Source organism: Curcuma longa, unplaced genomic scaffold, assembly GCF_044706935.1.
Source record: "Curcuma longa cultivar G26 ecotype Majalengka, Jawa Barat unplaced genomic scaffold, ITB_CL_G26_1.1 utg509_np1212_2302976_RagTag, whole genome shotgun sequence".
In the NCBI taxonomy this organism is placed as follows: domain Eukaryota; kingdom Viridiplantae; phylum Streptophyta; class Magnoliopsida; order Zingiberales; family Zingiberaceae; genus Curcuma; species Curcuma longa.
The window spans coordinates 1,580,793-1,716,083 of record NW_027435603.1 but is presented as its reverse complement, the minus strand read 5'-3'; the positions used below and the strand labels follow the sequence as shown (position 1 = coordinate 1,716,083).

General features: G+C 35.8%; 12 protein-coding genes and 3 pseudogenes across 15 annotated transcripts; 5 read left to right on the top strand and 10 right to left on the bottom strand.

Moving 5' to 3' along the window:
* The first annotated feature begins 9,377 nt into the window (after nucleotides 1–9,377).
* On the top strand, nucleotides 9,378–10,099 carry LOC141820754 (uncharacterized; annotated as a pseudogene).
* A 4,029-nt stretch (nucleotides 10,100–14,128) lies between these two features.
* On the bottom strand, nucleotides 14,129–16,642 carry LOC141820729 (adenine DNA glycosylase). Its single transcript, XM_074708100.1, has 7 exons — nucleotides 16,205–16,642; nucleotides 16,069–16,128; nucleotides 15,787–15,903; nucleotides 15,560–15,657; nucleotides 14,617–15,164; nucleotides 14,429–14,532; nucleotides 14,129–14,274 (listed from the first exon to the last, which is right to left on the bottom strand). Exons 1-7 carry the CDS (start codon nucleotides 16,640–16,642, stop codon nucleotides 14,188–14,190), a joined length of 1,452 nt encoding a protein of 483 aa, XP_074564201.1. The 3' UTR covers nucleotides 14,129–14,187.
* Nucleotides 16,643–17,559: 917 nt separating this feature from the next.
* LOC141820715 (endonuclease III homolog 1, chloroplastic-like) lies at nucleotides 17,560–24,899 on the bottom strand (annotated as a pseudogene).
* Nucleotides 24,900–25,689: 790 nt separating this feature from the next.
* Nucleotides 25,690–26,476, bottom strand: LOC141820497 (uncharacterized). The gene is made up of 3 exons (XM_074707817.1): nucleotides 26,163–26,476; nucleotides 26,025–26,078; nucleotides 25,690–25,930 (listed from the first exon to the last, which is right to left on the bottom strand). The coding sequence occupies exons 1-3, from the start codon at nucleotides 26,410–26,412 to the stop codon at nucleotides 25,791–25,793; spliced, it is 444 nt and encodes a 147-aa protein (XP_074563918.1). The 5' UTR covers nucleotides 26,413–26,476; the 3' UTR covers nucleotides 25,690–25,790.
* Nucleotides 26,477–30,393: 3,917 nt separating this feature from the next.
* LOC141820498 (protein GL2-INTERACTING REPRESSOR 2-like) lies at nucleotides 30,394–30,735 on the top strand. Its single transcript, XM_074707818.1, has one exon. The coding sequence runs from the start codon at nucleotides 30,394–30,396 to the stop codon at nucleotides 30,733–30,735; it is 342 nt and encodes a 113-aa protein (XP_074563919.1).
* Nucleotides 30,736–32,536: 1,801 nt separating this feature from the next.
* LOC141820603 (small ribosomal subunit protein uS5c-like) lies at nucleotides 32,537–37,471 on the top strand. Its single transcript, XM_074707946.1, has 2 exons — nucleotides 32,537–33,197; nucleotides 37,127–37,471. The coding sequence occupies exons 1-2, from the start codon at nucleotides 32,542–32,544 to the stop codon at nucleotides 37,374–37,376; spliced, it is 906 nt and encodes a 301-aa protein (XP_074564047.1). The 5' UTR covers nucleotides 32,537–32,541; the 3' UTR covers nucleotides 37,377–37,471.
* A 55-nt stretch (nucleotides 37,472–37,526) lies between these two features.
* LOC141820602 (phospholipase A1 PLIP2, chloroplastic-like) lies at nucleotides 37,527–42,127 on the bottom strand. The gene is given in 6 exon segments (XM_074707945.1): nucleotides 37,527–38,213; nucleotides 38,708–39,124; nucleotides 39,732–39,791; nucleotides 39,907–40,404; nucleotides 40,993–41,009; nucleotides 41,012–42,127. Coding segments are annotated over 6 exon segments (2,115 nt in total). The 5' UTR covers nucleotides 41,592–42,127; the 3' UTR covers nucleotides 37,527–37,670.
* Nucleotides 42,128–46,210: 4,083 nt separating this feature from the next.
* LOC141820626 (putative beta-1,4-xylosyltransferase IRX9H) lies at nucleotides 46,211–53,499 on the top strand. The gene is made up of 4 exons (XM_074707978.1): nucleotides 46,211–47,138; nucleotides 51,746–51,974; nucleotides 52,701–52,889; nucleotides 53,193–53,499. The coding sequence occupies exons 1-3, from the start codon at nucleotides 46,501–46,503 to the stop codon at nucleotides 52,878–52,880; spliced, it is 1,047 nt and encodes a 348-aa protein (XP_074564079.1). The 5' UTR covers nucleotides 46,211–46,500; the 3' UTR covers nucleotides 52,881–52,889; nucleotides 53,193–53,499.
* Nucleotides 53,500–54,126: 627 nt separating this feature from the next.
* Nucleotides 54,127–56,515, bottom strand: LOC141820504 (alpha-1,3-arabinosyltransferase XAT3-like). Of its 2 annotated transcripts, XM_074707826.1 has the most exons (4): nucleotides 56,374–56,515; nucleotides 56,125–56,243; nucleotides 55,956–56,036; nucleotides 54,127–55,386 (listed from the first exon to the last, which is right to left on the bottom strand). In XM_074707826.1, exons 2-4 carry the CDS (start codon nucleotides 56,240–56,242, stop codon nucleotides 54,194–54,196), a joined length of 1,392 nt encoding a protein of 463 aa, XP_074563927.1. In that variant the 5' UTR covers nucleotide 56,243; nucleotides 56,374–56,515; the 3' UTR covers nucleotides 54,127–54,193. The 2 variants fall into 2 exon arrangements, with proteins under 2 accessions (XP_074563927.1, XP_074563925.1); XM_074707824.1 differs by having other exon boundaries at nucleotides 56,125–56,515.
* A 2,288-nt stretch (nucleotides 56,516–58,803) lies between these two features.
* Nucleotides 58,804–60,974, bottom strand: LOC141820761 (alpha-1,3-arabinosyltransferase XAT3-like; annotated as a pseudogene).
* A 2,307-nt stretch (nucleotides 60,975–63,281) lies between these two features.
* Nucleotides 63,282–67,387, bottom strand: LOC141820719 (large ribosomal RNA subunit accumulation protein YCED homolog 2, chloroplastic). Of its 2 annotated transcripts, none has more exons than XM_074708088.1 (7): nucleotides 67,225–67,387; nucleotides 66,952–67,149; nucleotides 64,972–65,061; nucleotides 63,826–63,912; nucleotides 63,668–63,748; nucleotides 63,551–63,596; nucleotides 63,282–63,418 (listed from the first exon to the last, which is right to left on the bottom strand). In XM_074708088.1, the coding sequence occupies exons 1-7, from the start codon at nucleotides 67,333–67,335 to the stop codon at nucleotides 63,351–63,353; spliced, it is 681 nt and encodes a 226-aa protein (XP_074564189.1). In that variant the 5' UTR covers nucleotides 67,336–67,387; the 3' UTR covers nucleotides 63,282–63,350. The 2 variants fall into 2 exon arrangements, with proteins under 2 accessions (XP_074564189.1, XP_074564190.1); XM_074708089.1 differs by having other exon boundaries at nucleotides 66,952–67,143.
* A 1,297-nt stretch (nucleotides 67,388–68,684) lies between these two features.
* On the bottom strand, nucleotides 68,685–103,549 carry LOC141820630 (regulator of telomere elongation helicase 1 homolog). 2 transcript variants are annotated; one of them, XM_074707984.1, is made up of 25 exons: nucleotides 103,341–103,549; nucleotides 102,930–103,186; nucleotides 100,148–100,287; nucleotides 95,807–95,888; nucleotides 95,457–95,607; nucleotides 95,098–95,260; nucleotides 91,155–91,328; nucleotides 90,891–91,015; nucleotides 90,633–90,678; nucleotides 90,254–90,389; nucleotides 90,012–90,166; nucleotides 89,827–89,918; nucleotides 89,644–89,751; nucleotides 89,478–89,546; nucleotides 84,105–84,191; nucleotides 82,602–82,661; nucleotides 81,479–81,594; nucleotides 77,310–77,367; nucleotides 77,141–77,243; nucleotides 76,740–76,792; nucleotides 76,335–76,645; nucleotides 76,113–76,248; nucleotides 74,220–74,365; nucleotides 71,262–71,341; nucleotides 68,685–69,205 (listed from the first exon to the last, which is right to left on the bottom strand). In XM_074707984.1, exons 1-25 carry the CDS (start codon nucleotides 103,440–103,442, stop codon nucleotides 69,183–69,185), a joined length of 2,973 nt encoding a protein of 990 aa, XP_074564085.1. In that variant the 5' UTR covers nucleotides 103,443–103,549; the 3' UTR covers nucleotides 68,685–69,182. The 2 variants fall into 2 exon arrangements, with proteins under 2 accessions (XP_074564085.1, XP_074564086.1); XM_074707985.1 differs by having other exon boundaries at nucleotides 90,254–90,353.
* A 585-nt stretch (nucleotides 103,550–104,134) lies between these two features.
* Nucleotides 104,135–105,401, top strand: LOC141820724 (uncharacterized). Its single transcript, XM_074708094.1, has 6 exons — nucleotides 104,135–104,266; nucleotides 104,377–104,432; nucleotides 104,522–104,647; nucleotides 104,727–104,800; nucleotides 104,928–105,096; nucleotides 105,178–105,401. Exons 2-6 carry the CDS (start codon nucleotides 104,400–104,402, stop codon nucleotides 105,187–105,189), a joined length of 414 nt encoding a protein of 137 aa, XP_074564195.1. The 5' UTR covers nucleotides 104,135–104,266; nucleotides 104,377–104,399; the 3' UTR covers nucleotides 105,190–105,401.
* Nucleotides 105,402–106,507: 1,106 nt separating this feature from the next.
* Nucleotides 106,508–129,175, bottom strand: LOC141820599 (COP9 signalosome complex subunit 4). The gene is made up of 14 exons (XM_074707938.1): nucleotides 128,945–129,175; nucleotides 128,706–128,857; nucleotides 125,412–125,515; nucleotides 125,271–125,331; nucleotides 120,115–120,207; nucleotides 119,921–120,021; nucleotides 119,218–119,326; nucleotides 116,279–116,323; nucleotides 116,117–116,185; nucleotides 115,938–116,029; nucleotides 115,813–115,855; nucleotides 110,622–110,681; nucleotides 109,685–109,744; nucleotides 106,508–106,969 (listed from the first exon to the last, which is right to left on the bottom strand). Exons 1-14 carry the CDS (start codon nucleotides 129,075–129,077, stop codon nucleotides 106,895–106,897), a joined length of 1,197 nt encoding a protein of 398 aa, XP_074564039.1. The 5' UTR covers nucleotides 129,078–129,175; the 3' UTR covers nucleotides 106,508–106,894.
* A 2,065-nt stretch (nucleotides 129,176–131,240) lies between these two features.
* Nucleotides 131,241–134,536, bottom strand: LOC141820585 (uncharacterized). Its single transcript, XM_074707918.1, has 8 exons — nucleotides 134,341–134,536; nucleotides 133,009–133,089; nucleotides 132,841–132,929; nucleotides 132,682–132,756; nucleotides 132,441–132,559; nucleotides 132,016–132,345; nucleotides 131,861–131,929; nucleotides 131,241–131,633 (listed from the first exon to the last, which is right to left on the bottom strand). Exons 1-8 carry the CDS (start codon nucleotides 134,461–134,463, stop codon nucleotides 131,506–131,508), a joined length of 1,014 nt encoding a protein of 337 aa, XP_074564019.1. The 5' UTR covers nucleotides 134,464–134,536; the 3' UTR covers nucleotides 131,241–131,505.
* Between the last annotated feature and the right edge of the window lie 755 nt (nucleotides 134,537–135,291).

The window sequence follows — 135,291 nt, the reverse complement described above, 5'->3', positions numbered from 1 at the left end:
ATATATATATATATATATATATATATATATATATATATATATATATATATATATATATATATATATATATATATATATATATATATATATATATATATATATATATATATATATATATATATATATATATATATATATATATATATATATATATATATATATATATATATATATATATATATATATATATATATATATATATATATATATATATATATATATATATATATATATATATATATATATATATATATATATATATATATATATATATATATATATATATATATATATATATATATATATATATATATATATATATATATATATATATATATATATATATATATATATATATATATATATATATATATATATATATATATATATATATATATATATATATATATATATATATATATATATATATATATATATATATATATATATATATATATATATATATATATATATATATATATATATATATATATATATATATATATATATATATATATATATATATATATATATATATATATATATATATATATATATATATATATATATATATATATATATATATATATATATATATATATATATATATATATATATATATATATATATATATATATATATATATATATATATATATATATTAGATCGGATACTTGATAATCAATTAATATATTAGTTGGTTGAGAAAAAAATCCAAATAGGTCAATGGTTAATTGAGCATTTGGCAGTTGAAAGTCCAAAAAAGAGTTGACAAGAGAAAAGTCCAAGTGGATCATAATCGACCGCACACTTGACGATTGAAAGTCTAACAGAATGTTGACATGAGGCATTAAGTCTCAACAAGTTAAAGTTGATCAGATGCTAGACAATAATGAAATCTCGATGGGTTAACGTTGATCAGAGATCAAGTCTCGGTAGGTCAAAGTTGATTGATGTTAGGCAAAGGAAGTCTTAGTAGATTGAGGTCAATTAGATATTAGAAAAAAAAATGAGAATTCAACGTTGATAATGCTGAAACGAATGTATTAATTGACAAATGACGTAAAACTTGAAAAATAGGATTGCTATAGTAACCTACTACAATATTGCTACAACAATTTCATACAATGTTCTATTACATTAACTGTGTTATAGTACAGTAATTTACTATAGTACATCGACTGATGATACTATAATAGTGAATATAAGCTTTAGAAATTGATTGGAAAATTTGATTGGTGAGACTGATGATAGTATCAGTTGACTGATGTCGATCAACAATCAAACAGAAACAAATTGATTCGACTATATATTCTATTGATTAAGCGACAGTCAATTGATGATAATAAACAGTCAATTGATGTTGAGATAGATGGAGCCGTTAGACTAACAAGTCAAAGTAACATTTAAATTTGTAATGAATCAATTGATTGATGAGTAAAATCTATCGACTGATTGATGAAAATCAACCCTGACCTAAAGGCTATAAAAGAAGGATTTTGAGGAGATTTTCAAAGTTGATTCTTAGATATTTGAGAACGAAATGCTTGTGCATTTCCATACTAACAAGAGGCATTCTAAACCAACCAACAATGATCAAAAGTGAGATTCTTATAAAGTTGTTACTTTCTTTGTATTTACTTTTTGTGTATTTGTTTTCTTATTGTATTGGTTGTTAGGATGCTTCTTCACCTCTAAAATGTATTCAAGAAGGAAAATGATAGTTGTAAAAGGTATTCACCCCTTCTAACTTGCATAGGTCCTAACATTGACACGTACGGCAGCCTAGCTGTCCCAGTAGTTCAAGCACTGTTGGCATATGGTTGCCCAGCATGAGAATCAAACACTCACTGCATAGGTAAATCATGCCTCTTACTGTTGCGCTGTGCTTGGAGGCTCCTTCGGTGCTTTTATTTTTTTTAGTTGGCACTAGTTATCTAGCTTACGTCGACTAATCCTAAGGATGATCGATCCAGTCCCACGAAAGTTTTCACGACCACCAGGGTAAATCGAGAAGCACTCACGGTGACCCATCCAAATAGTCCGCTTTCTCTGGCCTGTTGCTCACTGGAAGGAAATCACCCCTATAATGCATGGTAGTTGAGTCTTGAACTCGAAATTCTTGGAATTCATCGAAGGGTCTTAACCACTGCACTATTGCCTTGGGGGCTCCTTTGATGCTTTTCTTTATTTTTATTTTTTTAATTACGTACTACGTATCCAATCTTGGGGGTGATTAGTTTGTCCCTATGGAAGTTTTCCATCGGCCACTTGGGTAAATCGGGAAGTGCTCGTAGTAGACGGTCCAGTAGTCTATCATTCTTAGGTCAACCACCCATTGAGGGAAATTCATCTGACAATTCACTATAGTTGGGATTCGATCTTTAGATGTTTGAGAAACTGCACAGGTGACCTACTACTGCGTTGCAGCTCCAAGGTCCTTCGGTGCTTTCATTTCAACAAAATATGATTTCACTCATGCCAAGCGACCTAGTATCGTCGGCTCCACAGTGAGATACATGTAGATAAATCAGATACGCAATAGGCCCCAGAAGGGAGGGCATACTACAGGGTGTGAAATCCTTGGGAATCAACCCATGGCCAATTCAGTAAGTCTGTCTCTTGGGAACCAACTGCGCTAAACCTTGGAGGTTCCTTTAGTGCTTTCATCTAGTAAAAAAAGGTGATTTTACTCACCTCAAGCGACCCAGTATTGTCGACCCAACAACAAGATACAAATAGATAAATCAGGTATGCAGTAAACCCCCGAGAGGGAGGGTATAATCCTGGACAATGAAATCTCTAAGAATCGACCCATGCCGAATCTAATAAATCTGTCTCATGAGAACCAACAACGCTAAACCCTGAGGAACTCATTTGGTGCTTTCATTGTAGCAATAGGTGGAATCCGCCACCCCAGTAGCCTTACACAGTTGACTCCACGATCATCTATGAGAAGATAAATCAAGAATTTATAGTTGGTTACTATAGAGGAGGATATGTTTCTCTACTTCACCAAGATTCGACCCTTGCCCATTGTGGTAATATCTATCCTGCAGTAGCTAACTCAACCTTGCCTCGGGGGCTCTTTCAGTGTTTTCATGGCCGCATGCATGGTGGTTTAGATGCCTTTATCGACAATTGGGAGTTTGCCCTGCCCAAATCATATTTCAATAATTCTTTATTTTATTGCATTTTCAAATCTGTATTTGTTTATTTCTATATTTTCTCTGAATTATGGTCGTCAAGGTGTGTGCGCCATCCTAAGATCGAGAGTGGAAAGTCCTTAACCTGTAGTAACTCATGGCCATCTCATAGAACATTCTCCACGAGTTTGCTAGTAGCCTCTATGAGTTCGCTTACGGTCGCCACAATCAACCTCGTAGCGAATCATGGGCTGACAAGGATAAGTGACGTCGAGCGAGATAAATATTATCCTATGGGCAATATTGATTCCGTTGTTCGACTACGAACACCGAAAATCAATCTTCTAAAACTTGTTAATTCAGAAGAATAACAAAAGATAGGGAAATAAACGATACTGCTGAAATATTAGTAAACAAAAAATTTCTCTCTAAACATCAACTAACAAAATGCTTATATAGACTCAAACCCTAACTTGTAAAGAAAGAAAAAAAAATCTAACAGAAAGGAAAATTTTTTAACGAACTTAAAATCCTAAAAATCCTAAACGAACTTAAAATCCTCAAATATAAAAAAATCAAAACTACTCTAAATATCAAAAACTTTAAAAATTATTAAAAATAAAAATTATCAAAAATAATAATAAAAATCTTCGGATCCTCCTGCATCAGTTGTCCTAGGTTGAAAAAACTTATCTTTGAGTTTAGAGTAGTGTTAGGTAGTCTTCTAGGAAGAAGATCGTTTGACACCAAATAAATAAAATTTACTAGCAATTCCTAGACTTTAGGAATCCTCGTTGACCCGCTGACGAGATGTCAACCCGCTGACGAGCATGACATCGTGGATGCTACTCTTGTCCCTCTTTGCATCCTTCAAGCACTTTTTTTCCTTACAAATTGTATTTAACTGTGATGACACCAACTTGTTCCTTTTAATTTCAATGGGAACCGCGATGTCATCAAACATGACTATCCAAGGAGATTCCAGTGGATCACAAAGAAACTCTCTCATAATGATAACATTGGTACTGTCATAAAAAAATGAATATTTTGGAGAAACTTCACATATGCTGAAACGATATTCTTGTGAACTTAAATCTGTTGCAAGAGAAGTTCCAAATTGACTATGATAAAAAATGTTAGAGAAATCTGTGAAATTTGTATTGTTTCTTAAATCTAAGGGGATAGTTTCGACTCAATCAACTGTCTTGCAAAAATCTATGCTAAGATCCATATCTTGCATAAAATTATCAACAACGGGCTCAACATCCTTTCCACTTTCAAGTTTGGATTCCTTAATTTCTGAAGTTTGCAGCACAATCATAGCTTTACTAAAGGGTCCTACAATAGAAGTTAGAGAAGCCTCTTTCAAAACAAGAATTACATCGTTGTTGTTTGACGAATAAATAACAATACATGATAAGTCCAAGCTTGAAGTATAACAGTCCAAGCCATTGGATTTATCTGAAGTGAAGCCTTCGGTATTTTTTCCCAAGATAAGTCCAAGCTTGAAGTGAAGCCTTTCATAGATAACAGTTTGAGTGTCACCAATGGATTTATCTGATTCTACAAGTGAATCCTTGGAACCATGGTCACAAGAACTTATATTTATGGCAGAAGAAATAAATGTCATGTTACTCTTGCCAAAATTTTATAGTTCACAACCTATTCCCAACCTTGAAGATTGTACTGAAGCAAACTGAGTCTTATTCACTTTATCATCTGATCATTTAGCACCTTCTGCATTTGTCCACGAAGGAGAATCCAAGCATAATGGTTGATTTTGTTGTGATTCATGGTCACCATCATAAAGTGTTTCCTCAACTTCATCATTGTCATATACTGGCTTGTTAATCACCTGGGTCTCATCTACATACTGAATAAATTGGGACGCCGGGTCAATGCAAGGCAAGATGATAGAGACTGGGCTTCATTGATAGAAGAACTAGATTGTTGATTATCGTCGAACAAAGTGGACTTTTGGTCTTTAATCAACACTTCGTCCAAGTCAATCTCCTCTTCATTAGCATCGTCATAAACTGGATCACCAAATATTTCGATCTCACCTTCCATGTCTTCCTCAATCAATATATTATTGTCTTGTGAGGACAACCGAATAAAATACGAATCTTAAGGATGAGCTGACCAACAATTTTATTCGCCCCTAATATATCATTGACTTTCGGTTCTATACCTTTTCACCAACTAGGATACGTTGAGAACTTGCATCTTGTCTCAATGTATGAAGTCACTGAGATAGAGATTGAGTGTATTTAAATGGAAGAAAGTAATCTTTAATCTTTTTCTTCATCTTCTCCCAATCTGTGATCTTAGCCTTGCCTTGTATATCACGTGAGCGTCGCAATTGCTCCCACCATGTGGATGCTTGGCCTCTGAGTTTGATGGTAATTAATTTCACTTTAACACAATCGGATACTTCCTCATAATTAAAAAACATCTCTAATTTATTAAGCTCAATCAACAAATTCCTTGATCTTACATGGAAAAGATCATGGAGTTAAAAGGATGGAAAGTATCTCCATTGGTATGAGGCCTTTTGGGGAGAGCCCAAGAACAAAGTCATGAGGGCTTAGGCCCAAAGTGGACAATATCATACCATTATGGAGATATTTTGATTGCATTGATACTTACAAGTAGTATCAGAGCGAGATCGCTCTTCACCGGACTAACCGCCGGATGAGCCATGATCTAGATCTAACAATGTGGTTTGAACCTTAAACAAAGGAAGTGGGTGCTCTCGTGTCTGAATCAAGAGGACCAGACACCAGGTGAGAAGTCCTAGTAGGTCGGATGGATCGAGGGGCAAAAAGTTCTAATTGCGACTAGGTGGGAAGTCATAGTAGGTCGGGTGGACCGAGGGGCAAAAAGTCCTAACTGCGGTTAGGTGGGAAGTCCTAGTAGGTCGGGTAGAAGTCCTAGTTGCGGCTAGGTGGGAAGTGCTAGTAGGTCGGGTGGACCGAGGGGCAAAAAGTTCTAGCTGCGACTAGGTGGGAAGTCCTAGTAGGTCGGGTGGATCGAGGGGCAAAAAGTCCTAGTGGGTCAAGGATTCAGACATAAAAAACGACGTTGAGGGGGGCCTATGATCCTTTGTTTGAGGGGGGGATTGTTGGGTTGCATGGGTGCAAACATAGTCCCACATCTAAAGTACATGAAAAAGATCATGGGGTTAAAAGGATGGAAAGTATCTCCATTAGTATAAGGCCTTTTGGGGAGAGCCCAAGAACAAAGCTATGAGAGCTTATGCCCAAAGTGGACAATATTATACCATTGTGGAGATATTTTGATTCCATCGGTTTTAACAGATCTGTGATGTATCAAAAAACTCAGGAAGATCAACTAGAAACTCAATATCTCCATATTGCTCCTTTTGATCATGGCTTTCGCGATTGTAATAGAAGTTTTTAAAAGTAGAAGTAGAATTAGGATAAGAAAATTTATGACCCTTAAGATCTTGCGCCGCTAGATGCTGGAATAATGATGCAACTTGTCTATATAGATCTCTAAGTATCTCGTCTTGGATGTTATGACCACGGTTTTCTTTAGCCTTAACCTGCCTGTCACAACCACAATCATGATCACAACGACAATCCATCGGATCTGAGAGCTCTGATACCAACCGTCTTGGATGAGATAGCAATTATCCTACGGGCAATATTGATTCCGTTGTTTGACTACGAACATAAAATATTAATCTTTTAAAACCTATTGATTCGAAAGAATAACAAGAGATAGGGAAATAAACGACACTGCCAGAAATATTATTAAATTAAAAATTTCGCCTTAAATATCAACTAAAATTTATAAAGAAAAAAAAAAATCCTAATAGTAAAGAAAATTTTTAACCAACTCAAAATCTTAAAAATTTTAAACGGACTTAAAATGATTTTACATTTTCACCCAAGGAAATAAAATATAAAAAAATATGTATGGATAAATATTTTTTTATCCATCCATATATTATTTTAAATGTATAATTTATTCTTTGCCACATCTGTCCTTCAAATAAATAGGCAATACAGAAATACAGGCTATTAGCAATGATAATTTACGATAAAAATATTTTATTGCAAATTAGGGATGACATTGGCGATGAATCAATGATTTGTCACCAATTTGATATGATATTTGCGACAAAAATATTTTAGTTGCCGAAGTTGCAATAAAATAATTTTCATTGCCAAACTTATTACAAAATTACAAATCGTCGCAAAATTCATCACCAAATTAGCGATAAATCTAGTATTCGCCACCAATATGGCGATGAACCGAAGAATCTGTGAGAAATTTTAAATAAGGTTGTATTTGTAAACACGATTTATATTTTGATAGAATGAAATGAATCTGTGAGAAATTTTAAAGGTTTACAACGAAAATAGTTGTGATCGTAAAATTATCATTTTTATTGTCACAAAATTTTCATTTTACAGTTTTATCAAAACTTTGGCGATGAAAAAGGAAATTCGATGATGAAAATATATTTTCGCCAAATTTAGCGACGAATAGAGATTTTGTCACCAAATTGGTAGCCTCTCTATTGCAATGAAATCAGTTTCGTCGTGAAATTGACAACGAAAATAAATATTCATCGCAAAAATAGCGACGAAATCAAATTTTCATCGCAAATTATAAATTTGTTTCACCCATGTGATAAAAAATATTTATTGCAATATTATGGAAAAATTTATTCGTTGTAATAATTGACAACGAATCAATTATTTTTCCACATCAGAATTTTAAACGATAATTATTACGAATGAAAAATATTTTATCATAAAATTCATCACTAAATTTTTTATAATAAAAATAAAAAAAATCATCGTAAAATTTATCGCAGACTATCTCTTATTTTTAATTTTGTAGGAAGGGCATAACTGACTTAGGACGGAGAAGGCCAATAAGTTGAAGCCTCCTCAGCGTGCCATGTGACTTTGAATAATTAACCGTCTCATTATCGTCTAGAAGGTCCCCCAACCACGCTTGCGGTCCTTTCCTAGCCAGATCACTCCCCTCGTGGCCCATCATCACTTCCTCCCCTACCACTATGTCCTCCCTCATGGCCCACTTCCTCACCCTGCCTCTATGTCGGTACCTAGCGGCAACGAATGGTGTAGGATCGAGATCGAGATCGAGAAAAGGGATCGAGGGACCCGATCACGTTCATATTTTATGGATTCTAAAATAATAGATCGATCCTCATACTCTCTCTATTTTAGCCCTCTACAGCTTAAGTCGCCTCCCTCCTTCCGACAACTATCGTGACCTCTTTCTGATTGACAAATTACAGAACGCAATCATCCTCTGAATGAGCGGGACGCATTTTCCCTATCGCATTCACAAACTTCGCGAACATGATTTCATGAACAACAAGCCTCTATCTTAAAAGCTAATATAATAATCAAGAAGAATAAATTAAAAGAAATGGAAAACAAGCTCACCTCGAGCGCGAGAATCCATTTCAAGATTCGAGAGCGAACGAAGAGCCTGCCACACCTGTTGTCGTCACAAGGTTTGACCAGCGCTTTCCCTTAATTTAGCTGCTCGCAAAGAAGCCTGTTCATGATTAATTAGAAGAATGAATTTCACCTGGATCTCCTCCACTGCTCAGCAAAGAACTCACCGGTGGCGGACCTGAAGAAGCTAAGTCACCGGCGCCAGCGGCTGACGTTGTCCGATGGTGTACTACAGTCCACCACAAATGCGTGGCAGCTCCAGTTCGTAGGCGTCTTTTTCCACCGTGCCCGCGTGCACTTGGTGCCCTTCCGGTGAGTGGCTCTGCTCCAGCAGCTTCTAATTAATAGCAGAAAACTAGATTCGATTTAACCCGTAAGAAGCAAGGTTGTCTTCAGGTTCTTTGCGTATCATTTTGGTGACTGAGAAAGCACGCTTCGAACGATCCTTTATCTTCAAAATCATAAAAAGAAAGTTATCCCTAACGTTGGCAAGTACCATTAATTAACAACGGGGTGACTAAGCATCTACCAATTGGAGGAAAAAACAGATGGTAAGTCGGGACAAAACTAGTCAGTTCGGATCCTCTGCGTCAAAGAACTCTCTGCGCCCCTGTGCCACTCAGTAAACGATAAAAAAATCTCACGCGGATCGCACGTGACGCTCGCATCTGCTTAATCCCTCCCGCTCGCTCTCCTCGAAATATTTTCTCTCTTTCCTTCGCCGAAACTCCGCGCCGCTCCCTCCTCCTCCTCGTCGCAATCAATGAAGCGGGTAAAAAAAATCAGCGAGCGAAGCTTCGTGGAAGCACCGTGGCGGAGGCGAGGAAGAGGAGGAAGAAGAAGAAGAAGGCTGACGAAGGCGACGAACGCTTCCGCCATGAAGCTTTCCGTGCCCTCCTTCTTCGCCTCCCATTTCAAGAGGAGCAGCAAGAAGCCCTCCTCTCGTCGTTCCTCCTCCGCCGGCTCCACGGACCTCCACCTCCTCCTCCTCCCTCTTCCGCTCCCACCACGCTGCTGCTTCCCCTCGCTCCGTCCTGCTGCCCTCTTTCTCCGCCCGCGAGCTCGAGGCCGCACTGCGCAGCTTGGGCCCCATCGACGCCTCCTGCGGCGTCGACCTCACCGAGGCCGAGCTCGCGGCGCTGCTGGCGGAGCCCTCGGCGGAGGAGGAGCTGCGCGAGGCCTTCGCGGTCTTCGACGCCGACGGCGACGGGAAGATCTCGGCGGAGGAGCTGAGGCGCGTGTTAGAGACGAGTAGGCGAGTTTGTTGCTGCTATAAGAAAGTGGAGGCTCCAGAGCCATACAAGGGGATAGGCATCAAGTAGGCCGGCGAAATTGTGCGGCGGAAAGAAGGCAAAGCTGGGAAGAAGAAAAAGTAGAACTGAATACTAGAACAATTTCTTCTGTACTTCACCCTCATTTTGTTCTTATAATGCTTAAGCTTCGTGTTGCTTAAAGATCATTGTTTTTTGATGACATTTATGGTTGAAGAAGATAGATGTGATAAACTTTCAGTGATTTTTCCTGTAGTAACTTTGTGCATAAAAATTGAGTCTATGCAAAGTTTGCTAAGGACTTTCAGTAATTCAAGAAATTATAAGCTCAAGAATGCTCTCAAACTGTGAAGGTCAGAAGCGAAATCGCAATCTGTTTATCAGTTATGGAAATCGCAATCTGTTTATCAGTTATGGCATCAACAATTATAAACTTTTTCTTATAGAAAATAAGATCTGGAATCTCTAAATCTAATTGTAATTGTAGAAATTAATCGGCATTAGAGAAGCGAATCTTCAATTCCATTTTGTTCCAATCGCGTACAAAATGATCCTATTTAATTTAATTTGTTTCTCCAATTCGATCATGAGCGCACATCACCACCATGCTCGACTTCAGAAGCATCGCTGGTCGTCCATCATCTGGGCGAAATCGTTGAAGCAGACGAAGCCGTCGCCGTCGGTGTCAATGCCGTGGATCATCCGGCGGCAGTCGTCCAAGGAGCACCCCTCGTCGCCCAGCGTCTCCAACACGTGCCTCAGCTCCTCCGCCGAGATCTTCCCGTCGCCGTCGGCGTCAAAGACCGCGAAGGCCTCGCGCAGCTCCTCCTCCGCCAAGGGCTCCGCCAGCAGCGCCGCGAGCTCGGCCTCGGTGAGGTCGACGCCGCAGGAGGCATCGATGGGGCCCAAGCTGCGCAGCGCGGCCTCGAGCTCGCGGGCGGAGAAAGAGGGCAGTAGGACGGAGCGAGGGAAAGCAGCAGCGTGGTGGGAGCGGAAGAGGGAGGAGGAGGAGGTGGAGGTCCGTGGAGCCGGCGGAGGAGGAACGACGAGAGGAGGACTTCTTGCTGCTCCTCTTGAAATGGGAGGCGAAGAAGGAGGGCACGGAAAGCTTCATGGCGGAAGCGTTCGTCGCCTTCGTCAGCCTTCTCTTCTTCTTCCTCCTCTTCCTCGCCTCCGCCACGGTGCTTCCACAAAGCTTCGCTCGCTGATTTTTTTTACCCGCTTCATTGATTGCGACGAGGAGGAGGAGGGAGCGGCGCGGAGTTTCGGCGAAGGAAAGAGGGAAAATATTTCGAGGAGAGCGAGCGGGAGGGATTAAGCAGATGCGAGCGTCACGTGCGATCCGCGTGAGATTTTTTTGTGGTTTACTGAGTGGTGTTTTGGCGTTCAGAGGATCCGAACTTTATTCTAGTGGTCTTGGGCACCATCAAATATATCAAAATTTATGAACAGATCGCTACGTACAGCTAATAATATATATATAATAAAGATACTGAAATAGATTCCCGTCATAAATTTTGTGATGAAATTCGCTCGATTTTAAAGTTATGATTAAATCTCAGGCCATATATTAAAAAGTTAAATTCAAAAACTTGGAGTTAATCACTATTTTAAAATTAAACGGACATTCCGGTCACAAATTTGTGACAGAAATCTGTTGTTCACTATAATAAATCTATCCATAGTAATCAATTTAATTATGTCTGAAGGATAACAACATAATATACAATGCAAATGAATATAATGGATTAAATTAAGTAATCTGATCGGCTTCCTCCTGTCGTCCGCAAGCGCCGCAGAGTATTTGCGTAGGTGAACAAGGTAGGGAAAGCCCGACCCGATCTCGTCGGCAGTCTTGTTAGATCTTTCTGCCTGAACGAGTAAACGTAAGCCTCACGGCTGACGCTGAACACCAACAACATCCCTTTCTCCTTCCCGCCGTCGCATACCAACATCGTCCACACGCCTTCTGGCTTCTCCAAGTAAACAAATTCATTCAGCTTCACCCATGAATCACCAGACCTTCCCCACGCCGTGAACGTGCCGGTACGTCGACGGTAATGCATCAGGCACAGCCACGATTCCTCCCAAACTGCCACGCTGATATTGTCGAACAACTCCACAGCGCCGTCGTCGGGCTCGGGCATCGCCAGAAACTCGACGACCCCCGTGGCGATCTCGTATGACAACACGTAGGGACCCGCTGTGGTAGTCCCGAAGCAGTCGGAGGCCCAGAAGACGGCCCCTCGGTGCACCACCGGATTCTTAAACTTCAAGTTGCGGCCGCCGTCGTTGATCATCTCGTCCCTCGTCCAAACCTGGGCCGCCGAGTCGTACACACGACACCGGTAAATGTACCAATCCTCGCCGGATGTCAGGAAGACGAGCTTGTAGTCCCCCGCGACGTTGTTGGTGAACTCGACGGCCAAGCTGGAGCGCAGTCCGATATCGCCGTCGGGAGGAATAGGAATAAGCCAGGACTCGCGACGGACGGGGTTATAGGCGCATATGCTATAGAAAATAGTGTCTTTTTTCAGGTAGAAGATGAGACCGCCGGCGGAGCAAAGGATCTTGCAGGGGTGGTCGTCGTAGGCGGAGAGGATATCAAAGAAGCCGGCCAGGGGGAGGCCGATGTCCGGATCGAGGATGAAGCACTGAAGGTGATAATAATTATCCACGAAGATGGCGGCGGCGCCGGCGTTGTGGTAAGATTGCATGAGGTGGAAGAGGGGATCGGAGGTGATCATGTTATGCAAGGACTTGGAGACGAGGTAGAGGTTGGAGAGGTTCTTGGCCGGGAGGTAGGAGAAAACCTCCGCCAATTGATCATAGTTAAGGATTTCTTGGTTACTGGCGGCGGAAGCGACGGTGCTGCTACTTCCGAGTTGAAGATTGTGGTCGGCCATTGATCGTGCAGAGAGTACTCTTCAGTGAAGCAATTAATCAATATAGATACATCTGCAGACATCTATCTATCTTTAAATATATGTTCATGAAGATTGAAGTTTAAATTCCGTTACGAAAAGTTTTGAGAAAAATTCTCTATTCAGTTTTAAATTCCATTCCAAAAAAAGAGAAAGAAATCCATGGAATATTTAAATTTAACAAAATAGTTTTCAGTCACAATACTCAATTATTCATGATTAATTCGTTATAAAAATTAATTTAGACTAATCGTAATGATTGGATAGAGTTTATTTTGACCACTTCCTTTCTTTCAAATTTGTCCTTAAAATGCAATGGTATCTTAACTTTCCCAAATTAATTTGCAACTAAAAAAATTCTAATCGACATATTGAGTTCTGTTTCTGCAAAATTGGATAGGTTTAATTTTCTATGAGTATATTTCTCTCTGGATTATTTAATTCCTGCTAAAACTTTGGAATTTTAAACTAATTTTTGTTCTTAATTTGCCTTCGCGTTTTTTATATATTTTGTTAGAATGAACTGATTGATATGTTTGAAGACGACATGACTTATTTAATGTCCAAAGTTAATAACCACAATTTTAAGGTATAATTAATGTTAATTTCATGCATGGTCTTAATTAAGACCAAGAATAAAATTAAATATTAAAATAAAGAAAGCAAATTGAGACCTATAAGACGATATATAAAGTCTTGTTTAATTTAACAAAATTTGAATTCATTAAAAATATTTATATTTAACATAATAAAAATATATAATTGTACCTAAAAAAATTAAAAAGAAAAAGTAAATATATAACAACAACAACAACAATAAATCTTATCCTACTGAGTGGGCCGGGATAGATTATATATATTCTTGTATGTTATTGGATTCTTCTTTTTACCATATAATCATCTATATTTAAATAGAATTTATGCTATTTTATCATTATTAATTAAATCTTAATTTTCTCTTTAATATTTTTATTTTTTATCTTGTTTATCCTCCTATGTCTATTCATCTATCTTAACATTCTTATCTCTACAACCTTCTTCTTTTTTTATGTTTAAATATTATAACCCAACATTTAATTACATATAGCATAATAGATCTATTTACCATTTTGTAAACTTTTTCTTTAACTTTTAAAGTACATTAGGATCACAAATAACACCTAATAATTCCTTTAACATTAAGTCTGAATAGCACACCAAAAAAGGTGGTTTAAGAGATGGAAATAAGACTGACGATATGGAATGATAGTGACTCCCAAATTAATAATTACAGAGAAGGAACAAGGCTGCTTACTGCATTATGCAGGAAACACTGTAAAAGCACTAATGACAGGCTAGAAGCAGCTTCAATCAGTTCGACAGCATAAAAATTAGTCCATTAAATTAAACTTTTGTGCTTCTTTCTTGGATCTCCTGATGGACGTTGTAATTTTTTCCTTTTAAAATCTTCAACCATATTGTAAACCTGTATTAATAAAAACAAAACAAAAAATATCTATATGAAACCAATTACTGACATGAACTAAATGTCAAAAGGAAGTAGTGCTTTATGTGACTAATTCCAATTTGATAACAAAGGAAATATCTTAATGTCATTCAATATTTGAATCTCACAATACCTTTCGTACTCCAGATGTTAATCCCATGGTCTTTATTGACTTTGCGTCTACACATTTCCATGAACTAGAGAACTGATTGCTCTCAGAAAATTGATTTAAACCACCTCCACAAAAGAACAACTGATTAGGAATTTAATCCCATCAAAATTGCATTAAAAAAATTTCATTATAAAGTGACATGTCCTTACCTTTCAGTTTCAGAATCAAGAGCTCAATGTGCATGTGGAGTCTGATGTGAGAAAAAACATGTATGCATTCACCAACATCTTCTCTCAAAACCACCTCACAATCCTCCCATAATTTGATATGAAATAATTTTCTCAAATACGTGTCTGCACTTCTTCTTCTTGAGTCAATATCTACTCTTTCATCCAATAAGACACTTGGGAACTCCCAGAGGCCAGCAAGCAATCCTTCATTTGGCCGTTTAACCAAAAGTAGCATATCCTTGTTACTGCACCTCTTTAAGGATTCTTCACCTGTTTCCTCAGTCAACTGAACAACACAAACAGCCGCAAAATCATGACGCTGCTTTGCTTTTGCTACTTTTGTTGGATAGTCAGTAACTTCAATTGATTCCCCACTCTTGGAAAGAGAAAATGCAACACAGTTATCTGAAATCGGGCATGCATAACATTGTGGATTCATAGTGCTGCACAAGGTTGCCCCTAATTCCATCATAGCTTGATTAAAATCTCCAGGCCTCAAAGGATCAACCAATAGTGAAGCCAGCTTCCTACAATGAAATGCAAATTTTAAAGTTGTACGACTGTGCAAATACAAAAAAGTAAGGATTCTAATATCCAAAGGCAAGAGTCAATGTAATTCATGTGCAAGGGTGTGTAGTGTAATTCATATCAAATTTAAGTTTGAAATGGAACTAATCAATTACAAAGGCAAAATACTAAAAATTGGATCGAGAAAACTAGAAAAGAGCTGTAAAGAATATTAAGATAGCAGTGTGATCTATATTCACATCTAGACGGGTCGAAATGTCAAAACAAAATAAACTGTCCATGTTTCTTTGCTCTGCCTTTTGATGGCTTCAAGGAAAAAGAATTTAAAAGGATGGTATTTCTTGGAAGATTGCATCTTTATCATTAATAGATTCATTGCAACACAGATGCATACCATATTCCTTTCACTGTGCCTGATTTCTTTGGGTTGGCAGTAATAGCCTTTAACCTACTGATCACCCTAACAACATTCCCATCAACAACAGGCACTGCCTGGAAAGATTTAACAATGAACTGGATCATTACATAAACAGTATGATACATAAGGATATTCACCAGTCAATTATATTCATCAATGAAAGAAGAAAGAGATCACAAGCTCAGATATAGTCAAACTCCTACCTCATTGAAAGCTATAGAAGCAATGGCTCCAGCAGTGTAATCTCCAATTCCTTGAACCTTGAGGAGTTCAGCAGCTGTTCGAGGAAACGCTCCTTCTTGAACGATGGACTTAGCTCCCTAATTCAGTAATTCACCAAGCAAATCCCATTCAAGTTCTTTGAGTATGATCATAACAAGTTAGAAATGCAGATGAAATGGAACAAACTGTTTTTTTTTCTGAAAATAAAATTATTGCCAATGCCTCAAAAAAAAAAAAAATAAAGAAATGAGGATAGAATGGACCTCCAAAAGAAAGCGAGCCCTTCGATAATACCCCAAACCAGCCCACATTTCATTCACTTCCTGTGGAAAAAAGAGTAGATACGAGCAGAATCAGGCACGAGTATAAATCCCTAAAAGTGCAAGGTCAGAACAGAACCTCCTGTGAGGCTGCGGCGAGGTGGTGGATGGTGGGCCATTTGTCCATCCAGCGGTTGTAATAGGAGATGACAGTGGATACCCTGGTCTGCTGCAGCATCACCTCCGATACCCACACAGCGTACGCGCTTCCCGCTTCGACCTTACCCTCGGTCTCACTCCTGTTGACGGTGCCGCGGCTGCTCGTCTTCGTCCTCCGCCATGGCAAGTCGCGGCGGTTGGCGTCGTACCAGTCTAGGAGAGAAGCACGGATCCGGCGCGCGTCCTCTGGAGAGAAGTCCTCGATGTCTGGGAGAGGGAGGGAACTAGTATTGAGGTCCTCCCCTTGTGGATCGCGTTCAGTTGATGGCTCCTTCGCTGCTTTCCTCGGCCTTGTGTTTCGCTTCTTGGCATTGCTACTCTCCTCGTCTTTGATTCGTCTCCGGCCACGAGCTTCCATGGAGGAGGAGATGATTTGGGATGGTAACAAGGGATTTTGGCGCCCAGGTCTGGCCACGTCTGGGTCTGGTCTGGTGGCCAGTTCCAGTCACTTTAAAAACATCTTGATCCATTTTTGAATCGAGATCTTATTTTATTAAAAATGAGAGGGAAACCACCATCCTTCATATTTGGGAAGAAATCTTATCACAGTTCTCGCCGAGATAATGTTGTTCTTCATTATGATCAATTATAACTTTTTAATTTATCTTTTCGTAAATGATCATGAAATCGTCTGTGTAAGACTGTTAGAATAACAAATTCCATCTTTTACTGAAATTGAGAGAGAATTTTGATTCTAAGATAAAATGGAGTTGGCTACTATAAAATAAATATTACTACAATAAACAAAGATCAAATTTTGATAAAATAAAAAAAAAATATTCTCGTTACAATGACCAACTATAATTTATTAATTTACCTTCTTACAATGTAAAACATTTTGAAATAACAAATTCCACCTTATTTACTACTATAAGGAATAGATACTATAATATATCAAGCTTTTGAATGAAATCCCTAAAGAAATGCTTTTTGGCTCAGTGTTTTTGAAGGTAATAGGCTAAAGAGCAATAATATGTAACATGAAAAAATGTAGCTTTAATTCAACATGGACACACTGCATGAGTTATAAATATGTCATACAATATGACTCACAACCATGCAGTTGAGTGCTCATATTAGCTCAGTGTTTTTGGAGGTATATTATTTGAGCTAAATGAATGTGAGAGAAAAAAAGAAGACATTAGGTATTTTGATAAGTGAAAATTTTAGGTAATTTGAAATTTTATGTAGCATTTCAAAAAAGACTTGTAATTACTCTTATCAATTAACACAATTGTTTGCAAATAACATACACCAACATAAACCGAGTTCCAACAAAACATTATTCCTCAATAAAACATAATAAATTTCAATATACAGACATGCTTTTAAACTCAATGGAAGAAAGAAAAAGAACAGAAAAAGGAAATAAAAAGAAAAAGAAAAACGAGCATGTAAATCACTTTTTTATAATATTAGTTGGATCTTTTAGCTTTTGACTTTGAACTCTTTGTCACTTCCTTGAAAGCGGAGGGACAGAGATTGTTTACAGCGCAGATTCCACACCGGGGCCGGGGAGCTGTACAAACGCTGCGCCCAAATCCAACCTGAGCAAACAATTAAAGGAGGTGAAAAGCAAATACATACTCCAAGAAAACATAGCTATTCCTTTGAGCCTCAAAAAACATAAGAGATCCAAAAAAATAAAATGCATTCTATTTGTTAGCCAATCATGGTTTACAATTAATTTATACAAAACTAATGGTTGAAACAGAAGTTGATCCCATAAGTTCAAGTATGACTCTCTATGATCCCAAAGACTTTTATAGACAACAAGGGGGAAAAAGTGCTTAAAAAGCCTAGTCATTTCTTGTCTCTCTATATTACAAGTGTAATCAGTCTTTTCTAAAGCAAGAAAGTTTCAAGTCTACATGGAAAATGGAAAGTGAAAAAGTATTACAAATGAAAAATAAAAAGCCAGGCTTTTAGGATAGAGGATTGAGTTGCAATAAGCTTTGAAAGATAACGTAAGTTGTCCAAATCTGTGAACATGAATCATATTTGGCATGAAGATTAATGGAAGGATAAGGTTTATTTAATCAACCTCAAATAGATGGACAAATACAACTTGATTGTGATAACATAAATTGCACTTAAGCCTATATAAAAACATCAGGAAAACTAATATCCATCTTACCAGTAGGGGGTTGATTGGATCCCACAAATCCTTGGGTAGCCATTTTTCCAAAATCACTCTTGTTTCTTCTGGAATTGAAGTTTTCTAGTACAGAAAAAACATTAATGCAATTATTGTAACACTTTATACCAAGTACTTTTAGATTGTTTCTGCAAAAGAGAGTTGTTAGACTAAATATCATGTCATGAAACAAAATTACCAGTCCAGTGCCTGGACGTGAAACCCATCCTAATCGATTGCAAATACGATGTACGTGAGTATCAACACATATCCCTTGAACATTATTCCATCCGACAATCATCACCTACATATTCAAATAAGCATGACAAAAATCTGGTCATAGTTTCAAGAAAGACGGTAGGAGTGAACTGTACCAGATGGGCTATTTTAGAGCCTACTCCAGGAAGTGCAAGCAGTTCGTTAACAGAACTAGGGATGTCACCTCCATACTTCCTTAAGCAAATTTCAGCGACTTCCTTCATATAATGGGCTTTCCTCGAGTAAAATGCAACCTATATTAAAAATATTAAAGAATAACTTTGACACTTCCCAAAGAAGAAAATTTAACTTAAAGAGTGAATTAAACAAGATGAAGAAAAAATAAGCATTTTTCATTTGTCACTTTAGCAAAGCAGTTTAAGATATTTCTCTCAAAGTAACCACTAATTTCAAATAGTATTCTCTCGTGGATCCTGTTTATTTCTTCTGCATGTTAATACTCCATGGTAGATGGCTATTACATATTATATAAATAAGAATAGGAAATATAGGGATATGATTTACCTTAATTGTAGGGATATGATTTAGCTTGATTGTAGGGATTTGATTAAGTCTAAATACTCTATATTTATGTATGAGATTGATGAATAAAAGTAATAACATATTCCAAGGATCCCTACTCCATTGACTTGATCAAAAAGGTGGATCTCTCCTCAAGAGCACGTCTATCTTTCTCCTTTTTGGCTAGCAGCCAAAGATGGAGAAACCACCTATAATCTCTTCTTGCAATGAGTAATGTTTAAGCATAAAGAAGAAAAAAAAGAGAAAAGAATACAAGAGCTTGTTACAAGGGAGAATAGAGAGCAAAAGTGTGAGCATTCTGAATGTTTCTTCTGCCTCTAAACTCTCATATGTATAGAGATTCCCACAACTTTCTAGAATTTTATCTTTCCTTAAATTTAGGCCACCACCAGTCATCTGCTGACAATCCCAACCATCCCAGTTAACTCCGATAGTTATCTGACCATTGTCGTTGGTTGATGTCAGATTAATGGTTCTTTTCTAGGTTTTCAAGTGCACATTAGTCAACTACTCTATTGACTACTTAGTTCCCTTCTGAATTCTAGATCGAACAAAACCTTTGCTTATTGGTTAGTCGACTACCCTGCATCAATTGACTACTTTTGATTCCCGAATTCTGAATCCCTTGTATAGAATATCTTAGTTTATTCATGTTTTTGGGTTTAGGGTTTCATCAATTGATTGCTTATGATTATTGAATACATTGAATCTAGAATATTTCCAACAGAATACCTCATTTTATTCATGGTTTCGATTTAGTTTTGAGTTATGATTTGTCCACTGTGCAACTGACTTAACTATTTCTAAGTCTATGTATGTTCTTTTCCCTTCATCCTAAGATATAAGTGCGCCTTCTCTCCTCTTTGTACTTTACCTTAACTAGCTAAGAGCTAAGAGGTTTTTTTTTTATACCTTTTCATAGGATTTCATCTTGCTAAGAAGCCTTCATGCTTCTGGTCTTCATCATGCCAAGACACTACTCATGCCTCTGGCACTTCATCTTGCTTAGCATCCGGTCCTCACCGACCATACTTCTTGGCACTACCTAGTATTTGATTGACCTCAACTTGCTAGTACTTCAATGCCTAGCATCCAATTCACCTCAACTTGTTGGAATTTCTTTATACTGCCACCATTTTGTTGACTTCAACCTATTGGGACTTCATGTCAAGTAGCTACTTACGCTTTCATCGTTGCACTTGCAAAGTATAAGCTTACCTACACTTGCACACTTGATATATATATATATATATATATATATGAGATCAACTTCATTACTTAACTTAAATATTGTCCAAACATCAAAATCACATGTAAACACATGCTTGGATATGATTGCACTAACAATAGCAGCACAAGAAACATAACTTGTGCTTAGTAGTCTCAAGTTTTGCCCTTGGTAATTTATCGGAACCAAAAGATCATGCCACTTGGCACAATATGAGATTTCAAATATGCATAAAAATACCTCCCATTTAATCAAAATACAATAATTTGATCAATAATCACGTGATCTTCAATTGAATTAAGCATACCACCAAGGAGAAACTTCCATAATAAAATGTATAAAAGAAATGGCAACATCCAGAAAAAGGATATACTGGTTTAATCAAGCTTGCAATTACTGATTCTTCAGTTTTCAGAATGATGGCAGCATCCAGTAAACCCTTCTCTGACAGACGTGCTACTGCACCTGAAAACAAGTGAAGAAACTTTATATTTAGAACTTTATTTAATATCAAACTTGACTATAATTATAAGCCCAAAGAAACAGGGTACTACTGAACATGCCACTGGCAATTGCTTCTTTAGTTTGGCTCGACAGAAGGCAAGATACCAAGATTCCAAATCTTTCTTCCTGGTACAAGACAGAAATAAGTGATGATGTTAAACATTGGAAGAAAACAAAATGGCAACATGACAAAAGGACAAGCATCCAGATGTCTAACCATTAGGTAATTTCAGATAGAATGAGTTTAAACAAAGGGTGTGTATTGTAATCAGTTTCTATAATATTACATTAAGAATCTCATTAGCTAAAAGAATGCTTGTATTACTCTAGATAACCAATCAGCATAAGGTCATGATAATCATATTACTCTTATCAAATTCAAGGCAATATACTTCTAGCATGACGGCCATAAATAAAACATTAATAAAATTGTAAGATATATAACTTAGGAGGCATCTCAAAGCACTTCCAAGTAGCACAAGAAGTGTGGAGTTAGTTAAAGGTTTAAAGTTTCATGTTGTGTTGATCATCACAGGCGAATCACTTCATTTCATGCACTGACCAACAAGTGAGAAGGCACGAGACGACAAACATACAAGCAATCCCCCCTCCCCTGCTTCCCATGAAGGAAGTCGCATAATTAGTAGTAGAAGAGCATGGATGCTAGAACCACTCCTCTCGATTCATTCCACATGATCTCCTCAATGTTTGAAAATGACCTATGGAAACCTTGATTTCACTACTTCAAAATAGGCACAGATGCCAAGGTCTCTCTAGCATCAACAACACTTCTCAAATTGGCCTATCTCTTCCTCTTCCTCTTCCTCTATTGTGCATGAGGTTAGGTGGAGTCGTCAATGAGATCACTAGTGATATTAGTTGGGATTAAGATGTATGAGTTAAATTAGATGAATAGTTATAAAATTAATGAAAAATTTAAAATAGGATTGAGATTAGAAATTTAATATTGTCGTCGATAATATTAATGATTTACGTCAAATATATTTAAAATAGGTTATAATAAGGATATTTTTATTATTATAGGTCTATAATAAATAAAGTGATTTTATATAAATTGATCCTCCTCTAGCACACCTATCGATCCTACACTATCTTTATATTTATAATTTTATTAGATTATATATTTATAACTTATATAGATTATTATATATGTATAATAGACACATTTGTAAATGGGCCATAAATTGGTTGATTCATTTATGACCTGACCAATCCCATTTATTTGCAGGTCATAAATGGTCAATTCTTTATAGTCAAATTTGTTTAGCTCAAATTAGTCCCTATATAATTGCAAGCTGAGTCATGTTGTGCAAATGGCAGTGCCAACTTTTACCACCCCTACCCTACCAATGAGTAACTGGAGCAATCTTCCCTTGCATAGACGATAGAAAGGCTAATGAAGATTGTGATATTCAAAAAACAAACCTAAAACCATGCTAGTATTCCTTATGGAAAAACATGTCTGCAATTATCCCCTTGGTTCTATATTTGGCACCCTTGATCTCTACATTTGTGAGATTAAAAGGATGAGAAATATCAAAGCTTTTGAAAAAATTTCAAACCTATTAATACAAAGGAAAATAGTGAACAGTTTCAGCCTATAGTCTCGAACCATAATACCTTGGATGACAGAGGTTTCTCTTCGCTTTCACATCCCATAGTTTTGAATGTGACACCCTCAGCAAGCCTCATTGTTTTAATTCCGTCAAGGACCTCCTTCCAATTTTCTGGTGCATTAACTACAGCACAATTTAAGATCCAAGTTGAGCCACTACTAAAAGAATTTAACACAAGACATCAAATCTCATAGTTCTGCTGATAAGTTATGCCAAACATTTAGATGGTTGAGGAAATAAATGCCTTCCATCATAAAAATGGTAACAAAAAGAAGCACCTAAATTCCGTATTTGTCAAGTACCTTTAGACGCATTGGATCTCTTACTCTGAAAAGCAGATGTAGAGGTAGAATGTTCTTCTGCAGGGCTTAGCAAAAGATGTTTAGTAGAAGAAAATCTGTGTATGTATCTTTTAGTTTGGTTAGAGTTTTGGTATTTGATTTATTTACTAGTATTTTATATGTTCAAATCGTAGACAATTTGTTTCCTAAAATATCGAGTCATATTAGATAAGTGGTATTTCTTACCTATTTTTATTTTATTTCTAATTTTAGTTGATTTTGTAACGTTAAAAAGACCTCAACTCCACCTTTAAGACATCTTTAAATTAATAATATTGATTTATCATTATGAAAGATTGGTGCTTCAACTTCGTTCCTTTGCAGCTTGATGTACATCACAAGGAGGGCAAACAAGAGGTTTGGATGTCTACTAATGGTAAGCGAGTTATCCACGTGAGCTACCTTCAATGAATTTTGGCAGGTGGTGTTAGAGTAACCACATCTAGTGGTATCAGAAGCAATGATCGCCCCCGGGGCACATCTAGTGGTATCAGAAGCACTAATGATCCAAAAAATGCAACAAGAATCTAGCTAGATCTCTTTTACGGAGATTGTATGAGTATACTCTACAATTTTCTCTATTTTGGAGGATGGCAATGATCTGTTCTTGGAGTCCATGCTACTCAAGAAATGTATTATTATTTGATAGCTTGTATTTTAGTGACTTTGTCATGTTGCATATAAAATGTTCTGTTGACTAATTTTTAAATACTGTCCAACCCAATTTTGCAGATAGACTAGCATGTTGCCCTCATTCTCAAAAATATTGAGACATTATTGGAGTAGTTCCCTTTTTGTTCAAAAATAGGATCACATTCATCTATGTTGGAGGAACATCATGATTTAAACACTAATATTCAAATGCATTCATTCTGTTAGATTGTGTATGTAGATAAAATTTGCCCTTACTGGAGCTAGTAGATTGGTTGACCTCATCATATGTCAAATCTTCAATGTCAGCAACGCCACTAACCTGCAAGTTGAAGCTCATCCACTTTTATTATCATTTCCAATGAAATAGAGACACAAAAGGGACTAGACTAACTTTAATGAAAGATAAAGAAAAATTTAGTGTGAATATTGTATCAGAAATCCTTGCTTAAAGGCAGAAATAAAGCTCAATGCAAGATTCAAAAGCTTTATACGAGAAATCTTGAATTTATTAACAAGGATACACGAAGAAATGATATATAGAAGGATCTTACATTTTGATAACCACCATCTTCTTTCTGCCTCTCCCTACCAACTTCTATATTCCTTTTCACCCTTTTCTTTGTAGAATAAGCATGTTTTTCTTTATCACAATTCCTTCCTTGAATAGGAAAATTTTAGCTTGTCATCATCTCAAATAATGAACATCTTAGTTGAACACAGTTGAAACAGAGTTTAGTGAATTTCTAAGACACATTGTCATGTGCACACACCAAAAAGAGAAAAAAATAAAGAGAAGGGCCTTAACTTCTGAAAGTTGGCCTTCATAAACGAAACATCAGTGGATTGAAAAGAATAGACTTTATGAGAAAAAGCACCCAAATTGTTTCAACAGACTGACAAAACAGTTTGAATCGGACAACAATATAAAACTTTTTGCATCTTTCCTAGCTTCAATAAAGGGCCGATTAGGTTTAGCAAAGAGTTCATCGATTTCTGGGATGCGCGTCTCCTTTCCCATAAGCATGAAAGCCTGTCCTCTAGCACACACATGGAAATAGACGATCTAGTCGCTAGATATTTTCTGGTTCGGATGCTAGGTTGTGACTATGAAAAGCACGATAACGGAAATCAACACAAAAGTAGGAGATCGGATGACGAACAAATACCTGGTTTCAGCTCCGAGTGGAGGCGTATGCCACTGGACAAGAGAGATCGTGGAGAGATCTTGTGGGCGGCATCCTTATGGCTTGAGCTCGAGATGATGAAGGACGGACGGACGGACGGAGACGAGAGAGGATGAAGGAAGAGTGCATTTGGGAATTGGAGGGAACGGCGAGTGTAAGTTTTCATGCAGAGGAGTTAGGTAGAAATTTGAGGTTCTACTTCGGCACGCGATTCGACCAAGACGTGGGAGGGTCATGGCCAACTGTGCTCATGTGGTGGTAAGGGCTAAATTTTTATTTTCTCTTAAATATGTAAAATTTAAAAAAATAAATTCAATAGCCCCATTGACTATTATAATTAATTATGCATGGAGATCGAACCGTAAATGTATGGATATAGATGTCTTACCGCAGCATCATTATTTGGTGTAAACTCAAGATAAAGGCTTGAAATGTTTTCAAAATTAATTATAATGTGATAAACTATCAAATAGCATTTGTATGCATAAAATTAAATGTGACAATTCGTATTCTATTATATTAATCGTACGTATATATTAGATGTAGATTGCATCATTTGATTATATAAAATCTGAGGTTAACGAATGTAGCATGTTACTTTTAATTTTGTTTTTATTAATTATATTTTTTTATAATAGTTAGATGGTCTTTTTCTAATAGTTAGATGGTCTAGTAAGTTAAAAATGATCAAAATGCTCAACACGTAACTGACTTCATCAAAAAAATAAAAAAAAAATCAAATTTTTAATATTTTTTCCGTCCTCACGCCTATGACCATAAGCAATTATAAAATCTTTTATTAACCAGCCGATTAGCTGACTTCATCAAACTTTTTGTTTTTTGTTGTTTTTGAGAAATTCTGAAACTTCGATAAAATTATGAAGAAATAAAAAAAGACTTTTGATTGGATCCACCCCCGCACATTGTCTTCCATACTCTACGAATAAACGTAATGATTTTTTTTTTCCATCTAGGAAGAAAGAAGAGAAACGAATTTTGCAACCCACACTAGCTCCTTAATTAACCGCGAGCAAGTTCTCCATTACCCGGCTCTGCCCAGTCGTCACGTGCAACGACCATCTTCCTCGCTGCTTTCAGACTTCGCCGGCTCTGTTGCGTCGCCGATTGAGTGACGCCCTTCTCCGACGCCTTCTCCGTCACTGGAAACAGAAGCCCAGATCAATAAATAAATCCCACACTAAACTATCAAGGCATTCCTAAAAGAAAGCAATAAATCATCACTGTAGATAGTACCCCAGGCGGGGTCGGATCGCAAGCCCCAACCATTTATCGATTTCAGATCTGAATCTGTACAACAACGCGACCATTAATAAATTAATGATTTGAAGAAAGAAGAAGAAGAAGAAGAGAGATAAAGAATAGGAATGTAACCTTGGATAAGCGAACTTTGGGGTTCGTGGGAGAGGAGGTAGAGGACGAGTAAGCAGAGGATGGTGAAGATGGGAATCAAGTGAATGGAGCGTTCCGACCGCGAACTGGTCCGGATCACCTTATCCTCCACCGCCTCCATCGAGGGTTCGTGAGGGTGTCCGCCGCTGCCACCGACGAGGCTTTTGCGGTTGTCCTCCATGCCGGAGATGTGGAGCTTGGGGCCAGGAGATCCGAGGGATTGCCGATGCATGGCGATGGCGTCGCTTGATCTGCGCGCCGCCGATGGAGCTGAAGCTTGAGAGTTGGAGTTGGGGGAAAAACGGACGGATCAAATTTATTAATTTTAGAAAGGAAAGTCGAAAGGTATTAAAATTTATAGCTGTCAGAATTTTGAGTTTTAGGAAGGGTGGGTTTCCATTAGTTTAATGCGGCGCGTGAGATTTCCGCCGCGGCCACGAGATTTGTGCCTCACGTGACGTGAACGTTGCTTGAGATTATGGGGACGTGCAGTTAACGGGTTTGAAAATTGGAACGTTGGACTACCGACGGTGGGGAGCCTGTTTGCCAAATTTATTTAATTTCAAACGGTATGGAATGGCACGATGAATCGCTCGTCAGTATTTTAAAATTATCTTTCTATCAAAAATAATTAATTCATAATATATTATAATTGAAAATCAATTCATACTCCGCATCGTAATTGAGTTAGATTATGGAAATAGATTTATTAAAATAGATAAAAATTAAATTTTGATGAAACTGAGATATTATCTTTTTCCTCGTTGTCTTTCTAAATCTGTCGAAGTCAATTGTAATTTTTCGATTTATTTTTAATAGATGATCATAAAATCAATCGTATAAATATCGCTAAAGAACGGATTGTACCTTTTATTGAAGAAAGAGAATCAATTAATAAATATCTAATTAATTATAAAAATATTTTACCATTACATCCAAAGATATAGTAAAAAAAAATGTATATCTATATAATTGATATAATAAACTAATTAATTCAAATATATAAATAAAAAATATGTGAGTATGAATTTTCTAAAAATATAGAAAAAATATTTAATACATTCAAAAGTTGAATGGAGTAAAAAATACTATTCATTAATTATTATATCATTATTAATTTTTTACTTTTTTTAAAATTTTATTAATTATTATATTTATTAATTTTTTAAATTAACACTCATTCAACGTATGATTATAAAATTTATTAAAAATTCTTCTTCATTTTATTATGAACTTGTTTTAACTCTTCTTCTCAACAATAAAATTATGTTTTTAAATTTCATAATTATTCAACTTTTGATTATTTTTAATTATAAAATCCGCAATACAAATCCATGATTGTAACATCAATAATTCTCAAATAGGACAACCAGTGAATTATTTTTCCAAAAATCATAATAATAAATTTTTAGGTTAAAAATTTAAATTTAAAAATTTATAAACATCATCGTCCAATATTATCTAACTCAAATAATTACAACTAAATATTCGACATAATTTTAGAAGTTGTTAAATTTTATCTCAAAATCATATAATTTCAGAACCTTACAAATTGAACTAAATCAAATGAGTAAAATTCTCATTCAGACAGCACGCAAATCAACCAATCAAGTTGAAATCGAGCTTCAAAATCCTTAAAATCGTAATTAAATCGATGAGCAAAATCTAACAATCAAGAATCCAAATTAAGAAAATCGAGTTGAAAACTTCTCAAAAATGAAGCAAAATAGATTTGGGTTGGAATAAAGTGGTCAGTAGTGATTTTGCCAAAATTGTTGCTCAAAGGGAGGCGATGGTCATGGCCAGATTTGGTCTGAAATTCTTCTTAGGGTTTGAATACATACAACCTTTTACGAGCTAAACTCTACGAAATCGCCAACAAAATGACAGAAATAGAAAGAGAATAGCTCGCACACTACCTGCATGAACTATGATTTGTTTCTCACCATTTATTTCTCAAATATTTCTGATTCAAGTCATAAATCGATGCAATAGGACCTGTTGAATTAGGATTAGAAGTCATTTTTCTATAGTTTTTTGGCGGCAAAAATTGAAAGGGGGAGAGGATGATGGGAATGACCAATGAATTTATGATGGGATTGAAAAATATTAAATTAAAAGTTATGATTTTTTTAGGAAAATTATGTGATGACTGGAGCCCATCCTCTGCATAATGACACATGAGGAATTGAATTTCAACGTCATAATTTTTGATTCAAATATTAGAACGATATATGTTTAATTATTAATCGAAACTTCTTTCAAAGATCAAGATTCTTAGGTATTTTTTATTTAGTAGTTTATAATTTATTTATATGTATGTTTAGCGTTTTTGATTAGTTTGATTATTGAATAAAAAAAAATTTAATAAAAACTTTAGTGATGGTGCAGTCGTGACTTTTCTTCATTTTTTATTTTTTATTTTATTTTTAAATTTTTCATCGTCAGAATAACCACTGTGGCACTGTTATGTTTGACGCCGCTGACCCAACGGAGATCTGCCTTTGTTTGCACCGTAGACCGGAGGCGTAAGGAATGACAGTGCAGGCGCCATAGAGGAGAGAGTGGTAGGCGTAAATTTTCTTAATGAGTAAAAAATGTTGATGCATCGCAACTAGGTAAGTAGGATATTATAAATTAATATTTAAACACGTGCATTTAAATTTTAGTAAGCATCCGATTAAAATCTATTTCCTTTTTTTTTTTGGCTAAACTGTACTGTTGAGCAACATTACTCCATGTTATTGTTTGTCAATTGTCACAGTATTTGTTAGCATGCTAGAGGAGAGGGTTAGAGTAAACGTAATTTTAATTGGGCTTCAATTGGAACTCAATTTATTAGTCTCAAAACTCACTAGAGGCTGCGGCTAGAGTACTCTAAGGGTTGTTCTCACCTGAGAAGCCAAGGGTAGAGTGAGGACAAGCTACATCATGCAGAGGAACCCTTTTTCAAGCAATTATGAATCCAACAAATTACCAACTAACTACAGGCCGCCTTAAGTTAGGATGTACGACTACACAATTAATCTAGAGGGGAACCTATTCTCCCTTTGTTACAAAAAACATCTCTTCCTGACCTAAGAGGATTACTCTTTTATTATCTCTCCTCAACTTAGATGTTTTCTCAGGTTATGGGATTAAATTAATATATTATCTTTCATTAACCTTAGAGGTTTTGCCCTAGGTCATGTGATTAAGTTCTTTTTATTGTTTCTCCCACACCTCAAAAGTCTTTTTATTGCCTAGATCACAAGATCAACTTCTTCTATTATTTCTCTCTAACCTAATTAGAGGTCCACCAAGTCATGGGATCATGTTAATTAACCCCTCCCTCCGTGTTCTCAACCAACTCCCAGTGGGATGAAGTGCTCTTGAAGGTTCTCTTTTTAACATCCGATCACTCTTAATCTACTGTAGAGATTTCATCACTGTCAAACATTCAATCCCCCATGACTTACCTCAACTTCCATCACTTGCCTAACAAAAAATTATCCTTCACCTATTATGACTTCTTTTACCAATCTCTACGTCTAGTCTACCTTAATCCACTAGGTCATTTCCTTTTCCACATCCTATTGGACTCTCTATGTCTGTCAACTCTTATGGGACTTCACAATTATTAAGTATCTAATCTATGTTTAAAATTTACTCTATTACTAAATATAAAGTTTGATGAATTCAGACTTGCTGGCACCTTCAAACTTTTGAAACAGTAGTTTAACTTCTGAGTGCGTGCGTAGAGTACAAGATCACAGAATTTGATAATGGATAGCTAGTCAAGTGACATTATTGATCAAGACTCTTTAATCGGCACGTCGAGGGCCTAATGCACGCGCATCGAGGCCCTTAAGACTTTCGTGCTCATTAATGTGCCACTTAAGGAAACCATGCACGCACGCTCAGATACGCAGATATTAAATTCTGCACGTTGCAGTCGTAAAGTTTACTAAATTAAAGACAACCTTTTCGTTGACCTAGCTATGTGATATATATATATATATACTGGTTAACAAGCTTCATCCCCAAATGCTAGTTTGTGTAAGTTTAGGGAATTAGAAGCAATTTGTTCCATCGGAAAGAGGATTATCCTCAGTAAGATTCGATCAAGTTCTATATATAGATTTCTTTGTTGAAATTTATTCATTCATAATTAAGACGTGAACCACTTGGTTAATTTGTTGATTCAGGTAATCGATCGATCAAGAAGGCGAGGATGAGCCGCAACAGGAAGGGACAGAAGCTGGACCTGAAGCTGAACCTTGCGCTGATACCGAGTAGAGTGGCCGACGAAGCCTCCCCTCATGGCTGCCTGTCGTCGTCCCCATCAGCCAGCTCTTGTCTTTCGGCGGAGCCCGATCTAGGTCTGCTTTCGTCGATGAGTCCCGAGGCGACGTCGTCGATGGTGCTCGCCGGCTGCCCGAGGTGCCTCATGTACGTCATGTTGTCGGAGGATGACAAGAAGTGCCCCAAGTGCGCCAGCACCGTCCTTCTCGACTTCTTCCATGCTAGCGCCGGAGGCAGCAAGCACGTCAACAAGAAGACCCGAATGAGCTGACTAAATTTGCACTGTCATAATTCTTCTTCTAATTTTATCGTTGCTATAGCTATCTTGTAATCCTACATCTCGATTTCATAATTAATTAGCTATATTTTATGCATTGGATAAATAAATATATTATAATGTATAATTAACTCTAATTATTAAAAATATAATAATTTTAAAATCATCATCTCTTTTTTCATCTATCTGTCATTATAATATTTATTAACATTATATTTTATTAACAATGAAAATCAAAAGGAAGATGCCTTCGAGTGCCTTTAGACATCTAACTTCAGTTGATTTAAATAATCATTATCTCTCGGTGGTCCATTATATAATTAACCTTTAAGCTCATTCAACTTCACTTAGTATTACGATGGTTGTTACGGATCAATCAATTAGATTTATCATTAATCGATTAATTTCTTAATTACTTTAACCTATCAATGACTATCTCAATCAACTTACTTCTTAAACCCTATGTCATTCGACCATTAATGCAGTATAGTTTTGCTAGATCAATGGTTACTTTTGCCTTTCTTACTATGATTTTACTAAAGAAATTTCTAAGTTATTTTTAGCATTTTATACACTTGATATCCAAAACCCCTTAAAAATTTGAATGAAGGTGTTTTATTGTAATAAAGTTCACATGAGGTCTTGTTTTGAATTGAAATGTGTAATAGACATATATAGTTAGGTTGAGTTGTTAATTGTGTCTGACTCTTAATTCTTTATTATATTCAATAAAAGGTGAAATCTATCACTCTAGCGGTCCTAAATGATCACGACCATCTATTAAAGATAAATCGAGAAACTGCAATTGGTCATGATGGAGAAGGACATTGCTTAGTTCTCTTTTATCACAATATCATCAAGTGGAATACCTTCTATTAATTGAAAATTATACTCCACATATTGCACTAATAACAAGAGATACACAAGATTATACTCTCGGGGCATAAAGGTAAGCATGATTTGTGAATGCCAAACACTATGGGCTTTGTTGATTTGACTGTCATAGCTTAGTTGAATGTGAGCATGAGAAGATTAGGGCCTTTTTGTAGACTATAAAAATTTGAAAATAATGTGTGCTAAATTTGAAAAGAATGTGGACCCAGTTACCATCCATTGCAGTGAACGAGACAGAATATAAATTGTATCTTCCACGTTTGGTAATACAAAATACAAAAACAGAATCTCTAACTTAAAAGACTAAGTTACCCTTCCTAACTGGGTTTATAGCCCGCCGTCCATTAGCCGAAAGCCCCGCTGATCGCCCTGCTGATCGACCAGGTGGTGCGAACGGCGGAAGGTGCGAACGGTGGCGCGTGAAGATGCAGACGACGGTGCCTTCCTTTGACGAGTCAGGTGGAGGGTGCGACCAGTAGGCGACGACAAGATGCAGACCATAGGCGACGGCGAAAGATGGCGGAAGATGCAGACCAGTAGGCGGAAGGTGCCTTTGACGGTGTGAACAACAAAATTGCGGTGTGAAGATGCAGACCGAGGGTTTTGTGGGTAAAATGGGAATTTAATTATTCTGTCTCCGTGCAAGTTGCGGTGTCTCCGGAAACTGGATGGACACGAATTTTGGGTTGCATGGCCTTGTAAAACTTTATTTTTTGTATCTGTCTCTGAAAAAAAAAAAAAGAACGAGATCAAGCCTTCCTGTCGTGGCTTAGTTTGATGTGGGCATGAGAATTTAGGGCCGACTATAGAAATTTGAAAAGAATGTGTGCTAAATTTGAAAGAATGTGGGCCAGAGCCATTACAGTAACCTTCCTGCTTCGATTTCCTCCCTGTATTCTCCCTGCAATGGCTTCCGCTGCGGCAGCCATCTCCGCCGCTCTCTCCTCTCTCTCCCTTCACACTCCCTCCCGCCGTTCTCATCTCTTCAATACTTCACTTTTCTCCTCCTCCTCCTCCTCCATCCGCTTCCATACCGTCCCCAAATTAGCCGCCGCACCCAGAGATGATATAGACACTTCCTTCTTCGACAACCTCGACCCGAACGCCGAAATCACATTCGAACCCCCCGCCCCGCCTGAGGGCTACGTCCCTCCTCCTGCCTTCGACGAGCTTCCCCCGGAGTCCGAGGAGGCCATCGCCGCCGCCTACGAGGAGATCTACGGTCCCGCCTACAGCGGCGAATCCGTGCTCGGAAATGACATCTATATTATGGACGCTAAGGTCAAGAAGGCTAGCGGGCTTCTCGGCCGCAACAAACGGGAGAAGCCCAATGATGGCTTCGAGGAGCGAGTCGTCCAGGTGAGAAGGGTCACCAAGGTCGTCAAGGGAGGTAAAAAGCTCTCCTTTAGAGCCATCGTAGTGGTCGGAGACAAGAAAGGGCACGTTGGCGTCGGGGTAGGGAAGGCCACAGAAGTGGTGGACGCCATCTTTAAGTCCGCTGTGAACGCCCGGAGGAACATCGTGACGGTGCCAATGACCAAGTATTTGACCTTTCCCCACAGGTAATTACACAGCAGATCATATACTTATTGGTTGGAAGTGGTAATTTTGTGCTATAGTATCTTACTCGTTGGTTATTTAACCGGAATCATATAGAGAAAATAAAGAAAATCTAGTCCTGTCTAGTCAAAGCTTATCACACAATATCCTTCATATGTTAAGAGTGCCACTGTCAAAGAAATTTTAGGATGACCAAAGCAATCCTTGGGGGAAATTAGATGGCAACTGATGCTTGGCAGTCTTGGTCAGCGTTTGAAATCTTATGAAAGACATATATCATGAAATTAACAATAAGTTAATGCTTCTCAGAAAGAGGACTACACCAACAATGTGTACTTTATACAGATTCTGTGATGAATTAATGTTCTTTCTTTCTTGGCATAACTTTGATCATTCACTTTACTCTGACATTTTTTTTCCTTTTACAATTTATAACATAATCTTTGACATGGAATCACAACTACGGCCCTGAAGCTATGTGTTAAGCAGGGAAGGATGTGTTAAGGCAACTGGCAGTAATGGTAGGTCGATGATGGTCGGATAGTGGGCAATAGATGAAGTATCGGAGAAATAGTGTCTAGGCACAAGAAGTCCCAGAGACGAGGAGTCTTTAGGTACAAGAAGTTTTAATTAGTTGAGCTTGAATACTAGGCAAAGCGAAAGTCCATATAAGTCAAGGTTAACTTGTACTAGACAAACAAGGGAATTCTCGAAACATGGGGGCTCTTTGCGCGACAAGATTTTAGCATTAGAGTGGTCGGAATCAAAGTATTAGTAGACTCTCATACAAGTTTCAGTCGACTAGATGCCCAGTCATCAATTGACTCAAAATGAAAAGCAAATGAACAAAATGTTATGTTATGATAAGATGGAATTGAGTTATTGACGAAAAGCTATGCAACAACGTTCACTTGACAATACGTTCTGATAAGATGGAATTGAGTATGGTCGGTTGTGCCCAATTTGGGGTTTTGACACATTTAAGGGAATCAGATGCACATTGATAGGTGTTTTATTTTATATAATGTTATATCTTGCTATGCTAATTCATGCTTACTATGCTATCATTTACATGCTATTAATTTTTGAAATGTTAGTTGTAGGTCTTTATGGTTTTAGTTTTATATAATGAAATATTGGACACATGTTTTTCTTTGTTACATGACTTGTATATTTTTGGTTTATGCCATGTTTAATTACAAGTCCATGTATCATTTATTTCATGTAGGTAGGAGTGTCAATTGGGGTTGTCATAGGTTGATATGCATAATCCCCTAGTGTAGGAAGGCCATTAAAATATCTTACAAGAACCATTTTTAATGCATTGAGAAACATAGATACACGTGAGATGTTAAGATTGTTGGAACTTTCTGCGCCTCAGTGGTCCATGTGCGACCATGGGTTTTGATGTTTAGGCAAAAGAATTAAGTTAGGTCATAAGTCTGTATTTGATTAGTGTGTTTAAGTGCGCAAAGACATGCATACACACATGGAGATGACTTGACACAGTTAAGCTTGTGATAAGTGCTCTATTCTAGGTTGGGATCTAGACCAATACCGGAAACATAAGTGCTCTATTGATATTGAATTCCCTTTGATATATTTTGTAAGATCAACTCAAAGTAACTATGATGCCCTATTCTACCACCTCAAATCTATTATAGTATCATATAGAACTAGAATGCAAAACCCAGTAACTATGATGCCCTATTCTACCACAAATCTATATAACTAGAATATAATGCAAAACCCACCTAATATGACAGACTGTGTTTCCTTGTGTGCCAACAAAGGAAACATGGTTAGGGAAAGAGTTCCTTAGCCACTCTTTCCCTTGTCTTGTACGGAAATGGAGGCAGGAAAAAAAAGACTAGAGAATTTCTTTCCAAATTTCGGCAAATTCTGCTCTCCCCCAAATCAGGCAAGAATTTACTGTTTAGCTAAAATATCTGGAAAAATGTCAAGAAAAATCATTTATAATACAATATAAATGTAATGTTAAAAGATATAATTTTAGTAGTGATAACAAAATTGCATATCAAGAAAAATCATTCAAAAAATCCCACTTGCTTCTACTAGTGTAGCCCTTGTGGGATCTTCCACCTAGTCCTTTGACATTTATTCTTTCTATATGACATTCAAGTCAATTGCTTACCTCTAGCAATATTAGAGCTGGTGGACATCATGAAAGACCCAGAGAAATCTCCTCCCTTATTTCACATCATTACATAGGACTCTAGGGCATGCTCAAGTATCAAGCGCACTAGGTGCCTCGGCATTTTTTAATTGGATTGAAATTTCTTTGGCTCTAACAAGAATACCCTAAAAATACAACAACCGCTAAAAAGTTTTCATCTTAATAGCAATAACACCAAGCATCATGATGTAGACTCTTCATTTACCTCCTTCATACCTGTATTGGACAATGATATTGTAACACTGCACTTTCAATGTACCTAACACTACATAAAACCTTACTGGTTGTGTAAACATTTATAGAAATGATCATGTTGAGCACTTAGCCTCTGTTTACCCCAAAGGGTGGATTGAGAAGTGTAAAGGATCAAGGGTGGAAAAGGATTATTAGTGGAAAGGGAAAGGAGGGAAAAAGGAAAAGTGGGAAGGAGGAAGGGAGGAAAGGGGAAAGAAAAGGGAGGAACTCGTGCCTGGTCTGGTTGCAAGCTTACTATGGCCAGGTTACAAACTTGCTGTGAAGTGAAAGGGATCAAGGGTGGAAAAGGATCGTTAGTGGAAAAGATCAGGGGGAGAGATTTTATTCCCCAAGGGATTGCTCCCTCAGGAATTTGACCACTGCTCTTTTGTGGCAATCTACCACTTGAGTATCAACTCAGCTATGCCCATGGGGGCGAGTTTATATTGGTCTTAATCCTATGATACTTGGCTTATTTACTCTTAAAAACAAGGGTTTAATAGTTAGAAAATTAATAATTAAAATTTTGTTATACTATACATGCTTAAGTACTTCTAAAGTATCTCAAGATAATGACTTTTACTTATTTAATACTCTTTCAATTAAGATTGATATTAATTGGATAATTGAATTAAAAATGATTAATGCTCATTTTTACTCCAGTGTTTGTGAATTCATATAAGTTTTAATCCTAAAATCTACCTCTACTTGTTTACTAATAGCAATTGATAATAATTTTGGAAAAACAAATAACATATATTATTTAAATTCATCTTGATGCATGCCAATAGATGTTGAGTGTTGACATGGTATGATACTTCTTGGAATGTTCGACTTAGAAGAATTAGTTTGGATTTTAATGATTTATTAGAATAGCATGCTTGTACTCTAACACCTAGTGCCATATAAGATTTCAAAAGATGTTCAATAATGTATTTATATGTAAAATCTTCATCCTCTCATGCTATCATCACACAAATAAACAATTGTCTCCTATATTTGTGCAGCAAAGATGAGATCAGGGTTTACAATAACCATTGAAAATTGATTGTTATAGTTGAATACCAATATACATAAAATTGATTAATTAGTCTCTCTCTTTAATTCATATATATTTATATTTTTCAATCACTTTGTTGCTCGGCGGGCTTCATCAGATTTGAGAAATATCAGACTCAACTTACAATTTTACATACTTATTGAACCCAAAGCCAATGACCAACTCATCAAGAAAAAGAGGTTCGGCACAATACATGAAACATGCAAGTATGCTATAGTTGGATGAGATAGTCAAATAAGCTGAACATGTTTGTTAGAAACCTACCTGGGATAGATTTTGTTTTTCATTGTAAAATGTCTGTAATGTCAAATCCTATACTTTGCATCTATTTATCGAGTTAATGTTGGAGTTCTGTGGTTCTTATGCCATGTCTTTCGCTCATTGTGTTTTGTTATGCCTAAAATTAGCATCTGATTTGTTCTAATTGTTCACTGCTGTAGATCGGATGGAGATTATGGAGCAGCAAAAGTGATGCTGCGACCTGCTTCACCTGGAACTGGTGTTATCGCCGGTGGTGCTGTTAGAATCGTGCTGGAGATGGCCGGCGTAGAGAATGCTCTGGGAAAGCAACTGGGAAGCAAAAACGCGCTGAACAATGCAAGGGCAACAGTTACTGCAGTGATGAAGATGAGACAGTTACGAGAGGTGGCTCTTGAACGAGGAATCCCAATGGAAGAACTGTGGCAGTGAAATTTTATCATGCAAAATTTGCTTTGTCGTCCAACTGAAGTTGCTTATGTGAACCATTGTTTCATTAATAAAGTTTTCAGTTAGTGATTCTCTTTACAACTTTATATCAGTCACGAGTCCCCTTGTGCCATGCAAGAGGTTCCAAGGAGATGAAATCAACTTAGTCCTCTTTGTATTAAAATGAAGCCTAATGCTCAAGCATTTGGCGATAATTCAGCTGATTGAATGAACAATAGGTTTCACAATGACATGTGAGAGGGAAAAATATATATAAAAAATAAAGAATGAAACAAATTAAACCATCTGGCTGAAATCAATGGATCTCAAGAGCAAGAACAAATGCCCTGAGGCTAGGAGCCAGCTGAATAACTTCATTGGATTCCTTACTCCATCCAAAATACTAGCAATGCTGGAATGCTGTTGAGAGGAGTCAATTGAGGCATTCTGACGAGGGGCAATGCTCGGCCGGAGGCCCGATAACGCCGCAAGAGGATGCCAGATGTTGCGCTGCCGTTCCTTCTTCACCTTCCTAATGTGTTTTAGCTCCTGACGGATCACTGCACGGATGGATGTCAAGTATGAAGCCATATCATGGTCTCTAGACACTGTTCCTTCAGAGCCGTAAGCAGAGCTGTCACTCAGGATCTCAAGAGGATGGGGAGAATTGATGAATGCCAACGATGCTGCCTGCAATAGCCTCTTAGAATCTGAATCCAAGGGCAATGAACCTCCCAGCACGTAGAGGCCTGTATCTGGTGGAAGAAGGTGGTGGTGTGGTGAAAATGTTTCTTCAGGTTGTAAGATCAAAAGACTCCCCATAGGAGCATATAGCAGTTTCTGTTAAGGAAATAGTTGGAAAAGAATTAGTACAGTAATGAGTCATGAGAATTAAACCTGGTCTCATTTGAAAATCATGCCCCATGCCCATCGAAATGGAACAATTTTACCCTTGTATGATTGTTCAGTCAGGATTCACACTGATTTTAGACAATTTATCATATGAAAATCATGTGCCACACAATTCCAAGTGATGTCTTGAACTAAAGGAATTGTTTGTATGCAACTCTAAGGAGGGAATTCTATAGACAACCCTATATAGCAAACCAAAGATATGATTCAAAGGTATAGCCTACATGACTTTGACACTATCGTTCATTATCACCTTAGGCCATTTATATGGCATCATGTTGCCATTTAGTATCAGGACTAACTGGATAAAATCTCAAGATGTATTTAATTGATCGATAATTGGGAAACCTCCAAGAAAGAATACAGCAGCTATATAAAGAGCATGGGTTGACGATGGACAGATAAAAATGATAACTGAGAACCTGGTTCATCAAACATGGATGACGCCGGAAGTTGCCATTAATAGCCTTTAGAATGTTAGCAACATTATCAGGGTAATGGCATGCAAATGCTCGAGGAACAATATCTCTGTGAATTGCTATGGCTTGGACATGATTTGTGGGCAAACCCAATTTGTGGAGCAAATGATTACCGCCGCACATGATAGATGGCGAGCCAAAAGTTACAACAGGCAGTAAGGATGTGGCTTGTACTTCTCCTCGTATTACCAGCATTAAGCTCAGAAGCAATGCAACACTCCCACCAAGAGAATGGCCAGTGAAGCGCAGAGTTGCAGAGTCACCATAAGACTTTATGTGAGCTCTGATTTCAGGCAACATTTGTTGGTAAATTCCTTTTGTGACTTCATAAATTCCTCGGTGTACGAGCACATCTTGATCCTAAATCAAACAAGGAACAAATTTTAATAAGCACAATAGGCATGAAACTAAATGCTTGAAAATATTTTGTCAATGGGAAAATTAGTTAGTGAAATTTCAGGCATGTAATTTCCTGATTGAACTCAATTTGTTGATAAAAATTTCTGTCAAACTCTTAGTAGATGATAATTCATATCCAATGCAATCTACGAATGCAGTTTAAAAAACTAGGTTTAAAGTTGGAGAAGCAATTCCAACTAAAATTAGCAAGTTAAAATTTTAAGCTTTAAAAGTTTGTCATAGTCATTATTGTTTTTTTATTGGGTATTATTGTTTTCTGCAAACCAGCTAAACAAATTAGCAGTCTTAGTAGCATTAGTCTTTTTATCATTTGATAAAATGGTTCAAGCTCATGTAATTAATTCTACAGTTTAATAAAAAATTTCACTCTTTGCAAGCTTTTATGATGTGAGTGTTGATTCTTTGTGTGAAATCAATTTTATTTCTTGCTGTGTGAGATAGTTGTTCCCCTGCTGAGTCATCTATCCTATCCACAAAGAACTGAGAATCACATATGATCCACAAATGAGAATCCATGACTACTAAAACATTGCTTTATATGAATTACCTCAAATTGGATAGGCTCGAACAGAAGATTTGCTTGCCAAGAAGCCAGTGTTTCAGAACCCTAAAGAACAAAAAAAAAAAAACAAAGAATTTATACCCAATAACTTTTTAGCTGAATTCATGAGGAAAAAAAAAAAGAGTTGGACATGTTATGTGATACGAAAGAGATAACCTACTTGAACAACAAAATATCTAGTACTGCTTCTCATGTCATCACATATGTACCAACCACAAGGTGAACTCTTGGCTGAATTCAAGTCCTTTGCAACTGCATCTTTCATCTCCTCCTTTCCAGCAACCACAGCAGTAACTGAATTTGTCGTGGCGATGAAAGATACTTCTTTGATACGTATACCTTTTCCTTCGTTTTGTTTGCTTGCTTCAGTTGAATTTTTCCTTGATTTCTGTTGAATTGAACTGAAAGGAAGGATGCCCTTTGTCCTGGATTGCAAATAGGAGGCAGCAGAAGCGGCAATGCGGTAAGCAGCAAAATCATTCAAGCCAGTATCTGTTTCACCTTGCTTATTATCATTGTTCCGTTCTTCACTGTCGACTTCTTTCAATTTTTGATCTTGAATAGGTGTTGGATCTTCAACGGTAGTTAATGATTCACCTCTTATATCAAATGAAGAGTTCACAAATCTCAAACCATAGCATTTAAGGAGGCCTTTTTGCTGCATAAATACAAAAAAAATCCCATTAAAATGAACTCATAATCCCATAATTTGAAATATGGATTCCAGAACTGAACATTCAACATTCATGCAGGAATGTCTTGGTCATGGAAGTGCATATCCAGGTTAAATAGCTACTTAACAAATAAGAGCGATGGAGGTATGAACAGACAAAGTTCTGTCAGAGGAAATACATACCCATGACAAATAGTTACCAAATCAAATAGAGAGATGAAGACATGAACTGAGAAAGATGATTCAGAGGTTTGGTAACAAAAATACCAAATAGAACAGTTAGATGTCTCCACATTATGCCAAAGCTCTGTTTTTCCATTTCAAAGGGTCTCATAGCAAGCTAACAACACATATTTACGCATAGCAATCTGAAACCTAATTAAGCTTCGATCGCAATGAACTTCAAAAAGAGAATGTAATGGTTGATGGAAACTTTACAGCATGGAATTGCAAAGTTAGGCAACGCCAAACTTTGTTGCGATATAGTTTTTTAAAGAACAAGAATGGAGAAAGGGAGAACCATAGGTACTCAAACAATATATCTTCACAGGAAAAAATGAATAAATAAACAACCTTTATCTTTGGAATAGATAGGCAAGGCTGCTGAGCAGAGCCAGCTTCCCGAAGAGTAGCGCCTCCCTGGATGTTACTCTTCGGAGGAGGCGCGAGAATGATTCAGTGTCGAATTCCATCCTGCCTGCCACTTCGCCACCGTTGGCGCACCCTTGGCAACTCTGGACGCAGTCTTGCCCCACGCACAACTCGTCGTCCTCCACCTCCTCCGAGTAGCCCGTCCGCTTCTCCTGTTTCCCCGCCCAGATCAACCCCACTCTTAGTATGTTCTGTACCCAACTGACCCTTTGTGTTTCGGTGGCTGTTTCATGCTCCTCCGCATCTTCCTTATCCTCCGCTTTACTCTCCTTTCCCACCCACGGCCCTTGGCTCCTGGACCACAGCCACATCGTCTTAATCGGAAACACGTACGACTGCCTCGCCGGCATCGAGGAAGAAGCGGAAGTCGACGATGCCTCCGTCGAGCTCTTGCCGCCTACCGCGCTAACTCGCGGCGCCAAAGAGGCAACTTCGCGTCGATGGCGGAATGTGGCGTCGCAGGGAAGAGCGATTCCCGGCGACGGTACTCGAACGGCTTTCATCCACCTCGTACCGTCCATTTCCTCACCGTTCCCCACCCAAACCCCTGAAAGTCTCCGCCTTTACCCTCAGAAGCGGTGCGTCTTGGATTGCCTCAAGTTTTATCGAAGGATGAGCGCGATAAAAGGAAGCAACAGTCAGCCTGAAACTAAAGCTGCAACAACTCTTGCTCTCACGACGATGCTCTATCGACTTCAATGCTTGCAGCTCCTGCAGCCAGACGCGGCGTCTTCTGCTGTGCGATATATTTGAAGACGCGATTGGAAACTTGCGCGCCTCCCAACCCAAAAATATAGGAAGGAAGAAAGGCAAGCTGCCGACAAGCGAGGCGGAAAAGGCGCCGGTGCTGCTGGATATGTGCAACACGTCACCTCTTGGGACAGACGGAGATCGATAAGCAGAACACGTCACGGCCTGGGCACGCCGATGGCGATGCCGATGGCGCGATGCTCGAGTAGGTCAGAAGGTTAGCTAAATTCACCCGCGTTTCGTCGACTGTTGCGTTGTAGTATTCCTACCTTTCTTCTCCTCCTCCTCTCCCCGTGTGCTTTCGTCGACTGTTGCGTTGTTGTATTCCTCCCTTTCTTCCTTTCTTCTCTTCTCGTCGTCTGCTAGCTTTCGCTTGTTTCTACACGTTTCTTTAATTTACTTTGTTTTAAATTCAAAATAAATAATATAATAATAATAATAATAATAATTTATTTATTTAATTTCGTGACTTGTAGGCAACTACTTCGGAATTTGAGTGTTAATCAATCAGACCCCCATTTTCCTTATTCTATCATTTTTCTTTCCCAATCATGTAAATAAATAAAATATCATAAAAATTATTAAAAATGGAGTTATTAATATTTGTGAATAAAACATACAAAAAATTATTAATTATTAATTTTATATTCAAAAACCCTTGAGAGTGATCATTGGATATACATAGCTTGGACAAATAAACTAAGATCCTTACCTTCTATTTTAGTCTATTAAAATTCTTCTTTACTAGATGTGAAGAAAGTAACGTGCAAGTATTCTTTTTTATCTTAAAATGAAATAATCAAATAAGTCTAGAAGAGAAGAATTACCAAGATTGTTTTATAATCATAACCCTTAGGTGTTCTTGAGCATAACAAAATCTCAACAATTTCATCCATATATAGAAGAAATTTCAATACCTCTATTTGCCCCACCTTTAGTGAACTAAAAGGGCTCTAGTTGATTGCTTAGACAATTCTAATTGCTGAGTAGCTAATGACTCTTTAGGTAGTTAATTGATCTGAAACTCATTTAATCAATTAGAGCCAAATAGAAATATTCTATATCATAGACCTTAGCATTCAAATGACTCAAGTCAAGGTTGATCTCTAATCGATTGAATCTTTTCGAAGATCTTAACTTCATTAGCTTACACTCTCATAAGCATACATAAGCTAAGGATCTACAAGTTGAAATGTATTGTACTTCATACAAGTCGCTAAATAGATAAACTCCTTAGTTAGACATTTGTTGATGCAATCAATCCCAAAGTGGTTAGGTTCGACTGAGATATTTTGATGTATAGCGAAGGTTTAAGTTAGACTTGCCTATGTATCTAAGTTGTGCATTGAGTTTAAAGAAACTTAGTTTGTTGCACAATAAGTTTAGTTAATATGAGACATCTAATGGATTAAAAGTTCTAAAGGCAAGGCCTTTGGGCAAATGGATTTTAGATAATGGAAGTTATGAAAGTGAGACTTTTGGGCAAGCAAACAAAGTCCTTAAGGTGTGACTTTTAGGAACATATTGAAGATCCATGAGTGTAGGATTTGGGTAGGAAGATATGAAGTCTTAGGTAAGTTATCTTTGCTAAGCTTTAGTCAACTTTAGTGGTCTAGTCAATTGAGCTTGATTTGAGTCAATTGTGTCAAGACCAAAAGGAATGGGGTAGAGGAGGTGAATAGCCTTTCTTGCACTTTTGATTATTTAATTTTGTTTATAATGTTAATTACACAATGAAATAGATAAATGCAACTAAAACAAGAACAAGGACAATGAACACAAATGACATGATGATTTTTATGATTTAGAACTCCTGGTTCCTACTCCATCGCCTATGATCCATAAAGTGAATCACTCCTTGCAATCACCACTATCTTCCTTTTTGAAAATCTTTTAGAAGCAAAGAAACATCTTACAATGCATATTCTTACAAACAATACCAGAATATACAAAATACAAGCAAGATGAAATGTAATGAACAAATAAACTTCACAACACAATCTTACTTTGCTTTCTTTTAGATGACTTTGAATTGCTCTTTAAAGACCTCAACATTTGTCCCAAGATCTCTCTTAAGCATTGTTGCAAAAAACTCTATGAAACCCTCTTTTATAGCTTGTTGTTCGTGTCTAGAAGACACTCATCAATTGACTGTAAATTTGCCTCTAAATGACTCATCCACTATACTAGCTCAGAATTCAAATGTTTCCCCTATAATTTTATTCATCAATTATTCCTCTTTGATTTTCTAATTTTAGATAAGTCAACTACTTATACAATCTTAGTCAACTACTCTTAAACAATTGATTGGACCAACCGATTTGTCATCAAAGAGGATCGAACAGAAACATTCTGTTCATTCAACTTTTGGTCATTCGATTGCTAATAACATAACAATTGACTATTCAAACGTCTAAATAACAACTTTGTGATTTTGGATTCAATAGCCAACTGTTATATCTCGAATTAGACTATACCATAATTTTGTAGTTTTGAATTCATCAATCAATTGCTTTTCATCTATCAACTGCAACTTTGATTCTAGCTTTACAAACACTAAATCCTTATCATGCCAAGTGACTCTATAGCTTTGGGACTTATCTATTTGGTACAAGTTGACCTTGACTTACAAGATTTAATCTTACTAAGAAGCTTTCCAAGCTTCTAAGACTTCCACTATCTTGCCAAGAAGCTTTTTATTGACTTATCTGGACTTTCACTGGCTAATATCTAGTCTTTTAGGACATACTAATACTTCCTCTGTTAAGTATATGGTCCTCACTAACCTACATGGACTTCCAATTACTTGCTAAATATCCAATTAACCTTGGCCACTTCTAATATTAACACTCGTTAGACTTTCTCAATTACCAACTATTCAATTAATCTTGATCTACTTAATCTTCTTCTAAAGTCAAGTGTCTAGTTAATTTTGACCTTTTTGACATAGGCAAAAAAAAATATTAACTAAACATTAAAACATAACTTTTAGTTAATATGATCCTTGGTTGATTGCACCAACCACATCTATTTCACTATTCTCTTCATTATTGCATATAGAAGGTTGTTTCTATAAGAAATTTTTCCACTTTCGAAAGATGTCCGAGAAAGAGAAAAGTAACAATATTCTAAGAGTGGCTCGTCGAAGAGTCATAAGCCGTGGAAGCAACAATTCTTGAGAGAATCATGAAGCCCGATTAAATTGCTATTGTTTAATTTATTTTTCAATGCTATCTTTTGTTTGCTTACTATTTCTATTGTCAGACTAATGATTTATAGTAGGACACACAAGAAAAGAGACAATTCCGAGAGATATATTTACCCCTTAGTCTCTCTTAGCAATCCAACAACATGGACATTCCTTGACTCATACAACTTCATCATTCATTTATTCCAAAATGAATAAATGGTGGTTGAAATTTCAATCTTGCAAGGAGAAAGATGATTGGAATGGTGCAAAGTGAAGGCTTTTTCTTTCTTTAGCAAAAGATAGAATTTGTTATCCTAATGATTCCACACGATCGATTTCACGATCATCTGTGATGAGGTAAATCAGAAAGCTATAGTTAATCATGACGGAGGAGGACATTGCCTCGACTTCGCTGAAGTTTGACCTTTATCCACTTCAACAACTCTACTCCGTCGTAACCAATTCAATTATGTTCCATAGATTTTTCACTTCTGCAGTAAAAGGTGGAATCCATAACCGCAGCAGTCCTATACAGTTAGTCCCATGACTATTTGTGAGGAGGTAAATCAAGAAGCTGTAGTTGATCAAGACCAAGGAAGGCATTGCCTTGGTTTCGATCCGTTGCCCACTTCAACAATTTTATTCCATCATAACAAATTCAAGTACTTTTCCTAAAAAAAGAGTACTTTTCTTAAAAAAAAGTAGTGGCCGGCCCTTAGTCCCACGGACGGCCCCACGATCATCTGTGAGAGGTAAATCGAGAAACTATAGTTAGTCACGACGGCCAGGATCCAGATTGCCTGACTTCCTTTGATTGCGTTGCCCTATTTGAAGGAAAATTTCTACAAATACATCGTAGTTGAGGATCGAACCGCGGATCCCTGGAGACAACCCGAATGTCCTAAAAAGATGAAATCCGCATCTTAATCGGAGAGTACTTTTCTTAAAACAATGAAAACGTGCATCATGATGATGCCTCACATACGATATCGATATCAAATCTGTTAAGATTATTACATCGCTGATCACGAACCAAAATAGATAGAAGACCATGCGTAGAAAGCTCACTTTTCTAAAGAATTATTGACGACCCCACGTGATAAAGCATGTGCAAAAAGGGGTGATGTTTTTCTTTTTTCCCTGATTTTTTATTAAATAAAGACAGCTGATGTTCGGAGCAGGTAGAACTTGGGCATCTTTCAATGCATTCAAGCCAAGCAATCGACAGCTACAACGCAACCTCTTCGTCATCGCTGTTTTTTCTCGGGTTGGTGGCTGACGGCGAACACTGAGTCACTTTCCCCGGTGTTTCTTGTTGTGGCGGAGCTGCCGCCACCGACCGAGCCTTCTTCAACTTCCACCAGTATCGCTGCTATTCATGCGGCAATCGGCGTGGCCCCTGCTCTTCCCTCTGCTTCCTTGATGCATTTTTCTCTTCCCCTCCCGGAAGAAGAGCAGCGGTTGAATCGTCGATCGCGGCGGCGGTGGTCATGGCGTCGATCCGTCGATCCGGCCCCTTAAAAGGCCACTTTATGGTGGGCAAGGAGCAGCAGCACTACGCTCCCTCTCTTCTGCTTGACTTCCGCTGCCGGCGATCCTTCGTCCGCGCTCTCTTCTTGTCCTTTCTCGCCGGCTTCTTCTGGGGCCTTGTATCCTTTCCCGACCTTGAGGGCCCCACGCTTTCCCCGCCCCACGGCTTGTTCCGCGATCCCGACGCTTCCTCTCTGAACAGCATCTCCGTGGAGGTAGAGGACGTGGAGGAGGAGGTCAGAAGTCCTTTCAATAAGCTCCTGATCATCGTGACGCCGACCTACAACAGGGCGGCCCAGGGATACCACCTGACCCGCCTCGCCCAGACACTGCGGCTCGTCCCCGCACCCCTCCTATGGATCGTGGTTGAGACGAAGAGAGCCACTGAGGAGACCGCCGACGTCCTCAGGAGGTCCGGAGTCATGTACAGACACCTCGTCTGCCGCAGGAACACCAGCATCACTCTCCACAGAGACGTTCGCCAGCGCCACACTGCCCTCAAGCACATCAAGCGTCATCGCCTGGACGGGATTGTGTACTTTGCGGATGATGACAATGTCTACACCCTTGACCTATTTCGTCGATTGAGGCAGATCAGGTATCAAATAGTAACATTATTCTTCCAGCAAAGTTCACTTTTGGTAGATCATCCTTCTGAATATGTGACTGAGTGAATTAGTTCTTCACTTATGCTCTATTTATTTTGAGGTGTGGATTGAAGAAGGTTAGGAATCCAAGATGAGAAAAAAAACCCTAGGGAAAGGAAAGGAAAAAAGAAAGAAAAAGAAGGGAAAGGCGAAGGGTGGGAAAGAAAACAAAAGAGGGCCATAAATTCGGGGAACCTTGCGGCCGTGAGCGAAGCCATGAGAGCGAGGCTGCTTGTGGTTTCACGGCTGCTTGTGGTTTCACGGCTGCCTGTGGTCTTGCAGTCGCAAGCAAGGCCCTGCAGATTTGCAGTTGCGAGCTAGGCCGCCTGCAGCCGCAAGCGAGGCCGCTTGTGGCCATGAGCTATCTCTCTTATGGCCACGAGTTGGCTCCAATATGTGGGAGAGCTTCAAGCGAGAGGGTGAGCTTGACAAAGAAGGGAAGGAAATTTGATTCTGCCTGATTCGGGTGGATGAAAAATATTCAAAAAATGATCTGTGGATGGATTTGTTAATTCGTTCACCCATTATTTTACAATAGATAAATAGGGACGCATTATGTATAATAGGTAAATAAAGGAAAGGTTATGCAATCCATCATTTCTCTCGTCCACACCTCTAACACTATGTTTGGATGGGAGTGAGAGAAAGTTCATTAACGTAAGGGGAAGAGAGGGAAAGAAAAGGGAGGGGAATAAAGTATTTATGTTCTCCTTGTTTGGAAGGAATGAAAGGTTCATTAACGTAACATGTGTTACTTTGTTTAAAAGGAAAGGAAGAGGAATAAAGATTAAATATATAAAGTTACAAAAATACCCTCACTTCTTAAAAAAGACAACACATATAAAGGACGAATGAGAAACTGTAAAATTCTATCAATATTGTATGTAAAATTTGGGATATGAAAGGTTCTAAAATAGACAATGCATGATTTTTGGATAAGTTTCTATTCTTGGAGGAGGAGAAGAAGAAGATTAGGGTTATCTGTCTCTGTCCTCTTGAGTTATGTCCTCGAAGAGATTTGCAGCGAGGATCGACGTCGACGTCATGAAGTGCGAGTGGTTAGATACTGGACAGTGACGATGCGCGTTGTACGAGGAGCAACGGCGCAAAGACGAGATATCTAAATAGATGAGTCAATTTGAGAATTAATATTTTAAAATAGAGATAAAATTAGAATAAAATATTTTTGAGTTCCCCTTCTCCTTCCTTACGTCCCAAATTGGAGTGTAAAAAATTATAACGATTCATTAGCATGCAAGGGTAAAACTTATGCTTTCTCTCTCCCTTACCCTCTTTAACTCACTTCATCCCAAACAAGGATCAAAATTCTCCTTCCCCTTATTTACCTTTCCCTCCCCTTCCCCTCTTTATCAAATGTGGCCTCTTATTTTGGTTATTGTTTGAAGAGTGCTCCATCACCTTTAATTTATACACCCTCCATCACTTCTAATATAGCCACTATATCCATTACTTGAAAAATTCTCTAATGTAAACAAGGAAACACATGTTAATATAAAAAGGCAACGATTGAAAAAAAAATAAGGTGCGACAACTATTCCACCTTTTTCACTTGATCAAATAAGGAAATACATTATGTCAAAAAGGCATTGATTGAAAAAAGAAAGTGTCTCTGCTTTATAATTGCTCTACATTTCCACTTGACAAAGTCAAGTTATCTTTGGTTAATTTTAAAGGGAATAACGTAGCCAAGATTTTTTTTATAATTTCTTAAAACTTTTAGAAAGTATGTTTTTAAAAAAAGTCTATTAGGTTTTATTAGAAAAACTATGATTTTATTAGAAAAATCTTTTATTTTATAAAGAATAAGTTGTGTTATCAAACTATAAAAAGGGGTAAGAATCCCATGTAATAGACAAATTTTGAGTTAATAAGCAATTTTCTTTTCCCTGGGTGAGAATCAATATATTTTCACTCAATTCTCAGCTTACTAGCAGTTGCCTTTTGCCACAAAACCTTCTCTTGTCAAGATTCTTGTACCTCAGATGCACCATGCTCTTAGCTTCGTTTCTGTGCCATTTTCTTGCTTCATTTATGCTGTGCATTTCTTCTGCCAAGCTTTTTGTCCTTTGGATGCACCGATCTCTCCGACTCTCTTCCCATGCTATCCTTCTTACTCTGTTGGATGTTCTCATCCTACAGTCTCTCAGCTGCCCCATACTATCCTTTCTAAATGATCTTGAATCATCAGGTACTTCATGTGTGTATATAAGTCCCTACATGCTTAGACACACAAATAAAACCTAACTTAAACTCTTTACTCAAATATCAAAACCTGTGGTTGCACTAGACCAGTTGGAGATCAAAAGTTCCAACACAGTCGACTGAAAGGATTTTAGTCGAATTTCAGTTGACTGATGGCATAGCCATTTGTGTCTAACTTTTAGACTGGAGTAGTCTAGTTGACTAGACTAGTATTCTAGTTGACTAGAGATCTAAAAAAGTGGATATTCGAGCTTCAACTATACAAAGATCTTTGAGAGCTTTTAAACACTCAGCACTTATTAAATACTCTGTAATTTGCTTGTGCTCATTAACAACAAGTGCTTAAAGGAATCTAAAAGTATCCAACTAACAACCAAGCCTCATCCCACTAAGTGGGGTTGGTTATCCAAAGGAATCTAAAAGAATAAAAAATTAAAAGACTTACAACACAAGCTCTTGGTAATTTAACTCATTTCTTAGTACTTTTATTTATGTCATCTTAGAAGAGGTAAGCATATTTGAGGAAGTCCCAATTAAGGTCAAGCTTGTCAAGCTTCTCATGTGAAAGAGTGAATTAATGGAATCCTTTGGGGGTAACACATCATAGGATGTGAAATAGTAGCGGTGTATCTAAACAACTTAAAAAACTTGTGTTAGCATGGTTTATTTGCCTTTTTCTTCTGCACATGCATTTCATATGCTTAGGCTATCACGATTGCATTTATCATGCATGAGCACATTCTAGTGACACGTATTTGAGAGAGAATTTAGGGTTCTATATTCACCCCTTCTAGTTGGGTGATTCCTTGGGCTGAGTATTTGGTTAAAACCGAACCAAACTGAATTAATCAAAATCGAACAAATTGAATTTTTTCGAACTAACCAAACTAATTGAATATTCAAGTAAACCCGAACCGATAAAATATCGGTTAATTCTGTTGAAAACTGAATTAACTGAAATAATTGAATTTTTCAAGTATTATGGAAGATTTACTGATTAGTTAGAGATTTATAGGTTCACTCACTTAGGGATTTGCCGATTAATTTTTTTTATTTTGATTTATTCGGTTTAACTGAATAAGAAAATTTAAAACCAAAATCGAACTGAATTAACTGATATAACTGCTTTTTTTAGAACAAAATTGAAATTCTGAAATAACCAAATTGAATTTATAAATTCGGTTGGTTTGTTCGGTTTAACCAAACTTTTGCTCACCCCTAGTTATGCATTCAGTAGTCAACTACCAATCATTTCTATTTGAAAGTACATCAACCTAAGTCGACTCCTAAGTTGTCTCAACATACCAATTGATTGGGATTACCCTTCAGTCGACTATCGTTCATTACAACTAAACTATTTGTCGAGTCATTGCCTAAGTCCGTACTATTTGAAACCCAAATTACTCATTCGACTCTCACAACTTATGTTAGAGCTTACTTTTGTAGCTTTACTTTACCCACACTATCATCTCCCATTAGGTTGTTAGCCCCTCATTTGCACTGATCCTCAACTTGTTCCACGTGACATTCGTCACTTGTTCGTCTTCATAGTTTGTCGTTCTAGCTCTATCAAAACTGTCAACTCGTTGCTCCTCGTTTTCGGTCCCTTAGATGCCCCATTCCATCCGTCTTTGATCTCCAACAAACCTTTGAACCATCAAGCCAACACCAAGTCATGTTCTGTGAGCTGTGTGTACACTCTACCAAGTCCCTACACAATGTGCACACATTATAGTTACAAGTAGATTAACTATACCCTTTGTTCAACACATCAAAGCACCTTTGTTGAACACAACCAATTAGAGCATGATCTCACTAAGAGGGGTATGCCTTTTCTTAATTTTTAGTAGTGTTTGATTCAGAACAAGAAATGAGAGAGGAAAAGGCTAGGAATGAATTAATAATACATAGGAGGTGAATTGAGAATTGAGAGAGAAAAATGCTAGGAATGAATTAATAATACATATAGGTGAAATGAGAGTTGCTTCCGAGTAACAGGTAATAAGAATATGCCAGGAATGAACTCTACATGGTTAAAGAAAGATTTGTAAAGTGGTCATACTAGTATCTTTGTGACTGTTGCTTTTGTGGTTATTGTTACTCTACTAAAGGAAATATCTTCCTTAGGCAGAAAGGGACAATGTGGAATATCCTTTAAATGAAATTACTGGTGACGTCATGCCGTCTTGTTCATTTAGGTGCAATTAGTCATATGAAATTACTGGGTATTTTAATTTAATTATAACTAATTAACTATTAATACTTTCATCGCTAAGCAATGAACATATGTTTTCATGAACTTTTTTTTATGGAAATGATTTATTTGCTTATACAGGAGATTTGGCACCTGGCCTGTGGCAATGCTTCTTCAAAGCAAAAGTAAGATTGCTGTAGAAGGACCAGTATGCAATGGACGCCGAGTGGTCGGGTGGCACATAAATGAGAAAAACACCACTTTACAAAGATTTCCTGTTGATATGTCAGGTTTTGCATTCAACAGCAACATACTTTGGCATCCAAAAGATGCCATTAGGCTTCTGGATACTGTGACAGATGATTTTGAAGTATGTATTCATCTCTTTATGTTTAATTGTAGCATTTAGCTGCAAGCAGAACTGCCACTAAATCTTTAAAATGGTAAAAGAAAAAGGTTTAAGAGTGAAGACTATGATTACATGAACAATCCAAAACATCAAACACAATGTGAAGTATAAAAACAAAACATAGTTAGTAGTTCAGGTGCTTTACTTGCTAAAACGATTTGGATGATCTTTTTATGGATTTATTTCCCTTTGTGTTTCTCCTTTTATTTATCCTTATACTGTAACTGCTAAAAGCCCTTCCACTTTTTTAATTTAGTAATTGAACTGAAAATTTGACTAACTGATTACAAGTTAATGTGGGCAATTCTCACGTTTTTAACTTGCTAAAAAATAACCAATACATGTGAGTTTGTTCTTGATAATTATGTTATATTACTCTTTAGTCAAAGTTGATATAAACTTGTGACCCTTAATCTTCATCATTATGGTGTATGAGTTTAGTTTGACATGGCCAGATAACTGTATTTTTGTTTCTTTCTATTACATGAGCATCAATACTGAATTGAATTATCAATAGTTAGAGAGTCATCTTTTCAGAAATTTTGAGCCACAAATAGGCAAATTGTCCTTTTCAATCTAATCTCCAACTTTATTTGCTTGAATCTTATGCTTACACCATTTGCATTGACATTTATTAACTACCCAAATAGTCATTCAGCCTCTCAGGCTCACTAAATATGGCTGCAGGATACAGGATTCCTGGAGCAGATAATTGAAGATGAATATCAAATGGAAGCTGTTCCTCGTGATTGCCCAAGGATTATGCATTGGCGTTTACAATTGGAAGCTAAACACCTTGCTTATCCTAAAGGGTGGAAAATCTCAAAGAACCTTAATGGCATTATTCCTTTAAATCAGGAATTCTAATTTATCCAGGTTCAGCTCTTATTTTGTCTAAGTTTTGTTGCAGTAGGCCACTTTGCTAAATGCATTTTGTTGCTATTAGCTAAGGTATCCTTGCAATGCTATTCTGGAAATTCAGAGAAGAGAAAAACGATGGAATTGAAAAACAAAACAAAATTTTAATAAATTAACTTTAAAAAAAAACAAAAATTTTTGCTCCATGTATAGTTGGAATTAGGGTATATTAGAAGGTTGCACCGTTGACCAAAAATATGGAAATTATTTTAATAAACTCTAATCACTTTGTCTCTTGACTGTTTCATGTTATTGATGCAGGAAACCGTTGTAGAACTTGGCTTCCCAGCAGAGCATTTGTTCACACTACAAGAAATCTGGACATTCACCGGAAATTGTGTGACTGATGCCTTAAAATGGTCACTTTTGTTTCGGGGTTTTAGATCACAGTAACAAAATTTTCAATCACTGATGCGCTTTTTCCCTGTAGACTCCATTAATTGCATAGTCTGCATTTGTTATTCTTTAAGTGGAGTGAGCACCATAATTCATTTACGAAAGGTTGATGTACAGATATATCAACATATATACCTTATTGTGGATAACAACTATTTTGTTTGTTTGTGTTTCTGCCTTCTTTACAATGGTTGTAGAACCCATGAATGCAGTGGCCTATTCCTGCAGACTTAAATGCGATGTTTTTGGGATTGCTTTGCCTGATCAAAAGTTCACACGTTCAGAAGTGCAAATAGAAATTAAAATGTTATTTAGCTTGATTCTAGATAGAAAAATCTTGTAGATTGAAGCTATTCAAATGTTATTTAGTTTGATGCAGTGAAAATTGGTTGACGAGGTAAATGCTGAAGTGCAAGGCGAAGCTGCTGCTTTGATGCTTTAGTTATTATAATATTTGTGAAAGCAAAAGTAAAATAAAAATTGAGACTGATGCTTTAGTTATTATAATATTTGTGAAAGCAAAAGTAAAATAAAAATTGAGAGAGAAGAGGTCCATGAGCTTCTTAAAAGAAATATATTTTAGAAAAAGATAGAATCTGTCATTTTAACAGTTCTACACAGTCAATTTTATAATTATATGAAGATAAATCGAAAGTTGCAGATCATGATGAAGAGAATCTTGGGTCCAGATTCATTTCTTTTTCACTTTAACAATTCTGTTTTATCGTAAAAGAATTATGTGTGCAATAAATACACATTTTCACAAAGTTTATAATCTTTGATATAAAATCTAAAACAATTAACGGTGAAAAGATAGTAGCTAAACTTTTATTTATAAAGTTATTGAACAAAAACAGTGTGCTAGTTTAAATTCCTTCGACAGTGACAGACAAGAGAAGGTCCATGGCCTTCTCCAGCGTAGGCCTAAATCTCTGCACATCAAGCCTCACATTCTGCTGCTTGAGGTAGATGTCCCCCAACTTAAACCACCCCTGCTGGTGAATGGCGTCGGGATCCTTGAACACCTGGTGATCTCTGGGATACAAATCCATCAGCGTGCTCTCCTCCTGCGTTATGTTGTACTGCAAGTACCTCAGATTCCTCGCCATGGCCGGCTCCGCGTAGAAATGCTGCGAAATCCATTCCAGGTTGCCCAGCGGCACCACCTGGATCAACACCGCGCCGGCGGGCAGGAAGAGGAAGTTGGTCAGGCCGGCTCCGTGCACGCCCACCATCACGTCCGCCGAGTTCACCACGCGCCCGAACTGGGCCACGTCGTAGAAGTCCGGCTCCGACGCCACCGCCTCGAACCCCACCTCCTCGGCCGCCGCCAACAGCTCCTCCATGTTCACGAACCGCCTCGTCCCGCCACGCGCGATGAACACAAGCCGCGGCTTGGTCGCGGACGCCGCCGCCCGCCATGCTCTGTCACGCCCCAGCGAGTAGACGGTCCTCGTTAGCTCGACGAAGTGGGAGATGGAGCAGCAGTGGCTAGGACTGCGATCGATTATCAAGTCCCTCTCGGCTCTCAGTCCGACGATCAACCGCCGGAAACAGTGCACTCTGTTGTCGGAATTGAAATCGATGACGTCGTAGTCGGAGAGGTTGGCGAGGTAAGGGCGATACTTGTTCATCCACCAACCTTGGTAGTCGGAGATGATGAACTGGACGCGACCCTTCAACGGGGCGACGGTTTGGAAGAGTGGGACGAGCACGTCGGCGTAGTCGTGGAAGCAGTTCCCGCAGTGTCCGCCGGTGGAGAAGAGGACGCCGACGACGCTGTGGTTGACTGTACATCGGAGGGCGGCTTCTTCTTGGCGCGAGCTGAAGTTGAGTGGTCGGACTTTGGCCATGGCGGATGGGTCATATTTGCGCGGGTACGGCTTCATCTGCCAGGAATTTTCTCCATCGCCGCTGGCCGTGGCAGGCGGAGCGACGAGCGTAACAGAGGACAAATTGTTGCCGACGATTCTGATGTCGCCTTCCATGTCGCAGATATCGACTCTGAAACTGGAGCGATCACACATTGGTTTACTCTCAAGTGTTGTCTCATCTCCATCTACAACAAAGTGAAATTTACTGAATTAATTTCAAACGTTTAGCTTCAATTATTGTACTCTCTTTGGATGATACAATGCATCCAATCATTGCAATTGCGTGATCCGATTAATCCTAGGATCGATTTGACTTCATTCGGTAATTTTTCATTGACAATTGAAAATGAACATCAAAAGCTTTTATCGTCTAGAAGTTCTGAAATGATAAGAGTAAAATGATCTGCTTGCTGTCAGTTTCGGAAAATTTTCTGCAGCGTGAAGAAACTTCTCTCCTCTGCTCCTCTTTTAATTTTGCGTTGCTTTCTCATGACCTTCATCAATATCTGACCACAAGTTGTTTTCGTTTTTCTTTTTTAAATCAGTGAAATAATTCTTATCTCTTTTCAAAACATTTTTTTTGATTTTACTAAATCCACTAAAACAAGACTATAGTTCATCTTTCAAGTTCCTTCATCGATTCTATGGAACCTAAAGCGGTCAGAAAGAAGCAGTTTTATGAAGAAAAAAAAAGAAACTACTAAAACAAAATCCAGAAGAACTTTTTCATGGTTCACAGATGGATCGATCGTACCTGAAAACTGAAATTCTTCGCCGGTTTGAACTGCAGAGCTCGTCGGATCTGCGTCAGTCAACAACGATGGCAAGCAACTCACTGCAAAAACCCAGCCACAGTCAGCCGAAAACCTTCCTACTTAGACCATAACCAAAGCTCCAAGAAGAAAAGATGCAGAGATGCTTGCCGATTTGCTTCCTCGACACCATAAAACAGGTCATGGAAACCAGGAAGCAGCCGACGATCAAACCCGTCCCGAAGCTCCGTGGCTCGACCGGCGACCGGAACTTCTTAGCCAACTTCATCCTGAAGGCGGAAGCAGCTTCAACTTCTCTCAGAAGCTAACACATGGCTTCTTCTTCATCGTCGGAGGGAATCGAGGCATAAAGTAAAAGGAGGAATAAAACAAGGGATAGGACAGCATGCTGCAGTGCACCTTAGCTTATTTCTGTCGGCTGTGTAATTCCACAGAGGAGCTTTGTTTGTTCTTCCCCTGCTGGCACACTTGCGTTCTTTCTTTTCCTTTTTTAAAGCAAGGGAATAAGCGAAGCTCGCCGTCAATGGCCGTCATCTGATTCTGACCAAGTTGGGGGATTGGAACAAACTGGCTGCTGCTCGAGTTCACGTGGATCATTTGACGATTGCATGATCGTATGGCTACGTGGAAATAGAGGATTGCTGGAGATACTTCAAAGATGGGGAATTTCCCACGAAGACGGAAAACATGATTAGTGATTACGAAAAAGGCAACTTATAGGTAGTTATTTGCTAATAACGTCATTAGTCTACCCTTGATCATGGGTAATTGGTGTATATCAAGATACTATAGTTATATTTTATTATTGCTTTGACTTCTGAAAACTTATATATTAGGGCCAAAATATTTCACCAAACTCTTTAAGTCATCTTGATACTAAATTTTGTCCACAATGTCTTAGGTCTTATTATCCTTTTGCCATCAACACTACACAAGACGCTAGTTAGGATTGACTTTGACGACTTTGCAAGTGCAAGGGACTGCATAGTTGAGGAGGGACGCCACCGTTGAATTTTTTCCCCCTAACTAAGGATTTGTTTATTTCAAGATTTTTTTTAATACTTAGCATATAGAAAATTTTAGACAATGATTTTTTTATTCACCTAACGAATCGTAGGCTTTGCAATAACAGTCTTGGGGGACTATGAACTGTTGGATATTGGGGCCTTAATGGACCAATACGATTTTGTGGAAAAATCGGAATGTCATCAATTGATGAAAGTCGTAATTGACTTCAAAATTGGAATCTACGTTTCGCGTAGATAGATTTAAACTATTAATTTGCTCAAAATCGATTAAAGATGAATGAGAAATTAATTGTTTAAGATTGACCGAATAACATTAATTATTAATTAATGTTATATATAAGGAAATACAGAGAGAATAGTCCCAATCAGAAATTTACGATGTGTTTTCTATGCTGTGTTAATGAAGTTAACACAAAAAGACTAAGTGCTCTCTTCTCAGGGGTGAACAGGTGCACTCACTTGTGAGCCCGTCACGCGCGCACGTGCGCAATGGGCGTGTGTCACTTTGCACTTAGAAGAGCTACATAGAGAAAAGCAAGCAGGTTGCCAGGAGGATGATCTAAAGGTGGTAGTAGGAGAGGAAGGTAAAATAGGTTTTTTGCCTTTGGCCAACAGAGCAAAAGTTTTTTTTCTCCCCCTAGAGATGCATGAGCATGAAATGTTTCACAAGGTACAAACGAGATTCAAAATTGGGCAGCACAATCGTAGTTTCTTTGTTAATTTTGACAATTATAAATCTTGTGCCAATTTTGGTTCCAAACTAGTACATGGACCTAAAATGCCTCAAAAGATTTAACAATCCCACTGAGCGAGGGATAACAAACAATCTAATCTTTGATAGAATGGAATCACAGCTGTTCTTCCACGAATGACAAACATATATAATAAATACCTCAATTAACCAATTTGATAAGAAGAAGCTCCTTCCCAATGGCGAAGAGCTGCACTTTAAATTGAATGGAAAGCATATTTAGAACGTGACTAGGATGGTGGCACAAACGTACGACGATCATTGAATATAAACATATATAAGACAACGAGCCAGCTAGAAGGATCATTTTGTATATGATAATTGAGCTGCCTGCATGTCGTTTTAAAAGTAGCATTCAATGAATTAATAATTTCAGTGCAGAAGAAAAATGCAATTTTTACTTGTCGGTTTGAAACTAGCGCCACTTGAATATTATCGATTTTGTCGTGTTATGAATTATGATGACAGCAACAGTTGCTGCAAAAGAAATAAAATAACTCAAGTTGAGCCAATAGATAAGGTTAAGTAATTCCATTGTACATGATCGTTTGAATCTGAATCTATTTTGGTTTTTATTTTCTGTTTTGAAAAAAAAATTACTGGGTTTGTAGTAAACTGACCATAGACAGTACTACTCCTACTTAATAGCTTTGAATTTTCTTATTCTTACGTCTCTTTCCCTCCTCGTCCACCATTAATCCAACAACCCCACCTACCTTTTTTGTCCCAGTTGATTCTCTTCTATAAAAGATGAAAAGAAGGAGATAAATTGAAAAGTTACAATTGACTATAATCACAGAAAAAAATATTATCTTAATTTTCTCGGGATTCGAATCCTTACTTCTACAGTTATGCCCCATAAGTCCCAATTGGTTCTCAAGTGATGTTCATATTGGCCAAGAAAGAAAATCATCTATAAATCGACAACTATAATAATTCTTAAAATTTGTATTCAAAATAATTTTTGAAACAAATGTATTAACGTGCTGCAAATTAATTAGATATTTTTACTACAAAAGATCTTACAAAGAACGAATTGAAGGAAGGAGGTAGCTTCAATAGAATTTGGATTGCTTTTCTTTCAATAAAACCAACTACAACAAATAAATTCCACCTCCCTCCAGTATCTTTCTTGCATTATTTGGTGGGTCTGACTCTGACTAGTATCAAAGAAATTAAGGGGCTGCAGGCAGGCAGGCAGGCAGGCAGGCAGGCACATGATTAGCAATATTCTTGCGACTTGACACGGCAATAAAGAAACAACAATTATATTCTAGTTCCTTGAACTCATCCATGATTTCCCAATTTCTTCAGAAAAGTACTAAAACAATGAAGAAATGAATGAGGGAGGGAGGGAGGTAGCTAGGTGTGTAGTACGTTGACCTTAATTAGCCACCGCCCCTTTAATCCAGATCCTGTGTGTGTTGTTGGGTGATGAAGAGGCGAGCTTGGTCCAGGAATGGCCGGAACCTCGTGACATCGAGCCTCACGTTCTGCTCCTTCAAGAATATCCTGGAAAAGGTATCCCACCCTTGGTGGTGCACTGCCATGGGATCCTTGAACACCGCGTGCTCCCTCGGGTACAGCTCTAACAGCGTCGTCTCCTCCTCGTTGATGCTGTACTCCAGGTAGTTCACCCCCATCTGCTTCGCCGGGTCCCGGAAGTAGTGGCCGGCGATCCAGTCGAGGTTCCCCCATGGCACCACCTGGATCACCACGCTGCCCTTGGGCAGGAACACCATGTTCGTCAGCGCCGACCCGTGCACGCCCATCAGCACGTCGCACGAGTTCACCTCGCGCGAGAATTTGGCAATGTCGTCGCTCGCCTCCGTCACCACCACCTCGAATCCTGCCCCCTCCGCCATTCTCACGATCTCCTCCACGTTCGTGAACCGCCTCGTCTTCGCCCGCGTTATCAACATCAGCCTCGCCTTCGCCGTGCTCTGCTCCCCGCAGCTGGGTAGGGCGCTCTCTGGGGAGACCAAAGGCGCTCCTTGTGAACTTGGCGAAGTCGACCATGGAGTAGCCGTGCGGCGACTTGGCTGGCTCCATCTGAAAGTCCTCGATGCTGCTGCAGCGGAGTCCGAGCGTGACGCGGGGGAAGCAGCGAACTGCGTCGTCCTCGTCGAACTCTATTACGGGATAGCGGGAAAGCTTGTCGAAGTAAGGCCGGTACTTTTGGATCCATCCAGGCTTGTTGTTGACCACCAGCAGCTGGACCTCGCCGGAGAATGGGGCGGCCGACTGGAACAGGGGCACCAGAACGTCGCCAAAGTCATGAAAGTAATTGATACCGGACCAGCCGCCGATCGCGAACACCAGAGCGGGGATCGAATAGTTGACCGCGCAGCGGGCGTCATCGCCGTAGTCGTTGACCAGCCTCAGGGTCACCTCGCGAACACCACCGCCGGAACCCACATCCCACTTCCGGGCGTACGGCTTGATCGTCCATGACTCACCCTCTTCGTTACCATCGGGAGGTGGCGCCACGTAGACCATGCGGGTCTTCTTGCCCATGATTCTGATGTCGCCGGCTGCCTCGCAGACGTCGGATTTCCTGTTCGACAGATCGCATATTGGCTTCTTCTCCACCACCGCCGACACGCCTTGATTTGGACAACAAATAATTGTCAGTTTATGAATTACTTTACTGTGAAGTACCAACGTTTGGTCAAATTTGGATGGCGGACAGCATACCTTGATCGCCTGTTCTTCCAGTGGCCGGAACCTCTTCAGGATCTGCAGATGAATTCTTCTCAGGCACTACTACCTTCTCCTTCTGATCTGTATCAAGAATTCATCAATTAATTTAGCAGTTAAGATCTATCTATCTGTACACACACACACACACAAAATCGATGAAATTGGAACAACTTTGGGGTTACCTGCTTCTTTTCCAGTCGAAGGATAGGATTTAATGGAGGTGGAGTTGACATCCACCACCTGTACAAGCTGTGAATTTGCTGCAAATTAAACAAACGATCGATCCATAAGAACTAGAAGGAGTTAATTAATTGTTGCAATCGAGTGAGAAGAAGGCGAATCTTACCCATGGACATGCGCATCTTGTTAGTCCTGGACATGGTAACATAGGTAAGTGAGACAAGAATGAAAACTACAAGAAATCCTACTCCATAACTCTGAGGCTTTGCTCTGTTGAGGTTCCTCAATGGCTTCGCCATTTCCTCTCCGCCGTAGTCGCCCTCGCCCTCGCCCTCGCCCTCGCCCTTTTTCCAGAGTTTCTGCAGCCTGCAAAACGTTTGAGCCGATTTAACAAGGAAGAGGAATCACTCTCACGGAAGAAAGGCAAATATCAAACTACACCCTTTAATTACAAATATCAAACGGGCAGATCTATTTTTCGAAAAGGCGCCTCTATGTTTTACAAACTCTCTTTCATGCTTCTTTTTCACATTTATAATAGAAAAGTATACAAAAATTATGATTCAAATTAAAGTAACAAAATAATAAAATTTCATTTTCTTATAAAATTCAATATTGTAATATTTTTTTATGAAAATTATAAAAGCTGAGAATGGAAATTCAAATTTTGTAAATATTTACATTTGATGAGAAGGGTGAAAAAAGCATTGCGTAAAAATCGAGGTCCTTTTGATACTTTTAATAAAATAAAAGTGTTTTTATGTTATTTTTTGCCCTAAAGACAAGGGGCCACCGAATCAGCTTACCTGTCTATTCTTTTTCGATTATCCTTTAAAATAATGCATGGTTGAGAAGAGTCCTCTTTTCACAGCTAAATGATTGAGGATTCAAAATTATTTTAATCAGTCAGAATTAATTAATTAATTAATTTTCTAATAATTATTTTATGAAGATAAATATATATTATGGTAAAGTAAAATTAATTAATTAATATTTTTATGGTCATAAAACGTTTAAAGTTAGGTGATGAGGAAGGCAGTTTGTTGACATTTCGACGGGAGCAGTTGGAGAGCGAGTCTCAATGTATTACTAGTGTACTTTTAAAAATAAAAAAATTTCTTTAAATTAAACTACTTAGACGAAATAATTTGAAAAAAATATTAAAAAATGTCCAAGTAAATTTACTTTTACTAAATTTAAAATATAAAATTAGTTTATTTTAATTGGTTAAGTTGTCTGGTGGAAATAACTTTGCCAAATGAGTTAACTAAATTAAATTATTTTTCCTTTAAAAGAAAATGACTATTACTTTATTAGCTTATTTTTTTTAAAAAAATTTAAGGCGAAGCTCTCGATCTATAAAATTGATGCACTAAAATATTTTAAATAGAAGAAAAAGTCAATTTTTGAATAAGTTCTTTCTGGATATAAAAGGTCATATTATTTTATTTTATTTTATTAAGTTGCTTAGGGAAGCATAATTGACTAAATAAAAATGGCTACTATTTTTTTTAAAACAATAAACTATTTCATCAAAAAAATAGAATTCTCTATAAAATTAACTAGGCACCTTACCCAGTTGAATTTTTGTTTATTTTATATTTTTAAAATTAAGAAAATACAGTTCTCTCTAAAATTAAATGAACATTTATCCCCAATTTTTTAAAATTTATTGAATCACTTAAAAAAATGCATTCTATTTTTTTACAAAAATATTTTTTAATAATTCAAAATATTTGGAACAAAGAGTATATTATAAACAAGTAAAATAGTATTCAGAAATTTAAGTGGTTTGGTGGTTGAAGATGCTTTAAATTTTAATAAACTTGTATTTTTTTCATATGAGATGATTGATATTAATTATATTAATAATTAAGAAGAAAAGTCAGCTTTGAGGGCGAGATGGACTCCAAGAGAAGTCTATTTTTTCCCCATTAGATATGCTATTTACATGCACAATGTGAAATAATTCATTACTCAAATGAATAATTAATTATAACTAAATTATACATTAATATTTCTATGACAAAATGTGTAAATATTTGGTGTGATGGACTTCTTTCTCTACCACAAGAGAAGAGTTATAACACTTAAAAAAATTGGCAAAATCATTAGCCTTTCAACTCGAGGATCATCAATTGAGTAGTCTTTAGTTCTTTTAGTCGAGTCAACTACTTAATCAACTAGTACATACTTTCAATCGGCTTAACGCAATTGACTAACACATAGCTAGTTAAAAAATCATTACTTTCAACTCGTGCTAGTCATCTACTTTTAGTTCAACTATTAATAAACTAGCACATAATTTCAATTGGTCTACTGAAATATTGACTAAGTACTTTTTATTAGTAAATCTAATTAGCTCTCAAATTCCCAAATTCCCAAGTCTTCATGTACACTCACACAGATCATCATTGTATAAATGAAATTCATCAAGTCATTATAGAATACACTTCTCTGAGCCTTTTCGAGGTCTTCCTCCTCCTATCAAGTTTTCAATCAATTTTAACTTACCAAAATTTTCTTCTGATCAAGCATTTGAATAACCTTGATATATTAGAGCTTAGTCTTATCAAACATTTGTGATCCATAACTAGGTACAAGAGTATTGTATTGATTTGAACAAGAATCCTTGATTTTTCCCAAGAAACTTTCTTTTCATGTTGCAGATCAATTTAACGATTAGGCTGACAAAGTTGAGCATACTCTAGAATCTACATGGAATCCCTCATTTCCAGTAGTCGATACCATCTTCTGTCATATTCATTCTTCTTGTCGCTAGCTGCAAATAGGACTCTTGACTCAAGGATCATACAAATATAATGCATCGAGAAATAGAAGCAAAGTATAACCAATCATAGATAATTCATGTTGCCGGAAAACAATACATCTTCTCGAATAAAAGTAGGCTTACACTGCCATATGATCGTCGGCTTTTCGCATGATTGTGAGCAGGTGTCCTGCGAAAAACCTCCATTGTTAATGATGCATGGCTGAGGAATGGAAATTGGGTTATGTGAGCTATTTTTACCTTTGCTGAGGTTGTCAATCGCAGCGTATCCTGAACTATTGAATCAAGAACAGCTTCTGATCCAGGTTTAATATATATGACCTGGTAAACTATTTTACATGAGAATCTTCTGTTAACAAAAGACATATCTTACAGGACGTAAGTCAGAAGACTCATACTGAAGGGTCAGTTCCACCAATTTCAGGTAGCTCATACTCACTGTTCTTGCTTGTAGGTAACACCCAGACGTCAAATGTGGTATCAATCTGTCAGATGAAACAGAACACTGTAACTATTTTTATAATGAACCAGTGAAATCCTTTTGGTTGGGATGAATCAGTAGTAAATTCTTTGAGGAACTAAAAAAAAATCAATGGGATGACATACAGTGAAATCTCATCTTTCTGTATAATATCATAATAGATCACGGCGAGATACGTCATGATAACTTATTCTAAGTGGATCGTATTGTTGGGTATTTACTATGCTTATACATTAGTCTAGATTTCTACATGCTAGTAATGTCATCAGCAAAGTCCAATGATGCTTACATGAAAAATGTAAGGCAACAAAAGGAATATTCGTTGTTGAAAACCCAAGTAATCTAGTGGTAGCTTGCTTTTTGCATGCACATCCAAATATTTCTTCTAATCTGGCCCCCTTTCCTTCTTTGATGCTAGTGTAAGTTATAGAATTCTTTGTGTAATTTATGTGCAATCTACTAAATAATGTAAAACAAGCAAATGAAATCTTCAAGTTGTTAACATTTTCCTTTCTGGCCTAATAGTAATTAGAGTATTTGTAGTACAATTGATTTTCATCTAGATCTTTCCAAAATCTATATTTGTTGTCTTCATCTAATCCTACTTGAAGTGCATATATGCTAATTACATTAATGCTTTCTTTCTCCACTACTTTCTTGAGAGTTATAATCATATTCCCTTTCTAACTATTGCTACTTCATCCTTTAACGAATTATCTACAACAATCCCTACTCTATTTCTTGTTTTACTCTTTCTTGTGTACCATAACTTAAAATGAAAGACACCAAAAATGAAAGACCCTATTCTTGGCTACAATTCGAGCGGCGAGGATGTGGATGGCAAGGGAGGACATCTTGTTGCCACATGACACATGGAGGAAAACCCATGTCTTTGGTAGAAAACACAAGTTAACATATAGAATATAATTTCTTTATTTTATTTTTACAATTGCATTTCTATAGTCAATATAGTTATAAAAAAGCCCGTATCTATTTATAATTTGTTCCTTGGCACTTTTAATAATTCACGTAATCATTAGCTATGTTAAAGAATTAGACATACCTCTTTGCAATAAGATGAGAAACAACAACTACATTTTCGGTTGAAGGATGTGAGGATTCTTCCAACAATAGAAAGGCCAAAGCTAGAATGCTGTAACCAGAAGACAAAAAAAGGAGAAATAAAAGGGAGTTAGCATTGATATATTGGAGGTATTATCTGCAAAGGCACTTTAGCATTTCATATTTAGATGATAATACTTCAAAACTCTAGCTAGTCAAAAAACATTCCAGTATCTTGATACTAAACAAACTATCATCTAAGACAGAAAAGATCATGATATTAAAATAGGTGAGTAGCTCAAGTGCATTTTTGACATTGTATATTGTACAATGTTCATCTTATTACTTGCTGTATAGGTCAACACCCACTTCTCTAGTTCAACCAGCCAATTGACAGGTCATGGATTGTCCATGGAATTGTAGCCTAAATAACTCCTTCACTGCAGTTGAGTACACGGTTCAACTTCTGCCAATTAATGTTCATCAAAACTGATTCTACTGTACCTTGTCATTCTCCTCTCTGGCAAAGGACATTCATTAGAGCTGCTCTAGTGTATATCTTGTAATTGTCCCTGCCAATCAACTGAATTTTAGCTTCTATTAACCTTTCCTGGAGCAGGCAACTGTATAAACTAGATGATTCATCAATATTAATTGAGTGGATGGATGAAATCAAGTGATCATCCACTTATTGTTTGCATAGTTATAACCAACCAAGCTCTAGAATGTTGGTTATTAGGTGCATTTGCTCTATTATAAAAATCTAAACTTATAATAAAAATAAAAAAAATGTCAAAGCCCAATTGAGCTCTTCTTTCTTTTATGCCAGCTATTGGATTATACTGTAGAAACACTAGACAATTCTCACAATCATGGTTTGAAATCTCATAACATGTCGGGTGGTATAGTTGAAATATATCATTCCGTTAAAATACCAAAACTCAATATTACTCGGAATAGTTAATGCTTCCTATGCCACTATGTTAAGATGAATTAAGATAATGTTGTTATCTTTTTCTCTTTTTTTTTCCTTCCTTCCACCTTCAATTCACAAATAGCACGATACATCAAAATGTCAACACAATACAGAAACAATATCTAAATTTTAGTGAAAGCTCGAAGCTTAAGCACGGCTCGAGATTTTAAACCTTGCTCACAACATATCCTCATACATCATTATTAGCACACAAAAATGATCACCACACAAGTACAATAACAATGGTAAAATAATGTATAAAATAATAAAATTGTATTAAATTCTCCAATAGAATATCACAATATATGATATACAAAATAATAAGTACATAGAAAGCCACAAAACAATGGAAGTGTCATATAAAACTCCAATCCCAATCGTAGGCTATCTCAAAGCAACTATAATAGTGGTCTCACATAATCTAAGGATGAGAATAGTGTAAAGATTATCAATAACTAGGATTGCCTCCTACTTGGTCCTTGGCTGTCTGAAAAAATCATAGGCATGGCTAACTCCTCTATCCTCCCTTGCAAACCATCCAGCTAACCGATGCACAGCTGCTATAACCGAGCCCACAGATGCCAAAATCTCATCTCTGATGTGCAACAACTGTTTGATCAATTTAGAATCAGTGTTCTTTACTTGCAAATCCATATATCCTCTCTACCCAGTGAATCCTGTTTATCCTATATATGCCACAAAACCTTAGAGAGCAATACTTTGTTCCATGCCTCAAGGACTCTGAGCCCATATTGCATTTACCAATTACCCCACAAATTCATAGCGAATCCTTATTGTTGATAATTTACCCCACAAATCCATAGTGAATCCTTATTGTTCCATAGTGATAATTTACCCCACAAATCCATAGAATTGCATTTCTTTCTGGAAAAGGAAATCTGACGATGAGAGTGTTTTACATATTGTATTTGGTTATACGAACAATAGGTTTTCAGAGCTTAAGAAACAATCTCACATATAAATAATTTTACGAGTCCCTTTTACCTCTTGAATGGAGAGTTTTACGATGGCCATGGAATCCTTATACCCCTCTTCTGCAAGGTCAGCCAAGTGAAGCTGTCGAAGCGTAAACATGTATTCGCAGCTCCATTGCTGCTGCCATTTCCCACCAGATGTTGAGATTGCGATCAGAGGCCGGGATGCTCGACCCACCTTCGACTCCCTATTCTTCGACACCTGAATCTAAAATTACCATCAATATACCAAAACCGTACGTATATCCTAGCTAGTTTCTTTATCAGATAAACAAGTAATCACCTGCGATGTGATTCTGGAAGTCTGGTAGCGCATGCTTCTTCCAATTTTTAGTCGGTGGTCAGTAGAGAGGGGATTTATAAGCTTCGAGATTGAGCTGGGAAGCTTCGCCATTTCAGAGCTGCAGATTGTTCGGTTTAAACCTTATCTAGTGTTCTATGGTCCGTGTCTGTGGTCGACAGCATGTTCATGAATGTAAACGTACAACAGTGTGCATTCAGTTGCGATTTTTTATTCACATAATTAGTTATTACTCTTACTGAAGAAATAATTATTCATCATTTATTTTATTATATATATATATATATATATTCTCAGTTATTTTTTATTTTATTTGAGAAACATTATTTAAGCAAAAATGAATCAAAGCAGCGCCAAGGCCACTAAGGTAAGTTTCTTATTTTCAATTTTTTAGTTTTGTTTCATTTTTTTTCCATTTGCAATTAGCTATTTAAAAAGATAGAAAAGTAAAATGTAAAAAATAGTTTTTATTTTTCAAAACTTTTATTAATATATTTTATAATTTTAATTTATTAATTGATTTTATTAAAGCTCCAAAATTAAAAATAAAAATATGAATAAATTTAGGGAATTACCATGAGTGTAATGAAGTAAATTTAGGATAAAGTGAGCTCTTTAGGGCCATAGTAATTTTTGTGAGGGACATAAAATGCTCAAAAATTTAAAAAATATATAAATAATTAAGAAGGTTATTTAGAATGAACAATATTAGTTTGACATAAATGAAAGTCCTTGATTATCAAATAACAAAGTTATTATTTTATTAAGTTTGTTTCACTTTTCATATTCTCTTATAATTAGATATTAAAAAATAGAAATTTAAAATTTTAAAATATAGATTTTAATGTGTTTTTACTTTTAATTAATGTTCTTTTATATTTTTAATTTTTATTAAAGCTCTAAAATTTAAAATAAAAATACGAATAAATTTAAGAGATCCTCATGAGTTTAACAACTTAAATTAAAAAAAAATTGAGCTCTTTAGAATCATCAAAAAATACAAGTTACTTGACATTTGCTCTTAGAACCAAGCGGATAAAGAGTGAACATATTTGGTAGACGGGAAAGTTCAACAAGCATTGACGTTCAAGTAGGTCAAAGTCGTCTGGACACTTGGAAATGATGTCCTATGGGTGCTTGTAGAAAAGAAAAGTCCAACATAGGTTAGCAGACGGAAGATTCAGATGTGACATAGTTTACATAAGAACCAATCAAGATTCAGAATGAAATGGTCAAGAACCAATCGATCATGTCGAAGTTTGGTCCATGTGAGTGAATTGAAAGATAGTTGAGTCAATTAAAGTTGGAACAATATGTCAAGGATTGAGTTGACTATATGATATAATAGTCAAACAACGATTGTTGCAAACCTTAAAAAGAACAACAAATACAACATATACAACTACACTCATTTTATTACAAACCATATTACATTGCCTTATCTTATATTTTCATTGCGATAACAACTAAAAGATATTCCATATTTCAACTATGTTTCTAAAGCTTAAAAGCTTTTCTTTTTCTACTCTGAAAAATTCTACTATTGCCACGTAGCAGAATTAACTGCTATAATCGAAAGTATCAAGAATGATTCATCAAAACAGAAAAATTTTATAACAAAATAAAATTGCAATCTATATTAAGGAATAACATTACTATGGCTGGATCTAATCTGATTCTGCCGTGTAAGAATTTACTGATACTTGCAGCACCACAGCCTTAAGAGTTTCTTTTGGAGAAGATTACACTCCCCAAGGCTAGCCAAAAAATTATAAATTAGCTGGTCCAAAAGAGTCAGATTCTTCAAGATCCAAATATTTCTCCCCTCGAAATGATTGAAAACATTAAGTTGTAGAACTTTTTGATAAAGCAAGAACCTAGACAGCTGAACAATGAGCGGCTACAAAATGGTAGAACTAGAAATGGCCGACCAAGTCTTATTAAAGCTTGGGATTCAGCTCAGCTGCAGGACAATGGAACCCAGATGCATACATAATCAACGGGTAATATAAATAGCAACAAAAAGCAGATTAGAGGCACCAAAAGAAGACCAATCATAATGAAACAACTATCTGGACGGCTAATTAAAAAATAGTAGCATAAATTAGATTTCCAGTGTGTTTAGAATGCAGAAAAAAGAGGGGAAACAAATTTAAATTCACACCTCATTTATAATGTTAAACTGTTTGATGTTACTAACAGAAAGGTATTGTAGTTAGCATTTGAGAAAAATGAGCAACTAATGTTGCAAATATATAGTGGTGATAGAAACAAAATAGTCAATAAGAAAGCCTTGACTTTACAATGTCCGTTGGAGTTTTCATTGCCACATGTAAGAATACTAGTGAATTTAGCAGATGTAATGGATATGTTGGGATGTTAGATGTAGCAAAGTGCAGAGGATGTAATAAGACAGTGGTTATTCAATTGTACTGGTGTCAAGGATATGCAATCTATATACAGCATTTTACACCCGAAAGGATTCAAGCAATTACTTAGTTTCCATTTGTCCCAGTTACCAAGTTCTTCCTTATCCAACAATACAAGGCCAAACATATACAGAGGTAAAGGACGGACCATGGAGAACTCATACAGAAATTTGCAGAGTACTTATCCAATGAGCTTGTTCTGACACCTAGGTTCTTGTGAACACCTTCATAAGAACAAGAATCAATATAGATGGGGGTGTCATTGCATAGTTTAACACATTGCATTCTACAACAAAAGAGGTTTTTTCCTCGCATTAAAAAAGAATAGCACATGTTGAGGTGTTGTCATTTTACTTGTTTTGTGACTTTCATAAGAGATTTCATTTGAAAAAAAAATAGATGACCTTGCCCATAAATAGTTTGTTGTCATTGATTAAATTTGAAAATTCTATATTTAATGAAAAAAATGGCTCATGGAATGCAATCACAACCCAACAAAAAGGATGATTTGATCTTGAAGGTGCTTCTATTGGAGAAAGCAGATTTGGTCTAATCGCATATTAAATATGATTGAGTAACAATTTTATCCCCCCATAAAAAATGGAGCTCTTAGAAAACAACTTATTTATAACTTTATATCCTTAATATTACTAATCAAATATTAATGTTGTGTTATGCTTATGTATCATTGACAATTATATTATATAATTATACAATTACTATTGATATTCATGTTGAATAAAATTAGAAGATAATGTCGAGAACAATACAAAATAAATTTAGTTTTCTCATAAAATATTTTTTTTCAACTACTATGTAAAGTACATTATTACATGACAAGTGAATTGCCAAAGAAAATAAATTTTTATCAATATACTAGGGTGTTATACAGTTGTGATGGCTTCATGAGATTGTGATATAACCTGCTATATTGGATCAATGTTGCAACAATAGAAGTTAATGTAATAAAAGGTAGTCCGGTGTACGAAGCTTCAGCCAATGCAAGATCGGGTCGGACCACATTGGGTTAATTGTATGCAGCCTTACCTTGCATTTTTGCAAGAGGCCCGCAACTCGAATCCGTAACCTCAAGGTCACAGAAGTTAATGTAATCAAGAAGAAAAATGTTAAGATGAAAATGTTAAGGTTATACAAAATACTAATTTGGTGTAGCTCCAACAAAGGATAAAATTAGAGGAAACTCATCCAAATAGTATCAACATATTCGAAGACAAATATATTTTATAGTTAGAAGAGTTGAATTGATTGGAGAGGAAGATTTAAAAAGAAATACTAATCACTATAATATAGAATTATTTAATTGATTTGGATATTGACGACAACATTGCTTTTCATAGAGCTTTATAAAGGGATAAGAATAATGTACATGACCCCAAATGGTTGGGACAAGATGGTGATAATGATTCTAACACATCTAATTACCAATACTATTAAATTCTTGATAATGAATCTATTTGATGAAGTCAGGGTGATAGGAAAAAAATACTTAAAGAAGAGGTTAGCATTGCTGACATTAAGTATAGCAAAACATGGCTGAAAACAGTAGCAAATCAGATGGCATATTCTTACATGTAACATCCTTTGCACCATAATTTCCAAGTTGCTGATCATAGATAGTATGGAATTTTGTTGGAACAAAATCCTTGAACCTATTAGGAAGTAACTGAGAAAATAAGTGATAGTGTAAAAATAAAGTAAAAGATGTGCAAGAGTGACTGCAAAAATGCAAAGATCTTGTGAAAACTACCATGTTACTGAAAAAACAACATGAACCAATTATTAGTGGGAGGCACTGACATCCAGTAAAACAAGCATTATATGAATGATAAGAGAATATTGAACTCTTCTTAGATATGTTTAGTTGCATCCAAAAAACAATCTGTTAAACTAGATTGCCCAATTTGAAAAACATGACTAAAATTTGAGAAGCACATAGATTAAATCCACTAAAAAATTAGGTTAGTGAATTAGAATCAGGGATCTAAAGTTACGTGGCAGAGCAAGCTTCAGGTACGACATTGATACATATATGCGATCAAAGAAACAAAAATCGTTATTCACCCCCCTCCAGCAACAACAACAGTCCTACAGTATGTGCATACATGTCTCTCAACTCTCAACTCACCAAGAGTTTACCTTGCAACTCCTTCACCACAAGGTCATTTATTCTCATGCTTCTAGTCTCTCAAATGCACCCAAGTGCTCGGCTAGTTCCACATGTCATCCTTCATGCTCCACATACGTGGTTAACCTCCATCAACACAATTACGCTCTAATGCTCTCGTCTTGTGGCCCCCTAGACTCTGCCAAGTCGTATCCATGTGATTCTCCAATAAGTCCTATTCGACTGAAATACACATATTAAATACAATATATATCGTAATTTAAACTCCGACCAAACATCAAAATGTATGCTTGATTCTAATCACTGAGGGTCCAATTGCACTAATAATCTTCGATTTTTTAATGTTTGACAATATATTCAAGTTAGGTAAACCATGAACTGAAATTAGGACCTACCTATGTTAGGTTTCTCCTACACCTAAACTCCCCCTAGAGCCAAGAAATTCAAATTCAAAATTTTAAATTTGTCAACAAGAAGAGAAATTAAGTTTCTAATTGACACAAAAGTATTGAATGTGCTACAATCAACTCATATGAATCTTGCTAATCCTATGGTATTACCTACAACCCATGAGTCTAACGAGTTGCAAGCCCATTTTCCAAACCAGCAAGTGGCCCAACTTTATTGAGTGATCCAAATTGAATGCTAAATAGTTAAGGGGTGTGTCTCTATGTGAAGAAAGATCAACCATTTATCTTTTCATTAGATTTTGAAACAAGTCAAAAGCATTGAAAAATTAGGCTAGTTTCTTTAATAGATGGTCTAGTTTCAATTTAAAAAGGGAGAGTTAATTTAGCTTATCTTTTTGACCAAGCAAAGCATTAAAGAGCTCAACCACTTAAATTTTCAAAGATTTTAAAACAAGTCAAAAGCATTTTCTAATAAAAAGTTATGGTTGTTTCTTTAATAAATGGTCTAGTTAGCAAATTCAAAGGAAGAGTTAATTTAGCTTAGCTTCATGGCCAATGAAAGAATTAAAGAGCTTAATTATGAGTAGTAAATCAATAAATTTCGTACTACCCTATACATGGAGGGTAGTTTTATGCACTAATATTTATTTTGATGTTTTGCAGTGAGAAAAGAGCTTAGTGAAAATTTAAGTAAATATTTGAGTTTTCCCTTCTATTCTTATCTCTTGGATTTATCCTTGCCCAGTGAGTGTATTTCTGATTTACATCAAAGTTTATGCATTTTGAGGGAAGTGAGTATCTGTATCCCCTAGTGAAGTTAAACTTGGGTGGCGGTGACCTTTTATCATATTTGTTACTTAAAAGGAATTTTGTTAATCCATTAAAATACTTATAATTTTCATTTCCTCATTATTCAGTATCTATTTGGTATCGATAATGAAGGCTAGAGATCATGTCAAGGCCAAAAGGGAACGATGATATTGGAGAAGGTATTGGTTATGAAAAAGATGTTAAGTCCTTGAGGTTGCAGCTACAAAGATTGTAATGTAGTCTGCAAGAAAAGGATGAACTCATTGAAGCACTTCAGAGAAGAAACAACTTCAAAGTCAATGATACCCAAGAGTTTGATTTTGATGTTGATACACCTCCTCACCTGAGGGAGCTAGAAAGAAATCGAGCAAGCTATAGAGATTAAAATGATTAGGGTTAGAAACTCATGTATTGTATAAGTTTTTTAAATAATACAATTTTTAATTTTCAACAATATTAAAATTAATTAAGGATTAAACAAATTTTGATTTTGATTATGGTGAACTTTTAATGGCCCCCCAAAATTGTATCCTCGACCTGCTCACTCATTGTTCGGAACGACAAGCTCTATTTCTTATTGTCGAATGCTAGCATCTTCACATTACAACGAGATGTTTAGATCGTGTCAATGATACAACAGTTAAACATCTAGATTGTGGGACATCCACATAGGTAAAAATTCAATCAAAGTGTTTCGATTCAATTTGGTAAAAATTCTAATGAGCCCATGTTAAATTGCTCATTAGATAAATAGATGCAGATGAACAATACCTACTATTGAAATATATAATTCCACAAACAATAAGGTAGAAACCTTTATGTAGTCCAATTAACATCGTATATTTAAACATTTTCCATGCTTCCGAGTGTTGACACCAGCTACAAAGCAATTAAAAACATTTGCCATGCAAAACTTTTTCCATGCTTTAGAGTAGTATTGGCACCAAATGCAAAACCAGTTACAAAGTTTTGTAAAACCATGTCCAGTCATTACATACAGGATGACATGGTGGCCTAGTTTAAGATTATATCCATAATGAAGAGTTACAGCATCATACATAAAAGTATTTTCACAAGAATCAATTTACCATTAACAGCATGATGAAACAATCATATATTAAGCATATATATAAATATTAAATTTTAATGTTGTTTTGAAGCAACAGATTTAAGTGAAATTACCTGCTGAGAAGACAGTATCGGCCAGGACTGGAGAATAACTTTGCAATGGACTCCAACAAATGTATAATTTTTATTTTCTTGGATTTTAATGCCTCCATAAGATCTATGAACTCCTTATATTCAGCAACAGTAAGCTTTTCTTTAACCTATTAATTAACCAAGGAAAACAACTTTTAAGGAAAAACTATTATAATCATTATACTATAAAATAGACAGGTTTTATACACATAGCAGTGTGTGAGAAGACTCGCTTTCCATCCAAAACTTGCTAGTTGCACTGAGTGAACAATCAAAATCAAAGAAGAAAAAAAATTGAAGCTTCATTGTTATAGCTGCAATAATTCACAAAACCATGCAAAAGCACAATCAGTTATTTTAATGAGAATATATTCACAAAATGAATTAAACTATGCTTTATAAAAGAACAATCTGAGATCCAACTTCGAAATTGCTACTGAATAATCTGGCTTCATCCAAAACTAAATTACTATTACAATTGAAAAGGAGATGACATGTCTATCATAGAAGTAAAAATCCTTTGAGCACATTGAGCAATTCCTGTACTTTTTCCTTCTTATTGTGTCCTAAACATCTCTATTAAAAATTTCTATATGCCATCATTTACCATCTTTCCTCTCTACTGAAACTCAAGAGTAACAATTTTAACAGATTACAAATGTTGTTCATCTAGAATCAAATATCAGCACAACTCATCATCTGTGCAATAGTTATGTCCATGTACTGTTGGGTCCATGGTCATAGCCACCAACACATCTATGAATGAAGTGGCCTCCATATTGAGAAGTGAATGAGAGAAAAGTTCTTGCATTTTTTCCTGCACTTTTCTCAAAGCATCAACAAAAGCTTGCATCTCAAATTTCTCAACGGCGTTTGTCATGACACTTGAACTTATTCTAGCCTTCTTACTTGGAAACTCGATGATCATAATCCTCTTGTTGCTCATCTTTCCATCATTGTGCAGCTTATCAGTCATCAAATAATCCATTAAAATTTGGCAAAGTTGTTTCAAGCATTTGGTAACGTCAGCACAGCTGCTAACAAGATGTTTTAACTCTTGTAACACCTCTAATATAGCAATCATAAGCTACACTTCTAGCTGAATGGAGGTTTTCAGGTTGCATCTCATGTTTTCATGTATGATCAAGAATGATAGGATTAGACAGCCATCATCATATGAGTAAATGTGAGTGTATAAGCTGTTACAAATTAGTATATCAAATTATGCTTGTCCCACTTACAACAGAGATAACTGTACTGGTCTCAGATAATGGGATCCTTAATGAGAGAAATCACTAACCTTAGATAGCCCTCTATAGCTTTATATATTATTGATAAATAAGAGATTACAAATGATCTTTTACCCCTTACATATTGATACATAAATTATATATCACAGAAGCACATCCTTAAAATAGATAACTACTAATAATAGAGGTTGTCTGATAGAGAGATTTATCTATTAATGTTGGCCAAGGTATGATTTCAGTCTTACAATTCCCCCTGTACATCACAACACCTGATGATTTTCATTAATAGATAAATCTCTCTATCAGACTCCCCCTGTACAGCTACAACTTCCTTGAACTGCTACAACTACTAATAACCAAATGAACCTTATGTACTTATCCACACAGAATAACCAGACACTAATTTACACTGCTTCTCATAACCAGACAGATATCACATCATATCAACGCTCCCTGGATCTGAATATATCATTATAAAATAAATGAAAAAGAATAAAAATTGATCATTTTGCAGTTAGCTAGTTTGTGTGCTGTAGTGGTGTTTCTTAGAAAGATAACCTAGTCTAAGTCTCAAATGTGCTCTCTGAATACAAAGGTTAATAGTAACTGAAAATATAAAGTCAACCTGTGACAAATACTCAGAAACACTTGTTCCATCAGTCATTGTTGGTTTGTTTTGCTTCTCCATACTTGTAGATGTTGGCTGATCCTCGGTTTGGGCATGCACTTCCCTCAAGCCAGAAATATCAATATCCACAAACCTAAATTTGAAACCGTTGTAGCAGGTGAAGGCAATAAGCTTCCAGGAAAATACAAACTGAAGTATCAATTAATATCTCTAACCAACCGTTTTGAGGAAGTATCCTTTTGCCATTCAGGATCCACTTCAAATAATTTAGGCCTTTTTGCAGTAGGAGCTCCCTGTGAATCTTCGCATACTTGTTCGCTCAATAGTGTATCCTTCTCCAAATCAATCACTGCATTATTCTGACATTGAGTAATTCCTGTTATTTTTTTAGTTTGGGACATTATGTTCATGCTTGAGATAGAATCAAATTTTTTAGGATGTGTTGCTCGGTTGGCAGGAACAACTTGTTCGAAAATTGGCAATACAGATGATGACATTGGCTTGTTTGAGCAATGCTGACTACTATGCACCTGGCAAAAGAAAGAATATGCACATAAGTAAAATAAATAAATGAGAAGTGTCAACGTTTAAATGGTATTTAGAATAAAAAAGGAAAAAAAATACCAAGGAAGTGAGAGACTTCAATGAAAAATTCTCCTCAGGCCTCAAAGCTTTATCTGCCAAGAATGGTTAGTTCTTTTCAGCAACTATTTAAGGTAAATAGAAGTTTCCAATTGAACAATAAACCTAGCATCCAGAAACATCAGAAAAACAATCAGGGCAAATACAAAAAGGAGAAAGCACCTATTCCTTCTGGAAAAAACTAAGTAAATTTTGGTTTTGTCAATTTGTACCCAAAATTGCACAAAACAACAATTTACTTTAAAAAGAATGACGAGGAAAAGGCTATCACAAGAAATAATCTAGCACAGAAATAAGAACAAATGAACTCAGCAAACTAAAAAATATCTCAAAAATGAATCAGGAAAAAAAAATCAACAGATAGATAACGATTCATTTGAGACCTCTAGTAAAGCTTTCAGCTAATTTTGGTTTCAAAGCGTGAATGTCTTTGTCTCGAAAGAATTTAGTCAGCGTGAAAACTGCATCTCCAAACTTGGAGTAGCACTGCAAGAAACATGAGATTAATGAGTAATGCTCATGTAAAGATGTAAAACAATAATCCACAATAACCTTCACATAAGACCGGAGCCAGTATGGCATTTGTTGTTCCCAATTTTTTACAGCAAACCTAAACAAGAAGAATATTACGACAAATTAGCATATATTTGTTGCTTATAAATATATTCATCGGAAGCCTGCTTAATGAACAATGTAAAAAATAAATAAATAAAACAACTAACTTAGAGAAGCCATCCGTTCTTTGTACCAAAGGATCAAAAGATCATTAGATCGCATCACTGTATATAAATTTGCTCAAATCCAACACAAAGATTGACATCCTATTGTTGTAGTCTATTAGAATAGTGTCAAGCAGAAGAGAAAATGCATGTACCAGTGCAAATAAAGAGAAAGAAATATAAAAGCCACAGAGTATGTGATTCAAGATATTGAGAGGAATAAAATAATGTACTATTACTACTAAACTATTATATATAGAGGAAATAACAAAGTCTACTATAACTAAAACATCACCAATGTGGGACCAAACCAACAACACATAAAACTAATGACTCCAATAAAATAATAACTCTATCATGTCTCTCAGGCAGGAGCACAGATATAATTTATATCCAATTTGTCACATAAAATAGAAAGATATCATTTGAAAAGATTAACAACATGAGAAGATAGGAAACAAGTTCCAGATGTGGGCCAACTGCTGGATCATGGGGGAAACAAGCCCAAAACATGGCCTGTATATTCCAAGAGGGACAAAACAAAAAGGGGCCTGAACAGAATAATATAAGCAGGCAGTTTATGTTTTAAGGCCAGTTATATCTTTGTGGCAGTTATGTTAGCATGTTTTAGAGTATGTGTGAGGTTATAAGTTTGTGTAAAGTTAGCAACACCATTACAGGGAGCATCCACTTCCATCGTCTATGGTGATATTGTTCAAAATGGCGAAGTGATTCGTCAATGGCTAGTCCAATGGAAAGGCAAGACCATGATTGACACAACGTGGGAGGATAATTTCACTCTTAGAATTTTGTGTGTCTCTATTCTAATTTTTGGAATTCTAACATGAGGCTTTGGATTGACTCAAAGAGTTAAGAACCTGACTAAAGTGGATGACATCTTCAAGAGATGTTCAATGAATGAAGTTAGTAACAATCTTCAAATGACTAGAATTTAAATGAAATTGATGAAACAAAAGGATACCTATCTCACATAGCAAAAAAAAAAAAATCTAATATGGAGAATCAAAAAGGAGAAACTTTATTAACTGGAAGATGAAAAATACATTAAAGATAACACCTTTCTCATAGATTTCACTAACAAACACGCAAATAAATAGAAAACAAATTAAGAGTCACACCAATCTAAATTAGACTTCTGCTAAAACTATTTTATCTTTTAAATTAAAAACATACAAAAACTTCTTGACATCCCGATGGAGACCCAGTTGTGGCCAAGCAAGCTAAGGATGGGAATCAAGCTACGGCCATAGAAAGGAACAAGCATCCCATTCTAAAACTTGATGACCTTAAACATCGATGGAGGCCTAATTACAAGGACCAGAGCTAAAAAGATGAAGTATTTAAAAAGTTGATTGAAAATGTTAAGGCTAAGATAGCAATTGATGTAAATTTGGATAAGAGTAAGTCAAGCAGCCTACTCAACCAAATTAAAGTCTCAAATTGGCTTAATTAGTCACTTAACTACCATTTCTATGTGAGGAAAAACATATTTTTATAACCATATATAAGCTTAACACATTCCATAAATTATGAGATATGATAGCGCAACTAGTTTTCATAAAAGAAGTTTGTTAAGTTTTTTTAGATAAGTCTCTTTATTAAAGTCTATTAGGGTTTCTAGTGTTTTTTGAAAAATAAGCTTTCTTACCAATCTACAAAAGGGGTTAGGATTGCATGTATTTGATAAGTTTTTGAGTTAATACAATTTTCAATTTCGATATGGTTTCGAAGCCATAATCTCTTTTCTTTCTCTCCCACCACCTTCATCTTTTAAAATCTCTTTTCTTTTGTTCTTGTCAATTATAGGCTTTGTTCTTTTTCCTCTTCTTCTATTCTATTTATTTACTTTGTTTACCTGGTGAGGCCTTAATCAAAACCCTAAAGTAGCAATCTTGTAATTCACCTTCTCTTTTGCACATCTACTATCATCTCCATCTTTCACTGATTTGTTACACCACCATCATTAATTCCTTATTCTAATCCATTCTCGGTTTTGGATTTCCTTCAACTAGCATTCATAGTTGGATTCTTGTCGGCCTTCATTGCAGATTGTCTTTGGTCGAGAGTTGTTGCTTGTATATTGGATTAGAGTGACAATAATTTTTGTATTGACAAAGAGGATGTGTAAAGGTGACAAAGCATTGCATAGGTGCGCTAACATCGTGATGCTTAAATTGGACAGGTCATAAAAACGTCAAGGTAAAAGATGGTGAGGATGAAAGTTTTATGAGCATAACCACAAGCATTGGCATGGTGGCAAGCAGCGATGGAACAACAATCTAGACATACACAAACTTCATTAAGATGCAAGGTGGAGCAAAGGTCAAAAATCTCACTTTTAGGGGTGGCCTGCAATCATTGATTCTCGCTGCCCGAAATTGACCATGCTAAATGGTTTAGACAAATGAGGAAGAAATAAGAGTATAAAAAGGATCATGTTCTCACATGTAAAGAAAAAGTGCAAGATGGATGGGTGTGAGAAGGAATAGAATTTTGAGGCTGGAGGGTAAAAACATTCGTTTTTAGATGAGGGGAAGTCGTGCCTTCAAATCAACACTCAGCCTCAGCATGAAAGATTGAAAGAGAATAAAAAAACTAGGTGAAATTGTGCTCTAACATCAACTTAAAAGAATATAATATAATAAAAAACTGTAAGTAATACATGATATTAAGACTCAACATATGTAAGACTGAATATAATACCCCTATAACTAATAGAAATGACACCAAACCCATGGCATATATAAATAATGGCTCCAAAACAAAATAAGATTTCTACTTCTTTGAGATTTCTTCTTCTTTTTCCATCTCCGGTTCATGGCCTGACTTGAGCGTCGAAGCGATTAAGCCAGGACACCCTCATGGCCTCCGTTCTCACCATCCTCTTTGCAGCCTAACAGGAGCTCTACCGTTTGCGGGTCTTGCGTGACTTCACCACCATCAGCCGGCGACTCATCCATAGGTAATCTCAAGCAGAAACAGTATAGTTCTTATATGCTCTCATGGAATAAGAATTTATAGTTGTGAAAAAGAACTCAGAAAACTTATACACACGGAACTAAAATTCCCTTATCCTTTCCTCCATTCCAAGATCAGTTATTACTCATATATTTTGCTCTCCGAAGGATAGATATTCATACTCTATTCAATCGTCCAAACTGTATAGTATGGAAGAGCAAAGTGGGTTGGGAAATTAAGGGCAAGCTAGTCAAGCCAAATGGATTAGCAAGCCAAGAGTGTCACTTGCATATGATGGCAATCCAAATGAGGCAATTGAACAAGCCATGTCGGTCAGCCTGATCGGCCAAGTTAATTGGTCAAGTTGAGGCAAGATCATTAGTTGAACTAGGCAAGGTGGGTAATGTGAGATATGCGAGCACAAGAAGATAGTTATTATATAATAAGGATATTTTATAATTGTGGAAACTAAATACTTATCACATTCTTATAAACCACATAAAAATAAAATAACTTATATATTTGATTCAATAAACCAAATTAACAAGTAGCCCTAGTGCATTCCTTGTCGATTTGATACACTAGAAATAATTAATTAATTCCTTATAAAGTCTATTCTGTGAATCAAACACACTATAAAATAAGCTACTAATAAGAGACAGCCCTCTACTAAGGCACACCTTTGAGTCATGGCATACACAACTAGCTTAAGCTTACATAATTAATTAGGAACCAAAATAAACTTTCAGAAAAATATGAGGTTAAAAGTATCTTCACAACTCATAGTCATGACCATGTCCTAATTCACTGCCCTGGGTTTCTTGTCAATTTCATGCACTAGGAATTGTTATTTCATTTCATATTGATTTCATTATGTGATCCAAACAGCACCATGAAGATATTATTGATGTGACACCCACACCATGGGGCATCTATGGTTTATGGCTTACACAACTAGTTTAAGTTTTACATAGTTGAATTAGGAACCAAATAAACTTCAAGAAAATATGAGCCAAAACGTACCTTTGATCACAGAAAATGATTGCCCCATAGTCATGGCGATGTCTAATGACACGGCCAACGGCTTGATTCACAGCCCTGGCAGCTTGCTGGACGTACCACTCCTCCCCAGTGAGAACCTGCGAGATAGCATAAACAAATCAAACTGATATTATTGTAAGCTATGTTCCCTAGCATGAGTATCTGAGTCAGATCTGGATCCATCTACAAGGTTGTTTTTAAAAGTTTTTACATGTGATCAAGGGAAGTTTTAGTTTCTAACTCAATGTAAGGTGTCAAACATGGACATGGGTTTATGAAGGTATCACAAACTATAAGAAGAATCTTTGCTGCACTTCTTTTTCTTGATTCTTAACATGGTTTGAAATCTTGAGCCGTTTCACCCGATATGAGCGAAACATCTCATTCCGTCAACAAACCAGCACCAACACAAATGATACCGGCATCAGAGGCATTGCGCGGGATCTCCAGATGCATTGTCTGCCTCTAGAGGTGTTGCCCGAGCTTGACGACCCGTCCAGAGCTGTCGCCCGAGCCCGATGACCCGTCCGGAGCCATTGTCTGGGCCCAAGCCAAACGAGGCCTCTGAAGGCTTCGCCTAAGACCGACGACGCCTCCGAAGGCTTCGCTCGAGATTAGCAACTCCTCCAGAGGCTTCACCCGAGACCAACAACTCCTCCGAAAGCTTCGTTTAATTAACTCATAGCTACGATTGAAATAATTTAAATAGGTTTCCTTAAAGCCTAATAAAATTACCTTATTAATTTAATATATATATATATATATTAAAAAATATAATTTATTTTTTTATATGTTTAAATATTTAAATTAAAATTTTTATTTTTAATTAATATATTTTATATTTAAAAAATATTAAAACTATATCAGCACGACATGGTATGATACCAAAACCGTATCATTTCAGTCCAGCATCAAAACTCCGACACGGCTCGAGATTTTAAACCTTGATTCTCAATACTCGGGTCAAACATGACTTGATATGACACTAATCTCTAGTGAATTCTTTGGCCTACCTTCCAATTAATCCAACTGCCACATACCAACAAAAAGACATACATTGTGGAGAAATGCAGGAAAAATTTAAGGTACTTGAATCAATTCTTACCTTAGGTCCTTTTTTCTCAGAAAGAGCCTGGCGATCCAGGTAATCGCGCTTGAGACGAACCTACAAAACATAAAGCAGAAAAAAACAAGCACAAGGATTATTAGATCACTAACATTTCGACAAGAAATTGGCAGCAATAAAGAGAGGCAATTTTTTTCAAAAGAATTCTTAAAGAGAGAAAATTAACATATTGTTTAATATTTATGATGAGCAATCTATTGGTTGAGCTATCAAAAAACAACATAGGTAAATATTATGTGATAAAATTCAACAATAACTAGTCTTAGGTAAATATCTCAAAGGGGCAATTTTCATGATTTTCATCATGATGTTAATTATTCAAAATGCTATAATTTCAATAAAGAAGAAAAAAAATAAAATTCCTATTTTCTACTGGTTCAAGACTCTGTTAGAATTATTGTTCCTTCCGTCATTTATCTGCCTAAGTTTATTGTACATTACTAGGTTTTTTATGACAGTTGAAGCAAATCTAAGAACAACATTCTGTTTGGTTTAGGTAATTAATTGGAGAGCCAAATTCTCAAAGGTAAGAAAAAAATTGTGTTTAACTGGCCGTTAATTAGTTTAATTGGGTGTTAATTTGTTTAATTGGGTGTTAATTAGTTTAATTGGGTGTTTAACTGGGAGTTAAATAGATTTTATAGGTTTTAAAATATGGTTTTTGCTTTGTGGCTTAGTGATTGTAGCAACTAAACTGGTTCTAGAAAGATGTTTCAGATTTAGATTCTGTTCATAAGGAAGGGCACCAGAGGTCTGGTTCACATTTTGCTTCCTTTCTTCACATTAGGATTTTGCTCTAGCTTCTTGACTGGCAATCTGCCCTCCCCAAGTCTCTACTCTGTTCTAGATCTCCTCCATCTTTGTTTTATTATATATTGTCACTGTTTTTCCAGTGTGAGGGTGATCAGTGTCTTACAGACTGCAACTTCAGCCTTTCCTCTTAGTCACCACTTTCTTCAATACTGTGGTGTTCTCTTCGTGTGAATATTGAAATTGAATTTAGGTGTAAGATCTCTTCTGCAAGCCTATCTTCATTGCTGACATCTTTTTTCTTTCCTCCCTGGTGACTATTTATGGTATAGGTCGGTGGTGTTGAATCAAAAGATCCAAATGGTTGTCAGTGAAGAAATGTGGTATTTGGCTTTTAGTCTTCATCAACAACAAAGAATTAGATCAGATCCAGTGGTCCGCATTAGCAGTGGAGGTTGAACTGTTTAGTAGAGGTTCTATACTGCTGCTCTTCCTCACAGATCTATATTGCCCCTCGAGTAGTGACAAAAAAGTTTGCTAGTATACCACATAAAATTAACATGTATATCCTGTACAATTTTTTGAAATGAGCAAGAGTTTGCTTGAATGTAATGCTTTCTGGTTATTTCAATAAAAACTAGATTAACATGTACAAGAAAATAAACAATTCTGCATCCTTTAAGTTAAATTCCAAAATAATATCACTGAAAATTAAAGAACACAAGACCAAACCTTGGGATCAGTCTTTGTGGAGAAAGGCATGCCAGTAACTATTACAGCTCTACCAGCCTGATCAGCAAAATCAAGACCTTCACTAACCTGAAGGATTTCAAAATCTCAGACCGTGCAGAACAACAAAAAAAGGAACCAAGTAATTATAATTACAACAAGAGATGCAGATAACAATATTATAAAGAAACAAAATACTAACAGTGACGGATAGTTCAAGCAAATTAATAAGATGAAAACATGAGTTTTGTCATACCAAGTTTGATCTGTAGGTGAATTCCAACCACAAGTTATCTTTGCGAAACAAAATAAAGCCTCAATACATTATGGCAAAAAGAAGGTAACAATATGCCATGCACTCATATTAAAGAACTCAAGAACATTTGGACTTTGTCAATGATGAAGCATATGGCACACTCCTCTGGTCCTCCTAACCTTCACTTCTTTTCTTCTCTTATTATTTTATTCTGAAAATTTTTCCCAGAGTCAACTGAAGTGCAGTATTTTTAATCTCCTTTATAGCAGTTAACTGTATATCCTTTTAGCATACCATTTAAATTTCAGACCAAAACCTGCAAAACCATTGCATTTACCTGATGTGTACTGACCTGCCTGTTTCTCCATGCTTGATCTTTCCTGCAAACCTTTCTAAATTAATCCCAAGTTCCTTTTGAAAAGGAACATCCAACCTTTTTCAAATAATATTTTTTTACTTATCATCAACATCAATCAAGTTGTTTTAGTCCCAACTTAGTTGTGGTCATCGACAAGGTTCCCTATCATCAAACTTTTATGTCTTGTGGATCTGGAAAATTGCAATAAGATCTCTAGTGAGTAGTTTTACATTGCAATTATTTTCTACTTGGATTGTAGGTAAGAAAAAGAAAGATATCTATAATTGTGATGCTACTGGTCATGGGCTTTTAGCATAGTTCCCTGTCATCAACCATTTTGGTTGTAGGATATAGTGGCAGCAAAGGTATCTCCAATAGTTAGTGTCATCAATGACCAAAAGCAACAACTCCATCGATAAAGACTCAAACTCAAGGATTTAGGTAGGATCCTTTCTACATTGTGACTATTGATGTTCTTCCTTTGGAGTTTGGGAGCTTCTATGGATGAGTTGTTTGGGCTTCTAATAGGTTTCTCAAATGGAAAAATGTTATGGGTGTATGTTATGATTGAGATGAATCTGTTGATTGATTGATTTGTGGACGGTCATAGTTGTAGGAACGAGAGCTTGGACAATTGAAAATGAAATCTTAAGCATACAGTTTTGACCTTAGCAATGTTTGTTCTTTTTCACAATGTTCTTTTTTATGCAAATAATGGTTTCTTACCAGAAAAGAAATCTAAAGGTTTTATGGAAAAATTAAGCCAATATGATTAAACGTCGAGCGGTGGCAGCAGACATTTTCATTAACCAACCAAAAATTTGGTCAACAATGTCAATCACAAATGCTTCCTGACAAGCCATAATTAAAATATTAGTTGCCTAAAATTAAGTTTGGTCGCCTAAAGTGTCAAGTTTGGTTGACTACCAAGAACATGGTCAACCAACCTTCAATACTAAAACCAAAATGAAAGCTTGTTTTTGTTGACTCATTGTTTGAATTTTCATACTATGTCAATTATCAAAACTCAGTGCTACTCGGCACAAACAATCTCTCATTATCGTCATGTCAATTATGTCAATGAAAATCGTGTCATACCAACACTCAACACCCCTTGACATGTTACAATACAAGTTAAGATAAATTGAGATAATTTTTTTTTTTACTTTGTATTCATAAAATATAATGTCAAAAGTGTATCATTCCAAATAGAATAGTAACTCTGATTCAAGTATATAATTGTTTTATCTACGTCCTTTTCTTCTCCATCTCCTTCACCTTCAATTCACAACCCATATCATGCTTTAAAATGTCCGCACAATATCAAAATAATAGTTTTGCATTCAAGAACTGAAACTCCAACACTGTTTGACATTTTGAACTTTGGTTAGCCATCCAAATTATTTCAATATTGTTTGGTACAATGATGTCACAACTAGTTGACTTTGACCAGGGTATTTTTAATGTGATGTTTTAAGGGTAGTGGTAAAGAGTTTAAACTATATTTATGTTGATATGTTCATTGAATGTGTAGGTGCTAGGTAGGTTGTATATGGAGCTTAGAAAGTTCGTAAAAGATAAGATTGTTAGTTCAATGATGCCCAAATGTAAAGTTCAATTAGGAGCCTAGCAGATTGCACATAGAGCTTAGAAAGCTCATAATGTGATATAGGGTCGAGTTGTGTTAACTACTTGACATGGTCAAGTTAGATGGATGTGCCCTCAAAGGTCTAGAATAAGGCGGAACAAAAGTTGATTGGCAAAGGATGAGATGGAGCAAATTTAAAGGACTTGGTGCATCTGAGTGACCAAATTCCCTAGCAAGGTACACTCTAGAACAAGGAGCATAGAGTGGTTATTGGTTTTATGACTTTGAATCACCAGAACAAAGAAGATTCAAATGCAAGGCAAAGGAAGGTATGACACAAGCTTAGAAGCCTTGATGCATTAAGGGACCGAAGGCCTAGCGAGATGCACTCAACTATGTGAAGCAATGACGACTTTGTAAACTAAAAGATATGTGAACTGTAAGAGATTACAAGTGAATGTAATTTTGGGTTCTCATTTTTTAAAGAATATCATAGACACGATGTGGTGGTTTGTAAAGAGTGCTTGACCAAGGAATAATAGATTTAAAGTCATAGTCGACAACGGAGCTCCCTCTTGAGTAAAGTTGGGATCCCAAGTAGATTCATTGCGAGTGTTTAACTGTTGACTCACAATGACTATTTATGTTATTTCACTCAACTAGGGGAAGTTATTGGTGTCAATTGAAGATGTTCACAAACTAGTCTTGGGTAAATAAGATTGTGATCTTAATTGTTGGAGCAAACTAGATCTTGATCTAGTGGACTAGATGGCTTTTCAATCAACTAGCAAACTAGTCGTTGGCAGATAAGGTTGTTATCTTTGTATTTCACCTAACTAGGATATTTTCAACTGATTAGAGTTGAGTAGAAACAGTTGTAAGTCTATCAGTATATGGATTTTAGGTCATACATAAATGGACCTAGAGACATAACACTCATTCAATTCAAATAACCACTTGAATTTTTTGTCTTTCCTTAAGTGCTTCCGAACATCAGTTGCTTGTGTTCTAGTGAAGATTTTAGCTCTTCAATAGCTCTTCCTTTTCTCAGTGTTTTCATATTATCTAAAATGAAAAGTAGAGTATTATTATTCTATTTGTACTTATATTTTCATATATTGTATTAAGAGAAGTAACTGGCTATACAAGATTTTTCCACATCTAAAAAGTTTTTAATAGTAATTTTTCAATAAGCAATTCACCTAACGAATCAATGGGCCATGAAATAGGACCTAAACTCTTAACACGTTACATCTTGTTGTTAGCATTGCCATTTTTATTTAATGTTTGTTCATTTTATTTTTGTTTCATATCTCTACTAGTAACAAACACACAAGAACATATGCTTCTAATGAGCTTATTTTTGACCTTATAATTCAAGAGAAAGTTTTATTTTAAATTTTAATGTTACGAGCTATTCACCCTCACCCCTTTAGCTAGCTATTCAATCCTACAAGTGCTAAGGTTTGAAACTAGTGTGTCCAATTTAGTCAACTAACCATGAGCTCTAGTCAATTAAACTTGGTAAAAGCTTGGAACTTGGATTTTGTTTTTGCTATGTTTGAACTACCAATGACCATTGGTTGACCACAAATCCTAAAAAACCAAAAAAGAAACATTTAAGGCTATTAAACTAATTAGCACACCATTGTTTTAAAAGCTAGTTGCCAGCCTAGGTCATTGCAACAAGGAACTGCTTTGCTTAGTTGGTATGTGATCCCAACTCTTTCAAAAAACAATTTATATGAACCACCTAGGTGATCTAGAACCTAGGTGATCTAGAATGATTGTGTAGATGGCATACATGGATCTAGCAATCTGCCTAGGTGGTCCAAGCAAGTCAAAGGAAAAAAAATCAAATTTTTTATAAATTATTGATTCATTTGATATTATAAAGCAACCTAACTCCTCCCTATTAGCCCACCCAACATTCCTTGTTTGCTCGAGCCCCCACCTACAAAGAATTCTTCCTCTCCTTTTCCACTTGATGTCAGGTGCCAACACTCATTTTCAATAATTTTTTTGACATTCCTTATTTTTTAAGATTTTGTGATCGATTTTCTTGGTTGCAATATAAAATATGAGGTATTTAATTGTTGTCGTCGTTAGTGTTTTCTTATCAATTTTGACTTATTCATTTGTAATTATAAATTTGTTTGGATTGATTAAGGATACGACTGTTATATATACATTAATAAAAGACATTCTTAATTTAATATATTTATATTTTCTATTTTAATATTATTTTAATGTTAATTGCTTAGGCCTTTGCCTAAGCATTTGCCTATCACTTAGGCATTTTGCAGTGGGTCTACAGCCTAAACACTAAATGATAGCTTGACCCTGTACCTCCTAAAACCGCCTCATAAAGACCTAGCCGTGTATTTGTTCAAGCCCCCTCCCCCCTAAACTTTCTACACAAACATAGATAGTTCTCAATATTTAATATGGAAAACAAGAAACATGGCCAACATACATTGTTAAAAGCCTAAAGGCTTCAACTACAAACTCTTTTAGTAAATTAGACTACTTAATGTTTTTCCTTTTCATGTAATGAAAAGATCTATCTAGGAAGCCAAATACAACTCACACAAACTCTCAAAATAATAAAGGTGGGGCATACTTATATTCTACTCTAACACTAGTACAAATATATTGTTGGTTTTGTAGTTGTTAGAGTTATGCATGTTCAGTAATTTCCCCGCAAGTATATTGATCCACTTCAAGGTGTAACAATTAATCTTTCATGTCATTTTATGGATAGAACATTGGTACAATAGAAGTACTGCCCTTGGTATAAGATCTAATCATGTTATTTTATTCTTCATACTTGAAATCAATTTAAAACTTTTATAATGAAGTGTTTGGGACTTTGGATCTACAATAGTGGTAATGGCATCAGATTCATGCAGGAAACAAGTGTTATTATGGCTGTCATTGCTGTAGATCTTATTAGCGTACACTAATACTGAACAGAAAGTTATTGAAAGTGGACCTTATCTGATATGCAAGGATTTCAAATAATTCTCCTATTTTATGTGGTCCTCCAGCATCAAAACAGAACTCTTCAATATCATAGAAAATTATAAATTCCTACAGGGATTGAAGGCTAAAAATTTTAAAGCAAACAAAAGCAAATAAAGATTATTTTAAATTGGAAGAACTGAAGCATACTTTGCCACGACAAACTGCAAAAAAGACTACCCCAGTAGTAGTTTTGTCATGTAATTTGAACTGAAAGTCCTAAAATAAAAAATAAACAAATTGTGAGAAACACACATTGGATGATCTGCACAATCTTTAATATCACCATACTCAAGGGTCAGAACTTCTCTCCTACCTCAATAGCATTTGTGAAAAGTAATGATTGTCTTGGTTCCACAACTGGATGTTTGTGCTTGCAAATTCTTTCCCAAATAGTGCAAAAATCCTTTGATCTAGCATGACCCTGAAATGTTATGTTTTATTACATGTCAAAGACCACAGAATAATTATCATAGTCTACCAAAATGTTAGCGTTTACCATATCTTTCCAGCACTCAATGCATTGATCCATCATATAATAAGAAGGAAAGAATACAAGTAGGCCATCAGGAACGATTCGAGCAAAATTGACTACAGCAGAACCACATGGAACAATAGGTCAGAATAAAAACAGCAGATACTTTTGCCAAAAAATATATGCCTTCCAGAAATATAATTGCCTACCTATAGCATTGCCAAGTTCTTGCTTATATTCTAGAGAATCACGATTTCTATATGAAGAATTAAATGGATGATTAGATGGACCACTTGGCACAACTCCAACCCAGATTTGATTGGGAGATATAACATGAGGATTTTCCAACCTGACCGGAAATTCTCTGGTGTCAGCAGAAAGATACAGATTAGCATTACAAGAGGACATAAGATTTCTGTCAAAGAATAAAAGGATTTGATAAATTCCATACAAGTTGAGCTCCAAAGCAATGGAATCCAGAGGAGTTAACGTGCCAGATGTAAGTATAACAGATCGTAACCCCAACCTTGTAAACTCTTGCATGGCAAGTCCTGGGTTAAAGCACCACCAACTGAGTGTCCTCGACACTTTACCCATAATAAGAACAAGCCAGAAATAAGTTTAGAACTGATTTAGCACTACACAAATGGAAATTCACACTCAATATCAGATGAAATGGAATTATTCCAAATCCAAATGAAACAAAAGCCAGAATGATTTGAAATATTTCAATGATCATTGTGGATAGTGCAATTTGCAATGTAAGCCTAAACATTTAGTGAACATGCAGAAAAGAAGGTTGCAAGTCCCAAACTGTTAAAGAGCTATACCTTTGAACGAATTGGTAATGCCTGGTAGAAATTCCTGCACATGAAACTTAAAGAAACAAAACCCTAATGTTCAGTAAGCAATTAGGCAGTAACAAACTTCACAAATAATCAACGATGTGTAGTAGAAATGTAGACATCCAAACATCTAACAAGACTAGAACTTACAAATCTTCATAAATGCTACGGGAATATAATGGAAACAGTTATCAGGACATGGTAATTGTTACCACAGCCACACAATTACAAATCACCACTTACATAGTAAAATCTTGCATGGTCTTTCCCACCATCTCGAAAAATAAGATTGAGCACATTCCTAATGCTCTCTAACCTGCTAAAGGTGCCCTTTGTTTTGGTCTCCGTTCCAACTTCAGATGTATTCTCTGTTATTCAGTAGAGAAAAACAGTGCTTAGTAAATTTCTGAAGTTTTAACAAGCAAAAAGAATATAAAAACAATTATCTAAGAAGAAACAGAGCAACATATAGGAGAAACATTAACTATGTCAAATCATGAGAAATACCTTCAAGAAGCAGAGCAGCATTGTCAATTGTGTCAACAAGCATATTTGCTGTCTCAAATGTGATGTTCAGATCAGAGAGGAACTCATAAATGTAGTCCCCCGATCGAGTGAAACCCAGTTCCCTGGACTCTATAGTAACCTCGGCAATATGTGTTTCAAGCTTCAAAAGAAGAGCTGCAAATACATTCTTTTTTTGTAGTGAATGTACATATGTATTAAGCTTTGCAGCATTATTTGAAGCTAAAGATAGCAGATTTGAAATAAATTTCAGGTATTGAAGGAAAAACAGGACATACTGTAAGGAAACCATTTCTGTACCATCAGTCAAATAATAGAAAATCATACTAGCATAAGACTTCATACACCCTCTAAAGGCTGATCATATTTAGCAAAATAACATAAGCATGTCACAGCATTAGAAAACAAATGGTGTGCAAAAAAGTATAAGTTTAGCAGTATAAAATTGTCTCTGCACATTGTAGTATACTAATAAGAGCATAACCAAAGAGAAGTTATTGTCATCCACCTTGCACAGATGGCTGAAACTATAATTCATGATAGAAATATTCCAACATACTGCAATACCCCTTGTCATCAAACACTTGTATCTTACTCATTAACCACCATATTAGTGATAGTTGACACATAAACCCTATTATTTTTACCCACCCAACGCACCAAATCCTACTGATGTGACTTAGGGATGTTTTCTCCTGCAAAGAACTTTGGAAATGAAATAGAAAGTTTGATAAATATTGTTGGTGCAACAATTCTCCAACATGGTCGGGCTCAACCAAATTGCTTTGATGTATTTGGCAAATGTTTTATGTCAACTTTGTCTACATTGCTAAACAAGTGCATCAAGTACACAGGATCTTGGAATAGTGCACATTGAAGTTTGAAGAGCTTGGTGACTTGACATGATCAAGTTGTTTAGCTGCGGAATGTCACTGATAGCCTATAATGAGTTAGACTCAGATGATAGGAGAAAGATGGCTTGGAGCATCCTAGGGACCACAAATTCCTAGTAAAGTGGACTCTAGGAAAGCCTTCATATAGGACTTCATAAGTAAAAAAAAAAAAGAAGGATGGCATGTTGGAGCAAGCTTCAAGAGTGGGTTCAGTGCATCTAAGGAACTGAGTCTGATGCAAGATGAACTCAATGGCAATAAAAAGCATCATCAAGGTTAAAGAGTTGAAGGAAACGTGCATTGTGAGAGATTACAAGAGAATGCAATCTTGGAATTCCCACTTTTGGTTAGCATCATGGGAATGATGTGCATGACATAGGTAGGGGTTTAGGCTATCTAATGGCTTATAGGAAGCATTCAACCAAGGGACAAGAGGTTTCAGGTTGTAGTAATGTCTAAGCTAGATCTCATAGCTTTGAATAGGCTTACAAGGGTATAAGTCAAGTCAAGTAGTGAGGGGTGTTTGAGCAGATTCAATCAATTACATGTGAGCTTCAATTGATTATAGTGCTCAGTTGACTCCCGAGTTCACTAAACTACAGATTCAGAATTGGACTAGGTTCAAGTCAATTAGACTCATGTAAACTGCTAGATTCCAGTCAATTAGACTCATGAAACAAACTAGATAAAATTTCCAATTAACCGATCAAAGTGACATTGGTTGTTGAACGGCTAGAACTATCCAAGTAGTCAATTAGAGTTGTTTCAAATAGAGTCATTATAGCATGTCTTATATAAGCATTCAAGGTTGTATGGTTTGGTAAGCATGCACAAAAAAGTGTGAACTTGTTATAACCAAATGCCTAACTTAAACAACGTCCGAGGGCTAGCAATTTGAATTCAAGATTTTCTTCTACAAATTCTTTAACATTCTCCTTTCCCTAAGATTTCATATTTATTTCTTTTTGATCGGAGATCCTTGTTATCATCCCAAGCTTTAGGACTATGAATGTTTGGTACAACTTGTATGTAGTGGTTGGTGGTGGATTTGCAATAGTGATTCACCTGATGAATCGATAGGCCATGGAGTAGAAGCAGAACTCTAAATCACGTAAAATGATTGTTTTAATATTGTATTTATTTATTTTATTTATTTGCGCTATGTATGCAATCTTGATACAATCAACCAATCGACAAACAAGCACCCTAATAACAAGTTTGAATTGTTTTCTTTTGTAAGGGAAATTTTTATTTTTAGGTCTTCGTCTCCCTTATTCTAGCCCATTCTATTGAAATAAATATTTTCTCTAAATTGCTTTCTCGTAGCTAACACTTTAGATTTCTCTGATGCAGTTAAAGGGTGCATTATAAAAATAATTTAAGAAAAGTTAAAATAATTTCATAACATCAAATAGAAACTAGTGAAAATATTAGAATAAATTAAATATCATTTTCTTGTCAGTTGGCACAATCAAAATATTTCACTCCGCTTGAAAACCATAAAACATGAAGTGGTGCCTAGGTAAAGGAGACCTCGACAATAACTTCATCTTAGAACAACATCCTTCGCATGGCTTGTCCTCTTTATCTAGAACACGTTTAGAATCGAATCAAGATTTTCTTCTACAATTTATTAGCATTCTCCTTTCCCTAAGATTTCATATTTATTTCTTATTGGGTGGAGATACTTGTAATCATGCCAAGCTTTTAGAATTGTGAATGACTTGGTCTAGCTTGTATAAAGGAGTGGTTAATAGTGGATTGATTCACTTGATGAATCGATAGACCATAACGTAGGAGCAAAGTTTTGACTAACGTAAAATGATTATGTCAATATTGTATTTCTTTACTTTATTTATTTACAACATTCATACAATTTTGACATAATCAACCAATCCATAAACGAACACCCTACACTACTAACTACACTAATAACAAGTTTGAATTGTTTTGTTTTGCAAGAGAAATTTTTATGTTTAAGTATTCATCTACTCACCTCTCCTGTAACTAGTTCGAGTCATACACTATATTAATCCAACAAATACATTCTCTAAATTTTTTTCCTTAACTAACACTTTCCTAAGGACACTTCTCTAATGTAGATAGAGGTTGCATTATAAAATGTTTTAAAGAAAATTTTAAATAATTTCATAACATCAAATAGATTTACTAGTGAAAATATTAGAATAGATTAATATATCATGAATTAAATATCATTTTCTTTCAGTTGGCACAATCAAAATATTTCATTCCATGGATAGACCAGACGACAACATCCCAAAACTACATTTTGATATCCCAATAATATAGTTGACTAAATAACAAGTACCACTAAAAAGGATTATAAATTCCACATTAATGAATAGTTGCTCCAATTACAGGTAAAATGGTGAATCATAGATGAACAATATTCAACATGACAAGGATCAGAAGAGTAGCATGTTACAGAAAAATAAATAAATATGAATAAGGCCCATCACAAACAATATCAAATTTCTCTTTGTGGATTCTGCAGATGGAAAGATGGAATGGCTTAAGCTCATGCAAAGCAAATTTCTAAATCTTAAGCATCTAGTTATTTAGTGATTCCTTATCATATATGCAAGAAGGTTGATGCCCGAAAAGCACCAAGCACAGATTTAAGCTTTGTGTGAAGTATTGTTGTAGAAAAATAGCCGAAGAACTGGAATCAATCAGATGAACTGTGAGAAACTAAGAAACAAATCATTCAGACATCAGGGTTCAGAGTAAGTGCTAGAAAGTTCATAACATTTTTCTTTAGAGAAAACAATTTGAGAATGAAGTTCAAACTAACAACAGATATCAACATCAGCAACAATAACAATAACAAGAATATCAAATAAAACATGTTCCAAATACATGCTATTACTAAACAGATCTTATCCTGCCATGCTTGTCAACATTATTTAAGGCTATGTCAGTTGCAATATCAAGATCCAAATAAAACACTATCATATAAACATAGCGACAATAGGATATATCAGTCTTAGAAACTTAGGTACTGGAGATACCTCTGAGTATAGCATAATTTTCAGGGTTGAATTGTTTCTCGGCTGACTTTTCAATTATTCTCCTTTTTATGCACAAGTCTACACATTGTTTTGCTTCAGAAATGCATGCAGTCAAGAGGCCAGAAGGCAAGTCGAATGAAGCTGCATCAGCACATATGCTCTCCTGGATGTCAAGTCATGGTAGCTCCATACTTTATTATAAAAATCATACACCAGAAATACAATCTTACGAACATATGCTGCAAATTTCTGAATATAGTATGTCAACATTTTCATCTACTTTTCAGGTAACAATGTAGTTCCCAAAAAAAAAAAAAAAACTCACTAACAGAGTATTAAATAGGCTCTCCTTTCATTACCAGATTATGTCCCTCATCAAATATAAGCACCGCATTGCTCCATTGGATACCTGATAAAGACCGCCGGTTCCCAGGATCAATAAGATAGTTGTAAGGGGCAAATATGATATCAACAACCTTGTGAAGCTCTTTCGAAATGTAATAGGGGCATCTACAAGGAACACTGCAATTTCATAATTCTGTACTAAACAATTCACAATATATTATTGGCAAAGCAGCAAATTTTCTCTGAGAACAATTAACTGTTATTCTCAGGAATCATTATCAACATCATCATCAAGATCAACAATTTGGGGTTGGTGAAATTCACATGAATATAAAAGTTAAACAAGAGACACTTGAAAACTTACAGCCCTTTGCTTCTCCCAAGCTCAAGCAAATCTTCTATGTCAAAGGGCTCTTCTCCAAGTTCATGACATTTCTTCATGTACTCTATAAGAAGGTAAGCAGGAATACCAATCAGTTACATGGGACATTTATTTGTAATTAACAACACATGAAGTACCGAAAGTCAATACTAATACTACTCAACACAGACAATGTTTTTATGTCATTGTGTCAATCATGTTGATAAATATTATATCATGTCAATTATTGACAACCCTTGAAATAAATTGAGATACTATTATTTTTTGTTATTTTAACTTGTGTACAAGATAATGTTAAAATTGTACCATTCCAAATGAAACACAAAATCCAAACTCAAGTATATAATTGTCATTATCTTCTTTTTCTTCTTCATCTCTTTCCTCCTTAGGCCTCCAATTCGCCACCACACTATATATCATAACATTAGTACGATACTCAAATAATATTGCTCCAGTTAAAGACCAAAACTATAACATGTCTTGAAAATATAAACCTTAATTAAATCATTTTACTCTACAAGAGATTTCTTTCGTCCCCTCTGTCCTTTACACCTTTCACCCTTTCAAATCTTCTTCCTATTGAATTTATTAGACCCTCCACAAATTTACTCTATTTTTTAAAAATAGTTATAAAATAAAATTACTATTTACACATTGTTAGGCATATTTCAATAAAAGATGGGTCAAATCATTTATAGAGGTTGTAGATATTAATTAATGATTTGTAGCCATAGTTCATACCCCACTTGTTTATTTAAAAGGCAGCTCATGAACTAGGTAAATGTCTGAACCCTAATCATCAATCATATGCTTTATGTTAACCTAAAATATTAGAGAAAAATATTAGACGTAACCTTAGTAGAAGGCATACCTCCCTTATGCCAAAGTTTCAGCTAGAATTAATTATTCTGAGCACTATAAATATATGAGTTCTAATAATATACTAGAAGAATACAATATTTTATCCCTCCTAACTTGGTATTAGAATGGATTCCTCTTCTAAGCTTAATTTCTTACTCAATCTCCTAAGGGAAGGCCATAAATTATTTTTGACAATGTGGCCTTGTCACCATCATCGAAATCCTAAATTTTCTTACTTTCAAACCTCCATCATTATTTAATCCATAGATTAAGGTGTCAACCCGTGCCACCTAATATGAACAATTTTTACCGTTCCGACATGGGATCAGCATCGGAAGTGTATTGGCATGCATATGTCGCCGCTACTGACCGTACTGCACGCGATTCTCAATGATTGATCGCAATCGGCGTGAAAAGAAAAGAGATCACAATTAGAAGGAATCAACGAGGAGAAGTGGTCAAAGGCTTTATAAAAAAGAGATTTTATCTCATTGACAACAAGGAGAAGAAGACGAGCTAAGACGAGAAAATGGGAGCAGCACGGAGCCTCAGAGGTAATTGAATTTGGGAGGGGATTGAGAGGCGATCGTCGAATGCATCGCAATCGCCGAACACATCGTGATCGTCGGATGCATATCAAATTTTCGTGAGACTAAATCAGTCATCAGATTAATTGGTTCAAAGAGGATTAATCAATTCAAAGAGTTGGATACCTGGATTATAAAAAAAAAAAAAAGAGAGAGGAAAGGAAAGGAAAATAAATTTAATTAAATTAGTTTTAATTATATGTTGTTATATTGAAACTGATATATATGTTTATAACAATATATATAATAAAATTGATATATATGTTTATAACAATATATATAATAAAACTAATATATATCAGTTATAACAGTATATATATAATAAAACATGATATATAGTGTTATAACATATATAGCTGTTATAATAAATATAAATTGTTATAGTGTTAATTATAAACTGATATATAAATTGTTAGAGTATATTATATATAATAGTTATAAACATAATATACTATTAATAATAATTATAAAATATGAAGAATTATTTTAAACTTTTTAAATAATTTTTAAAATTAATAAAATAATTTAAAAATTTTAATATATGTTAAAAATTGAATGTGAATTTAAAATAATCTAAAAAATTCAAAATATAATTCTTAAATATTTCAAATAAATTTTAAAAAATTAAAAATTTACAAATACATTCAAAAATAATTTAAGACCTTCAAATAATTTTATAATTTTAAATTTAGTTTTGAATTTTGAGAATTATTTATTTTTAAAAAATTAATTATTTAAAAAATTACTTTTATATCTTTTAAATATTTTTAAAAATTAATTATACATTTTAATAATTAAAAAATAAATTTATATTTTTCCATAGCTATTGCAAATAGGCATCAAACATCTTATGAGAAAATATTGAAATATGAACTCAACACCCCAACACCTAAAATATAACATCAATAGTGAGCATATATAGCAATCCAATATTAATAACATTAATTTTTAATTAATATACATTTATATTTAAAAAAATTAAAAAATACCAAAACTATATCGGCATGATATGCTACGTACCAAAAACGTATCGTTCCAATCTAAGATCAAAATCAAGCATGACTCAAAATTTTAAACCGTGATTTAATCCAAATTTTATTTATTTTGTTCCCTCATCCACCAAAGAGCTTGTTCAAAATCATCACTCCTCCCTCTATGCAATGGCACACCTCTTTGCAACCTGGAGGATACCTACACCCACTTTGTTGTTGTTTGCACAATTAACTCTCTTCCTCCATCACAACTCCAATAGCAAATCAACTCAATAAGCCTAGGACCCTACTCTTCCTCACGCGCAACCTCCAGCGCCCTCCTCTTCATAGATCCCCACTCCTAGAACTAACTTCACAAGGGTGAACAATGACACAGATGTCATGAATTAACATTGACTTTACTCATTTTAATGGTGAAGCCGAGGATAAAAGAGTAATATTAATAAGGTGAACAATAATGAGTTAGGCAAACAAACCGGCTTCCATCTATTAACAACTCCATCCCTACACCACTACTCTTCGTCCTCTTGCTACTTGTCACCTTGCAAATCCTCACCGCCTTAACCATTTGTCACTGCTTTGTTACCCTAGTAAGACAACTTTACCACCTTCATCCTCACTAAGACCTATCGACTTCTATTGTATTCCACATCTAAAATATCGTGCCCAAAAACTCACACTTAGCACTGACATCTGGATCAAGATTAGAATTTTGGAGTGCATGCAGAAGGCTTGCAAAAGAAATCAAGAACCTTGATAAAGAATAGTCATTCTTCATCTCATACCAATGACCCACATCATGTCACTGCCAATACCATAGGGAGATCATCAATCATCCCCCAAACAGTTGTCACTCTTGCAGGAGGGGGAGGGGGGGGGGGGGGGGGGGGGGGGGGGGTCTTAAAGATATAGATGATAGTGGTGAATAGAAAAAAGAAAAAAAGAAGTAACAAAAAGTATTCTTCAAGTTTCATCTTTCTTCTCTGTTAGGATTCAAACATCAATCATCCACTATTTCTTGTCTTCACTCGTTTGTGTGCGTGATCTAAAATGAGAATACTTATAGTCTATCATTTCCAACATCTGATCTAGATAATTAGAACCCTAATATCATTCTTTTGGGACAATTTTCTCCATCGGCTGTAACTTTGAGAAGACCAGACAGATTAGTATGTCTTTGCCTTTTTTTGAGTATCCATTGTCAAGTAGTTGTCAGAAGTTTGATTAGTCTCTCTTTTTACTACCATAGTTCAATTGTTAATCCCTTCAAGATCAATCCAAAGGTTCCTGTATTTGTATCATTGCATTGGTAGATAGTAGGAAACTCTAAATGCCTTCTTACTAAATTACTGGATAACAAAAATGGTCAAGATCTCATAGTCATCAGATTTAATAAAGTTATCCCAATGGGCAATGGCTTTACATGTTACAAAGAAATGGATAAGAAGAAAAAGTTTACAAATGGCCTTCAGTGTCCAAGGTAACACAACCTTCCACATTTCTACTTAGGCATCAGAACTACAATAGAGGTAATTCTCTTATTTGAATGCATGCTTTAAAATCCAGAAATCCAATTGAATTCTAGTTATCAAGTTAAGCATTAAGAAACAAATAGAAATATCCTGCAGTACAATGCTTATAACATTTATCAATTAGAGTAAACCGTTCATGCCACAGTTAAAGCACCATATGTGACCTTTGTAAAACAAACAAGAAATATCTATATATCAAAGTAAGGGATACAAAGTTGAACATATTGGCCCTCCCCTTACCTCAGCTAGGAAATGCACTTGTGAAGTTATACCTATTCTGAATAGATCAATTATGTAAGCATGAAATGAGAAATGATTATAACAATGATTTCACAATGACAAAAGACTTACCAGAAACCCCAATTTGGTGAGTGCACATCCGTTTTTTGCATAGATTACGACAAGCATTATTTTGTGCCCTACCATGGAGTAAACGCACTTCATCATGGATGCACAACTGTTCACGAGAGCCTAATGTTGTCATTCTTGGCCTGCAATCTTGTATGCTAAAGTTAAGTATACTCAATTTGAAGGAGACAATTGTCAAAAACAACAAATGAGATATTATCAATAAACTTATCGGTAGAGTTATGTGTTTTTCAGTCATCTATAGAGAAAACTTTTGTAGGGCATAATGGTGAGAGATTAGTGTTAAAGTATTCATGACTCCATCTTGAGCTAGGTTTAGTTTGTCTTTGTTTGCCATCCAAGCATGAGACTCTCATGATGAGAAGGTGCTAATTATACAAAGATATCTCATTTCCGAAAGGTTTAAGATTCTAAGATAAGCAGTGATCCAATCAAAAGTTAACAATTATGTTCAAGGATTAATAAGCACTATATGCCAGATTTTTTAAGCCCAATCTAAGTTGAGAGAAACCAAGGTAGTTTTATGTTTTCAAAATCATCCCTAATTTTTGCTTCTAACTAGTCAGCTATCAACTCGAATAGAGGTACATTGTTGGAAAACCACATACTTTTTAACAAAAAGGAAAGTGCAAAACTAGCAAGGTGTCATTCACCCAAGATTTGGTGAAGGCTCCTGATCAAAGTACTACCATATTGTACCATGCCAAAATATTGTCAAGACTTGTAATTGTATGCTTCATATTTGTGAAAATAAATTGAGTTGATTGTTTAAGCAATAATTGATTGTTTAAACAATAATTGACTTTTAAATAATAAATGACTGTTTAAACAATAATTGGCAATTTAAATAATAATTGATCATTCAATTTATTGGATAATTTCAATAAATAAATCAATAAGATTAATTATATTAGCCTAAATGAGTTACATGGATGATTGATTAATGAATGATACCTTATCTCAACTGGATCAATTAATTATTTTGACTAAATCAAATTTAGTAGAAAGCATAATTTATAATGATTTAATATATAATTAAATGTGATCTAATTTATAATCAAATTAAATCTGATTTAATAAATATTTTATAATCAAATTTTATCAAGTTTAAAACATAGTAAATTTAATTAATTTTTGCATAAATTAATTAATACTTAATTAAATCTATTTATAAATTAAGTTATAACTATACAAGATATAATTTATATATGATATAATTTATGTAAATTATAAATAAGAAGTAATTATGTAAAGATATAATTTATTATAACACAAATGGATATAATTTACATAAATTATATCGTTAAATTATATAACTTACATAATTATAAAGTTATATAAAAAAAACCAATAGCCCAATGCACAAAACTCCCACCAATGCAGATCCCAAGAAGGGTCGGGCCACATTGGATCAATTGTATACAACCTTACTTTGCATTTTTGCATGAGGCTATTTTCGTGACTTGAATTTATAACCTCAAGGTCACATGGCAGCAACTTTACCGTTGTGTCAAAGCTCTCCTTCATAATTATAAATTTATATATCTTATATAAATTAACAAAAAGATATAATCAATCCAGAAGTATATAAAATTAAATACAATGATTAATTAGTATGGTAATTGATTATACAATATTATAACAATTAATAAATAATGTACAATAAATTAATTAGTAATTAACATTGCATGATACTACTATACAGATTTACATGTAACTACATATACACACACAAAGTCTTTTAAATAAAAAAAAAAAATGGACGAACCACCTCTCCCGGTTAATGAGTCACAACTCCTTTACATGACACTATCATCCGTTGCCTTTGTAGTGGCCAAGCCTATGCTAGTAAAGCCAACTACCTCATAAAATCCCCTCCGGCGAGCATACATGGTTTCTTCTAACAAGTCATCGGATTCTACCATTGTTTTGCCTGACTCCTTCCTTCTCAGCTCCACTCCATTGATTCTTTGTCAACATCAAGTATGCATTCTCCTCACTAGTTTGGTTTCTTTTATAGTATCTTCCTGTCTCCTCTTCCCCTCCCTATAATGGACAAAAAGATTCCAAGCTTCAAGGGTCAAATCGCAATGAATATCTTCGATCTTCGTCTATGTCAGCTAAGCGTTTCATACCATCTAACCATACTCAGAATGAGTAGCACTATTTTAGCATTTGTGGCCTATTAATTTCGATGTGTATTGCCCTGCTCTATTTTTAAGACTCAAGGTGGAACAAAAAAACTCCAATTATATCACTCAACATGGTTTAGAATTTCAATCCATGAAGACAATTGTTATGGATCTTAAAGTTTACAAATGTCAACATTTTTATTCTAGGAGTTACCATCATTTCATTTAATTCAACCACGTGACATCATTTAGTTTAAGCACGCGCTACCCTATAAGTAATTTTTATGGCATTTATTTATTTCAACTAAATATTTTCATTTAGTACAAGTGTGTTTATCTAATTTACAATTTTCACATTATATTGCAAGTGTTTTTATTTCATGCAAGCAAGTGCCTACATTTCATTTAACATGTGTTCATTAGTTCAATTGAGTGCCTTCATTAAGTTTATAATTGCATATTAGATTAAAGTTTTTTAATCAAAATGCTTTAAGATTCATGCATGGCAAATGCCATGAACAAAAGGAAACTTTCATCAAATTTAGCATGAATAGGGCCTTTCACCTTATCTTTGTCTGAATGGAAAGTACAATCTTTCAAAAATTTCGTGTAAAAAACAGAGCAATTTTTACCTGTAATTGCTTGTTTTTAGTTCCCGAATTACTTGCTTTAGCTGGCTGTGCGTTCTTGATGCATATATAATAACAGGTTCGCATTTCCTATTCTCTGATGGTTGACTTCCAGACATCTGACTCGATGAGAATCTTCTCCCTTCTTCATTTGAATTTCTTGAAAAATCTCCAAAAGTTTTCCTCCAGGCCAATGTGGCACATAGAAGGCATAATGTTTTTCCAGTTCCAGTAGGACTTTCCAACAAAGCATTGCATCCCTGAAACCAATGAAGTCACCCGGAAAGTTCAATTGGCGCAGTTGAAAAGTAGAAATCAGCCACACGCGTGCGTTTAGACAGTTGTTAAAGGTCCAAATAAATACAATTAAACGGTGGAGTAGATACACGATGCAGAATGAGAGGGACCGCTCACCTGCTGTAACGACTGGATGACCTTCTCCATGTAAGCGATCTGGCAATCGTACGCTTCGTAGGGGAAGTCGACATCGATTCCCCTGATCTTGTAGTTCGGCATCACAGCCTCTTAGGGGAGAAGAGATGAACTTAGGCGATAAAAGTTTCGAGGGAAGAACAAAGAGAGGGAAGTAGCGAAGGCGACGGGAAACCCTAATACGGGGGCGAGAGACGAGACGCAGGAGAACCGTTGAGCTAAAATGATTCACCGACGAGGCACATTCCCGCCAAGCAGAATATCTAGATTTTGGGTATGCAATGGGCCGGTTGAGTGAAAATGAACCGGACGGCACAATTATAATTTTAAAAATAATTAATTTTATGATACTAAGCGAGAAGAAGTCAAAAAGGTATTTTTAAAATTCCAATGTTTTTTTGGCTATTTTCAAAAATAACAACCGTTTGAAATTTTTTCCTAAATTCTAAATTATATTTGACATCATTAACGACTAACTGAGTAGTTTTAGAGTTGCTTCCGAAATATAGCTAAGTTAGTTATGACGCAACAGACTTGCAGAAGAGGATAAAGATTTGAATCCTGACAAAGTCAGGTAATACCCTTCTGCATCATGATTAATTGTAGTTTTTCAATTTACCTTCTTATAAATGATCGTGGGGCTGTCGTCTCGATTTATTTTCTTACAAATAGTCATGGGACCATCTTATTTTACCATTTTACAAATGATCATGAAATCTATCGTATAAAGCCGATGGAGCCAATCGTGAGAAGTCGATGGATTCCACCTTAGTAGTTTTAGAGGGATAAAACCCTCTATCCCTTCGACGCCATTCCATTCCTCACGCCCCCCACCGATCCTCCACCTTATCTCACGCCGCTGGTCGTCGATCTTCCACCACGTTTCAGGGTTCTGATTGAAGAATTTGGTATATCCGCTAGATCTACTTTTTCTCGATTGATTTCATTTGTTTGCTAGATCGATTTACTCAATTATCCTCCGGTTCTGCATCTTTTAATCCTTGTTTCATCATCATAGGATTTGTAGATCTGAAGGTGGAGATGGATGTTTTGCAGAAGCGTATCAAAATGATGGTATGCCTTTTTGGAACCTCTTCTCCCTCATTAAACTGATGAGCGAGCTTATGATGTTTTCCTTTGTGCTCTGGTTGGCTTGCATTCAGGAAGAGAGCGGGGATGAAGGAGATGGAGGACAAGGAAGTGGAAAACAGATGACGGAGATGGGATCACAAGATATGGAGGAGCACTTCCAACGCATCTTTGACAAGGTCGAGCGCTACACTCACCAGGTACAGCATTGCTTACCTCGATCGAATGCAGATCAAACTACATCTCTATCGCCGTTTCCTCTCTGGATTGTGTTGGAAGGTTGAGGAGCTGCTGGAAGCAGGGAGGACGCTGTTTAAAAATCTATCCCCTGAATTCGAAGAGCGTTTGATCTCGTCAGTAACGTTGGCTATTCTCTTGTGCTCGCTACGTGTTTGCTTGTTTGTCAGATTGATACCACAGAATGAATTTGGCTTTGATGCCTGACCAAATGATCCGCATCTAATCGCTTACAACGTGCAGGATTCACAAGGAGCAAATCGAAAAGTGGCAGGAGGAGATCAAGGACCTGCAGTCGCGTCACGCCGCCAATGAAGCAGCTGCAGCACTTCTTGGAAACGCTCATCACTTGCTTCGTAGTTCGCCGCAGCAATTCTCCATCCACGCCACAAGCATATTGAAGGACTCTGAGGTAAAATCTTTCAAAAGCAAGCCCGAGATGTTTGCTTGTGCAATGCCAAATGCTCATCGAATCAATGACTTGATCCAACAGGCTGCTGTATGAAGCATGCAGGGAAACAATTCCATAAAAGGAAAGCATAGCAAATTTATCCTTCCGATACCGTGTAGTGTGTTGGAACCTTTGGATGATTCCCTTTTCTTCTTGCTTTGTAAAGCATTGGTTTGGAGCAGCGTTGGAGGTTGGCTTGAGGTAATCAGGATTTGGTATTTTGACAATTAAAATGTGGCAAGATTAGTGCAACTTCTCTCATCAAATATACCTTCTCTTTAATGTGACAATGAGTATGAAAGATATTGTCTCATTGTTCTCCATCCTCCTTCACTTCGCCATTCAAAGCATACCTACTCCAGTGGCACTGGCAATGATGCTCAACAACAAGCAAAGACCGTTGCACAAGCAAAATGTGCAAGAGAGAGAAAAATAGAAATAAGAGACGGAAAGGGAGAAGGGATACCAATGTAGTGGCATCACATATAGATGGAAGACGCATAGGCAATAGGTAAGATGTGTAGAAGTGATGCATGTGGAAGAAGGATTAGTAAGATGGTGGCGTGGTTTTTGAATGATGGTTAGGAAAGTAGAGGAAACGAGAGAAGTAGAGGAGGGTGGGGGAGCTCCAACAATGTTCACATGAGTAGAAGAAAAAGGTTAATGGGTAAAAGAAAATGACACTAAGCCCCATGGCTAAGTTGAATAGCCCATAAACACACCTCAACATCACAATGCCCATAAACTCATCAACCCTGCAACTAGGAACCACACCTAAGCCATAGCCAATGGCACATGCTTTTGGCAAGCCTATGCATGTCACTAAAGCCTCATCAAGCCATAGACCTCATAAACCACTCGACTACAGGCCAAACTTTCATCTTCTTACAACCACACCTAAGCCATAGCCAATGACACTTGTGTTTGGCCGGCCTTACATGTCACTTGAACCTTCATCAAGCCCACTCAGGCCATTATTGATAATAAGCCTCATGGCCAAGTTGAACAACCACAAATAAACTCTAGCCAATGCCCATAAAGATACAGGGTAAAGGAAATTCCCCTACAATAACATAGAGATGTTGACATCCTCTCAAATTTTGAAGCGCAATTGAACACCAAAATCAATCCATAGAAGTGGAGGAATTCCTCCTCAATTGTACCCTATGTAAAAAAGTTGCCCCGTTGAATTACCCACGCCCAAAAAGTAGCATGTATTGAAGCACCTCTACAAGGGTTCCCTCAACGGTCTACACTCCACTTAACGTCCATCAATTGCTCCTCCAAAAATGAATTGTACTTGGTTGAAAAAACAGAGAGGAGCAACGGCAGCCAAGATGATGAAACCCCACAAGAAGAGTTCAAGAGAGGATAAGCTGATACATCATGACTCCTACTCAATTGCAGAGAAGCACGAAGATCTGCCTTGCCATGATTGATTCGTACCATGTTTTTCACTCCTTCCACACGAGAATCACGGCCACGTCAGCTGCAGCAAATGCTCTTACCAGAAAATCATACTTTTTTTTTTCAGTTATCCTTCAATGTAATGGAGAATAAAATAAAAGAAGTGAATTTTCAGTTTTCCAAAAAAAAAGGACACGAAAATACCAATAAACCAAATTAACATTTCTCTAATGTTGGAAGCCTCCCTGAAATTTGTTGCCGATCATACAAGTTGATGGCAATAGGATGTTCCACTCCCAGGAAAGATGACCCGATCATATGTACTGGTGAATTTCCCACGCATAAATTTACTTCAGACCGGAACCGATATGCCCTTGCTTGTCAAATCATCAAGAATGTCATTAAATGCTTGACATAACCCAGCAATCTGCCCAAAAAAGACAAAAGAATAAGCAAATCTCATAAACACTGATGTCAGCACAACAGGAACCATTAGTGCAAGCTATATTCCTTATGTAATGAGAAATTTCAAGATTCAAGGCAAACGGCAAATGCTTAGAGGTCACTCAAGCAATCAGTACATCACAATAACGAAAATTCATATTCACCTAGAAGAAACTCTATACTTCAATATCTTCCAAGTTAATTCATATCCTTGATGTTCCAGCGGGCTCATAAGACATCATCATTGGGGAAGCACTTCTCAAGGTCTCCATAAATGGAGCAGCGGTGAACTCAGCATAGCTTGACAAAATCCACTTTCACAAGGTGGGGAACACGTTCATCTTAGTCCTTTAAAGTCTCGAGTGTGAGTAGGGCTTCAGCGGTGACACTAGTACATTCAAACTACACCTTTATGTGAGGAACGATGTGCTTATGGAAGACTAAAGGTTGGGTCTCTTCAGATTACCCAATGGTTATGTCGTTGACATTTCAGCATAGATGAGCTACACAACTAGGGCCCTCACCCAAATAGAACTCCTCAGGCAACACAACAGGTATCAGGACCTAAGGTTTCGAAGAGGTCAGTTAGTTCATGATCAACGCATGCACCTTCTGTAGCAGGGGTAGTGTTATGAACCTCAGGCGTCTATTCAGAGGAATCATTATTCATAAACTCTAGCAGATTCAATATCTACAAACAAGAGCATTAGCAGGGTAATGAGATGTTGGACTGTTCAACAAAGAATTAGCCTATGGACAAACAACCAACAGGAAAATTAATGGATGGGTCAATTTTTAAAGGCTCATGAAATAGAAAGGAATCCAGAATAAGAAATTGTCACTTCAGCTTGACCAACTTAGCCGGGGTGATAGTAGAAGGTTTCAGTGAGTTACCTCTCAAATCTGATGATTAGCATAAGCTTGTTGTTCAACAAAGGGGTTAAGAATGAAGAACAGTAGGTTGAACTGCCCATGGGTGACAAGTCAGTAGAAGCAGTGGATCAGGGCTTACCAAACTAAGGAAAATTCATACAGGAAAGAGAAAAGGTGGAATAGAATGAAATCCTCCACAACAAATTGTTGCTTATTGACTTAGTCAGGGTAATAGTAGAAGATTTGAGTGGGTTACCTCCCTCATTTACGAAGATAAGCATAGGTTTGTTGTTCATAGAGGAGGTTGAGAATGAAGAGGTGTAGATTGGCCTGTCCTTGGACCGTGAAGGTGCCCTCCTCCCTTCAAATCTGATCCCCCTGGGGGCGTACTGACATTGGTGTTTGCCTTGCCAAATCCGGCTTGAAGTGACTTGACCTCGTGGCTGAAGTCGCTTAACCTCGAGGCAGTATTGGCTTGACCTCGGGCAGAGTCTTGTTAAGGGTGTTACTTTTGGGGTTGTGTTGACATTGGTGTTTGCCTTGTGGTTTGGTGAAATCATACTAACATTGGTGTTTACCTTGACGGACTCGACTGGAATTGGCTTGACCTCTTGGTTGAAGTGGCTTGACCTCAGGACGCTATTGGCTTAACCTCAGACGGGGTCTTGTTAAGGGTGCTACTTTTGGGGTTGTGTTGGTGGTTGTGTTGACATTGGTGTTTGTCTCGTGGTTTGGTGAAAATCCCATTATTTACTCTAATGGAGCCAGTAAAAACAATTTGAGTGAGCTAAGACTCAACAAGAGATCCTTGAATAAGGCACTTCAAAAGAAGTGAAATAAAAATAGATCACGGCTTTCTGAACTGAGGAAAAATTGTATAAGAAAGAAGTCTAAATCAAAGAAAGAGCTTGCAATGAAGAAGCCCAAATAGAAGAAGATGGAAGGCACGAGAAGGTATATGTAAAAACTCTGTAACGTGGTGACCCCTTTTATAGCCTTGAAAAATTTATGAAAGATGCAAGGATAGGAACCCAAACATCTTCTTGGAAAGAAGTGGAATCAATGAGTTGATTCTCCATTAATGACAAATATCAAGAAATCTTTTCACAGTGAATTCCACATCATTCACATAGAAATCAATGTAAGAGGGGAGTATCTACCATGAGTAAAATTACCAGAGGGCCCACATGACACGGTGATGGAACCATGCACATAACTGTCCCCACAATTACATGTCAACTTCTCATGGAGGAGGCACACATGCTAAGTCCTATAAACAGGGACCAGGGGTCCAGTTTGGTGAGAAACTAATTTCACCGATGGATATTCTCAATCGCAACTAACCAGCTCCAACACTACTGCAGACTCAAAGTCAACTCCACTTCAGACCCAAAGTCATCTCCTCTTCAAGCTGATGAACTTAGTACATCTCAATTGTAGTCTTTCTAGGGGCTTCACACCTTATCTAGCCTTACACTTCAACTAAACTTCAATTAACTAGGATGAACCGCAAATACTTCCAACAATCTGGTAGACCTGGACTATAGTTCAATAAAAATTATATTTCCTTCTCTAATCAGACCTTGTATGAGGCCGGCACTGACACATGTCACTAGGACTATATCTGTTGTAATCATATACCATAACATTAAAAATTTACAGATAACAACAATCTAGAGATCAGTGAACTTGGAAAGGCCAGTTGTGTCCATTATGGTTTTGATAACACAATACGCATGAAAGCTCAAGTCTGGAAAGTAACTATACTATTGATATTAGCATGAAGGTTCTGCAATTGGATTAGCAATTTACAGCCAATACTCACCTGTTGATCCCATTGTTGCAACTCCTCAGTATCATCCTCAAAATGAATGACAGCTTCGACCTGGAATAGAAAACATGGAATTCCATTTTTTTTATAGCAACATTCAAAAATCTGGATAAACAAGAAACCTCATTTGATTTGATTATTCTACAAGTTGGTAGCTAATTCTATATTAGCTTTAGCTATTTGGGGTCACAAAAAATATTTCAGTGGAAAACTTTTTTCTCATTTTCCATTTTTTAGCTTCACGAAAATCATGATCAACAAAAAAATGTGTTTGACCTCCTAAAAACATGATCGAGAGAACTGATCAACGAGAGAACAAACTCTCCCCAATTGTATGCTCCTATTCCACATTAGTAACTCATGGTTGCCCACTTGCCTGCTGAGACAGAGCTGAGATTGAGCCACGTAGCCCATGGAGAGCATCACCCTCCATCACACATTGGGATTATATTGCCCATTGTCCACCATCGCCCGGCAAAAGGGTTGTCGGTCATGCATGATCTATATTTGTGTCAATCTATCACGCAGATCTATCCCACCACCTTTAGTTCCATCATGGCCATCGAATGAGCCAGCTAGCACTTACCATCACCCTTTGAGACCATCACCCCATTGTTGGTCATGCCAAAATCAGGTCAGGCTCGGGAAGTACGAGAGGAATGGAAAATATGTACTTGCATCATGCCAAGCAACAGAAAATAAATTAAATAAATTTTCGTTGTAAACATTTTTGTCCAAAATTACATCTTTTTTCTAAAGAAGATTTTCCAACATAAAATGGGTAGTAGCCATTCTTCTCGAGCTATTCTTATCTGCATCACATCATGCTAATAAATCTCAATGCTACTCCTAATATGCAGCTTATTCATGTGATGTTATGGAGAAAGATTTTCACCTCATCCTCAAATTAAATGATAAAAGAGTCACTTACTTGGTCAATTGATCCCTTCATCCTATCCTCATAGATCATCCTTGCTGCAATCTTTTCAGCCTATCAAAAATAAACAAATATGAGAATTAATTTCCGAAATTAGTCATACTTGTTGCTAACAGGAATTTGGCAACATGCAAGAATGAAGAAGCTAGTAGAAAGAAAACAAGACAAAAGAAAACTCCAAATGTAGAATTTCCTGAAGATTGCACAGCAAAGCCATACAGATCAAGGGGAAAAACAAAAGGTTAAAAAAAAAAAATCAAACATCATATAAAGATGCACACAACTTTACCAAGCCAACAAGGGACAGTGCTGGTTTGGGGCCGAGGATGTAAAGATTAGAGTTTCAATCTCCTCTTAGTGCAAGCATATGCCTTTTTTGAAAAGAATATAATAATTCCCCTAAATCCCATCATGGATCCTTGTCCTGGCATTAACTTCATTTATTAAGCAAACACAGTTTTCATGGCAATGGTTGCGAGAAACAATTTCATCCCTCTTCTTTCTGATGATAAGAATTCAACCCTATAGATGTTAGATTGCTACAAACTTCACGAAAAAAAGAATACTATCCTATAGATCGTAGATTGCTGCAAACTTCAGGAAAAATAAAAATAGCAAAGTATTACAAAGCATCGTCACACTGCAATTTGGCATTAGGTTCAGGTAGTGACTGCTCCATAAAATAATGGGAACACATTATCCAGCGAGGGATATCCAGAAGATAGTGTTCAAAGCGGCCAATGTACTCCAAATTCTTTCACATTAATGCAAGAGCCAAGAAATTCAGTAAGGGAGGAGAATATAATGTCAATATTTTTTTTACATTAGCATATGAAGAAAGCAAAAGAAATAAAAAGATATAGTAAAAGGAAAAAGATTGACTGGTATTTTTTGGTTGGGGTGAAGAGTGGAAGGAAACATATATTAGAAAGAAAATGAAACAAGATATTATAGAAGTCTGCTAGTTGCTCTGACCAACTTAAACCTCAGAAAATTTGACTAGAGGAGAACAGATTGAGATAAATTCAGTCAGGTTGAGAAAAGTGATTGGTTCAATTCAAACAAAATTATTATAGCTTAATTAGAGTGGGTGGAGAGTCTGGTTAGGTCCAGTGGCAACATGCCCATCCAAGAAAGTAGATTGAGATGGAGAATGATTGATGTTGAGATTGTGTCCCATGCGACAAGAAGTTTGAACCTACATATTTGTGAAACAATGTAGCAAGCCTTCAAATATTTCACCTAAAGTCTCCTTCCCATGGGACTTTGATACCCTTTTGCAATCTCGAAGTGAGTGCTTGTCAAATAAAGATTCGCCACGTGGTTAAGTTGTCCAGGTGGATCCAGTTCTCCTTGTACCCATTTCAATGGTTGATTGGGCCTTGCTTGAGCATATATCGGCTTCTCTATGGTTAGGTTAAGAGCTCAAGGAATTTTAATATTCTTTTACTATGTGATTTCTCTCTCCCTAATGTTCTCCAGTTGGGCTCTCACCTACCAGTTGTAGAAACTTCTATTGCCACTTCAGTAAATGCTTATGTTTCTCAGTATTTATTCAAACTTGGTTCAATTTTTTCCCTCTGATCACACTTTCTGCAAGCATCTATCCACATTTTACGTTCCCAATTTTCTCCAGAACTACATTAACTTAAGTCAACCCGCCTTCCAAACCAACTGAATCTAACTCAGTGGGAATGCTTTGTTTAAGTTCCTCTTGTCCTGATAGAACAGTTAGGACCCTTTTAAGGCTGTACATCACAACTAACCTAGGCTAAACAATGAAGCTCAGTAGAGAACAGGACTTATCCAACGCTTGATGCAAAACTTGACAAAAATAAGATAATAGCGAATTTCTAGCTTTAGCACACATCTTCCCCAACTGATAGAGCCTATGTTCCTCCAAGTAGCAAACTATTTTTGAAGGTTCCTAGATGCTTGAATTTGATTTCCACTTCATCAGCTTATAATCTAATTAGTAAATATTTAGAACCTGACTATTGGCTCTTCTCTGTAAATTCATAGCATCATCTCATATTTCTAGATGAATATTATTCTGTAGATAAAAAAAAGTTACTGATAGGATTTTCCAATAAGGATACCGAGTCAGATTCACCTGGGATGTCCGGACATATTGCCCCCAAACTGGATAAGAAGTAAAGGGTATCTCAACTTCCATAAAGAAAGAAGAGAGTTTTTCTTTGTTACACCCATATTGGTTGACACCCACCTAGTGGGACTTATCTTGCACATTGCTCAACATCTCCACAGACGCACTAAGGAAGAACAATACTATGCCAAAAATTCACATTAATTGAATTTTTAAATATTTTTTAGTAATTTCTAAAAAATAAATTCATTCATCTTAAAAAAAAGGGCTCGACAAGACACCTCATTCCATGAACTTGGGTTGGGTCATCCCTTAAAGCTTTTTGGATCATGCCTTGCACGACCCAAATTAGTGCAGACCATGCCCAACCCAATCAACCTCTCAAAAAGCATGTTAGGCCCAATATTAGCACGACCCATTGAAACCTCTATCTACATCTGAGCCCTCAATGGCTCAACCCATTATACCCCATGTTAATGCTTTTAAATTTGCCAAAAAAAACTTCACCAACTAGCAATTACCTTTTAGAAGAAACTTACCGCTTCTAAGCACCCAAAAAAAAAGCAATTTGTATTTTTACCAGTATGACTCTTGAAGCCCAAGGCATAGGCCTTAGAGGAATCAAGTGATGAATCAATCCGAAGTGAAACAAGTTAATATCATCCACCAAGCATCAAATTGTATCAAGTTGCTCACATTTTGATTATAGGTGACTTACAAAATCGCTTTCCTGAGCCCAAAGTTGAAATCTTTTAATCATTACACCTTGGAAAAACTTCAAATTGACTCAAAGATACCTTCAAGCACCATGCTTCCCAACCTTTCCATTTTTACACAGCAACACCTTGAAGCTAATCTCTCAATCAACTAAAAACAATTTTCGCTTCCTTCACGAGCATCTGACTCTACCTTACAAAGGTAGATAAGTGAACAACACCCTACTGCTAGAGAAGGAGAATGCAGCCCAATTGTAAAAGAACGCTAGCTGGTTAAAATGGGCAAACTCATGTTCCAGAGCTACCCACTACACCATGAAAATGAACACTTATCTGGACAGCAGTTGCAGTTAGACTTTTGATAATCAAGTCATGCAGATGAAAAGCCATTAAATCTCTAATTGTTGCCAAGAACTCAACTGAATTGCCATTGAAGCATGTCAAGGAAATAGACAGGGACATCAAACATTACAAGAAGTCCATCTACTTTATGACTGAATTGCTCAATTTCACTAAGAACTCCTTTGACTTTGGATAGTTAGTCTATTTGGACTTATATTGTTAAGGCTTCATGACTTCTAGAGGGTATTGTTCCCCTCAAATACAAGAAGGTTGTCCATGATGAGCAAATTAAAAGGTAGGCTGGTCTACTGGAAAGGACCTTTTCCAAAATAGAAAGTCAAGTTCTTGATAGAACAAGAAAAAAGGAAAGGAAAAAAAAATTCAAGAAATCCCAGGACTGGCTCCTTAATCTGTAAGGACCATTTTGCTTGCAGCTTTTCCTTCCTGCAGATCTATGGATCTATGTATAACGATCTAGAAAACATTCTTACTTTAAATGCTCGGAGTTGTCTTCCTTACAACTCTTTGATGTGTGTGAATCACGCATATGTTTTGATCTTATTCAGCATACATTTATTACATTACATAAGCATATTTTACATAAGCTTCTAGCTTTTGCATTCATTTTATCTTTTTAGTTCGGATGACTGCCCTTTGTGTGTTTTATTGACAGGACATGAAGATCTTAGCATTGGAGCAAGTTTGGAGGTGCAAAGTAAAACAAACAGCATTACAGCATAATCCATGGCCAACCTGTGGTAGCCACGACAGCCGTGGACCATCCAGGAAGTTAGATTGACAGTAAAACATTAGCCGGAGGAAGCAACAAAAACCACGGCCAACCTAATATAGCCACCATGGTCGTGGTCCATTCTGAGAATCGATGAGAAAGCTTCCAACACAATCCACGCCCTGCCCGTGCCACGTTCCACAGTCGTGGATCATTAGGGTTTCAAGATGGCACCTCCCCTTGTTTTTAGGAAATTATGTTAGCCTCCCTTATTTATAGAAAATTCTGTTAGTTGTCCTTTATTTTTAGGAAATTGTATTAGGATTTGTCCTAGTGTTTAGGAAACTCTAACAAGGTTCTGAAACTATAAAAGAGGACAAGGGAAGGAGGCTACAGGAATTGACGGAGGATTAGGGAATCTCCCAATCCAATGACAAAGAATCAAGGAGGAGGCCGCTTCAAGGACATCAAAGGAGTTACGACGTCAATGATTGATATTTCTAACATTATGGAGTATTTTTTTTAATTCTAGGACTATGAAGTAATCCGATTTTAAGTTGACGATTAATGTTTGTGATTTCTCTTTTATTAATGATCTGTTCGATTCTTGATTTAGTTTTAATATGCTTAACTATTGATGTATTAGCATACAATGGCATATATTAGAGATTAGGGGATGAACTGAGAGGTGAACTTTAATTTCGAATCTAGTATACAAATAACCAAATTGTCTATTACTATGCTTAACAAGCAACAAAAATATAAAATTGAAACATGGTTACTATGTTACAGAATTTTCATGCAAGTCCTGCTAGCATTATTTTACATTAGTGATGTGATCAAATCTATCTAAACAGCACACCATAACCAGTTTGGTTGTATGATTATCCAACAATTTATTGCATGATCAATATTTACTAAGAAGTGGATTTAATGTTGTAGGTGAAGCCAGATATTATTTCATTTTCTTATGATTGAAGTATCATGACACCACACTAACAGAAGAAACAAGAGGGTATATGCTATGGACCATACTAACAGAAGAAACAAGAGAATATCTGCTAATGGAAGTGAGGAAAACGAGAAACAAGATACTCGAGAAAACAAGCCCAAAACATTGGCCACGAAAGATAAGTACTAGCAAGATAAGTTCGTCAAATGTTAATAAGCAAAACATTCCTATAAAGTATAAAAGAAGATAAATGTTTATTATGAAATGGAACAAAGCTATCTAACAGCCAAAGGATCTACATCATGAAAATTGAAAGTACTAAATCTACATAGACGCACCTTTTGTGGAGGAATTCCTAATAAAGCTCCTAATTCCTCAAAACTGTTCACGGAAGAAAAAGGACAATTGAAAATTAAACAATGAGAATAAGGACTACAGAATACATGTTCCCTCCTTTTCAAACCTTATATTTGTATATAATTTGCTGGCACTCAGGAGATTGTGCTCAATCATTGCCCGATCTAACACAGTAAAGTTATCTGGTAAAAGGGCTTTCTGGTTGACAAGAAAGACAACATCACCATATCAAGAAACTAGATGAGAAACATGAAAGAAACAAATGATGAGCAAAATATGATTTACCTGATGTGCTTTCAGCTCCTCAGCAAAAGCATCAATTTCTGGTTTCCTCAAAATTCTCTCAAGATTCACCTAAATATAATCACAAGAATGAAACTGTAAATATTGAAATGCTGAGAGAGCATAGCTAATAGTGAGATTCACAAGAAAAAATAGACAAATTACCTTCTGGAGAATGGGATAAATTTTCAGCTTTGAGCACCTCTCATCCTGAAAAGGTAACAGAGAAATTATTTTTACAATAATACCAATACTTTGATCCACAAGAGGCTGCCTTTGTTTAAAGCTTCTACTAAGCTTGTAGAGTATGTTGTCAACATGAAAGGTGAGAAACTCTTTGAATTATATTGCAAAACTTTATTTCTTCTAGAATTCTGATATATAGGAACTTTATTGGATGTATAGTAAAAAATAATCAACAAGATAATCAACTGGGCGAGGCTCCAAGTTCTTGGTTCATTGGTCAAATAAGTGGGTCAATTGGATCAGCCAGTGCAAATCAGTTTACTTATAGACACATTAACTTTTACATATTTATTCTTCACAAAAACAAAACAAGATATTACTAATTGAAATAGTTAAAATTTTAAACAAGTAATTATAAATTTTTTAATAAAATATCAATTGATCATTGCTTTAATGATAATGATAAACAATAGTTCCAAATATATAAAAATTATGAATATGATAAAGAACTAATATTCATGAAATTAAAATTATAATACATTATTTTGAATAATTTTAATACAAATTAAAATTTTAAAATACAAATACTAATTTTAACTTAAATAAAAATGTGAATATTAATTAAATCTACATTTCCCATGAAAAATAAATTTCACATTTATATTAATCAATTAAAACATACATTGATGACTAATTAATCAATTAAAATGACACATTTCTGCATTTTTGAAATGGCAAGTACCAAAATCAATGATTTTATAAAGATAGCATAGCATCATTGCAATTAAATATATTTTTAAATAGAAAAGAGAAATATTATAAAATAACACTAAAATCATTTTCCACAGACAATTAAAAAATTTAAAGAGAAAAATAACATAAATAGCAAAACTATTGAAGTAAACAAAAAATACCTCACTAATTCAACTAGACAACGAAAGTATTAAGTACAATAAATATGGATCATTAATTATCAATTATATAAAATAAACCTAACTCAGATATGCCTTATAAATTTATTGTGGAAAAAGGAGAAATTTGTTGATCTACTTCTTACATAATGGCATTGTTATTATTTGTAGAATATTTTTGCTTCTTTATATGACTACAACTCTTAATTAGCTAATTAGCCTCATAGAAGATCTTTGAGGATATGAGCAGTTATCAGACTCTTTATATATATATATATATATATTGTGAGTTAATATAATTTAATTTCCACCCAAAATAAAACGATTTTGGTAGCATATATTACCATGCCAATACAATTTTGATACTTTTTAAATTGAATTATTAAAAGGGAAGCCCGGTGCACGAAACTCCCTCCAATGCAAGGTCCCAGAGAAGGGTCTATTGTACACAGTCTTATCTTGCTTTGCAAGAGGCTGTTTCGAAATTTGAACTTGTGACCTCTAGATCACACGGCAACAACTTTACCATTGCGCCAACGTTGTTTTTAATTGAATTATTAATAATATGATTAATTTTAATTAGTATAAATTGTATCTTTTAATAAACTTTTTATTAAAATTAGTTGTTTATTTAATAATTAATTACATTACTAATAAAAATTTGGTCTTCTATTTATATTTCTTAATTAATTTGATCAGCTCAGTCTTTAAAATTAAAAATGCTTATAACTAATTAGGTTTTAGTCTTTTTTAACTTTGGTCACTTCTAAATTATATAATTCAGATTTATATTTATAATGTACACTGAGCAATAAGGAAATGAGATATTCCCCACTTGTCTATACATTAGGACATTATTTACTTTTGAATTTTGTTAAGGATGTAATTTTATTTGAAATGAATGTAATGGGTTATATAATTGTGTTTACGATTTATTCCTAAGCATTAGATTAATTAGCCAATTAATAATATAACTAGGTATAAAAAAATAATTACAAAACTTCTAATTATTAACATTTATTGATTTTACCTATTACAAATATAAAATTAATTATATTAGTTACATGATTAATTTGTGATATTCAGATTAATATTAGATAAATCTTTTAAATAATGATATCATCATTAAAAGTGAAATAAATTAGTAATATATATTATATATTTATTTTTGTATAAATATTTAGTCAATTAAATTTAGTGATAAATTAGACAATATCAAAAATTAATAATGAATTAAATTACACAATACCAAAGATTAATGATGTTACATGCTATAAACAGCAAAATAAATTAGATTACTTGCTTCGCTTAGTATTAATATTTATTAATCTTAGTTGATATAAACTATAACAAATAATTAGATTATTTACATGATTAATTAGTAATTTTCATATTTTTATATTTGATTAATATTTTACCTAATGCATCATCTCCTAATATGGAAATAAATCTAAATATTAATCCTATTGAATAGTCATTTATTTGCTTAATAAGAGAAATAATATCATCAACTATATAGTTATTTAGCAACAACAATATTCAATTACAATTGCATTAATAATCTAACAAATTAGATTATTGATTAATCAATCTAATAATCTGATTTTTTATTTAATTTTTGCTAACAATTTTTTTTTGCTTGAAATTCAAGATACTGATATTGAATGAAAAATAAGATGCATCATTCCAAGATTATGATCTTTCTTATCTGGTATATTAAAGAATTTAATTTTTTTTATTTTGGGCTTACTGGTATGACTTTTGGGGTTATATGTCGCATGCTACCAGTGAATCACTTATAAAAACAATATTTGAACCACTGGAAAGCACTAAACATGAAAATGACTATCAATATCTCTATGAACTATCAACAAAACAAGATATTTAATACATAATCAGCTGATTTTCAGAAATGGAGAAAAAAATACATGGAAAACAAATTAGTCAACCAATAACTGTGGCAAGGTAATGTGCGGTGATGTAAATTTAATATAGGTGCCTGTATACCTTGTACAGGGTAGCAAGAACACGGGATCGCTGAGGTCCAGCAGCAGCCAATATTGTGCACGTCACAGCAGCGCTAAGAGCTTGTTCCAGTGCATCCTCATCGATCTCCCTGTGCTCCAAAAAATTAACAACTCAACACCCCATGAAATATCAAATATGTGCAATAAAAAAAACAAGAATGGAAAAAAAATGATGAGACTTCAGATCATGAAACTTGAAACAACTTCTACCATTTCAAACCCTTGAATAAAATAGGCCTTGTTCACCTCTATTGTATGCTAGGTTTCATGAGAGCAACACACCAGGTGAACCGTCCGTATTTATATAATGCCACTATCTTTCCAGAAGAATTCAATTATACATGCAGAAAGAACAGTTATATCATTGAAACAAAGTGCTCATTACTCCAGTAAACCTTCCTCTTAGAAATTGAATGGAAATCATAAATATTAAAATTGCTAAGAACTAAGACAACAAGTTAACAGGTAGAATAGCTCTGATAATTAGGAGATACAAATTAATATGAAAAGCAAATAATAACATAAAGTATAAAACAGGAAGCCCGTATATCATAGTTTCAAAGTAGCTGATGCCTGTAAATCAGCTGAAAAAAAAAGAGACAAAAATGATACCTACTAATTTGACAGTAAATGCAATTTTCTACTGCAAAAATTTCAATCTACAATATTACAATTAAACTTACTCATCACCAATTTGCCGTTTCTCAATCTGGGAAATATCATAATAGCGAAGTGCAGCTTCCAAAAACTTTCTCTTCAAATCCAGTATCCTAGCATAACAAACCTTTCAATCAAAAAAATACATAAATTTGTTAGAATTAACCATCAGATATCCAGTGGATGAATAAGGGGGGAAAACTATTCATACTTGGTTTACCTTGTACTGTAAGTTCAGCACTTCATGCTGACTATTGCTGACTAGGAAAGAAGCTTTGTTAATAAAAGCCTCAGCATTAACAGCATCATCATCCTAAAACATTTCATCAGAATTAAACAATATATAAATATTCCATGGCAAAAATCAGAGGAGCACCCATCTTTTTCTACAAGATGCCGTTTTTTATTTATCATCAGAAGGTGCCCCTGCTACAATGTCATGCCAAAAACACCAAATGTTGGTTCATTGAGTCATTATTTGGATAACCCGATTCAGCATGATCTACAGTTAGATCACATTGAAATTTGTCCCTGACCGTTCATCTTTCATCCCACTAATGCGATTGCTTTTCTATCAACTCCTCCATCGATGAACCCCGAAAGGCAACTCTGCAATGCACTGTCGACCTCCTACTCCTTCGTCAGCTCACCCATCGAAGGGTGACTCTATGATTCAACAATGCATTCACTTCCACAACACCCACTCAATCCTAGCTTGTGCCTTCACAGTCGTCCACCCCAACCTTCCACCTCCTCTTCCCCTCTCCCACACGCCACACTCTAATTGATGCACCACCAAACCCCAGGCTCAACGAGGCACCGGCTCCTTCATTGACTAACACAATAAAGCATTGGTTACTCAGCACTGTCCACCACCTTCCCTCTGCCTTTGTTGTCCATCTTCCTCTGAGCACAATAAACATAATCGGCATAGGGCATTAGTTAATATCGTCACCATAATGATCTTGTGATTCTACTAACATTGATTATCTTCAATAGTTGAATCTGATTAGTTTTCTTAAATCTATCCAATTATTAGTTTTGACATAATGAACTAGGTTTAATTGTGGCTCTATGCATGACTACTAGTGACTACTAAGTTATTGCATAAGAGACATGCATCTAAGCCTCCACAATTAGGTGAAGTATCGCACTCAGTAAGCACTCGATAATTGTGTAGGAAGCTTTTGCATTGTTTTTTTTTAACTATTTTTTAATAATTATAGTTGAACAAGAATCATTCAATGATACATCAAGCGGTTCGACACATTCTCAAATTTCATACCACATGTGAGGAACTAGCTTCCTAGATCATGTGAGAGTTTCTCAGCCTTTCTACTAGAGTTCAGCAAAACATACTATTGCAATCTACAAGGCTTCAAGAATGTCATATTATTGTTTTGAGAGCTCTTTTGGTAATTTTGTTGAATTACCTAATATCTCATTTTCTCGATCTATTGTAATGATATAAAAAACTACATGAAATGATTGATAAGGTAACCGTGACGTAGTTATATAAAATATCAATTATATTTGCTCAAAAGTTATATAACTATTCGAATATAATATCATGCAACAAGAACTATAAATAAATCCTCAAAATTGAGATAAAACCAACGGGAAGTTACTTCTCAATTAGTGAGCTTGTTGTAAGGTAAGTAGGTAACACCTTAGTTTTAATTGTAAATAAGAAATTATTCCTTATATGCCATTAACACTCTAGCTAGGTCATATATGAAGTTATATTGTTGAAATTTGTTCTAAATTAGCTTTTATTAGTGTCACATTGATGTATATATTTCTTCCTATAACATAGATTTGATATACCAACAATTTGGAGACATGTCTATTTTCATTAGGCCAAAGAAATTATTCTAATTTTGCTCTGAGTTTCATGCACAAAGCCATATTTAGATGAGTTGTAAGTACAAACAGTGTTTCTGCCATTTTCATTTATTTACTCTGATTACTTGATATATAACATTAACCTTATCAATAGTCCAATTTGTTGTTGACTACAACTTCTAAGCAACTCTCTCTCTTGCATGATGGGATTGATAATTTATCCAACGGCCAAGGCCAGAAATAGACCTTCAAAACCAATAGATGCCCACTACGGGAAGCATTGTGAGTATTCTTATCATTGGCAATATTTGATCTTTGAAATTGTTCGAGGACAACAAACTTACATTATCTAACTTCATAGGGTTGATTGATGACACTAAGTATGGAATGATCTTGGATTATGTAGTATGTAATATTATTGTTTCAATTTGTTATTTCAATGTGAACTGTAAGAAATTTGAATATGAATAAGTTTATTGTAAAAGTTCCAATGTGGATGTATGTGTAAATTGGACAGATTGGATCAAACTGATTTTGATTTAAGTGTTGCATTTGCTTTTAAGGTATAATGTATACTTTGCTAGGTGCATGTGTATCTTTGCAAATTATTGTAATTATGTAACTTTTTCACTATGCCTCTATATATGTTGTTATTTTTTATTTTCTAGTGGAACTGGACAGGACACTTAATAAATATGTTGCTATTTTTTTATTTTCTAGAGGAACCGGACGCTTAATAAATATCAGTTCTTTTAGTCTATTGCAGTTAAGGTGTGGCATTTGATTTTAATGTGGGCTTAAGGCAGAGTATTGACAAAATTTAACGAATAAGAAATTGGATAGGTTCACCAACACTGTCAAGTTTGCAAAATATGATTGTTTTTGGCCTATTTGATATGTTTGAAGTTGTTATATTTACTAATCCCATGCATATGAAGGGTGCAATATTGACAATATTTAATAAATATATTTTTCTTATGGAACTGAACGGTTGCACCAAATCTACACATTTCCAGTTTTTAGTTATTAGGCTAATCTTTACAAATAACATTGAGTCGTTTAATACCATTAAACTGTTATTTTATATGATAATTTGCAAATAACATCGACTTGTTCATATGATGTGTAAAAACTTGAAGCAAACTCCATACAAGAGTCCAAATTATGCACAAAATAAAATTGTTCATGTGGCATCCCACAAAAATGACAATTATGCCCGAAACAAGTGCACCTAGAACATCTTTTCTAAATTTTCCCAGTGTCCTATACGCATCTTTTTAATCTTTATGGTCGTATGCAACGCATAAGTCAAGAAAATATTGGGATGCATACAACCAATAGCACACATGGTATGTTAATATAGGAACCTATGAACAGGGGTTGAGTGATCCTACTATGCATCTTCATACAACATTTCATCATCCTCGACAGGTACATAGACCATTTCATCATCCTCATCCTCATCCACAATTTCACCAGTCATTTATTCATCGCCTTAATATGCATTGTAAAGGTGAAATGAACAAGTTTGAATTTGTCCTTAATGTATCTCATTTTCTTGTGGTTAACTAACCATTTCTATCATTGTAGCTTGCTTAGACAATGAACAAAAGAAACTATCTTGCTTAATTATCAAGATATGATAAATTTTTTGCATCATTTGTTGACTCTCTCAAACAGAGAGGGCAACAATAACACTTTCTAGATAACGATATATTGTAATTGTAATTCATAGAAAAATTAAAATCAAGACTATTTCACAAAAATTGTTCCATTTATTTGTCCATCCAAACTATTCCTGTTTGTTTATATCCATCCTAACAAAATGTAACAAATTAATTTCATTTTAAACCAATACACACAAAACATGTATACTACGATGAAATAATTCAAATATGAGAATTTCAGTCATATTAGAGTTTTATTTAAGAGAAGCATAATAAAATCAAACTATACAGTTTTATCAAATTATGTAGTGCATCATTGTTCAACTTTAATTTGTCCAATTTCTATAATCACCATATGCTTTGGGGAGAAGAAAAAATATTTACATACACTATAATAAGATAATGCTAGCATGAGAATCAATGAAAGTTTGAACTATAATTGTAAGCAAAATCATAATCTAGATAACTTCACCAAAAGGGTACAATTTCATTCTGGATTATTGAACACATATACTGTCATGAGAGAAAGCTGATATGAGTCATATGACAATTAAAACTATATGAGCAAAGTAGTTTCATCAAAATTATTTGATTTCATTCTATAGCTAATATGACTATTCTTGGGAGAAATGTTTATTGTGTATATATACTATCGTGAGAGAATGCTAGAACAAGGATTTACAAATATTTGAACTGTAATTATAAATAAAATTATAAAATTAGACAATTTCAACAAATATTTTTAGCTATGTATTGACCAATTTTCATAATGGCCATTATAGCATGCTTTAAGGAGAAATGATTATTGAGCACATATAACATCATGAAATGCTAGCATGAGCTATAACCAAGGTTTAAAATATCGAGCCGTGCGGAGGTTTTGATTCTGGACCAGAACGATACAGTCTCATACTGTAACATACCATGCCGGTATAATTACAGTATTTTTAAAATATAAAATATATTAACTACAATAAAAAATTTAATCTAAATATTTAAAAATAAAAAATAAAATATTTTTTAAAAAACAATAGGATAATTTTTTACGAGACTTTAATTAAGTCTATTTAAATTATCCCCAACTATAATTAGAAGTTGATTATTAAAACTTAATCAAAACCTAAGTTTAAAAAGAAATAAAACCTTGACTGGGCAGCACGATCGGGGGCACGCACGGCCTGCACGATGCGTCGGAGGCGTCGCCAAACCCGAGAGATTCCTCCAGACGATATCCCGACCGGAACACCGGTGCCAGTGCCAATCCGCTAGCGGAACGAAATTTTTCGCCGGAATCGTACGATACGACTCGAGATTTCAATCTTTGGCTATAACTATAAAAGTTTGAGCTATAATTATGAGTAAATTTAGAAATTTGAACAATTTCACCAAACATGTTAATTTCATACTGACGATACAACAAAGTTAGACATTTTCGGTGAAACTAACAAGTTCTATTTTATAAATTGTCACAATGGCCAATATTAATCTATTTTGATAAAATAATATATATCAAAAATCCTACGGAAACAAAACTATTGAGAGTGATTCTATCCAATTTCCAAAAGACAATACGAATTCAACTTACATAAGCTTTTAAAGTTTCAATCCTCCATCACATCTTTAACGCACCTTAATAATTCCTTTATCTTCTCTCAATGAATATCCTTCATGATAGAACATGAAAATAAATGCAAGCTTGTTTTTGGCATTGAACTGAGTTGCTTAGCAAATTAATGGTCAAAAAATTAAGTCTGTTTTTGGCATGACACAGTAAAAGAGGAGCTCTTTTGATAATAAATCAAAAAGGAGCACCCCTTTGATGTTTTAGTGAGAAATCATAAATAGAGTAATGACACCAACAAACCTCAAGATAAAGGCGAGCAATTTGGACACATTTTGAGAGCTTATAGGTATCATCAAGCATCCTGATAGTTTCAAGCATAATGATGTGATCATAAATTAGCCTACAAGACAAATAAATATTTGGAGTAAAAAATGGATTTACCTAATTCCAGAATCCAGATCAATCCCACTCAACATTTGTGCTGCTTTGGACCACTGTTGTTCAGACTCGTAGAGTTCAGCCAATTTCTCTCTGATGATCAACACCTAAGCATGATTCAAAAGTAGACAAAAGCTCTAAGACAACTTCAGTTCATTATCCAAGGTATAAAGAGAATTTCATACAAACAATGATATTCCAAAAACTAGGATTACATGAAGAAAAGAAATATGAACTACTCAAATACAGGACAAATTAACTAAATAGGTATGCACAAAAGATAACATATCATTAAAAAAAAATCATAACTTGTGTCTTCTAACAAAATAATTGGAGTCATGTATTCAAATTCAGATAAATTTAAAAAGGTTCGACTAAGATATTTGTAAATGACTTGATAAGCAAAAAATATGAACCAAAGTTATGCCTAAAAACCAATCTTTGGTCAATGTAATTAAATTGCATTAAGAATGTTTAAGTCGTTAGTTTTTTCCATATTTACAGGTAAAATGTTTTTGTTAACCCTCACCCCCTCCCAAAAAAAACAAAACACCGCAAACACCAACAAGAATCAACCAGTCCATTATGATTTTTTTTTCAATTAAGTTTTTCCCCACTTCACAAGTAAAATATTTTCTTCCCCCACACCACCAACCAAACCCGTGTTTTCTTCTCCGTTTTAACCATTGTCTTGTAAAGAATTACTGTTTATCTTTAGTATCTTCCCTCTTAATTAATATTAAAAATCATAATATTACTTTGCGCCCCCCGCCCTCAAATCCTGCCCACCACTGGTATTAAAGAATATTTTTTATGCAAATATGTCGTTTTAATGAAAATCTGTTGCAAAGATATTTCTGAAGAGATCCCATCTTCTTAGAACTTTATGTTAGAAACTCTGATGCTAGATGCATCACACACCACTTAAAAAGCTTTGGAAAAATCTGATAATCGAAGAATTAGTGCTTTAATCACGTGTTGGTTCAAGCAGACTGGTCTCTCTTTATACAATCAGTTATAGGGGCCATAATAGTACTGAAATCTTTTGTGAATTGCCTACAAAATGTTGCTAGGCCATGAAAACTTCTTACTTCTTGTAGTGTCCTAGGCAACGGGCACTCTTGGATTGCTTTTACCTTGTCATGATTTGCTTCTATCCTCTGGATGACACCACAAAACCCAAGAATACTACAGAGAAAGTCATAAAGGATTATTTCTTTAAATTTATGTAGAGCTTCACGAAGACCTCTCCTTCTCATAATTTATTACAAACATATAAGATGATACCCACGTGTCAAATCAATTTTTGAAAAGATACAAGAACCAGCCAACATATCATCAAGGCAGCGGAGAATTGGATGGTTATCTTATTGATTGCAAGACTATCAGCACGTGCCTTCTACAATCTTTCTTTGGTGTCAACAATGCAGGGACAGCATATAGGCTTAGACTTTCACGAATTAAATCCTTGGACAGCAGTTCATCCACTTACCTTTTAAATTTTGCGTGACCACTTGGATTCATCCAATAGGATGGTAGATTGGGTAATTGTGAAGCGGTATTAAATCAATAGCATGCACAATTTTACACATTGGTGAAAGCTCACCGGATAATTTACACATTTCTAGAGGAACTGAGGAAACTTTGGTAGTAGTTACTTCTTTGATTATAAGACTATATATAGAAATTTTTCGTTGCTCTACTACTGAAAATTTTTCTTAGTTAAACTGTAAAGAGAATTTGCACTATTAGCAGCATTTTTTTCCTTCTCTATTTCTTTATTTTGCAATGATTTCAATAATACTTTCTTATTATTACCCATGAAAGTATGTGTTCTCCTTGCCACAATGGTACACATCTCGATCATATAGCTAAGCTCTTCCAAGATGTCACACTAAATAAAGTCACCATAATTTTCATAAGAAAGAGAAACAAGGCAGCATTGTGTTACCGAAATAGACGTATTATCTATTCATAAGAATTCATAAGTGCTCATGTAGAAAATATAAAGACTCATCAAGATTCACATAAGAAATATAAAGGACGCATAAAGACTCATAATTGACACTTCAATTTTCCAAGCATTAGAAGTTAAAACACATTGAAATTGTAGGAAATTTATAGCTGACTTTTAATTTTCAAACTTTGACTTCAAACCTTTAGAACTGTTGGACTTTATATCATTTCCCAAATAGGCTCATCATTTTCCAAAGTATGCCAAATCAAAAGTTGGGCATTGGAATCTTTATTTTGGCATTTATAAACTTTCAATGGAGTTTGTCACTTGTCTCCATCAAACTACAAAAAGGTTCACCAGACTTCAACTAGATTCAGATCAGGGCTCATTTAATCAGTAGGGTAGAAATGTACTCTCAACCATGGTTTTCATCCTGAACCAATCAAATTCGGTTTGATATTTCCAGATTAGCAATGAAGTGCATGGATCTAATATACCATTTCATCTAACAAAATTATTTTCAAACTAATACAGTTTGATCTGAATATTAATAGAAAGAAAGGAAGAGACAATATTCATGACGACAGCCACTAAAGTTAGGAGTAGCACTAGTAGATGGTGATGATGAATAAACAAAAACTAGTACTAGTACTAGTAGTTGTTGATGATAAACGAATTCTAGAGGATAGATAGATCCTTTTAATAAAATATGTTCTGAATTAATTAGGTAAATAGCTAAAAAAACACTTAAATTCATTGCTCTCTAATAGGCAACAGTGACAAGATGTTATGTACCCGTGCAAGAGACTGAGTCCAGGCTGGGAGTTAGTTGTGTGATTCTCTTTCTCCCTCCGAAAGCCACCTTCTATAGGGAGGAAGTGGTTAAACCAAGAAAAAAAGGAAGAGTCGGTGGCAGACAGTGGTGTGGCGGTGGAGCAACATCGAAGATTAATCATGGCAGAGAGAAAGCATGAGAGAGAGGACGAGTGAGAGAGAAAGCATGAGGGGAAGAGAATGTTTTATTACTTCTTTGATGCCATTGCAAAGTGTCATTTCTCTCCTTTTATAGACTCTCAATTTCAGTGATATAATAACTTAATCTACCTATTAACAAATTCGAAGTTTATATAATATCTTTGATGCCGAACATTTCTCTCAACTAGAGCATGTTCCACGTCTCTCCTTTCAATTCCAGTCTAGACTAATTCCAAATTATTTGGTTTATAACAAAAGGAACCACAATAAAATCGAAAAACCATCAGCCACTTATTTTCCTAATCATATCAAACAATCAAATCATCTAAGTGCAGAATCGAAGATGAGGAGTCTTGACATAATACCTGTTCCTCGAAAGACACAACCCTCGGCTGAATCTGAGCTAGAGCATAATGAGCGATCTCCTTCTGGATGTCTGCCTCTAGCCTTCCCAACTCCTGAGCAAAGGTCTGGAGCAATTGCCTGGAGACCACCAGCGGAACCTCGTCCGACACCACTAACGGGTGGAGGGAAAATCCCCGAAACCGATCAAACATTGCAGAGCAAGGGTAAGTAAAAGGAGTACTTAGCTACAAGGCATTACTATGATCGATGAAACGCTTGGCTTGTGAGACGTCGTTGGAAGAGGACAGAACTGATGCAAGAATGAGCTTGTACTGTTCGATCTTTTGCCTTTGGTCCGCAATGGAAGCGGCGGTGGCGAGGGCGCTCTCCATTATCGCTCCTTTTCGAGTTCGTCTCGACCTGAGCGTAGGATGCACCGTCTCACGGGCAGGCCTCCGTGGAAGTTAGGGTTTCGTTGTTTCAACTCGACTTCGAGTGCTTCGCGTTCTTGGAACTGCAAGCAGCAAACTTTTATGGGCAAAAATAAATAAATTAATATATATATATATATATATATATCTTTATTTTAATATTATTACAATATGCGTGCAATAAATGTCAATGTTATCTAAATCAAATCACATATCCAATTTCTTGAAATATTATTCTTTGCCTCTTAGTCCATCAATCAAGTTCAACCTTCGAATATGAATTCAGGTTAAACATATAATGAAGTTTAAACTTGTAAACTTTCATTTGTGCTTAGGCCCATTTTCATATTTTATTTGGGTGCAATTCAAATTAGATTTCATTTTATGAAAAAATAATATAATAAAAAAATACTTTGATAAATTATGTTCTTTAAAGTTCAATTTCATACCCTATATAAGTTGCTATAAGTTTCTGAAATTTATATAATCTTGAATAAATTGACACAAATTCATTATTGAATGCTAGGTTTATCATGACGCTTTTGGGTTGCCTTAACAATAGTACCAATGTGTCTCCAAGGGCTATTTAACTCTAACAGTATTGAATCGCGTTTTCTTGCTTTCCGAATATTATAGGATCTGATGCCGCCGTCAATTGCTGCAAATGCAAAACCGGCCTTCTGGATACCCAAAGCAGTAGGGTATTTTAGAATTAGGATGAATTTTATTCATCCATCCTTCGTCAAAATAAACAAGCATGGGAGGGGATAGAATCGGTAGATTTCTTTTCACCTTCCCTAAGGATTTCCTTTCCCTAAGGATTCTTTCTTTTCTTCATCCACTTTACGAAGTAAACATAGCATTATGGCAACCATACTCATTAATCAACACTAATAAATTCTTATAACTCCCTTTATTCAAAAAATAATAATAATTTTTAAATTTTTAAATGGGGTAGGAGTTCTGTTCAAAAACTAATGGATCTAGAAAATTCTAAACCACTTCAAACCAAATTCAATAAATTTTTAAAAATCTTTTTAATATATTTATGCTCTCATAACGTATTGTAATTTATCAAAAAATCATTGACAGACTAAAACTTATTGTATTCCCTCAACAATTATACTTATGTAATCTTATGACTCATGACTCTAATCATATTCAGAGTCACTAATAGATTTAAACTTATCAAATTTAATCCAAATGAAGATTAGTATATTATTGAGAGTGAATAATAATTCTTTTTCATCTTAGTTTCATACATATTTAGTATGTTGAGTTTTTGAAAAAAAATATTTTTCAAATGAGACGGATAGTAATTTTAAAATCCTATAAAAGGTGATTCATTTTCAAATTTTAAATGTACTTGCATAGTTAGGGATGCATGGTTTAATGAATTTAAAATTATAATAAGTAATTTATGGTAGCAAAGGTTGCCGCCATGTCCAGTAAATCACGGACGGTCATTTTGACCTTTTTCATCATGGCTAGCGCAAGGGAGAGCATTTAATTCACGTAGAAATCGAACTCAAGGCCTAAGCAACTACCCTGCGCTAACCATAAAGCCTATTTTAGATATTTATAGTAATTTAGATATTTATAAATGTTGAGCGTGTAGTTCAATAATGCCATTTTATCTCATTTTATCTTTTTATATTTCTATTTGTTTATCCATCGGCTAATTTCAATTCAATCAATTCACGATTAAATAGTGGAATAATTCTAAGGAATTTGTTAAAGTCATGGAATAATTCCTTAGAATTTGTAAGAAAAACCGTGCATTATGCAGATAATTTACTACGCCGATAGGATCATTGTCATTGTCAAAGAAGTTATCTCATTAATTGCTAAAACAATCTAACAAACTTAACATTAAAAAAGTTGATTATTTTGTGTGAAACGTTAGCTGTGATAACTGAATCAACCCGGAAGACAGCATTGACCACTAACCAAGGGAAATTAAAAGGAAACGATATATTAGCAAAAGATGATAACCTCATTTTATATAGCACTAATTCACGTTATATAGCTCTAATTCACCAGGCTATAACGAAAAGAAATTGCATTATCATAATTCATCAAATGAATTGCTAAATTTAGGATGATAATTAGCACAGAAATTAGTAGACACAAGACTCATTCTATGAGTACTAGAACTATCAAATAGACGAGTTATATGAACAAAGATATGGAGCAACTTACAGCACAAACTCCACGATTATGGGAAATAGAGAATTAAAATGAGCAACAAACTCCTTGCCTTGAAAGCACACACGATTTTGTTGTGATTGCTCAACCTTAACACTAAGTTAAGACGCACAAAAACAACATTCCTTTTCCTACATTAACCGAGCAAAAGGGGGAACAAGTGGAAAACACAATTAAGACATCAAAACTGGCTCCCTCTCCGGCCACCCATCCTACCTCGTCCACCACCCATCATCCTTCCTCGGCCATTACCATAACCCCTCCCACCTGCTCTTCCACCAGGCATTCGGCCTCCGCCATATGCTCCACCTATCATTTTTCATGACATATATTTAGTCAATGATTTTCCAATCAACAAAATACATTTCTTTTCCTAAAATGATGTTGAACGACATGTCAGTTGCAAGGAAATTTTCTATATTGGTAGTAGTTTCCAAGTAGCAATATGGAATGTTTATTAAGGTTACACATTTAATCTATACAAAGCTTACATGTATTTCAGTATGTACAACAAGAGAAGCAGAAGGTACACTTACCCCGATAACTCCAATTGCTTCTACCACGCCCTCCACCACGACCCCAATTAGAGTTCCAACCACCATTATCTATCATACAGAAAGTTTGAGCAAAGGTAAATTGCTTTTTCTGTGGTACAAATTCATTTATTTAACAATAAAAAGTGTAAAACTACCTTGGTTGTGGCCGTATCCACCATATCCACCTTGGTTGTATCCATAGCCACCATATCCACCCTGATTGTTTCCTCCATAACCGGCATACCGACCCTGATTGTTATCATATCCACCCTGATTGCTTCCTCCATAACCACGACCCTGATTGTTGTCATATCCACCCTGATTGTTTCCTCCATAACCACGACCCTGATTGTTGTCATATCCACCCTGATTGTTTCCTCCATAACCAGCGTACCGACCCTGATTGTTGTCATATCCACCATATCCCCTTCCCCACCCTCTTCCTCTACTTCTACCCCTTCCTCTTCCCCGTTGAGCATAAGAATCTTTGTCGAGCATTAAACAAAAATAAATCAGTACATTTTGGTGAATATTTTAGAAGACAATATTATCCAATGAATATTATGTACAAGATTTGTACCTTCACTAAGCTGACCTTGTGCTTGGTTTGATTGAAGTTGTTGTTGTGGTTGAGACTGTTGCCATTGTTGGTATCTTTGCTGATGCCTTGGTTGTTCCAGATGAGAGGGAGCTTGATACCTACCAATCAAAATAAATTCAACAAAGAGTCCGTCATTACCACACTCCTGCATCCAAGACACCTTCCTCAAGATAACCAAGTAGATTTATGAGATACATCATAGAAAGCCACAGATACATACCCAGGGGAATTCTTGTTAAGCTCCCTGGTTGACAAAGAGATTGAAATCATTGAAACATGTCGTGTCATCTCCAAACTGCACAAAGACAAATATAAACTGTCACTTGTCAAACATCTAGAAAATGTTATCTATGAACATAAAAAAGAATAATAAACTCACGGCACAAGACCCTCTTCAATTGGTTCCCAAACATCGGTGATGCTAACTGAACTGATTTGTGTTTCCTGATATAACCCAGGCATTCTTTTCTGCACTCAATGTATAAGGAAATTAGAGTGAAGCCTGATGCAACTTTAAGAAATACAAAGGGATAAACATTCAAGGAACCTTTATAATTTCTGCAATAGCTACGGCTTTGCTTATTGCTTGCCCCATTGCCTTTAAGACAATCTCCCTTATATGTTTCTCCTGTTTGAAATATCATAACTTGTTAAGATCTTTTTTTGGAAATAGATATTGAAGAGCAGAAGTACAAAAGGTACACTAAAAGTCAATCTGAATGAAAGAATTTAAAAGGCAGCAAGCATGATAGTATGCATGTACACCATGTAGATTTGGTGATTAAACACCCTCATTGTTATATTTAATCTCTTTTGAGAAAAGATTTAATGAAAAAATATAACTTAAGGTAAACTATTAACATGACAAGATTCAATAACCAGTCACACATAAGATTATTGGAAGAATTATATATTTGATGCAACTTCAACAAAATTTGCATCAAATGCAGAAACCTGATTTTTTGGATTATGAACCAAAAAATTAAGGATCTTGGTTACTAAGTATTCTATGGATGACATTAAGATGAAGCACAAAAGTGATAACAAGAATAACAATGGAGTCTTATTATGTTGATCTAGGAGGTTTTCCTCACTATCATGCATGTCTTGGCAAATGCCAAAGAGTGCCTTTAGCAACCATCTCAGCCACCATCAAGTCTGACATTCATATTACTAGATTAATCAGAATTTTTTTGAATTTCCCTGAGCTAATGATACCGCTATGATCAAACAAAGTTTAACTTCTCAATATTCTCTATCAGAAACTTTTTAGCTGACCAGGAAAAGAATAGAAAATTATAAAATAAGGTCAAAAGTTAAAAAAAAGTAATACAAAAAATCAGAGCTAGACGGTATAGTAAAATACGGTTTCTTCTTACTGGTTAGCTGAAGTGTTAATCTCATTCTTCATTGAAACTGTAGCAGACTAAATGTACCTAGAACATTAAGATGTGAACTTACTGAATGACATCAGGAGACACTTCTTATTCTTTACTAAGAGATTCCCTGTAAGCGTGTTAACAAGACTTATTTATCTAGAGAAGATGATGGACGTACAGTTCCTCATGATGGTCCTAAGAATTTGAGATTCATTCGTTTAAACAGCTGACATTAAGGTGAAACAAATCTAGGGTTTTCTAGAGCAGTCCTTCAGAAAATTAAAAGTGCAGTCTTTAGAACATTATAATGCATTCCAAAAAAAGGGGGAAAATATAGAATGGCCATGTGTCGTTCATCAACGGTGACACAGAGAGCGAGGTCGACAAAATTTGCAAACCCCAAAAATCGGATTGACGCCGACCAGGTAGAACGCGCAAGCATCTGGAACAAGACACACAGTGAAGGCAAAGGAAAGAGAAGAAAGGTCACAGATCCGTACCTGGAGGAGACTCGTGGCATAGCTGACGTAGTTTCGGATGACACCCTGGCCGGTGATTCGAATCTCGTTCTCATTGATGGTCGACTCCGGCCGGGGCTTCTCCACCTTCTGGTATCTGTCCATGTCGGGGACGGGGGAGGCGACGCAGAGCAAAATGGATCGATGCGGTTAGGGTTTTGATGGGGTGGAGTATGGAGCGCTGGTGGCTAGGGTTCTTATGGTCCTGGCCTTAAATACCAGCACAACTAGTAAATAATAAAATAATTAGGTTTATTATTCCGGGAGTGGAAGATGCGGGGAGGAGGTCCAAATCGAACCGCCACAGTTTATAAGCATTACAAATTATTATTATTATTATTATTATTATTATTATTTTTACTGCGGCATTTTACTGAACCTTGCGCGCTAAGTTTTCTTATTATCAGATCACGTATTCAATTTTTATAATATCTAAATCGCACGCTAAATCACTTTAAATTAAAATCATAAAACATCCTCAATGTATTTATATTTTTAAATTTAAATTCGATAACATAAATTAAAAATAATAAAATTTTAAACTAGTAAAAGTTCAATAAAATTTTTCATAAGTTTGTTATAAGAACTCACTAATTAACACTATTAATGAATTCTTAGGACTCACTTGTTCGAAAAATATCAATTTTTTAATTTTTTTAATGGTATAGGTTTATTAGTTAGTTTCATCTAAAATTGACGATGGAGTTAAAGAACTTTGATTATTTCAAATTAAAATTGAAGTACTTTTGAAAACTTCCTTAATATATTTATACTCTTAGATATGAATTTGATAGCGTAAATTGATAGCAATAAAATTTTAAATTAGTAGAGTGAAAATTTAGAGATGTATTCTCAATTTAATTTATTGTTCTCAATTTATGCTATAAAATTTAGATTCGATGATATAAATATATCAAAGAAATTTTTAGGAAT

Coding starts and splice junctions, on each gene's coding strand:
- LOC141820724 (XM_074708094.1), top strand. CDS start 104,400: ATGGATGTTTTGCAGAAGCGTATCAAAATGATG. Junction 104,648..104,726: donor TCGAGCGCTACACTCACCAG/GTACAGCATTGC, acceptor TTGTGTTGGAAG/GTTGAGGAGCTGCTGGAAGC. Junction 104,801..104,927: donor TTCGAAGAGCGTTTGATCTC/GTCAGTAACGTT, acceptor TACAACGTGCAG/GATTCACAAGGAGCAAATCG.
- LOC141820498 (XM_074707818.1), top strand. CDS start 30,394: ATGAGCCGCAACAGGAAGGGACAGAAGCTGGACCTGAAGCTGAACCTT.
- LOC141820626 (XM_074707978.1), top strand. CDS start 46,501: ATGGCGTCGATCCGTCGATCCGGCCCCTTAAAAGGCCACTTTATGGTG. Junction 47,139..51,745: donor CGTCGATTGAGGCAGATCAG/GTATCAAATAGT, acceptor TTGCTTATACAG/GAGATTTGGCACCTGGCCTG. Junction 51,975..52,700: donor CTGTGACAGATGATTTTGAA/GTATGTATTCAT, acceptor ATATGGCTGCAG/GATACAGGATTCCTGGAGCA.
- LOC141820630 (XM_074707984.1), bottom strand. CDS start 103,442: ATGCCGAACTACAAGATCAGGGGAATCGATGTCGACTTCCCCTACGAA. Junction 90,167..90,253: donor ATTGCTTTGGAGCTCAACTT/GTATGGAATTTA, acceptor TGCTGACACCAG/AGAATTTCCGGTCAGGTTGG. Junction 81,595..82,601: donor CTGAGAAAAAAGGACCTAAG/GTAAGAATTGAT, acceptor GCTATCTCGCAG/GTTCTCACTGGGGAGGAGTG.
- LOC141820504 (XM_074707824.1), bottom strand. CDS start 56,242: ATGAAGTTGGCTAAGAAGTTCCGGTCGCCGGTCGAGCCACGGAGCTTC. Junction 56,037..56,124: donor GGTGTCGAGGAAGCAAATCG/GCAAGCATCTCT, acceptor GGGTTTTTGCAG/TGAGTTGCTTGCCATCGTTG. Junction 55,387..55,955: donor CGAAGAATTTCAGTTTTCAG/GTACGATCGATC, acceptor ACTTTGTTGTAG/ATGGAGATGAGACAACACTT.
- LOC141820729 (XM_074708100.1), bottom strand. CDS start 16,642: ATGGAAGCTCGTGGCCGGAGACGAATCAAAGACGAGGAGAGTAGCAAT. Junction 15,165..15,559: donor GGCACAGTGAAAGGAATATG/GTATGCATCTGT, acceptor ATTTCATTGTAG/GAAGCTGGCTTCACTATTGG. Junction 14,533..14,616: donor CTTGATTCTGAAACTGAAAG/GTAAGGACATGT, acceptor TCTTTTGTGGAG/GTGGTTTAAATCAATTTTCT.
- LOC141820497 (XM_074707817.1), bottom strand. CDS start 26,412: ATGCATCGGCAATCCCTCGGATCTCCTGGCCCCAAGCTCCACATCTCC. Junction 26,079..26,162: donor CCAAAGTTCGCTTATCCAAG/GTTACATTCCTA, acceptor GTTGTTGTACAG/ATTCAGATCTGAAATCGATA. Junction 25,931..26,024: donor GCGATCCGACCCCGCCTGGG/GTACTATCTACA, acceptor TTCTGTTTCCAG/TGACGGAGAAGGCGTCGGAG.
- LOC141820599 (XM_074707938.1), bottom strand. CDS start 129,077: ATGGAGAGCGCCCTCGCCACCGCCGCTTCCATTGCGGACCAAAGGCAA. Junction 116,030..116,116: donor AGGAGCTGAAAGCACATCAG/GTAAATCATATT, acceptor CTTGTCAACCAG/AAAGCCCTTTTACCAGATAA. Junction 115,856..115,937: donor AAATTATATACAAATATAAG/GTTTGAAAAGGA, acceptor TTCCGTGAACAG/TTTTGAGGAATTAGGAGCTT.
- LOC141820719 (XM_074708088.1), bottom strand. CDS start 67,335: ATGGCGAAGCTTCCCAGCTCAATCTCGAAGCTTATAAATCCCCTCTCT. Junction 63,913..64,971: donor TCTCATCTTATTGCAAAGAG/GTATGTCTAATT, acceptor TTCATCTGACAG/ATTGATACCACATTTGACGT. Junction 63,749..63,825: donor TTGGTGGAACTGACCCTTCA/GTATGAGTCTTC, acceptor ATAGTTTACCAG/GTCATATATATTAAACCTGG.
- LOC141820603 (XM_074707946.1), top strand. CDS start 32,542: ATGGCTTCCGCTGCGGCAGCCATCTCCGCCGCTCTCTCCTCTCTCTCC. Junction 33,198..37,126: donor TATTTGACCTTTCCCCACAG/GTAATTACACAG, acceptor TCACTGCTGTAG/ATCGGATGGAGATTATGGAG.
- LOC141820585 (XM_074707918.1), bottom strand. CDS start 134,463: ATGGACAGATACCAGAAGGTGGAGAAGCCCCGGCCGGAGTCGACCATC. Junction 132,930..133,008: donor CTATTGCAGAAATTATAAAG/GTTCCTTGAATG, acceptor CATTGAGTGCAG/AAAAGAATGCCTGGGTTATA. Junction 132,346..132,440: donor ACAAGGTCAGCTTAGTGAAG/GTACAAATCTTG, acceptor TGCTCGACAAAG/ATTCTTATGCTCAACGGGGA.